At 42.2% G+C, this 144,179-nt stretch overlaps 2 protein-coding genes across 2 annotated transcripts; both read left to right on the plus strand.

The window, feature by feature from the left end:
- Positions 1-22,197: 22,197 nt before the first annotated feature.
- LOC145850268 (uncharacterized) lies at positions 22,198-77,952 on the plus strand. The gene is made up of 2 exons (XM_082960196.1): positions 22,198-22,706; positions 76,696-77,952. The coding sequence occupies exons 1-2, from the start codon at positions 22,520-22,522 to the stop codon at positions 76,845-76,847; spliced, it is 339 nt and encodes a 112-aa protein (XP_082816322.1). The 5' UTR covers positions 22,198-22,519; the 3' UTR covers positions 76,848-77,952.
- Positions 77,953-78,897: 945 nt separating this feature from the next.
- Positions 78,898-86,146, plus strand: LOC145860044 (uncharacterized). Its single transcript, XM_082960195.1, has 4 exons — positions 78,898-80,242; positions 80,347-80,445; positions 80,559-80,633; positions 84,506-86,146. The coding sequence occupies exons 3-4, from the start codon at positions 80,608-80,610 to the stop codon at positions 84,867-84,869; spliced, it is 390 nt and encodes a 129-aa protein (XP_082816321.1). The 5' UTR covers positions 78,898-80,242; positions 80,347-80,445; positions 80,559-80,607; the 3' UTR covers positions 84,870-86,146.
- Positions 86,147-144,179: the final 58,033 nt, after the last annotated feature.

Consider the following 144,179-nt stretch of genomic DNA (forward strand, 5'->3'; position numbering starts at 1 on the left):
CCCCGGTCTACTAACTGCTAGCTTGCTTGCCCCGGTCTGCTAACTGCTAGCTTGCTTGACCCGGTCTGCTAACTACTAGCTTGCTAGCACCGGTCTGCTAACTGCTAGCTTGTTTGCCCCGGTCTGCTAACTGCTAGCTTGCTTGCTAAACCGGTCTGCTAACTGCTAGCTTGTTTTGCCTCGGCCGACTAACTGTTAGCTTGTTAGCACCGGCCTGCTTACTGTCTGAATCGCCGTGTTCCCAGCCAGCCCAACCACTCACTGGACCCATATGTTCACTTGGCTACGCATGCCTCTCTCTAATATCAATATGCCTTGTCCATTACTGTCCTGGTTAGTGATTACTGTCTTATTTCACTGTAGAGCCTCTAGCCCTGCTCAATATGCCTTAAGCAACCATGTTGTTCCACCTCCTACATATGTGATGACATCACCTGGTTTAAACGTCTCTAGAGACTAAATCTCTCTCATCATAACTCAATGCCTAGGTTTACCCCCAATGTACTCACATCCTACCTTACCTTTGTCTGTACACTATGCCTTGAATCTATGCTATTGTGCCCAGAAACCTGCTCCTTTTACTCTCTGTTCCGAATGTGCTAGGCTAAAGCCTTTAGCCGTACCCTTATCCTACTTCTTCTCTGTTCCTCTAGTGATGTAGAGGTTAATACAGGTCCTGCAGGGCCTAGCTCCACTCCCACTCCCTAGCTGCTCTCATTTGTTGACTTCTGTAACTGTAAAAGCCTTGGTTTCATGCATGTTAACATTAGAAGCCTACTCCCTAAGTTTGTTTTACTCACTGCTTTAGCACACTCTGCCAACCCGGATGTCTTAGCCGTGTCTGAATCCTGGCTTAGGAAAACCACCAAAAACCCTGAAATCTCCATCCCTAACTATAACATTTTCCGCCAAGATAGAACTGCCAAAGGGGGTGGTGTTGCAACCTACTGCAAAGATGTCCCGTACTTGAACTCTGTGAAGCATTTATTTGGGCTGCAATCTGAGGTGCAGTTAACTTTAATGAACTTATCCTCTGCAGTAGAGGTAACTATGGGTCTTCATTTCCTGTGGCAGTCCTCATGAGAGCCAGTTTCATCATAGAGCTTTATGGTTTTTGCGACAGCACTTAAAGATACCTTCAAAGTTATTGAAATTTTCCAGATTGACTTGCATTCATGTCTTAAAGTAATAATGGACTGTTGTTTCTTTTTGCTTTATTTGAGCTTTTCTTGTCATAAAATGGACATGGTATTTTATCAAATAGGGACATCTTCTGTTGTCACAACACAACTGATTGGCTCAAACGTATTAAGAAGGAAAGAAATTCCACAAATTAACTTTTAACAAGACACACCTATTAATTTAAATGCATTCCAGGTGACGACCTCATGAAGCTGGTTTAGAGAATGCCAAGAGTGTGCAAAGCTGTCATCAAGGCAAACGGTGGCTACTTTTAAGAATCTCAAATATAGAATATATTTTGATTGTTTTGAACACACTTTTTCATGGTTTTTATGTATTCACTATTTTTCTGCAGCGTAGAAAATAGTAAAAATTAAGAAAAACCCTTGATTGAGTAGGTGTGTCCAAACATTTGACTCTGTATATCAAACTAACATGTAATGTGATGTAGAATGTACATAGCTCACGTTAGCTAGCTACCTTGCTAACAGCAGCTAACTGTAGTCCATTTGCATTCAGGGCAGGCACTTGTATACTAGCTTGCTAGCTAATCATAGGATGCAGCCAGCTTGCTTTCAATGTTTCAACTCGAACTGGCTAGCGAATATTAGCTAGCTAGCCAATTCATTTAAACTATGACAAAGGTGTGATAACTGACCCGGATTTGCAAGTTAGGTAGTTAGCATTCGGGGGCTTCATCTTCTAACCCCAAACAACATACTTGTTCTCATAAAAGTGTATTGTCAGTTTTTCTAGGGCAAAACATAAATGAAAGATGGTACTTGTCCACTACAATTATAGCAAAATGTATCAGCAAGTGTTCATCTACGAACACAGCTGTCACGTCCTGACCATAGTAAGTTGTTATTTTCTATGATAGAGTAGGTCAGGGCATGACAGGGGGTGTTTGTCCGTTTTAGTATTTCTATGTTTAGTTTCTAGTTTTGGATAGAAAACACCCTAAATTTTCTAAAACTGTTTGAATGGTGTCTGTGAGTATAACAGAACTCAAATGGCAGGTCAAAACCTGAGAGATTCCTTTACAGGAAGTGGCCTGTCTGACCATTTGTTGAACTTCTTTTCCATCTCTATCATTTACTAAGGATCTCTGCTCTAACGTGACACTTCCCACGTCGTCCATAGGCGCTCAGAGCCCGGGAAAAAACAGAATGTCGTCATTCCAGCCCCAGGCTGAAACACATTATCGCCTTTCTCAAGTGGCCGATCAAGAGACACTAGCTTATGCGCGTGACCCCGACCGCCCCCGCCTTTGGGATTTTTTCCTCTGTTTGCCGAAAAGGAGATTCCCTGTCGGAATATTATCGCTTTTCTACGAGAAAAATGTCGTAAAAATTGATTTTAAACAGCGGTTGACATGCTTCGAAGTACAGTAATGGAATACTTAGAATTTTATTGTCACGAATTGCGCCAAGCGCGTGACACTTCTTTACTATTTCGGATAGTGTCTGGAACGCACGAACAAAACGCCGCTATTCGGATATAACGATGGATTATTTTGGACCAAACCAACATTTGTTATTGAAGTAGCTGTCCTGGGTGTGTATTCTGACGAAGACAACAAAAGGTAATGACATTTTTATAATAGTAAATATGATTATGGTGAGTGCTAAACTTGCCGGGTGTCTAAATAGCGAGCCCGTGATGCCTGGGCTATGTACTTAGAATATTGCAAAATGTGCTTTCACCAAAAAGCTATTTTAAAATCGGACATATCGAGTGCATAGAGGAGGTCTGTATCTATAATTCTTAAAATAATTGTTATGCTTTTTGTGAACGTTTATCGTGAGTAATTTAGTAAAATGTTAGCGAATTCCCCGGAAGTTTGCGGGGGGTATGCTAGTTCTGAACGTCACATGCTAATGTAAAAAGCTGGTTTTTGATATAAATATGAACTTCATTGAACAAAACATGCATGTATTGTATAACATAATGTCCTAGGGTTGTCATCTGATGAAGATCATCAAAGGTGAGTGCTGCATTTAGCTGTCTTCTGGGTTTTGGTGACATTATATGCTGGCTTGAAAAATGGGTGTCTGATTATTTCTGGCTGGGTACTCTGCTGACATAATCTAATGTTTTGCTTTCGTTGTAAAGCCTTTTTGAAATCGGACAGTGTGGTTAGATTAACGAGAGTCTTATCTTTAAATGGCTGTAAAATAGTCATATGTTTGAGAAATTGAAGTAATAGGATTTTTAAGGTTTTGAAAATCGCGCCACAGGATAGCCGTGGCTGTTACGTAGGTGGGACGAATTCGTCCCGCCTAGCCTAGAGAGGTTAACCTGTTTGGGATAGGGGGCAGTATTTTCACGGCCGGATAAAAAACGTACCCGATTTAATCTGGTTACTACTCCTGCCCAGAAACTAGAATATGCATATAATCGTAGATTTGGATAGAAAACACTAAAGTTTCTAAAACTGTTTGAATGGTGTCTGTGAGTATAACAGAACGCTTATGGCAGGCCAAAACCTGAGAAGATTCCATACAGGAAGTGCCCTGTCTGACAATTTGTCGTCCTTCTGTAGCATCTCTATCGAAAATACAGCATCTGTGCTGTAACGTGACATTTTCTAAGGCTTCCATTGGCTCTCAGAAGGCGCCAGAAAGTGTAATGGGGTGTCTGCAGTCTCTGGGCGAAGTACAGTAGCTCTGTTTGTGAGTGGTCAAGCTGGGAACAGTGACACTGGAGAACGGTGTCCACAAGACTACAATTTTTTTTCTTTCAGCCTTTGAATGAATTCGTTGCCCGGTTGGAATATTATCGCTATTTTATGAGAAAAATAGCATAAAAATAGATTTTAAACAGCGTTTGACATGCTTCTAAGTACGGTAATGGAATATTTTGCATTTTTTTGTCACGAAATGCGCTCGCGCGTCACCCTTCGGATTGTGACCTGAACGCACGAAAAAAATGGAGCTATTTGAATATAACTAATGATTATTTGGAACCAAAACAACATTTGTTGTTGAAGTAGAAGTCCTGGGAGTGCATTCTGATGAAGAACAGCAAAGGTAATCCAATTTTTCTTATAGTAAATCTGAGTTTGGTGAGGGCCAAACTTGGTGGTGTCAAATTAGCTAGCCATGATGTACTTAGAATATTGCAAAATGTGCTTTCGCCGAAAAGCTATTTTAAAATCTGACACCGCGATTGCATAAAGGAGTTCTGTATCTATAATTCTTAAAATAATTGTGTTTTTTGTGAATGTTTATCATGAGTAATTTAGTAAATTCACTGGAAGTTTGCGGTGGGTATGCTAGTTCTGAACATCACATGCTAATGTAAAAAGCTGGTTGTTGATATAAATATGAACTTGATTGAACAAAACATGCATGTATTGTATAACATAATGTCCTAGGAGTGTCATCTGATGAAGATCAAAGGTTAGTGCTGCATTTAGCTGTGGTTTTGTTTTTTGTGACATTATATGCTAGCTTGAAAAATGGGTGTCTGATTATTTCTGTCTGGGTACTCTCCTGACATAATCCAATGTTTTGCTTTCGCTGTAAAGCCTTTTTGAAATCGGACAATGTGGTTAGATTAACGAGAGTCTTGTCTTTAAAATGGTGTAAAATAGTCATATTTTTGAGAAATTGAAGTTATAGCATTTGAGGTATTTGTATTTCGCGCCACGGCTCTACCACTGGATATTGGTGTCCCTAATTAATATACACTGCTCAAAAAAATAAAGGGAACACTTAAACAACACAATGTAACTCCAAGTCAATCACATTTCTGTGAAATCAAACTGTCCACTTAGGAAGCAAAACTTATTGACAATAAATTTTACATGCTGTTGTGCAAATGGAATAGACAACAGGTGGAAATTATAGGCAATTAGCAAGACACCCCCAATAAAGGAGTGGTTCTGCAGGTGGTGACCACAGACCACTTCTCAGTTCCTATGCTTCCTGGCTGATGTTTTGGTCACTTTTGAATGCTGGCGGTGCTTTCACTCTAGTGGTAGCATGAGACGGAGTCTACAACCCACACAAGTGGCTCAGGTAGTGCAGCTCATCCAGGATGGCACATCAATGCGAGCTGTGGCAAGAAGGTTTGCTGTGTCTGTCAGCGTAGTGTCCAGAGCATGGAGGCGCTACCAGGAGACAGGCCAGTACATCAGGAGACGTGGAGGAGGCCGTAGGAGGGCAACAACCCAGCAGCAGGACCGCTACCTCCGCCTTTGTGCAAGGAGGAGCAGGAGAAGCACTGCCAGAGCCCTGCAAAATGACCTCCAGCAGGCCACAAATGTGCATGTGTCTGCTCAAATGGTCAGAAACAGACTCCATGAGGGTGGTATGAGGGCCCGACGTCCACAGGTGGGGGTTGTGCTTACAGCCCAACACCGTGCAGGACGTTTGGCATTTGCCAGAGAACACCCAGATTGGCAAATTCGCCACTGGCGCCCTGTGCTCTTCACAGATGAAAGCAGGTTCACACTGAGCACGTGACAGACGTGACAGAGTCTGGAGACGCCGCGGAGAACGTTCTGCTGCCTGCAACATCCTCCAGCATGACCGGTTTGGCGGTGGGTCAGTCATGGTGTGGCATTTCTTTGGGGGGCCGCACAGCCCTCCATGTGCTCGCCAGAGGTAGCCTGACTGCCATTAGGTACCGAGATGAGATCCTCAGACCCCTTATGAGACCATATGCTGGTGCGGTTGGCCCTGGGTTCCTCCTAATGCAAGACAATGCTAGACCTCATGTTGCTGGAGTGTGTCAGCAGTTCCTGCAAGAGGAAGGCATATATGCTATGGACTGGCCCGCCCGTTCCCCAGACCTGAATCCAATTGAGCACATCTGGGACATCATGTCTCGCTCTATCCACCAACGCCACGTTGCACCACAGACTGTCCAGGAGTTGGCGAATGCTTTAGTCCAGGTCTGGGAGGAGATCCCTCAGGAGACCATCCGCCACCTCATCAGGAGCATTCCCAGGCATTGTAGGGAGGTCATACAGGCACGTGGAGGCCACACACACTACTGAGCCTCATTTTGACCTATTTTAAGGACATTACATCAAAGTTGGATCAACCTGTAGTGTGGTTTTCCACTTTAATTTTGAGTGTGACTCCAAATCCAGACCTCCATGGGTTGATAAATTGGATTTCCATGTATTATTTTTGTGTGATTTTGTTGTCAGCACATTCAACTATGTAAAGAAAAAAGTATTTAATAAGATTATTTCTTTCATTCAGATCTAGGATGTGTTGTTTAAGTGTTCCCTTTATTTTTTTGAGCAGTATTTAAAACTTACGGCATGTAAAACAACACACGGGTACAAAACCCGTAGCGCACCAGTAACAAATAGCACAAGAACTTACAAATAAACAATTCCCGACAAGGACATGGGGGAAACAGAGGGAAATATACAACATGTCATTAGAGAATTGAAACCAGGTGAGTGTGAAAACAAGACAAAAAAAATGGAACATGAAAAATGGATCGTCGATGGCTAGAAGACCATTGACGTTGGCCCCCGAACACCGCCCGAACAAGGAGAGGAACCGACTTCGGCGGAAGTCGTGATAGTTTAAAACTTTTTTGGTGACTACATGATTCCTAATGTGTCATTTCGTATTTTAGATGTCTTCACTATTTTTCTAAAATGTAGAAAATAGTAAAAATAAAGAAAAACTCTTGAATGAGTAAGTGTGTCCAAACTTTTTACTGGTACTGTATTTATGCTGAACAAAAATAAATGCAGCATGCAAGAATTTCAAAGATTTTACTGTTACAGTTCATATAAAGGAAATCAGTCAATTGAAATAAATACATTTGGTCCTAATCTATGGATTTCACATGACTGAGAATACAGATATGCATCTATTAGTCACAGATACCTTTAAAAAAGGCTCCTGCTGTCACACCCTGATTGGTTTCACCTGTCTTTGTGCTTGTCTCCAACCCCCTCCAGGTGTCGCCCGTCTTCCCCATTATCCCCTGAGCGTTTATACCTGTGTTCTCTGTTTGTTTGTTCGTCTTGTGTTGTCAGGCCTTACCAGCGTGCTTTCCCGTTTTCCTGTTTCTCAAGTGTTTGTTTGAAACAGAAGACAATGGACAATGAGACACAGATTTTGTCTTGGACACATGAAACGTAGGACAGATATGGAGGGTGCGGGGCAACAAAAAATGAACAGTAGAGGGGCTAAGGATTTTAGAGATGGGAAAAGGGCCAATGAAATGGGGGGGGGGGGGGGGGGGGGGTTACGGGACTCCACCTGGAGGGGCAGGTCCAAGTGGAAAACCCGAGCCGATAGCGGGGAGCAGGGGTCCGGTGGCAATCCACTTGTGCTGATACCTGGATGTGGTCTTCAAAAGAGCAACCCGGGCTCTCTTCCAGGTATGGCGACAGTGATGGATGAACATCTGGGCAGAAGGTGCATTAGACTTCTTCTTGCTCAGAGAAGAGCAGGGGCTGATATCCCAAGGAACACTGTGAGGGTGAGAGACCAGTGGCCGAGCATTGAAGGGAAATACGGGTGTATTCCACCTACACGAGTTGCTGGCTCCAGGTGGTGAGGTTGGCGGAGATGAGGCAATGAAGGGCCATCTCCAGGTCCTGATTGACTCGCTCCGACTGGCCGTTCGATTGGGGGTGGAAACCAGAGGACAGGCTGGCTGACGACCCAATGAGGGTACAGATCACCTCCCCTTGGGCTGTGCCATGGCGGAGATCTTTGTGGGCTATACTCGGCCTTGTCCCGGGATGGTATGTTGGTGGTTGGAGATATCCCTCCAGTGGTGTGGAGGCTGTGCTTTGGCAAAGTGGGTGGGGTTATATCCTACCTGTTTGGCCCTGTCCGGGGGTTTCATCGGATGGGGCCACAGTGTCTCCTGACCCCTCCTGTCTCAGCCTCCAGTATTTATGCTGCAGTAGTTTATGTGTCGGGGGGCTAGGGTCAGTCTGTCACATCTGGAGTATTTCTCTTGTCTTTTCCGGTGTCCTGTGTGAATTGAAATATGCTCTCTCTAATTCTCTTTCTCTCTCTTTCTTTCTTTCTTTCTTTCTCGGAGGACCTGAGCCCTAGGACCATGCCTCAGGACTACCTGGCTTGACTCCTTGCTGTCCCCAGTTCACCTGGCCGTGCTGCTGCTCCAGTTCCAACTGTTCTGCCTGCAGCTATGGAACCCTGACCTGTTCACCGGATGTGCTACCTGTCCCAGACCTGTTGTCCCAGACCTGCTGGAACCCTGACCTATTCACCGGACGTGCTACCTGTCCCAGACCTGCTGTTTTCAACTCTCTAGAGATAGCAGGAGCGGTAGAGATACTCTCAAAGATCGGCTATGAAAAAAACCAACTGACACTTACTCTTGTGTTACTGACTTGTTGCACCCTCGACAACTACTATGATTATTATTATTTGACAATGCTGGTCATTTATGAACATTTGAACATCTAGGCCATGTGCTGTTATAATCTCCACCCGGCACAGCCAGAAGAGGACTGGCCACCCCTCATAGCCTGGTTCCTCTAGGTTTCTTCCTAGGTTTTGGCCTTTCTAGGGAGTTTTTCCTAGCCACTGTGCTTCTACACCTGCATTGCTTGCTGTTTGGGGTTTTAGGCTGGGTTTCTGTACAGCACTTTGTGATATCAGCTGATGTAAGAAGGGCTATATAAATAAATTTGATTTAATTTGATTTGAACCGTGACAAGAACTGGGGATCACGAAAGTCCATGGATCCGGAAGACGGGTTGCACCAGGGATATATGGGACAAGAGGCAGTGAGGCACAAGGAGAGGTTGAAGAAGGCCAGTCGGAGCTTGCTGCGGAGTATTATTTTGTGCACGAATGCGGAGACATCCGGCACCATGGAAGGCCACCAAAAGCGTCGTTGAATGAAAGCCAGGGTCTGACAGGAGCCTGGATGGCAGGTCAGTCTTGAGGAATGTTCCCATTCCAGAACTGGGGAAAGGGCAGAGTCCGGGACAAACATCCGATTAGCCTTACGCCCTTCGGGTTCCGGCTGGGAACTCTGCGCCTTACGGACATGGCTCTCTATATCCCAAGTGACTGCAGCCACTAGACAGGAAGTAGGGAGGATGGTCTCGGAGTCAGACGGTGTGGCAGCGGGGAAATACAACCGTGAGAGTGCGTCAGGTTTCATGTTCTTGGACCCCGGGTGGTAGGGGAGAGTGAATTTGAAAAGGGTGATTAACAGGGCCCAACAAGCCTGCCTAGAGTTGAGGAGCTTGGCGGTGCGGAGATATTCCAGATTCTTATGGTCAGTTCACACTAAGAATGGGTGTTCCGCCTCCTCCAACCAGTGCCTCCACACCTCCAATGCCATCTTGAAGGCGAGGAGTTTTCGATTTCCAAAATCATAGTTCCTCACAGCAGGGGTAAGATGATGGGAGAGGAAAGCGCAGGGGTGCAGCTTTTGGTCCTGGGCAGAACGCTGGGACAGGACTGCCCCCACTCCGACATCCGAGGTGTCCACTTCCACCACAAACTGATGGAACGGGTCCTGATGGATTAAGATGGGGGCTGTAGTGAGTCGATGTTTGAGGTCCGAGAACGCCTGGTCAGCTGCTAGAGACCACGTGAAGGGAACCTTGGGAAAGGTGAGTGCTGAGAGGGGGGAAGCCAGGAAGCTGTAAACCCGGATGAAGCAGCGGTAGAAATGAGCAAACCCCAGGAAGTGTTGCAGCTGCATTCTGGATGTGGGTTGAGGCCAATCCACCACCACTCTCACATTGTCTGGATCCATCTGTATATGTCCTGCAGCAATGACATATCCTAGGAAGGAGATGGTGGAGCGATGGAATTTACACTTCTCCACTTTAACAAAAAGCTGGTTCTCCAGTAAACGCTGAAGGACTTGTCGGACGTGTTCTTGAGCTGAACGGGAAATTTCAAGGATGTTGTCGAGGTAGACAAACACGATCTGATTCAGCATGTCCCGGAGCACATCGTTGACCAGAGCCTGGAACACCGCGGCAGCGTTGGTTAGTCCGAATGGCATAACTAAGTACTCATAATGCCCGCTAGCCATGTTAACCTCTTACATCTAGACGTTCCGCTAGCGGAACACCTGCTCCAATATCCAATGATAGGCGTGGCGCGAATTACAAATTCCTCAAAAATACAAAAACTTCAATTTTTCAAACATATGACTATTTCACAGCATTTTAAAGACAAGACTCTCCTTTATCTAACCACACTGTCCGATTTCAAAAAGGCTTTACAGCGAAAGCAAAACATTAGATTATGTCAGCAGAGTGCCCAGCCATTAATCACACAGCCATTTTTCAAGCTAGCATATAATGTCACAAAAACCCAGAAGACAGCTAAATGCAGCACTAACCTTTGATGATCTTCATCAGATGACACACCTAGGACATTATGTTAAACAATACATGCATGTTTTGTTCAATCAAGTTCATATTTATATCAAAAACCAGCTTTTTACATTAGCATGTGACGTTCAGAACTAGCATACCCCCCGCAAACATCCGGTGAATTTACTAAATTACTCACGATAAACGTTCACAAAAAACATAAATTATTTTAAGAATTATAGATACAGAACTCCTCTATGCACTCGATATGTCCGATTTTAAAATAGCTTTTCGGTGAAAGCACATTTTGCAATATTCTCAGTAGATAGCCAAGCCATCACGGCTAGCCATTTAGACACCGACCAAGTTTAGCCCTGATCAAACTCTGATTTACTATTACAAAAGTTTCATTACCTTTGTTGTCTTCGTCAGAATGCACTCCCAGGACCGCTGTTTAAAATCAATTTTTATGCCATTTTTTTCGTAGAAAAGCGATAATATTCCGACCGGGAATCTCCTTTTCGGCAAACAGAGGAAAAAAAATTAATCACAAAGACAGGGGCGGCCAGGTCACGCGCCTAAGCCCACAGTGCCTTGATCGGCCACTTGAGAAAGGCGATAATGTGTTTCAGCCTGGGGCTGGGATGACGACATTCAGGTTTTTCCCGGGCTCTGAGCGCCTATGGACGACGTAGGAAGTGTCACGTTAGAGCAGAGATCCTTAGTAAAAGATAGAGATGGCAAAGAAGTTCCAGAAATGGTCAGACAGGCCACTTCCTGTAAAGGAATCTCTCAGGTTTTGACCTGCCATTTGAGTTCTGTTATACTCACAGACACCATTCAAACAGTTTTAGAAACTTTAGGGTGTTTTCTATCCATATATAATAACTATATGCATATTCTAGTTACTGGGTAGGATTAGTAACCAGATTAAATCGGGTACGTTTTTTATCCAGCCGTGAAAATACTGCCCCCTAGCCATAAGAGGTTAACGGCTGTTTTCCACTCATCTCCCTCCTGCCCCTGAGGGGGTGTAGCGTCTGGGAGAAGGTCAATAGCGCAGTCGTAGGGTTGATGCAGAGGGAGAGACATAGCACGGGCCTTGTTGAAGACTTATCTGAGGCTTCTCTCAAGCCTGCAGGAAGACGCCCTGGGGCAGGCTGGGCCGACTTAAGACAATGAACATGGCAGAGCAGGCTCCAATCCACAATAGAACCAGTAGCCCAGTCGATCAGGGGACTGTGCTTCTGGAGCCATGAATATCCCAAAACCACAGGTACATGGAGAGATTCTATGAGTAGGAACTGCATACACTCACTGTGATTTCCTGATACTTGTAGGTTGATCGGAATTGTAGCGCGGATGACTCTGACAATAGAGCATCCATCCAGCACTCTGACGTCCATGGGAATGGAGAGGGGTTGAGTGGAGATGCCAAGCTCCGACACCAAGGTAGCATCAATAAAGCTCTCATCGGCCCCAGAGTCAATGAGCACACAGAGAGATTTGGCCTGGTCACCCCACAAACAGGGTGGCATGGAGAGTGGCGCGAGTAGTGGGAGATTGGAAAATCCCAGTATGGCTCACCAGAGTACTCTTACCTACAGATGTGCCAGGTCCTTTTAATGGACAGGTGGAAACATAATGTCATGTACTCCCGCAATACAGACAGCTCCTGGTGTTCAGTCTGTGTAAATGTTCATCCGGAGACAATCGACTTCAGGGGTTTCCGGGATTCCTCGGAGGCGAGGTGGGAATAAGGGCAAGTGACAGGGGACAGATTCCCTCTCCCTCCTACATTCTCGTAGCTGCCCATTGATCCAGATGGTCAAGGCTATGAGGCAGTCGAGGTCCATGGGCAGTTCCCAGGCTACGAGTTCATCTTTGATCACCTCCGATAATCCGTGAAGGAACATGTCGAACAATTCTTCCGGGTTCCAGGCACTCTCTGCCACCAACGTGCAAAAATCCACTGCGTAGTCCGCCACACAAATGTAGTCTTGATGTAGCTGGAGCAGTTTATGAGCAGCCTCTCTCCAAGACAACGGAGAATCGAACACTTTCCATACTTCCACCACAAACCTCTCCAGACTGAGGCAGACGGCAGACTGTTGCTCCCACACCGCCGTAGCACAGGCAAGTGCCCTCCCGGACATCAGCGTTATGAGTTACGCTATCCTCGGGCAGTCCCAGGGGAACGATGAAGGCTGCAGCTTGAAGATGAGTGAGCACTGGGAGAGAAAGGCCCGGCAGGTTCCAGAATCTCCAGCGTAGTGCTCTGGAGGAGGTAAGCAGGGTTCTCGGGACACTGGGGTAGGCTGGGAAGAAGCGCTGCTGGTGGCGGGGTTGTTGAGAGTCTGGTGAATTACTGGTGTGGCTTGGTGCCTTGTAGGGAATCTGCAGAATTGCAGAATTCTGGGTCAGTCATGGCCAGTTCATACTATCACGACTCATGATATGACTCAGATACAGACACAGGAGGCAGATAGTACAGTTCTCAATAATGTATTATTATTACACTGGGCAAAGGGCAGGTCGAGGACAGGCAGAGGTTTGTAATCAGGTCAGAGTCAGGCAGGTACAGGACGGGTCAGGGCAGGCAGAATGGTTAGAACCGGGAAAACTAGGAAACAAACACTTGAGAAACAGTAAAACGGGAACGCACACTGGTAAGACAACCTCTGCCTGCCCTGAGCCTGCCTGCCGTCCTGTACATGCCTGACTCTGACCTGATTATGAACCACTGCCTGTCCTCGACCTGCCCTTTGCCCTGTGTTATAATAAATTATTGAGAACTGTACTCTCCGCCTCTTGTGTCTGCATCTGGATCATATTCTGAGTTGTGATACATGCAGCGCAACATCTCTTTCGAATAATCAGGCTGTTTATTGTGGCCTGTGGAATGTTGTCCATCTCCGCTTCAATGGCTGTGCAAAGTTGCTGGATATAGGCGGGAACTGGAACACGCTGTCATACACGCCAATCCAGAGCATCCAAAACATGCTCTACGGGTGACATGTCTGGTAAGTTTGCAGGCCATGGAAGAAGTAGGACATTTCTAGCTTCCAGGAATTGTGTACAGATCCTTGTGACATGGGGCCGTGCATTATCATGCTGAAACATGAGGTGATGGCGGCGGATGAATGGGATGAAAATGGGCCTCAGGATCTCGTCACGGTATCTCTGTGCATTCAAATTGCCATCGATAAAATGCAATTGTGTTCATTGTTCCTAGCTTATGCCTCCCATACCATAACACCAGCACCACCATGGGGCACTCTGTTCACAACGTTGATAACAGCAAACTGCTTGCCCACAAACTGCGCCATAGACACTGTCTGTATTCTGCCCGATACAGTTGAAACCGGGATTCATCCTTGAAGAGCTTACTTCTCTAGCGTGCCAGTGGCCATCGAAGGTGAGCATTTGCGCACTAAAGTTGGTTACGACGCTGAACTGCAGTCAGATCAAGAACCTGAAAGTTTGTGCAGAATTTCTTCGGTTATGCAAACCCACAGTTTCATCAGTCTTCCAGGTGAAGAGGATGGATGTGGAGGACCTGGGCTGTCGTGGTTACACATGGTCTGCGGTTGTGAGGCTGGTTAGACGTGCTGCGAAATTCTGTAAAATGATGTTAGAAGCGGCTTATGGTAGAGAAATTAACATTTAATTCTCTGGCAACAGCTCTGGTGGACATTCCTGCAGTCAGAATGCCAATTGCACACTCCCTCAAACATTTTGACATCTGTGGCATTGTGTTGTGTGGAAAAACTACACATTTTAGAGAGGCCTTGTGTAATGATCATGTTGTTTAGTCAACTTCTTGATATGTCACACCTGTCGGGTGGATGGATTATCTTGGCAAAGGAAAATGCTCACTAATGCAAAACATTTGAGAAAAATAAGCTTTTTGTGCTTATGTACTTTACATTTTGCGTTTATATTTATAGAGTTTACCAATCTCATAATTAGCTACCATAACATTTCAGGCTATCAATCAAGTTAGAGTAGCTTGTCTAACTACTGTATCTTAGCTGGCATGCCTGCTGGCAAGGTTACTAGAGTAAAACAATTCTTTATTATTGGGTTATGATCATACACTGAGTGTACAAAACATTAGGATCACCTTCCTAATATTGAGTTGCACTCCATCCCTCAGAACAGCATCAATTCGTTGGGTTGCAGTTCTTGACAGTTCTTGAAAAGGTGTAAATTCACCCACTTCCCCATCTCCATCCTCACGTAATTTGTGCCGCTTCTAAAATAATTGGTGCATGATGCATCTGGCTATTAGCATGCTTGATGATGTTCCTAATAATGAAATGAACACACAACATTAAGGGTAGGGCAAGGGATTCTACAAGATGGTGCCAACAGAGAGGGCTGCCTCGCTTCTAGACCTTAGGAAACTTTGCAGTATTTTATTTTTTATGTATGATTTCTTACATTCTTAGCTCAGAAAATGTTAAGTGTTATTACATACAGCCGGGAAGAACTATTGGATATCAGAGCGACGTGAACTTATTAGCACTACGACCAGGAATATGACTTTCCTGAAGCATATCCTTTGTCCGAACCACCCAGGGCATTTGAACTGATTCCAGATGCCGACCCAAAACAATGCCGCCTTGTGATTATTGTGACTTTGCCATTGTAATTGTTTGTAGGGTTATGTAGTCTAAACTGAATCTATCATCATATGCTATCCATTTGTATGTTGTTCTTTGAATGTCATTTTAATATTTGAGAATTAACCAATGATATTAGGCCATGATTACAGACATCTGTGTGTGTGTCTTTTGACACTATATAAACGAGTCACCCTGCAGTGTTTGTGATCATACCCTGATGTAGACAGCTTGCATGTCGAAGCGTTGGACATTACATTTTTGCATCTGAGCTCTTCGAGTGTGCGGCTCTCCTTTAATTTCCATTTTGCTCCTCCCTTCCTATAGGCAGAAACTCAAACAGCATGCCCCCATGCTAAGGACTGTTCAACGCTTCAAGATTGTTTTGATCACACGGACTGGGACATGATCCGGGTAGCCTCAGAGAATAATATTGACGTATATGCTGATTCGGTGACAGAATTTATAAGGAAGTCCATAGGAGATGTTGTACCTACTGTGACTATTAAAACCTACCCTAACCAGAAACCGTGGATAGATTGCGGCATTCACGCAAAACTGAAAGCGCGAATCACCGCATTTAACCATGGAAAGGTGACTGGGAATATGGCCAAATACAAACAGTGTAGTTATTCCCTCCGCAAGGCAATCAAACAAGTGAAATGTCAGTATAGAGACAAAGTGGACGGCTCAGACATGAGACGTATGTGGCAGGGTCTACAGACAATCATAGACTACAAAAGGAAAACCAGCCACGTCACGGACACCAACGTCTTGCTTCCAGACAAACTAAACACCCTCATTGCCCGCTTTGAGGATAATACAGTGCCACCGACGTAGCCCACTACCAATGACTGTGGGCTCTCCTTCTCCGTGGCCGAAGTGAGTAAGACATTTAAACGTGTTAACCCTTGCAAGGCCGCCGGCCCAGATGGCATCCCTAGAGTCCTCAGAGCATGCTGGCTGGTGTGTTTACGGACATATTCAATCTCTCCCTATCCCAGTCCCCACATGCTCCTATCCCCAAGAAGGCAAAGGTAACTGAACTTAATGACTATCGTCCTGTAACACTCACTTCTGTCATCATGAAGTGCTTGGAGAGGCTAGTAAAGGATCATATCAGCTCCACCTTACCTGCCACCCTAGACCCACTTCAATTTGCTTACCACCCCAATAGGTCCACAGACAATGCAATCGCCATCACACTGCCCTATCCCATCTAGACAAAAGGAATACCTATGTAAGAATGCTGTTCATTGACTATAGCTCAGCATTCAACACCATAGTACCCGCCAAGCCCTGTGCAGTTGGGTCCTGGACTTCCTGACGGGACGCCCCCAGGTGGTGAAGGTAGGAAACAACATCTCCACTTCGCTTGCTCAGCCCCCTCTGTACTCCTTGTTCACCCATGACTGCGTGGCCATGCACGCCTCCAACTCAATCATCAAGTTTGCAGAGGACAAAACAGTAGTAGGCTTGATTACCAACAATGACGAGACAGCATACAGGGAGGAGGTGAGGGCACTCGGAGTGTGGTGCGAGGCTCTCCAGAAGGTGGTGCGGTCTGCACAACGCATCACCAGGGGCAAACTGCCTGCCCTCCAGGACACCTACAGCACCCGATGTCACAGGAAGGCCAAAAAGATCATCAAGGACAACATCCACACGAGCCACTGCCTGTTCACCCCGCTACCATCCAGAAGTCGAGGTCAGTACAAGTGCATCAAAGCTAACACAGAGAGGCTGCTGCCTACATACTTGAAATCATTGGCCACTTTAATAAATGGATCACTAGTCACTTTAATAATGCCACTTTAATAATGTTTACATATCTTGCGTTACTCATCTCATATGTATATACTGTATTTTATAACATCTGTTGCATCTTGCCTATGCCTCTCTGTCAATGCTCATCCATATATTTACATGTACGCTACTGTTCGAAAGTTTGGGGTCACTTAGAAATGTCCTTGTTTTTGAAAGAAAAGCAATTCAAATAACATCAAATTGATCAGAAATACATTGTAGACATTGTTAATTTTGTAAATGACTATTGTAGCTGGAAAAGACAGATTTTTAATGGAATATCTACGTAGGCGTACAGAGGCCCATTATCAGCAACCATTACTCCTGTGTTCCAATGGCACGTTGTGTTAGCTAAAGTTTATCATTTTAAAAGGCTAATTGATAATTAGAAAACCATTTTGCAATTATTTTAGCACAGCTGAAAACTGTTCTGCTGAGTAAAGAAGAAATAAAACTGGCTTTCTTTAGACTAGTCAAGTATCTAGAGCATCAGCATTTGTGGGTCGATTACAGGCTCAAAATGGCCAGAAACAAAGACCTTTCTTCTGAAACTCGTCAGTCTATTCTTGTTCTGTGAAATGAAGGCCATTCCAAGGAGAAATTACCAAGAAACTGAAGATCTTGTACAAAAAAGTCATATCTCAGACTGGCGCTTGAATGAGTAGGTGTGTCCAAACTTTGGCTGGTACTGTATGTGATTAATACATGCATAAAATAGCTAAGATAATTTAAAAACTTTCTTTAGGTCTCTCTGCTATCTTGGAAAAAGGACCCATAAGTAAATATGTCACTGTTAGTCTACACCTGTCGTTTACAAAACATGTGACAAATAAAATTGTATTTATCCAGTCGCTCTGGATAAGAGCGTCTGCTAAATGACTAAACTGTATTTGTTTCTCTTTTGTACTCTCTCTCTCTCTCTCTTCATTCGTCCCTGTGAGTTTGCAGAAAAAAAGATGATCAAAAAGATAAGATGATCACGATAGCAGAGCAAGATAACATCCAGAGACAAAAAAACATTAAATTGTTCACCAGTTACTCTTGAAAATATAACTATTTCATGTCACAAGACGAGGCTGGTCGAGTCGTTTAAAAGCAGTAACTGGAATTTCCAGATAAGATCAAAGTGCAGGTGATTTTGGTGCAGTCCAGAGGCTGCATTGCAGAGGTGTGGAATATCCCTGAACTGTATGTGTGGGATTTCAATGGCTTGTGCATATCTTTACATTTAGATTGAATTCCTTGCACATCTTCAACCTTGACTGTAATGCCCAGACTACCCATTATTGAGTAGAAATGCTAGTTCACCGTTACAGCAGGATGGCTTACTATTCTCTCCTCAAATGTTGTGTGTAGATGATGGATTGCTGCAATCCACTGTGTTTTTTGGGGGGCAAATTAGCGTGTTTAGCTAATAGTCCACTACAAAAACAATAATTGTTGAGGCTGGTCCTAAAATGTTTTTTAATCAAAAGCACATTTCCACATGTGAATGCTCAACCTTAACTCAGGATAGCTTTGCCACAGTAGTTTTGGCTAGCTGATGTAGTACAATCGTGAGACTGGACCTTGGCACTCATGCGTAACTCTCATAACAGTTCTGTAGGACACAGAAACGGTTGTATATGTCTTCCAAATGGAGGCAGTGTCTAAGCTATAGGGTGTTGGTCTTCCTCTGAACAATGGGCATCTTTGGTGAGACAGATCTGTGGCATACTGCCCACATTGAGACCCTGTCTGTGTGGCTAACAGACTAGGAGGACAGGAGAGAGGCACCCTTTGCGCCAACCTCCGCTCCACTGCTCTGAGTCCTCCCTAGCTCTATTCACATGCTAATGTACCCCCCAGTACATGCCACCAAGCCACTGATCCTAGATCAGCCGCTGTGTCCAGCTCTGGTCCACTGTCCCAAATCAGAGCACTTCAGATCACCCGAGGGGGATGTCTGTACTGGGCAATTCCATGGAAACAGAATTACACTTTAAAATGTATGCCAAACAAAAACATTGACTTTGCAGTTGAACAAACCATACACCTTCATGCAAAATGTTTACCATAATTTCCGGACTATTAAGCGCACCCACTGAATTAAAAAATATATATATTATTTTGAACGTAAATAAGCCGCACATGTCTATAAGCCGCAGGTGCCTACCGGTACATTGAAACAAATTAACTTTACACAGGCTTTAACGAAACACGGCTTGTAACAAAAAAAATTAGCAGTAAGCTTTAGTTGTCTTTTTGCACTGAGTCAATTCCTCACGCTGCTGTTTCCAACGTCTTATCATCGACTCATTAAGACCAAGCTCCCGTGCAGCAGCTCTATTTCCTTTTCCAACAGCCAGATCTTGAAAGCTGCATCATATGCATTTCTCCGTGTCTTTGCCATGATGAGGGTGACAAAATGACTACCATAATCAGAATGATGGGAAGTTTGAGAGCGCTCGATTTAATCTAAACAGTAAACAAAAAAAGTTGTTTGACCTTAACCTGTTCGGCAATTTCATTGGTCTAATGAAAGCTTCATGCCGCCAAAAAACTGAGCACGTCACAGAATGTGTTTTTTTGGAGAAAAAAAAATGGAAAGTGGGAAAAATCCATATATTAGCCGCGTCATTGTTTAAGCCTCGGGGTTCAAAGCCTGGGAAAAAAGTTGCTGCTTATAGTCTGGAATTTACGGTACTTTGAACAATTTCCATAGAAGATTTACAAAGACTAATTTAGTGGAAGAACTGTGCAGATGCAAACTTTGGTAAGGGTACCTCAGGATTTATGCAACCACGTTTTCCAAAAACTGTCAAATAACTGCTCCGAAATAAGAATACAATCTGTCTGCAGAAATAATTGGGTGTCAGCTATGACATGGCACCTCTTTTGGTTATTGAACTACAGTGAAGTGAAGTGGATTTACATCCGGTAATGGAATTACGGTAACGGAATTACATCAAGGGTCCCTGATCTGTACTATACAGAAAAACATAATTATTGAATGTAATTTTCCTCATGTGTTACAAGTTTGGACATCACAGCGCAGCACAGCAGAGTAGTGCACAGTGGAGTACTGTGCAGTATAATACAGCACAGCAGAGCAGAGTAGAGTTCAGTACAGTACAGTAGAGTATAGTTCAGTACAGTACAGTAGAGTATAGTTCAGTACATTAGAGTACAGTACAATATACTGTACTCTACAGTGGCGCTCGGTGCTGTTTACGATTAGGGAGGATTATACATTTTTTTATGAACTTAGGCTTATTTCTATTACAGCATATTGGATGACTGTCATTCATATTCCATTCACCCAGTTCAATGTAACATCGATAGGTTTAGACTACATGATACCCTTAACCCATCATAAGGTTGCTACAACCTAGCCTATGACTAAAATGTTATAATGTAGGTGAAAACGTTGAGAGACAAATTGGAGTAGTCAGGATGACACACTATGACACATTCAATACCACCTTGCACACTTTTGCCTGCCTCTAGCTGATCTAGGGTGTAATCATTAGTATTTCTGGAAACGTGTTTTCTGGAATGTGTTACTAGACACAGCTTAAGTACACACAATCTCTCATTTGACATACAAAACCCCTATCAATGTTCCCAGAACATCTAGGGAATCTAATGTGCTAGCTTGGATGCTTTTAAATTCATGTGTGCCAGTGCAAATATTAGATAGCAGACCTAAAATTATATAGACAATCCGGACGCAACCACTGTGATCCGTGTTTTATCATTGATGAGTCATCTTGCTGTGGTACTGTGACACTCTGCAGTGGGGGATGGTGGGGGAACCCCTATGAGGGAGGGTGACATTTAAACTTGCACGGCGGAATGCTTCTAGTGCCTTTCTAGTGCCTCACTCACTCACTGTAGTGGGGTCAGGTGGCCCTGGTACTACTCAGACAGAGGAAATGGAGCATTGACGAAAAGAGAAGGAAACCACTTCAACTGACTATGACCTTGAATCATTTGAAAACACACAATCATGTGTTTGACTGGGTGTTAAGGTGTGTTTGTGCGCCCATGTGTGTGTAATGTGTATACTGCACGCACACAAGTGTATGTATGTATGTATGTATGTATGTATGTAGTGTGTGTCTACTGTATACAGGAAACCACTTTGCAACTGTATCTGCTGGATATTTTCATTGCAAAGCCAGCCTGACAGCTTTAACCTGCCAGTCAAGCTGAGTTATTAAACATCTTTCAAAATACTCCACTTTCTATGTGAAACATTGGAATTGATTTACTTTCAAATGTCAATCTCATAAATTGTGACTTCTAATGTAAGATTTGAAGCAATCTGTTAAACTCAGCAACCTATTGGAACATTTTCTGCAGATATGTCAAGCAAATGTATGATATGAACTCTGCTCCATAGGAAGGGAAAAAAATCTTCTTCTATGTTCTTTTCAATATCATGGATTACCCTCAGATCCCAAAGCAGGTGTTAGTCATTGCGTCTGTTTCCTGTATTTTTGGTATTGTATCCCTCATTTAGATGAACAGAAGAGGGGATTGGTAGAATGTAAAGATGGGGGATGGGAAGAGAGGGATAAAAGTGAGAGAGAAATGGAGAGAGCAGGGGCTTGTCCAGTACAACATTGTCATGGAACTTTCAGATAGAAATGTATCGTGTAGAACAGACATGCCTCTTTCATGCTTCTCTGCCATGTAGGTCAATATCTTATGTAACTTTATTGTAGAAATTATTATTTAATTAGAATAAGGAATGATGTCAGCTCTACACAATACATTCCTATTTAACACATTCACTATAGTGACTATATTGCTCATTTAAGCATCTAGTCTTGCTCACTCAGCCAAAAAGACATGAGATCCAGAAGACCGTGACACTGACACATTAACACTGCAGGACAATAACCAGCCACACAAGTCAGGAGAAAGCCAACATTTTCATTTGGGAAACGCTGACTATGCAACGTGCTTTGTTGTACCCCCACAAATGTAGTTTTCAAGAAATGTTTTCCTTCCCGCAGTGCAGGAGTCCATCTACTATGAGAGAGACACACCATTCAGATTCTCTCACCAACAGATTTGTTTGCATGTTTTCCCTTAATGTCAAAGACAACAAAACCTTGCTAAATCTCACAAGGGAAAAGTACTGAAAAGAGTTGAGTAACTTCGCTGCATTTTACTCCTATTGTACAGCAGCACTACTTCTCCCTCCCCGTGGTTTCCCTGGACTTGGTACAGTCCATTTAAAAAGATGTCCTTTCGGCAGTCAGCTGCAAGGAGGACATTTCACAGAGGTAGAAGCCTGCTCTCTCTTACACAGACACCCCCCCCTCCCTCTCTCTCACATTCTGTTATAGAACTCTCTCACACACACATACCACATTGGATAACAGCTACACACCACATTTCCCCTGAGCCAGATGCTACTTTGAGGAAAAGGACACACTGTTGCGGAAGGATTTTACTTGCTGTTTTTTTCTTAAGAAAGGAGTCTAAAAACAGAGAAATAAAAACTAAAACGAGAGTTTCAGTTTGTTCCTGGACATGGTTAACTTGACACCAGCATGACACCCTCCTGTTTGGATTCCCTCCTCAGGCCAAAATCCTGAAAATGATGGATGACAACAAGCAGCTGGCTCAGAGGATCGACGGGGCCAGCCAGTCGGCCAGCCACGAGGTGACCAACCTGCGATCGGAGCTGACGGCCACCAGCAGCAGACTGGCTGAGCTTGGGGCCACCGACCGGGAGCGTGACCCGTTCATGGAAAAACACGACCCGCAGCACAACCACCACCACGGTAAGAGAGACAGACCGAGAGAGAGTGCGTGAGAGAGAGACTCAATGGGTGTGTAACTATCTTATGTGTTGTGAGAGAGCACTTACCATAACGCATGGGTACACCACTTCACGTGTGTCTGTGTGTGCATGTGAGTGTGTGTGTGTGTGTGTGTGTGTGCATGCGTGTTAAATGTTAAAACCTGTGCAAAGCTTTACCTCACAGTTTGAGAAAGTATGTGTCTGTGCCTTTGAGGAATTATGTGCGTGTGTATGTGTGTTGTGTTTGGGGGAGAAAGAAGCTCCAAATGGGATGTATGGAGGGGGGGGGGGCTCCATCCCTTGTTTTATGTCCAATCGCACCCCCCTGTGTTTTAGTAAGTCCCCTCACTGTTTGCATTTGGAGCGCACTTTGGTGGTGCACTTTAAATGGGGAGAGGAGGGTGGGGGAGAGTGATTGAGTGAGTAACCCTCCCTTACTCTTCACTTTCTCTTCTGGCATTCTGGCTGGTTCAATACTTTCCCCTTCTTTTGTTAGGGTTGCCGTAGGTTACTCTTTCCAAGCATTGTTTAAATGGCTGCCCACGCTGCAGTATGTGTGTGTGTTTGTGTGTGCGTGCTTGTCTGTGGTGTGATTGCCCTACCTTGGCTTTGTTTTACAGTCCAGTTGACATGTGGCTGAAACAAAAGCATGTGGGTGCGTTGCTATGTCCCCTCCACCCCTGGTAAACAAACACACACATGAAGCCTCTGATCACACACTAGTGGCATGTGCATGCATGCACACACACACACGCACACACGCACACCTGCTGTTTCCTTGCCTGGAAGCTAGCAGTGAACTCTCCATGAAGGAATATGTTCCATCATGCTATTGGCAGTGTTTTGTAGTTCAGACTTCACTCTCTCAGTCAAAGCCAGTTCCAAAAACCTTAGTGAACTGAAAGACAAAGTCTTGACTGGCTGTAATGTTAATGTTACCCCCCCACAGTGACAGTCGCTAACCTTCCCTCCCTAACAGCACTTTCACCCAGTTACACGGAGAGAGTTATCAAGTTTGTCCTCAAATGTCCTCTTTGGGTTTCAGAAGGTCACTGCATTATTATTTTTAAGTATTTCTTTTCCATTTCCTGATGTTTTGATAAAAATGTATTGACTCTACTTGTTCCGTATCAATGTGTGTGTGTTTACACTCTGGCAGTGGCGAGGCATACAGCCTTTGACACAGACTCGGCTGCACCAGCCTGGAATGCTTTGGTCGTGTGTCAGCATTGTTTAGAAAGGGCTCTGCTATCACTTTGTTATTCAGTTACGTGTGTGTGTGTGTGTGTGTGTGTGTGTGTGTGTGTGGGAAAGGTACCTCTGCAAGGTACTAGAAGCATTAAATGTCACCCTCCCTCATAGGGGCTTCAACATTGAAGGGTCGTTCCATGAAATTAAAAGCCTGTTATATAAAATGAAGTGCCCTTTAATATAGACCACATGGTGAATTCAATAAATCCGGATAAATACATTTGGATTTTTTTATATGAATAACAATGCTAAAATTCAGCATTTTGACATGTCCCTCCCGTCAACCCTGTGTCACTTCTAAGATTTTAACCCACTTAATCCCAAACTTTCTCCAAGTTTCACCATCATTTATTTCATGTGATTTAGTAATTAATCTGTCCCTCATTTTATAGTAAATCCTGTTATGTGAACTGAACTCTCATTTCAATATAGTGAAACTATTCCTTTCAAAATATTTTTTAGAAATAACATTGAACATCTAATAGTCAAATCATAGAGTAAAAGCAGGTAAGCTAGATCTACTCTTTTGGGCCATTTTCTGGTGAAAAAGAGAGCGGGTCAGTTATAGATAGAAATGTTTTAACAATTTCATTATTTTTGGGGGGTGAAGCTTGCATTTAATTGACACTCCCTGTTGCACACAACAAGCTTCCATTCCCCCTGTCACAAGGGATTTATGGCTGATTTAAGAAATCATCAACCCTGTTACGGTGTGTCCCTGTTACTTTATTTGGCACTTAGGCAGAGTCATTTTTATCTTGATATGGGAAAACCTGTTTTTATGAAGTTGAACATGTGCTTTTTATAACAGAATGTTACGATTACGTGAAATCAAACGTTTTTGGGGGGACCAAGTTTCACTTGTTACACTCCAAAGGCACTGAATTGGTGGAACGACTGCTCACCTGAGAAACCACAAGCATGCCCACTTATAAAAGCATAATATGACAACTGGTATTTTACTCATAATTAAACAATACCTTATGTCATTTCTGTCATGGATGTTAAATATTGTATAGCTGTTACAAATGTCTCCACGTGCAGGACAATTGAATGGTTTTAGTTCATTTGATTGAGGATAACTGTTGGAGGAGGCCATAGTATTTATTGTGTACATGTACTGGTGTTTCGTGGTCTTACCTCTTCCCTTGCCCAGTCTCGTTCTCCTTCCCTCCTCCTCTCTTCCCATACTCCTCTCTTTCCAGCCTGAGTTAGGAGCCTTGGTTGGTGAGGTGTGAAAATGAACAGGGCCAGGGGTTGTAATTCATCACTAGTTGTTGCAGTGAGAGATCGTGGGAGAGGTCGTGGGTTCACTGTGCAGCCCGCCGTACCAGGTCCTGGCGGAACACTGCGGACCTGGAGCTTGGAGAGCAGTGCCAACCCTGTTAGCAGGCTAGCGCCTGGGGATCCACTACTGTACACTGCCCAAAAATGTTGACGAGACTACAGTTTGTAACTGCACATGGGGACAAAGATTGTACTTTTTGGAGAAATGTCCTCTGGTCTGATGAAACAAAAATAGAACTGGTTTGGGCATAATGACCATCGTTATGTTCGGAGGAAAAAGGGGTAGGCTTGCAAGCTGAAGAAACACCATCCCAACCATGAAGCACAGGGTTGGCAGCATCATGATGTGGGGGTGCTTGCTGCAGGAGGGACGGGTGCACTTCCCAAAATAGATGGCATCATGAGGCAGGAAAATTATGTGGATATATTGGAACTATACTGCTCAAAAAAATAAAGGGAACACTTAAACAGCACATCCTAGATCTGAATGAAAGAAATAATCTTATTAAATACTTTTTTCTTTACATAGTTGAATGTGCTGACAACAAAAATCACACAAAAATAATCAATGGAAATCCAATTTATCAACCCATGGAGGTCTGGATTTGGAGTCACACTCAAAATTAAAGTGGAAAACCACACTACAGGCTGATCCAACTTTGATGTAATGTCCTTAAAACAAGTCAAAATGAGGCTCAGTAGTGTGTGGCCTCCACGTGCCTGTATGACCTCCCTACAACGCCTGGGCATGCTCCTGATGAGGTGGCGGATGGTCTCCTGAGGGATCTCCTCCCAGACCTGAACTAAAGCATCCGCCAACTCCTGGACAGTCTGTGGTGCAACGTGGCGTTGGTGGATGGAGCGAGACATGATGTCCCAGATGTGCTCAATTGGATTCAGGTCTGGGGAACGGGCGGGCCAGTCCATAGCATCAATGCCTTCCTCTTGCAGGAACTGCTGACACACTCCAGCCACATGAGGTCTAGCATTGTCTTGCATTAGGAGGAACCCAGGGCCAACCGTACCAGCATGTGGTCTCACAAGGGGTCTGAGGATCTCGGTACCTAATGGCAGTCAGGCTACCTCTGGCGAGCACATGGAGGGCTGTGCGGCCCCCCAAAGAAATGCCACCCCACACCATGACTGACCCACCGCCAAACCGGTTATGCTGGAGGATGTTGCAGGCAGCAGAACGTTCTCCACGGCGTCTCCAGACTCTGTCACGTCTGTCACGTGCTCAGTGTGAACCTGCTTTCATCTGTGAAGAGCACAGGGCACCAGTGGCGAATATGCCAATCTTGGTGTTATCTGGCAAATGCCAAACGTCCTGCACGGTGTTGGGCTGTAAGCACAACCAAATCAAATCAAATGTATTTATATAGCCCTTCGTACATCAGCTGATATCTCAAAGTGCTGTACAGAAACCCAGCCTAAAACCCCAAACAGCAAGCAATGCATGTGAAAGAAACACGGTGGCTAGGAAAAACTCCCTAGGAAAAACTCCCTAGAAAGGCCAAAAACCTAGGAAGAAACCAGGCTATGAGGGGTGGCCAGTCCTCTTCTGGCTGTGCAGGGTGGATATTATAACAGAACATGGTCAAGATGTTAAAATGTTAAAATGTTCATAAAATGACCAGCATGGTCAAATAATAATAATCATAGTAGTTGTCGAGGGTGCAACAAGCACGTCCGGTGAACAGGTCAGGGTTCCATAGCCGCAGGCAGAACAGTTGAAACTGGAGCAGCAGCACGGCCAGGTGGACTGGGGACAGCAAGGAGTCATCATACCAGGTAGTCCTGAGGCATGGTCCTAGGGCTCAGGTCCTCCGAGAGAAAGACAGAAAGAGAGAATTAGAGAGAGCATATTTAAATTCACACAGGACACCGGATAAGACAAGAGAAATACTCCAGATGTAACAGACTGACCCTAGCCCCCCAACACATAAACTACTGCAGCATAAATACTGGAGGCTGAGACAGGAGGGATCAGAAGACACTGTGGCCCCATCCGATGATACCCCCGGACAGGGCCAAACAGGCAGGATATAACCCCACCCACTTTGCCAAAGCACAGCCCCCACACCACTAGAGGGATGTCTCCAACCACCAACTTACCATCCTAAGACAAGGCCGAGTATAGCCCACAACGATCTCCGCCATGGCACAACCCAAGGGGGGGCGCCAACCCAGACAGGAAGACCACGTCAGTGACTCAACCCACTCAAGTGACGCACCCCTCCCATGGACGGCATGGAAGAACACCAGTAAGCCAGTGACTCAGCCCCTGTAAAAGGGTTAGAGGCAGAGAATCCCAGTGGAAAGAGGGGAACCGGCAAGGCAGAGACAGCAAGGGCGGTTCGTTGCTCCAGCCTTTCCGTTCACCTTCACACTCCTGGGCCAGACTATACTTAATCATAGGACCTACTGAAGAGATAAGTCTTCAGTAAAGACTTAAAGGTTGAGACTGAGTCTGTGTCTCTCACATTGGTAGGCAGACCATTCCATAAAAATTGAGCTCTATAGGAGAAAGCCCTACCTCCAGCCGTTTGCTTAGAAATTCTAGGGACAATTAGGAGGCCTGCGTCTTGTGACCGTAGCGTACGTGTAGGTATGTACGGCAGGACCAAATCGGAAAGATAGGTAGGAGTAAGCCCATGTAATTCTTTGTAGGTTAGCAGTAAAACCTTGAAATCAGCCCTTGCCTTAACAGGAAGCCAGTGTAGGGAGGCTAACACTGGAGTAATATGATCAAATTTTTTGGTTCTAGTCAGGATTCTAGCAGCCGTATTTAGCACTAACTGAAGTTTATTTAGTGCTTTATCCGGGTAGCCGGAAAGTAGAGCATTGCAGTAGTCCAGCCTAGAAGTAACAAAAGCATGGATTAATTTTTCTGCGTCATTTTTGGACAGAAAGTTTCTGATTTTTGCAATGTTACGTAGATGGAAAAAAGCTGACCCCCACCTGTGGACGTCAGGCCCTCATACCACCCTCACGGAGTCTGTTTCTGACCGTTTGAGCAGACACATGCACATTTGTGGCCTGCTGGAGGTCCTTTTGCAGGGCTCTGGCAGTGCTCCTCCTTGCACAACGGCGGAGGTAGCGGTCCTGCTGCTGGGTTGTTGCCCTCCTACGGCCTCCTCCACGTCTCCTGATGTACTTGCCTGTCTCCTGGTAGCGCCTCCATGCTCTGGACACTACGCTGACAGACACAGCAAACCTTCTTGCCACAGCTTGCATTGATGTGCCATCCTGGATGAGCTGCACTACCTGAGCCACTTGTGTGGGTTGTAGATTTCGTCTCATGCTACCACTAGAGTGAAAGCACCGCCAGCATTCAAAAGTGACCAAAACATCAGCCAGGAAGCATAGGAACTGAGAAGTGGTCTGTGGTCACCACCTGCAGAACCACTCCTTTATTGGGGGTGTCTTGCTAATTGCCTATAATTTCCACCTGTTGTCTATTCCATTTGCACAACAGCATGTGAAATTTATTGTCAAACAGTGTTGCTTCCTAAGTGAACAGTTTGATTTCACAGAAGTGTGATTGACTTAGAGTTAGGTACATTGTGTTGTTTAAGTGTTCCCTTTATTTTTTTTTGCAGTATATATATATATATATATATATATATATATATATATATGCTAGAGAGATTTCTACAGATTTACATTTTCTATCTTTCCCCAGAATGCTTGACAAGGCTCTGAAAATGTGTGCCTGCACAGGTGCGTGTGTTTCCAGCGGACATTCAGTTTGGGAACATGCATAAAATGTCAACAACGCATTCCACTGACTGACATTTCCTTATTTATAGTGCTTCCAAGAGTCTTCCTTTTTTCTAAACAGTTTTTTTTTATCCATTTGCCACTCTGATATAGACTGCAGGAAATTAATTCAACTCCTTAACCTCTCTGGGGTATGTGGGTCCCGCGGGACACACTATTCAACAGCTAGTGAAATAGCAGGGCGGCAAATTCAAAACAACAAAAATCTCATAATTGAAATGTCTCAAACATACAACTATTATATCCCATTTTAAAGATACACTTCTCGTTAATCCAACCACATTGTCCGATTTCAAAAAGGCTTTACGGCGAAAGCATAACATTAGATTATGTTATGACAGCACCTAAACAAGAACAACCACACAGCCATTTTCCAAGCAAGGAGAGGCATCACAAAAACCAGAAATACAGCTAAAATTAATCACTAACCTTTGATGATCTTCATCAGATGGCACTCATAGGACTTCATGTTACACAATACATGCATGTTTTGCTCGATAAAGTTCATATTTATATCCAAAAACCCCATTTTACATTGGCGTGTAATGTTCAGAAATGTTTTGCCTCCCAAAACTTCCGGTGAATGAGCACATCAATTTACAGAAATATTCATCGTAAACGTTGATAAAATATACAACAGTTATTCAAAGAATTATAGATACACTTCTCCTTAATGCAACCGCTGTGTGGGATTTCAAAAAACAGATATCAAAACAAGCCATACAGAAACCCGCCATTGGAGTCAACAGAAATTACAAAAATTACATTATAAATATTCACTTACCTTTGATGATCTTCATCGGAATGCACTCCCAGGAATCCCAGTTCCAGAATAAATGTTTGTTTTGTTCGATAAAGTCCATCATTTATGTCCATATACCTCCTTTTTGTTCGCACATTTAGTCCACTACTCCAAATGCAGGAAGCGCGCGCAAAATGTCACGACGAAAAGTTAAAAAAAGTTATATTTACGTTCGTAGAAACATATCAAACGATGTATAGCGTCAATCTTTAGGATGTTTTTATCATAAATCTTCCATAATATTCCAATCGGATGATTCCTTTGTCTTCAAAAAAGAAAAGGAACACAGCTAACTCTCATGCGCCACTGAGCTCATGTCATTTTCTCACTCATCTACTTCCAGGAGCTCTTGTTCTCTCCCTATTCACAGTAGAAGCATGAAACAATGTTCTAAAGACTTGACACCTAGTGGAAGCCTTAGGAAGTGAAAAATTAACCCTAAGTCACTATACTGTATAGGCAATCACTTGAAAAACCACAAACCTCAGATTTCCACACTTCCTGGTTGGATTTTTCTCAGGTTTTTGCCTGCCGTATGAGTTCTGTTATACTCAGACATCATTCAAACAGTTTTAGAAACTTCAGAGTGTTTTCTATCCAAATCTACTAATAATATGCAAATCCTACCTTCTGAGCCTGAGTAGCAGGCAGTTTACTACATGCACGCCTTTCATCCGTACGTCAAAATACTGCCCCCTACCCTAGAGAAGTTTTAATGCGGAAAGTTATCTTGATGAACAGAGGGCAATAACGCATCTGTTCTCTTTATCAGTCTCAATTAAAAGTGCGGAGAGGCCACTGCCTCTTAATACATTGTCATTAAAGGCAGCTGGGGCCTCTAGAAAATATGGAGTGTTAAATTCCTGTCACAACGCTAACCTGGCTAACCAACGCTAACTTTTAATTGACGGGTTAAAACTTGACATTCTGACAGGCCAGATTTGTGGGAATGCAAATTTAAAGGGAAATATAAATGTACACCACAAATACAAAATATGTATAGTTTTTTACTTATCTAGACTCTTACCAATGGATATGCAGTGCAAACTTTCCCATATTTAGTTAGTTTTATCAGTCTCTGGCTAGCTTGAACTTCTGACTTTCTGATTTTTTTGCCTTGAAGCAAGTTGACGTTCAAGTGGCCTCCATGGCTGTTTCCTAGTAACAGCGTTTTGGTCTCCACTGTACTGCATTCTGGGCCACAGGGAAATGGCGGGATAGCCCGTCGAATCACACCTCTCCTTGGCAGCCATGATGGATAACTCCGAAGCATCTACCACCAAGAAAAACAAAGCAAGCACTTGTCTCAAAGATTACTGCCATCCCTTTTCTGCCATCCGCAAAATACATTTTAGTAGGACTTCCAAAGTGTTTTCTTTAAAGGGGGTGAGAGGAGTCATTTGTTTAACGTCGCTGGCTGTACGGGGATAGGGGTGCTGAAACCGGATGTCACTGACCCTGCCTTGGGGATCGGCTGCGGGGCTGGTGGGTGATGGGAGGACATTGGAGATATGGAACTGATAGAGCAGTGTCATGCTCCTGTGGGGTAATGTGATTTGGACTTTAGTTGTTTGTCTGAGATTCATTTTCTCTCTCCTCATACTGATAAGTAGAGAAATTGCCTGTAGATTTCCTTGTGATTAATGGCAGGTTGTAAGGGATAGACAAACATTTACAGAATGGTTACCTGGAAGAAAATGCTTTTACAATTTAAATTAAGGGGTAGGTTTAGTATTTTTTAAATCTAGTCCAGGGGAGGGTCATGTTTTGTAACTAATGCAACTTCAATATTTCTCAGTGTTTTAGAATTAGTTGCTGATTAGGCTATATTTCGACGTGTGCCATTATCTCTGATTCTCCACTGGGCGCGCAATATCAAGTGCGCCTAGAGGCTAATTAGTGTGGTCTCAATCAAATTATTCATAGCCTACGAAGTGCATGCTCGGAGAAGTACAGAGCAGAATTATATTTTTAAGATAGCTGCTGGGATGGTGTAAATACAACTACGCTGCACTACTCACTGTAATGGATATTCCAACCCTTAGCCCAGGCCTGTTCTGCTCTTGTTAAATGAAAACATTTGTGTGCTGCCTAACCAATGGCTGTGCTGTGTAGGCCTACTGTGGCAGTTCAGGAGAGTCAAAGGCCTCTTCCGAAAATCATGTTTGACTAAGCCTAGTCCAAAAATGCACTACCTTGCTACGCAGATTAGCATATACAGTGCATTCGTAAAGTTTTCAGACCCGTTGACTTTTTTAACATTTTGTTACATTACAGCCTTATTCTAAAATTGATAAAATGATTTTTTCACCTCATCAATCTACACGCAATACACAAAATGATTTTCATAAGTATTCAGACCCTTTGCTATGAGACACAGAATTGAGCTCAGGTGCATCCTGTTTCCATTGATCATCCTTGAGATGTTTATACAATTTGATTGGAGTCTACAATTGAATTTACCACATGATTGGACATGTTTTGAAAAAAGGCACACACCTGTCTATGTAATGTCCCACAGTTGACAGTGTCAGAACAAAAACCAAGCCATGAGGTCTAAGGAATTGTCCGTAGAGCTCCAAGACAGGACTGTGTCGAGGCACAGATCTGGGGAAAGGTATCAATACATTTCTGCAGCTTTAAAGGTCCCCAAGAATACAGTGGCCCACATTGTCCTTTTTATTTATTTTGATAAATTTTTTGGGGGTAGATCAGCTTTAATATTGCAGATAGAAAGTATTCAGAGCCCTTGACTTTTTCCACATTTTGTTACGTTACAGCCTGATTCTAAAATGTATAAAATAGTTTTTTCTCCTCATCAATCTACACACAATACCCCATAATGACAAAGCAAAAAAAGGTTTGTAGAAATGTTTGCTAATTTAAATATCACATTTACATAAGTATTCAGACCCTTTACTCAGTACTTTGTTGAAGCACCTTTGGCAGTGATTACAGAATCCAGTCTTCTTGGGTATGACGCTACACACCTGTATTTGGGGAGTTTCTCACATTCGCTGCAGATCCTCTCAATCTCGGTCAGGTTGGATGGGGAGCGTTACTGCACAGCTATTTTCAGGTCTCTCCAGAGATGTTCGATCGAGTTAAAGTCCGTGCTCTGGCTGGGCGTCACATCACGTCTGGGGAAAGCATGGTGGTGGCAGCATCATGCTGTGGGGATGTAATATAGTACACTTATAATTTGTATGTAATCCAGAGAGGTTAGAAAAAGTATCTAGATCCTCTGAGTCTGTATATAAAAAAAGGTTTGGTATACCTCCACTGGTATGCCATCCAGCCCTGGAGTTTTCCCGGACTTAAAGATGTTTAGTTGCGTCAAGTAGTTCTTCCTCTGTAATTTGGCCTTCACATGAGTCTCTGTACAGCTGTTTATTTTACATTATTAATAGAAAACAAATCCATACAAAAAGCTTCAGTTAGTGTTAGTTTAGGAAACTGACATGAAAACATATGCTTAACTTCTTAAAGTATAGGGGGCAGTATTTTCACGGCCGGATGAAAAACATCCCCAAATTAAACTGGTTACTACTCTGGCCCAGAAACTAGAATATGCATAGTATTAGTAGATTTTGATAGAAAGCACTCTGAAGTTTCTACAACTGTTTGAATGATGTCTGTGAGTATAAAAGAACACATATGGCAGGCAAAAACCGGAGAAAAATCCAACCAGGAAGTGGAAAGTCTGAATTGTAGTTCTTCTTTTGAATCTCTATCGAAACTACACTGTCTGTGGGGTCACGTTGCACTTCCTAAGGCTTACATTGGTTGTCAACAGCCTTCAGAAAGTTCTTTAAGCATTCTCCTGTCACTGGGAAGATAATAGTAGGTCAGTCAATCAGTGGACTGCCTGGGGACCAAGGGATTGGATATGAGCGATCCCGCAAGCACGCCGTTCCTTCTTTCTTCTTGAATGAATATGCTATTGTTCATTTGAAATATTATCGCATTTTTACATTAAAAATACTATAAAGATTGATTTTAAACAACATTTGACATGCTTCTAAGAACAGTAATGAAACATTTTGACTGTCTCTGGTACTGCGCTCGCGCGTTATGCCTTTGGATAGTGCTCTGTACGCACGAACAAACCGGAGGTATTTGTACATAAATATGGATTATTTCGAACAAACAACATTTCTTGTGGAACTAGCAGTCCTGGGAGTGCATTCTGACGAAGACCAGCAAAGGTTAGAGAATATTTCTAATACTAATTCTGAGTTTAGGTGACCCCAAACTTGGCGGGTGTCTGTATAGCTTGCTGTGATGGCAAGCTATGTACTCAGAATATTGAAAAATGTGCTTTCTCCGTAAAGCTATTTTAAAATCTGACACAGCGGTTGCATTAAGGAGAAGTATATCTATAATTATTTAAATAATTGTTATATATTTTGTCAACGTTTGAGTATTTTTGTAAATTGATGTGCACATTCACCGGTGGTTTTGGTGGGAATACTTTTTCTGAACGTCACACGCCAATGTAAAATGCTGTTTTTGGATATAAATATGAACTTTATCAAACAAAACATACATGTATTGTGTAACATGATGTCCTAGGAGTGTCATCCGATGAAGATCGTCAAAGGTTAGTGCTTCATTTAGCTGTGTTTTGGGCTTTTGTGACATATATCCTTGCTTGGAAAATGGCTGTGTGGTTATTTTTGTCTATGTACTCTCCTAACATAATCTAATGTTTTGCTTTCGCTGTAAAGCCTTTTTGAAATCAAACAATGTGGTTACATTAAGGAGAAGTGTATCTTTAAAATGGTGTAAAATAGTCGTATGTTTGAGAAATTGAAATTATGATATTTTTGTTTTGTATTTCCCGCCATACTATTTCACTGGCTGTTGAATAGTGTGGGACGGTCACGTCCCACCTAGGCCAGAGAAGTTAAAGTACTTTACATCATCTTTCAAAATATTATTTGGTGAATCATGGGTGTTACGAATCCCTTTGGCCCAGCAGTCTAGGGGGGATGGATACGAGACCCGTAACATAAATCATGCAAATTATAATAGTGATAAAAGAACAGTGAGGACCAAAAACCACAGAATTGAAATCTACCGTCAAACTCAAAAGGTTTATTTTAAACACACGGTAAAGGGGTGTGAGAAAAGGGGCTGCGCTGGACCCAAGCAAAGAAACAATAATCAAAAACACCCCTAAGCTAGACTAGCCTATTTCCACAATAGCTAGCTAACTAAAGAAAAATACAGTGGGTGGTCCGCCCAGTTCTAACTATGGTACTTAGACAAAGTATTCCTACGGGTAATGTATGCCCATGGGCGACTTGTCTTAGTACCCCCTTTTCCCACCAAACAAACAAACAGTCAATACTTTAACAAAATAATACTCACAGGTGGGATGGACAAAGTGACATGTAGTTGCAAAACAAAAGAGATCAATACAGAGATGTAGCGCTAGGGACACAGAGAGAGAGATTGAACACAGAGCAATTGAGAGAATGAACACAAAGATTGATCACAGAGTGAGAATGAGCTAGAGAGAGAGCAACTGACGGGTTTTTAAACCAAGGGAAAGGGGATGTGATTGGGTGAGGGAAGAGGAGCAGGTGTCTTCTGTTTGGGGACTGATTGATGACTGATTGGGGAGTGATGATTGTCACCTGTGAGGGGAGAAGGAGAGAGAAACAAAACACACAGGATACATACAGGATACTTGTATCCGTAACAATGGGTGACTCCGTCATTTGTAACAAGTTTAAGTAAATTATTTTTTGCAGCCATTCTATGTTGAAGATTAACCTTTCTGGGAAGGGGGTTCCGCTAGCGGAACACCTGGCCTATAGCCAGTGAAATTGCAGGGCGCCAAATTCAAACAGAAATCTCATAAAAATTCCTCAAACATACAAGTATTATACACCATTTTAAAGATAAGCTTCTTGTTAATCCAACCAGTGTCCAATTTCAAAAAGGCTTTACAACGAAAGCACACCATGCGATTATGTTAGGACAGCGCCTAGCCGCAAAAACCATAGACATTTTCCAGCCAAGGAGAGTTGTCACAAAAGTCAGAACTAGCGTTAAAATTAATCACTAACCTTTGATGATCTTCATCTGGTGGCACTCCCAGGACTCCATGTTAGACAATAAATGTTTGTTTTGTTCGATAAAGTTAATCTTTATGTCCAAAAACCTCCTTTTTGTTCGCGCATTTAGTTCAGTAATCCGTATGCACAAAGGGCGGGCACAACATCTAGACAAAAAGTTCCATTAAAGTTTGTAGAAACATGTCAAATGATGTTTCCAATCAAGCCTTAGGGTGTTTTTATCATAAATATTGAATAATGTTTCAACCGGACAATACCGTTTTCATTAGAAAGGAAAGGGACCGAACGTCGCACTCACGGCCATGGCTTTCAGCTGAGCCACTTACTCTGAGTGCTCTTATTCTCTCCCCTTTCACAATAGAAGCCTGAAACAACTTCTAAAGACTGTTGACATCTACTGGAAGCCTTAGGAAGTGCAATCTGACCCCACAGACACTGGATATTCGATAGGCATTCACTTGAAAACTACAAACCTCAGAATTCCCACTTCCTTGTTGGATTTTTCTCAGGTTTTCGCCTGCCATATGAGTTCTGTTATACTCACAGACATTATTTTAACAGTTTTGGAAACTTTAGCGTGTTTTATATGGATATTCTAGCTTCTGGGCCTGAGTAACAGGCAGTTTACTCTGGGCACGCTTTTCATCCAAACTTCCCGATGCTGCCCCCTATCCCAAAGAGGTTTTAAACAATAATTTGGTGAATTTTTCCCCATATTCCATACAACTCGCATTATTTGTATAATATATTACACTTGATCTTTCTTGAATAAGTTCCTCCATTTCTTTTTGTTTTTCCTTATTCTGAGCCTCTATGGTACCATTTTTATTGTTATCTATCTGTATTGTTAGTCCTTCCATTTCCTTTGTTAATATGGACTCTTTGACCTAAATTGCTTTTGTTTTAGAAATTAGTACTGAATTGCATGGCCTCTAAAGACACATTTAAGTGTCCCATATAATAAGTTATGTCGGAAAAAGTCATTTGTAAATTATTCTGTCCTAGTTAAAAACAAGTTATCATCCAATAGGTTTTGATGAAATTTCCAATATCCTCGCCCATGTGGAATTTCTGTAAAACAAATGTATATGCCAATGATTTGATGGTCCGACTGCATTCTGTCCCCTATCAACACTTTTTAAACTTTTGGTGCCAGAGAGAATGACATAAAAAAATTGTCAAGACGACTAGCTTGATTGAGCCTCCGCCATGTATATATATTTCACTAGGTCAGGATATTTAAGCCTCCATATATCCACTAGTTCCAATATATCCATGACATTCGTGATTTAATTAAGTGCATGAGGGTGACCGTTTGTAGTGTGATTTTATTTACTGCCCATAGAGATATTTAAAACCGTATTATAATCTCCAACCATAATAATAGAGTTTTCTATTGCTTGTACTATAGGGTTGATAAATTATTATTATACCGTTCAAAAGTTTGGGGTCACTTAGAAATGTCCTTGTTTTCCATGAAAACATACATAAAATTTGTTGCAAAATGAATAGGAAATATAGTCAAGACGTTGACAAGGTTATAAATAATGATTTTTAATTGAAATAATAATTGTGTCCTTCAAACGTTGCTTTTGTCAAAGAATCCTCCATTTGCAGTAATTACAGCCTTGCACACCTTTGGTATTCTAGTTGTCAATTTGTTGAGGTATGCTTCCAGGTATGTTCACCCCATGCTTCCAGAAGCACCTCCCACAAGTTGGATTGGCTTGATGGGCACTTCTTACATACCATTCGTTCAAGCTGCTCCCACAACAGATCAATAGGGTTGAGATCTGGTGACTGTGCTGGTCACTCCATTATAGACAGAATACCAGCTGACTGCTTCTTCCGTAAATAGTTCTTGCATAGTTTGGAGCTGTGCTTTGGGTCATTGTCCTGTTGTAGGAGGAAATTGGCTCCAATTAAGCGCAGTCCACAGGGTATGGTATTGCAAAATGGAGTGTTAGCCTTCCTTCTTCAATATTCCTTTTACCCTGTACAAATATCCCACTTTACATCCACCAAAGCACCCCCAGACCATCACATTGCCTGCACCATGCTTGACAGATGGCGTCAAGCACTCCTACAGCATCTTTTCATTTTTTCTGCGTCTCACGAATGTTCTTCTTTGTGATCTGAACACCTCAAACTTAGATTTGTCTGTCCATTACACTTTATTTCAATCTTCCTCTGTCCAGTGTCTGTGTTCTTTTGCCCATCTTAATATTTTCTTTTGATTGGCCAGTCTGAGATATGGCTTTTTCTTTGCAACTTTGCCTCGAAGGCCAGCATCCCGGAGTTGCCTCTTCACTGTTGACGTTCAGACTGGTGTTTTGCGGGTACTATTTAATGAAGCTGCCAAGTTGAGGACTTGTGAGGCATCTGTTTCTCAAACTAGACACTCTAATGTACTTGTCCTTTTGATCAGTTGTGCACCGGGGCCCCCCACTCCTCTTTTTATTCTGGTTAGAGCCAGTTTGCGATGTTCTGTGAAGGGAGTAGTACACAGCGTTGTACGAGATCTTCAGTTTCTTCGCAATTTCTCACATGGAATAGCCTTCATTTCTCAGAACAAGAATAGACTGATGAGTTTCAGAAGAAAGTATTTTTTTCTGGCCATTTTGAGCCTGTAATCAAACCCACAAATGCTGATGCTTAGATACTCAACTAGTCTAAAGAAGGACAGATTTATTTATTCTTTAATCAGGACAACAGTTTTCAGCTGTGCTCACATAATTACAAAAGCTTTTTCAAATGATCAATTAGCCTTTTAAAATGATAAACTTGGATTAGCTAACACAACGTGCCATTGGAACACGGGAGTGATGGATGCGGATTATGGGCCTGTTTAGATATTCCATTAAAAAAATCTGTCGTTTCCAGCTACAATTGTAATTTATAACATTAACAATGTCTACACTGTATTTCTGATCAATTTGCTGTTATTTTAATGGACAAAAATCTTTGCTTTTCTTTCAAAAACAAGGACATTTCTAAGTGACCCCAAACTTTTCAAAGGTAGTGTATTTCACCATTTACCATAATGAGATAGAAGTTTCAAATCTTTTTATCATAATATATGTTTTGTAATCACCTTTAAAAAGCACCATAGTGATTTAGTGTCCATATAGCTATACCATGTTATTTGCACTTCTACAAAGTAAACCTCTAATTGTTCCCCACTATTCCACCCGCTAAAACCCTTCCTCATCCCAATTTGGGTTGTCATCCCAGTGACAGGCAGACCATCCCCGTCCCCCCGAATCCCAGGGCCCCCGAAAGACCGGGACCCATCCTTCGAACAGAGCACACAGTGCCACCCACAGAACAGAAGCAGATCAACAGCCAAAAGCATTTCAATCGCCCTCACCTCGATTTGTATTATATATATATAGCTATTAAAAAATACATCTTTAAAATCCTGTGTATCTTAATTTCCATAATTAACAAAGAATATGGATACTTTTGTAGGCAGTTCATGCAAAGGATTGTTACCAATAACCAGGATTGCCATCACGAAAAATTACATTTTTGGCAAGCAATTCTTAATTTAGCAAACAATTATTGTGATTCATCATATAATGTCCCTAACATTATTACCCCCTAGTAACAGATGTGGGATACATACACACACACACACTCATACACACTCAACCCCTTTTTCCCACAAACAACCATAAACTCAGATGCTCAACAGTTGTTCCATCTCTGCACCCAACTCAAGAAAGGACTTGATTTACAAATTCATATAGAGTTGCAGCTGTTTGAGAAGGCATGCAAAATTGAGCAAAAAAATTGCAAAAATGGGGAGATTAACCATTGTCAAGTCCTAGGCGATAGAGATCAGATTCACCCCTTCCCTTGAAACACACACACGCTGGTCCCCCTGTTGTGATCATTTTCTCAAGCATCTCTGTGCAGTCAGACCTTTGATTATTTTGTGCCACCAAGGCCACAATTATATGCCCATTCTCTGATTGTCTGAGTGTGACCCCATCCCCATGGGTAACTGCAGCTAGTGTTGCCAGCACTGCCACTACCTGGATGGGGGCAACCCACCGGAATCCCCACCGGCTAGGTACAAGTTCGTCAAGGTTCTCATTAGCAACTTTAAGAAATTCTTTGTATATTATGCTCTCCCATCAGGGGGCTTTGGCTTCGTAGGACTAACCCTGCCAGGCAGGCTCAGAATCTTGAAGGGGCGGTGCTGCTTTAGTAGGTCTCTGACCACATTCATCTTTCTGATTTGGCTGCGTCTAGGCTACTTACAGTAGGCCCATGAAATAGATAAGGCCTTCTCCTTAGTGTATGGGTTGCTCAAGTGCGTGTCTAGGGTGTTAATAATTTATAATTTATTTAAAAATGTATATCCATATCTGCACAAAATTGAAAGCTCTCTCTCACAACCTGGTTGAGTGTGGGATTTGCAACCGTTTTCCTTTTTCACTCACTAAACACCAGATTTTTCCAAACACAAAAACACACACCCCACCTTCCATCACAATACATCTGCACATACCCAAATACTGTGCATTCTATGTCCTCTGTATGCTGTGTTTTATCTCTACCATGTTGTTTGAGTACTTGTGTGTTCCAGTTCCTTATATTTTAAGACATTATTTAGCTAATTATCTTTTCTTCTAATGCTGTCTTATCAATTTATAAAATACTATAAATGGAAAGTGTAATGCTAATTATTTTCCAATATTCCCTATCTAGAATGGTATAGTGTAGTTGTAGTTTATTTCTTTAACAATTGTTGTATTTTATTGCTTTTCTCTCTCTAGTTTTTATTACAGTCCCTACCATGGCTAGTATTAGGTGTTCCATTATTCGACTCCTCTATGGGAACTTTGTAATATTTCGAATATTCAGTTTATCGACTACGAGAGCTACACATTTCCCTTTTAATCTATTCTCCTTGAAGATTGGGTACAGAACTTTGCGCCATTCTGGAATTTCCTAAGGAATTGATTATTCATGCTTATTTCTGTGCCAGTGAATTTTTAACCAAGGCTTTTAACCATCATCTTATCTTTAAAGAAAGCAAATTTGGCAAAGATTGGGTGCTCATATCTCTGTCCTCTCTGTCTGAAACGGTGTATACGTTCGAGTCGGATTTTGCCAACAGATTCGTGTGGGATCTGAAGCACAGCAAGAAAGAATTCCATCAGAGCATTTTCAGGAACTTTGCCTTCTTTTTCTTGGATACCAGTAAGTACTAGATTTTCTCTCATGACTAGTCTGTAGGTCAAGTAAGGCTTCTCTCAGATTTTTGTAATGCTTTTTAAGTTCTTTAACCTCTCTAGGGTAGGGGGCAGTATTTTAACATCCGGATAAAAAACGTACCCGATTTAATCTGGTTATTACTACTGCCCAGAAACTAGAATATGCATTTGATTTGGATAGAAAACACCCTAAAGTTTCTAAAACTGTTTGAATGGTGTCTGTGAGTATAACAGAACTCATATGGCAGGCCAAAACCTGAGAAGATTCTGTACATGAAGTGCCCTGTCTGACCATTTCTTGGCCTTCTACACTCTCTTTATCGAAAACAGAGGATCTCTGCTGTAACGTGACACTTTCTAAGGCTCCCATAGGCTCTCAGAAGGCGCCAGAACGTTGAATGATGACTTTGCAGTCCATGGCTGAAAACAGTAGCGCATTTGGATAGTGGTAGATCTGAGAACAATGAGACGGGTGCGCACGTGCACGTGAAGAGGCCATTTTACATTTTCAGACTTTGAACGTCTCCCGGTCGGAATATTATCGCTATTTTACGAGAAAATCTCATAAAAATTGATTTTAAACAGCGTTTGACATGCTTCGAAGTACGGTAATGGAATATTTTGAATTCTTAAGTCACGATACGCATCCGCGCGTCACCGTTCGGATAGTGTCTTGAACGCAAGAACAAAACAGAGGATATTTGAACATAACTATGGATTATTTTGAACCAAAACAACATTTGTGGATAAAGTAGAAGTCCTGGGAGTGCATTCTGACGAAGAACAGCAAAGGTAATCCAATTTTTCTTATAGTAATTCTGAGTTTAGAAACCCCAAACTTGGTGGGTGTCAAATTAGTTAGCCCGTGATAGCGAGCTATCTACCCAGAATATTGCAAAATGTGCTTTTGCCGAAAAGCTATTTTAAAATCTGACACCGCGATTGCATAAAGGAGTTCTGTATCAATAATTCTTAAAATAATTGTTATGTTTTTTTGTGAACGTTTATCATGAGTAATTTAATAAATTCACCGGAAGTTTTCGGTATGTTTGCTAGTTCTGAACGTCACATGCTAATGTAAAAACCTGAGAAGATTCCAAACAGGAAGTGCCCTCTCTGACCATTTCTTGGCCTTCTTTAGCCTCTTTATTGAAAACAGAGGATCTCTGCTGTAACGTGACACTTTCTAAGGCTACCATAGGCTCTCAGAAGGCTCTAGAATGTTGAATGATGACTCTGCGGTCCCTGGCTGAAAAACAGTAGCGCATTTGGATAGTGGTCGATCTGAGAACAATGAGACGGGTGCGCGCGTGCACGTGAAGAGTACATTTTACATTTTCAGTCTTTGAACGAAAACGACGTCTCCCGGTCGGAATATTATCGCTATTTTACGAGAAAAATCGCATAAAAATGGATTTTAAACAGCGTTTGACATGCTTCGAAGTACGGTAATGGAATATTTTGATTTTTTTTGTCACAATATGCGCCGGCGCGTCACCCTTCATTACCCTTCGGATAGTGTCTTGAACGCACGAACAAAACGCCGCTATTTGGATATAACTATGGATTATTTGGAACCAAAACAACATTTGTTGTTGAAGTCCTGGGAATGCATTCTGACGAAGAACAGCAAAGGTAATCCAATTTTTCTTATAGTAAATCTGAGTTTGGTGAGTACCAAACTTGGTGGGTGTCAAAATAGCTAGCCTGTGATGGCCGGGCTATCTACTCAGAATATTGCAAAATGTGCTTTCACCAAAAAGCTATTTTAAAATCGGACACCGCGATTGCATAAAGGAGTTCTGTATCTATAATTCTTAAAATAATTGTTATGTTTTTTGTGAACGTTTATCGTGAGTAATTTAGTAAATTCACCGGAAGTGTTCGGTGGGAATGCTAGTTCTGAACGTCACATGCTAATGTAAAAAGCTGGTTTTTGATATAAATATGAACTTGATTGAACAAAACATGCATGTATTGTATAACATAATGTCCTAGGAGTGTCATCTGATGAAGATCATCAAAGGTTAGTGCTGCATTTAGCTGTGGTTTTGGTTTTTGTGACATATATATGCTAGCTTGACAAATCTGTGTGTGATTATTTCTGGCTGGGTACTCTGCTGACATAATCTAATGTTTTGCTTTCGCTGTAAAGCCTTTTTGAAATCGGACAGTGTGGTTAGATAAAGGAGAGTCTTGTCTTTAAAATGGTGTAAAATAGTAATATGTTTGAAAAATGGAAGTTTTGGGATTTTTGAGGAATTTGTAATTCGCGCCACGCCTATCATTGGATATTGGAGCAGGTGTTCCGCTAGAGGAACGTCTAGATGTAAGAGGTTTTTAAGAGACCTATTTCTGTAGTAGGTATTCTGTAGTAGGTACATGTACTCTGGTGAGCCAGACTAGGAATCCTCTACATCCAATGAACCGCACTCCTTTTTTTGTGATACTGATGTAGGGAGACCAGTCTAAATCTCTCCAGGTGCTCATTGACTCTGGGACGGAGGAGAGTTTTATGGACGCTACGCTAGTTTCTGAATTAGGTATCCCCACTCAACTCCTCTCTGTTCCCATGGACACTAGAGCATTGGACGGCCACTCCGTTGGTAGAGTTACCCACAGCACAGTTCCTGTTAATCTGCGTGTTTCAGAAAATCACAATGAGGCTATACAGCTTCTCCTCATTGAGTCTCCCCATGATCCTGTTTTGGGATTTTCTTGGCTCAAAAAACACAACCCCGTTATTGACTGGACCACAAGCCTCAAAGCAGCATAGCCTTCACCCAGAATTGGCCTCCTCAGGGCTTATGTCAAGTCTCGGATTTCTCTGCCGCCCCCACAGTGTACCACAACCTCCTAGAGGTCTTCAGCAAGGTACGGGCTACTTCTCTTCCCTGCACCGTCCTTATGATTGTGCCATTGATCTCCTCCCAGGCACCACACCACCTCGTGGTAGGCTATATTCTCTATCTGGGCCGGAGACCAAGGCCATGGAGGAGTACATAGAGGAGTGTCTGGCTACTGGGGCCGTCCGTCCGCCTGCATCTCCTGCCGGCGGAGGGTTTTTCTTTGTGAAGAAGAAGGCCAAAACCCTGCATCCGTGCATTGACTAAATGACATTGGGGTTAAGAATCGTTATACCCTACCACTCCTCTTCTCGGCTTTTGAACCTCTCCAGGGAGCCACCATTTTTTCCAAGCTGGACCTTCGGAATGCCTACCACCTGGTACAGATATGCGAAGGTGATGAGTGGAAGACAGCATTTAACATAGCCAGAGGACATTATGAGTACCAGGTCATGCCTTTTGGACTCACCAACACCCCAGCTGTCTTCCAGGCTCTGGTAAATGATGTGCTCCGGGGCATGCTAAACCGTTTTGTGTTCGTCTACCTTGACGACATCCATTTTTTTTTCACGGTCTTTCCAGAACATGTTCTTCATGTCAGACAGGTCCTTCAGTGCCTCCTGGAGAACCAATTGTTCATGAAAGCTGAGAAGTGTGAGTTCCACCACTCTACAATCTCCTTTCTGGGATATGTCATCGCTGAGGGAAATGTCCAGATGGATCCTGGAAATGTGAAAGCAGTGGTGGATTTGCCTCAACCTACGTCCAGGGTGCAGTTGCAACGTTTCCTGGGTTTTGCTAACTTCTACCGCCATTTCATTTGGGGTTACAGCACCCTGGCGGCCCCCCTCTCTGCACTCACCTCTCCCAAAGTACCGTTCACATGGTCTCCAGCTGTCGACAGAGCCTTTGTGGACCTGAAGCATCGGTTCACCACAGCACCCATCTTCATTCATCAGGATCTGTCCCGTCAATTTGTGGTAGAGGTTGATGCTTCTGATGTTGGAGTGGGGGCCTTCCTGTCCCAAGTGGTCTGTTGTATCTGTCATATTTTTCAATGTTGCTGAGTAAAACTCTCTTTTGGAGATTCTCCTAGCATCAGAGAAGCCTCTGTTTAATATTTGATAGTGTTGTGTTTGAGCTCTCCCTTTCTTCTTGCTGCCTGTGGAGTATTCTACGCTTTCTGGGAATTCCCGTTTAAACAGCTAGGTACTTCATCGGCTCCCATTAAAAGAGACAAAGGGAAAAGGGGTGTGGAGCATTCTCCTTCTCTCCTGAGACCCCCTGGAGTCTGATAGGGAAGTCAGTTGTTTCTCAAACACTCATTTCTATTTTTCTACCCATGCTCTCTTGTTTTCTCTCTTTGTTGGACTGGTTCTTTCAATCTACCACTCTTTTCAGAGTGTGTGTGCGTTGCAGTATGGTCGAGAGAGAGAGAGAGAGAGAGTGTGTGTGTGCGTTGCAGTATGGTCGAAAGAGCGAGTGTGTTGCAGTATTGTCGAGAGAGAAAGAGTGTGTGTGCGTTGCAGTATGGTCTAGAGAGAGAGTGAGAGAGAAAGAGTGGATTGCTGCCAACAGTCTTCCACAGGAAGTGCCAGCTCCACTGTTAGTTGTTCTTAGTCTCTGATATTGAGCAGCTTGAGCCGTAGGGGCTCTCCCATACACCTGTCTGTCAACAGCAAACTAATACCAGACTGTGACTTTATAGCTCCTTCAACCCCCTAAGGTCGATGTCCGTGCCACCGCCGAAAGAAAATGAGCATAATCAAAAAATCAGTCAGTTTAAGCTAGAGATATGTTTTTTTTGCATTGGATGTGCCTCAATCCACTGCATTCGCCTATGTTGCACTTCCACATCTGCGGTGAAAGGTGACAGAGCTAGAGCGGTGTTTGTCAGACCATGAGAGGTCCCGAATATCATCTTCTCTTAAAATCATCTGTATCTGTGTGTGCACGGGTGTGTTTGTGATGCTTAGTTGAGATGAAAGTCCAATATGTATTGTGGAGAGGCGTATCTAACTTCTTCTCTTTGCTATGCAACCTGCTAGCCTGGTGAGTCAGAAACTGACATACAGGATCCAGCCCTGACTATGTCCGTCTGTGCTTGTGGGGAGATGGAGATAAAATTGGAAATATAACATTTACATTTACGTCATTTAGCAGACGCTCTTATCCAGAGCGACTTACAAATTGGTGCATTCACCTTATGATATCCAGTGGAACAACCACTTTACAATAGTACATCTATATATATTTTTTTTTGGGGGGGGGGGGGTTAGAAGGATTACTTTATCCTATCCCAGGTATTCCTTAAAGAGGTGGGGTTTCAGGTGTCTCCGGAAGGTGGTGATTGACTCCGCTGTCCTGGCGTCGTGAGGGAGCTTGTTCCACCATTGGGGTGCCAGAGCAGCGAACAGTTTCCAGTGCGGCCCGCTGGACCTCATTGAAGCCCAAATGTGGACACCGGGGTAAAATGAGTTTGACAACCCTGCACTAGTTGGTAGGATAGGATAGATGAGCTGCTGTATATTCATACAGTATGTCTGGCCAAGCTTGCTTTGTGTCTGCTATCAAGGGCTATGAATGGATATATGTGATCGACCGCCTCAATTCGGTTTTATGTAGCAAACTTTTAAATTGTGTTTTTTACATTGGATTAAAGTAGAGACTCAGAGCTAGAAAATTGAATATCATACACTGCAGTTGAGGAACAATGAGAAAATAATTCTGCTTTCAAATTCTGCTTTCAAAGTAATTCCACTTTTGAGAAAATGTTTTGGTACACCTACTGGAGTGGTTCCCTTTGTCTACTCCCATTCAGCATCTTTCCCATCCTCTTAAGCCTTACCCCACCCACCTCTTTAAGGATTCACATGTGAGACCATATGCTAAAGTAAGGTAAGGTAGTACAGTAAATAACCAACCATTGGAAGACTAAAAGTGGTGAAAGTAGTAGCAAAAATACACTTTATCGGTCCTTGGCCTATATCCTAAGCTGAGGTTGGTGAGGCTATGTGTGCTGAACAGAGTGATTAAGTTAGTAAACAACCAAAGATTTTAAAACTAAAAGTGGGGAAAGTAATAGCCTACAATAAGGAAGAACTCCAGGTTGTTCTTTACATTACCGTCTCTTGTAAACACACACTATATCAAATAAAAGCAAAGTTTATTTGACACATGCACAGGATACAGAAGGTGCAAATGGTGCAGTGAAATGGTTACATGTACAGTAGCAATATCAAAAATAGAAAGTGTCTACATACAAATATTTGATCAATATTTTATAATTATTAGATGACACTTACCCAGACACACTAAAGTGATGGGTCATGTGAAAGAAATGCTATAACCACACCCCAGCCACATCTAGCAAAGTGGATAGGTCACTATTGTCTAGACATGCAATATATGACCGTAGTCACCCCCAGACACACCTGGCTGACTTGATGGGTCATGTAATCATCTGCCAAAGTGGAATCTTTTGTTTAAACATATAGCTAGCTAGCTAAACAATGAACCTAATGGTGCTTTCAAGACAATTGGGAACTTGGAAAAATGCAAGGTCAATCGTAACATCCATGGTCTTCAGATTAGAACGTCTGGGATTTAAAAAGAGGCCCAAGTTCCCACCATTTGAAAGATAAGACTCTCGTTAATCTAACCACATTGTCCGATTTCAAAAAGGCTTTACAGCAAAAGCAAAACATTAGATTATGTTAGGAGAGTACATAGCCCAAAATAATCACACAGCCATTTTCCAAGCAAGCATATATGTCACAGAAACCCAAAACACAGCTAAATGAAGCACTAACCTTTGATGATCTTCATCAGATGACACTCCTAGGACATTATGTTATACAATACATGCATGTTTTGTTCAATCAAGTTCATATTTATATCAAAAACAGCTTTTTACATTGGCGTGTGATGTTCAGAACTAGTATCCCCACCGAAAACTTCCCGTGAATTTACTAAATTACTCATAATCGTTGACAAAATACATAACAATTATTTTAAGAATTATAGATAGACCTCCTTTATGCAATCGCTATGTCAGATTTTAAAATAGCTTTTCGGCGAAAGCACATTTTGCAATATTCTGAGTACATAGCTCAGCCATCAAGGCTATTTTGACATCCGCCAAGTTCGGGGCTCACTAAACCCAGAATTACTATTAGAAAAATGGTATTACCTTTGCTGATCTTCATCAGAATGCACTCCCAGGACTGCTACTTCCACAACAAATGTTGTTTTTGTTCCAAATAATCCATAGTTATGTCCAAATACCTCCGTTTTGTTCATGCGTTCAGGTCACTATCCAAAGGGTAATGCGCGAGCGCATATCGAGACAAAAAAAATCAAAATGTTCAGTTACCGTACTTAGAAGCATGTCAAACGCTGTTTAAAATCAATTTTTATGATATTTTTCTCGTAAAATAGCGATAACATTCCAACTGGACAATCGTGTATTCATTCAAAGAGGAAAAGAAAAAACAGCGTGGTCTCGTGAACGCACATCTCCAATCTCTTAGTCACCAGGCAGACCACTGACAAAATGTGCTGCTATACTCTGCCCAGAGACAGGGGATGCCTCAATCCGCTTTCTGAACGCTTTAGAGAGCCAATGGAAGCCTTAGAAAGTGCAATGTAACCCCACGGATACTGTAGTTTCGTAAGAGAACCAAAAGAAGAACTACAAATTCGCAGACAGGCCACTTCCTGCTTGGAATCTTCTCAGGTTTTTGCCTGCCATATGAGTTCTGTTATACTCACAGACACCATTCAAACAGTTTTAGAACCTTCAGAGTGTTTTCTATCCAAATATACTAATAATATGCATATTCTCGTTTCTGGGCAATAGTAGTAACCAGTTTAAATCGGGTACGTTTTTTATCCGGCCGTGAAAATACTGCCCCCTAGCCCAGACAGGTTAAGGAGAAGTGTATCTTTAAAATGGGATATAATAGTTGTATGTTTGAGAAATTTGAATTATGAGATTTTTGTTGTTTTGAATTTGGCGCCCTGCTATTTCACTGGCTGTTGAACAGTGTGTCCCGCGGGTGGGACGCTAGCATCCTACATGTCCCAGAGAGGTTAATGAAGATGCCAGTCGAGGACTTGTGAGGCATCTGTTTCTCAAACTAGACACTCTAATGTACTTGTCATCTCGCTCAGTTGTGCACTCCTCTTTCTATTCTGGTTAAAGCCCGCTGTTCTGTGAAGGGAGTAGTACACAGCGTTGTCCGAGATCTTCCATTTCTTGGCAATTTCTCGCATAGAATAGCCTTCATTTCTCAGAACAAGAATAGACTGACAAGTTTCAGAAGAAAGGTATTTGTTTCTGGCCATTTTGAGCCTGTAATCGAACCCAGAAATGCTGATGCTTAGATACTCAACTAGTCTAAAGAAGGACAGATTTATTTATTCTTTAAATCAGGACAACAGTTTTCAGCTGTGCTAACATAATTACAAAAGCTTTTTCTAATGATTAATTAGCCGTTTAAAATGATAAACTTGTATTAGCTAACACAGCGTGCCATTGGAACACAGGAGTGATGGTTGCTGATAATGGGCCTCTGTATGCCTATGTAGATATTCCATATGTCGTTTCCAGCTACAATATTATTACATTAGCAATGTTGTAAATGATCAATTTGATGTTGTTTTAATGGACAACAAAATAGCTTTTCTTTCAAAAACAAGGACATTTTTAAGTGACCCCAAACTTTTGAACGGTAGTGTATATTTAAAAAAAATTGGTACAGTATATGATCACACTGGTAGTAGATCATTTGTTGTATTAAAGCTGAGTGAGCATAATATTGTGCTTTTTTTACTGGACTGTTGGCCTGCATCTGATGGTCTGTCTGAGAGGAGGGAGGAAGCAGCGGTGAGAAAAGGGGACATAATCTTCCAGCTGATGGATGAACTCAAGTCGCACTGCAGTATTTCTGCCTCATGCGCCAATTCATGTTGTTACTCCTATGACCGGAGAAAGTGAAATATTCCTTGATATAAGAAAATTGCACAAGCCACTAATAATAACAACGCTAGCTTATCTGAACACTTGGCTATACTCATTCATTGCAGCGCTGATTGTAACATGAGTGAAAGATAAATGAACATGCATTTTATGGCTTGTAAAAGTATTGACAGTGCTGAACAACAACTTAAACATGAACTTACTCATCTTCATATTCCTGTATTCATTGAGTTTCCCTCTAGTTATGGATTTAAAAGTTGAAATCTCACAGAATCAACATTGGTGTGCGTTAAAGGTTTCTTTTTACAGTCTATGGCTCGAGGAAACTGTGCAGACATGGTAATCTAAGCTATCTGATTGGCCAGTACTAGGTCTATAGGTGCACTTGATTTGCTCTCTGGGTCCACCATAGTACCCTCCAAGCTCATCATTAAGCTTGAGGCCCTGAACCCCACCCTGTGCAACTGGGTCCTGGATTTCCTGATGGGCCACCCCCAGGTGGTGAAGGTAGGAAACACCTCGAGACCATATTACAACACTGCTAGACACAACAGAATGACAGAAACAGAGGGTGCGAACAGGCCTTGGGGTCTGGAAGTGTGTGTGTGTGTGGGGGGGGGGGGTCAGGAGGTGTGTGTGTGTATCCCATGTTTACCCAACAGGGCAGGCCTTTCTGGTCCGACAGCAGCAGCCTGATAGACATGTCAGCCCTCGGCAACTGTAACCCATAGAAACTACCCCGTCCCCTTCCCTGGCAACACATTGAATTGAAAGCTAACTTTATTTGGCAAACTTTTGGGTGTGTGTGCTTGTGCATCCATGGGCTTGTGTGTGTATGCTACAAATCAAATCACTTTAATAAACATTCATTTCCGGAGTCATCGGAAATGACAGATCCTGTTATTGTCTTGGGTGGCTCAGTTGGTAGAGTATGGTGCTTGGAATGCCAGCGTTGTGGGTTTGATTCCCACAGGGAACCAGTACAACAACAAAAAAAACTATGAAAATGTATGCACTCACTACTGTAAGTCACTCTAGACAAGAGCATCTGCTGAAATGTAAATATTTCCTACATCAGTAACGCAACCTCTCCAAAGCATTTATTAGATATACACTGCAATTCAAAGGGACAGTCAGGGAACACATCTTTCATTAGCTATAATTCAGTGCCCCGCACCATAAATTCAACATTACCAATGACATTAAGAAAAAAATAACATTAATTTATAAAATTATAGACATCTTTAATAGATTTCTCCAAGTAATCTAATCTTAATCTGAAATGTGTTTTCTTTTCTCTTCCATGTTTTGCTATGGACCGCAATTGCTTCTACTTCACCCCACAACAGGTAAGACAATCTTACAGTTATACCATCACATTAATAATGTGCTGTATCCTCAAATTCATATGCACTGAAACATGCTGGCATAATACTCAAGTACGAGAGATGCTCATTGTGAAATGGAACAGCCATCGATGTCACTTTTTATAAATGATTGGAGACAGGCGCAGGAATTTGTAATAGGGGGGTTTAATACTCCACCAAAAATATACAACATGCCATGAAAAGGCACGGGGACGAAGACCAAACAAACAACTAAGCCCAAAACAAACACATATACTAAAACAAAGGGATGTAACCCAAACAAAAGAGCAAGTTAAAACCTCTAATAAATACACAGGATGAGACCTGCAATACACTAAACGGGGCGAGACCCGTAATAACAAATGCACAACATTACACAGGACGAGATCCGTAATAACAATTGCACAATACACGCAGCACAAAAGCCGAAACAACAAAGCACAGGTACTCACAAGACCAACGGACATGGGAACAATAACCAACAAGACAATGGTGAATAGAGGGCACATATATTAAATGACTAATCAGGGGAAATGGGAACCAGGTGTGCGTGATGAAACAGTTTAGTGACGTGCACGGAATGAGCAGCAGTACTGGGGAATCCGTGACAATCGAGTCATGGCTACAACACTGCAGCTTGATGCTTATGCAATATGAGGCTCATGTAATATGAAGCTCATTGTATGTGAGGCCCATACTATATAAAAATCTCAGTGAGACTGTTGTATATTAAGGTTGTACCTTTCATACTTCCATACTTATCTTGTAAGTGCAAAGCATCATCGGTGATGAATGTTGAGATGTCATGTTCCAGATAAATGTTTGAACTGATTGCTGTCTCCTGTCACATCGTTATTGAATTGTTATAAAGACATGGTAATAATACCCACGAGACAAAATAAAAGATTGCTGACGAGTAAGTCTGAACCGACTATTGTGTTTTTACAAGTTTAAAACTTGTATTTTCCATGGAACAATCTAGGCTAATGTTAGCACAGTGTATTGCTAACAAAGCCAAGTGTATAGTCGTGCTAGCTACTGAGATTCACGTCTCCATCTGAACCAAAAATCGAAATTAAATCATATCAAACATTATTTAAAGTGCATTTATAGTTAGATTTGGTTAGATTTAGTTATATTCTTTAACTTAGATTTTTGGTTGAATTTGAAATGTGAATCCAACATATACATTATTAATTTGTAGACAAACTGGAAATGAAAGCCAGTACAAGTCAGTGGCACAGATGGAACTATCCAATCAGAAGATGCATCTCCTTCAAATGTTGATACTTTGTTGTGTTGACAACCAAACACAATTCAATATCCAGTTTGTCTACAAATTAATAATTGATATGTTGGATTCATGTCTCCATCTCAACCAAAAATCTAAGTTAAAGAATAGGACTACATTTAATCAAACTTTAAATTCACTTTAAATAAAGTTTGATTTGATTTAGTCATATTCTTTAACTTTGATTTTTGGTTGAGATGGAGACGTGAATCCAACATATTAATGATTAACTTGAAAATGCAATTTTAAATCAACCAAAGCTTGAAACCCTAGGCCTATATGTATTGTCTATTTGTAGTTTAACCCTGGGATGAGTTGAAACAATAGCTGTTCATGACTTTGCAAATGCTATATACATGTAACTGCGAAAATAAAGGAAACACTTGAGTTAATGAGGGATACAAAATATATTGAAAGCAGGTGCTTCCACACAGGTGTGGCTCCTGAGTTAAAGGGTGTGTGTAGTGATGGGGAAATTAAGCTTCCTGAAGCATTGAGGTTTTCCAGACAATTGTGTCGAAAATAGGTTCATTAGTCTAGGCTTTGATCAACACAATGTTCACTAGTGACACCTGCTGGTCAAAATAATTTGGAGCAGCCAAATTGTTATAGACTACCTCCCACACTTTGTAGTGTGTGTGCAGCATAGCCTTTTAATGTTCTACCAAATCAATACCAAACCAATTAGGTGGTTGTTTGACAAAACATGGATCACGTGCTTCTGATAAAGTGACACAGGCATCTGCACACTGTTTCAAAGTACATTTACATTTACGTCATTTAGCAGACGCTCTTATCCAGAGCGACTTACAAATTGGTGCATTCACCTTATGATATCCAGTGGAACAACCACTTTACAATAGTACATCTATATAAAAAAAATGGGGGGGGGGGGTGGGTTAGCCTGTTAGGGCTAGGGGGCAGTATTGACACGGCTGGATAAAAAACATACCCGATTTAATCTGGTTACCACTCCTACTCAGTAACTAGAATATGCATATACTTATTACATATGGATAGAAAACACCCTAAATTTTCTAAAACTGTTTGAATGGTGTCTGTGAGTATAACAGAACTCAAATGGCAGGTCAAAACCTGAGAGATTCCTTTACAGGAAGTGGCCTGTCTGACCATTTCTGGAACTTCTTTGCCATCTCTATCATTTACTAAGGATCTCTGCTCTAACGTGACACTTCCCACGTCGTCCATAGGCTCTCAGAGCCCGGGAAAAAAGAGAATGTCGTCATTCCAGCCCCAGGCTGAAACACATTATCGCCTTTCTCAAGTGGCCCATCAAGAGACACTAGCTTATGCGCGTGACCCCGACCGCCCCCGCCTTTGGGATTTTTTCCTCTGTTTGCCGAAAAGGAGATTCCCTGTCGGAATTTTATCGCTTTTCTACGAGAAAAATGACGTAAAAATTGATTTTAAACAGCGGTTGACATGCTTCGACGTACGGCAATTGAATACTTTGAATTTTATTGTCAGGAATTGCGCCAAGCGCGCGACACTTCTTTACTATTTCGGATAGTGTCTGGAACGCACGAACAAAACGCCGCTATTCGGATATAACGATGGATTATTTTGGACCAAACCAACATTTGTTATTGAAGTAGACGTCCTGGGTGTGCATTCTGACGAAGACAACAAAAGGTAATGACATTTTTATAATAGTAAATATGATTATGGTGAGTGCTAAACTTGCCGGGTGTCTAAATAGCGAGCCCGTGATGCCTGGGTTATGTACTTAGAATATTGCAAAATGTGCTTTCACCAAAAAGCTATTTTAAAATCGGACATATCGAGTGCATAGAGGAGGTCTGTATCTATAATTTTTAAAATAATTGTTATGCTTTTTGTGAACGTTTATCGTGAGTAATTTAGTAAAATGTTAGCGAATTCCCCGTAAGTTTGCGGGGGGTATGCTAGTTCTGAACGTCACATGCTAATGTAAAAAGCTGGTTTTTGATATAAATATGAACTTGATTGAACAAAACATGCATGTATTGTATAACATAATGTCCTAGGGTTGTCATCTGATGAAGATCATCAAAGGTGAGTGCTGCATTTAGCTGTCTTCTGGGTTTTGGTGACATTATATGCTGGCTTGAAAAATGGGTGTCTGATTATTTCTGGCTTGGTACTCTGCTGACATAATCTAATGTTTTGCTTTCGTTGTAAAGCCTTTTTGAAATCGGACAGTGTGGTTAGATTAACGAGAGTCTTATCTTTAAATGGCTGTAAAATAGTCATATGTTTGAGAAATTGAAGTAATATGATTTTGAAGATTTTGAAAATCGCGCCACAGGATGGCAGTGGCTGTTACGTAGGTGGGACGAATTCGTCCCGCCGGTCCCATAGAGGTTAATTAATAGTCTGCAGCTAGAAATTATATCATTGAACGCGAAGACCGCTGAAACATCCATTCTATAACGACATTAATGAATGTCGCTTTGAAAGATCCATTCTAACCGAGAGAGAACAGGACAAAAACTCTCCAACAGGACAAAAACTCTCCAACAAGGATCCCGACGACACACTGAGCGTAAATATATATTGATTGCAATTGTTCCCGAATGAGTGAGCGTTCATGTACAAAGGGTTAGCATATCAATTGTTAATATTAATGAACTCTGTGTGCCTCCTCAGCTGCCCTTTATGACCCTTTGTTTAACCTCTTACATCTAGACGTTCCGCTAGCGGAACACCTGCTCCAACATCCAATGATGGGCGTGGCGCGAAATACAAACTCCTCAAAAATACAAAAACTTCAATTTTTCAAACATATGACTATTTCACAGCATTTTAAAGATAAGACTCTCCTTTATCTAACCACACTGTCCGATTTCAAAAAGGCTTTACAACGAAAGCAAAACATTAGATTATGTCAGCAGAGTACCAAGCCAGAAATAATCAGACACCCATTTTTCAAGCTAGCATATAATGTCACAAAAACCCAGAAGACAGCTAAATGCAGCACAAACCTTTTATGATCTTCATCAGATGACAACCCTAGGACATTATGTTATACAATACATGCATGTTTTGTTCAATCAAGTTCATATTTATATCAAAAACCAGCTTTTTACATTAGCATGTGACGTTCAGAACTAGCATACCCCCCGCAAACTTCCGGCGAATTCACTAAGAATTTACTAAATTACTCACGATAAACGTTCACAAAAAGCATAACAATTATTTAAAGAATTATAGATACAGAACTCCTCTATGCACTCGATATGTCCGATTTTAAAATAGCTTTTTGGTGAAAGCACATTTTGCAATATTCTAAGTACATAGCCCAGGCATCACGGCCTAGCTATTTAGACACCCGGCAAGTTTAGCACTCACCAATATCAGGTTTACTATTATAAAAGCTTGATTACCTTTTGTTGTCTTCGTCAGAATGCACTCCCAGGACTGCTACTTCAATAACAAATGTTGGTTTGGTCCAAAATAATCCATCGTTATATCCGAATAGCGGCGTTTTGTTCGTGCGTCCCAGACACTATCTGAAATGGTAAATCAGGGTCGCGTGCGTGGCGCAATTCGTGACAAAAAAAATCGAAATATTCCATTACCGTACTTCGAAGCATGTCAACCGCTGTTTAAAATCCATTTTTATGCCATTTTTCTCGTAAAAAAGCGATAATATTCCGACCGGGAATCTCCTTTTAGCTAAACAGAGGAAAGAAAACAAAGCATTCGGTCGACGCGGGCACGCGCCTGAGTCTCACAGTACTGTAACCAGCCACTACTCAAACACGCTACTTTGTTTCAGCCAGAGCCTGCAAAGCCACGATTCAGCTTTTTACCGCCTTCTGAGACCCTATGGCAGCCGTAGGAAGTGTCACGGGACAGCTAAGATCCTCACTCTTCAATAAACAGAGACAAGAAGAACGACACCTTGTCAGACAGGCCACTTCCTGCCTGAAACCTTGTCAGGTTTTTGCCTGGCAAATGAGTTCTGTTATACTCACAGACACCATTCAAACAGTTTTAGAAACTTTAGGGTGTTTTCTATCCATATGTAATAAGTATATGCATATTCTAGTTACTGGGTAGGAGTGGTAACCAGATTAAATCGGGCACGTTTTTTATCCAGCCGTGAAAATACTGCCCCCTAGCCATAACAGGTTAACAGGCCGCCATGCCTGTTTAGCCCACTAGGGCACATTCCTCTACCATTTCTTTGTAACGATAACCTCTTGAGGATACCCTAGGATAGGGGGCGCCACAGCGCATTTTGAAAAAAAATCGTTCCCATTTTCAACGGCCTACTAATCAAACTCAGAAGATAGGGCATGCATATACTTATTATATATGGATAGAAAACACTCTAAAGTTTCTAAAACTGTTTGAATGGTGTCTGTGAGTATAACAGAACTCATTTGGCAGGCAAAACCCTGAGACATTTTCTGACAGGAAGTGGATACCTGATGTGTTGTATTGACTTTAAACCTATCCCATTGAAAAACACAGGGGTTTAGGAATATTTTGGCACTTCCTATTGCTTCCACTAGATGTCGCCAGTCCTTTCACAGTGGTTTGAGCCTTATAGAGTCAAAACTCAGTGAATGACAGGAGTTTGAAATTGGTCACAGGGGATGGGCCATCACCATTATGACGCCGGCGGCCATGTCTGCCCCCACCTTTGGAAACGGTTTTAAAGGCCATGACATCATCCCCCTCGAATCTTATTGGCTCTCTTGGTGTTAGAGGCCCTGAACATTTATTTTATACAACGTTTGACATGTTTGAACGAACCTACATGCGCGAGGATTGCTTTCATTATGAACTGCAGAGCTGCGTTTGGAGAGAGCCATAGGACGCGCTACCAACATCAGGCTAATGGAACGTGAAGTATGGACTTTTTGACCGAAAATACATCTGTTGTGGACCTGGGATGCTTTCTGATGAAGACAACTAAAGGTAGGCGATTATTGACAATATTATAGAAGATGAGATGGTTCATACTGTTGCGTCCAAGATGGCGCCGAGCACTGTATATTAGCTGATTTTCTGAGTATCGCATCTCCTTTTATCGCAAAGTGTGATTACCCAGTAAAGTTAATTTAAAATCTGGTATGACGGGTGTTCTCAAGAGATATTCATCTATAAATGTTAGATTGACAATATACATTTAAAAAATCGTTATAGTATAGCAATTTATTGAAACGTAGCATTGTTTACCGGGACGCTTTTGAGGGGAAATTAGGTAGTCAACGTCAGACAGAGATGTAAAATGCTGTTTTTATATATAAATATGACCTTTATTGAACAAAAGAATGCATGCATTGTATAACATGATGTCCTAGGGGTGCCATCTGATGAAGTTTGTAAAAGGTTAGTGCTACATTTAGCTGTTTATTGATAATATGTGATGGAAGTGGTTGGTCGGAAAATGGCTATGAAGCTGCTTTTTACGATGGACTCATCTAATATAATCTAATGATTTGCTTTTCCTGTAAAACCTTTTTGAAATCGGACGACGTGGGTCGATTCAGGAGAGGTGTATCTATAAAAAAAAAAAATATATATTTTTTATTTTTGTAAAAAATTATGATAATTTTTTAATGCTAATTGGCGATATGATTTTTCGCTGGATTTTGATCCCGCTAACGGGATCAGATGCTCAAGAGGATAACTATGCTTTCTGTGAATTACTTAGTTTAGTAAATAAATGATCTTAAGACAATTGATGTATGGATGACTTTAGTAAAGGCTGGATTCGTGCAGATACAACAATTTACGGCGTTTGGAATGAGACTGGATGCGAGGTAAAATACACCATTTAAACCAGAAGATAATCGGCCTATACTATAATATAATATAATATATAATGTTATAATATAGGAAAGTTATATTAGGAAAATTATAACTTTGTAATCTGAATATTTTCCTTGGTGCCCCGATCTCCTAGTTAATTACAGTTAAACGATTAATCAGTTTAATCGCGTAATAATAATAACAGGGAGTTATTTTGATAAACATGCCTTCAGTTTAATGGTGCCCAAAGACACGACAGAAGGATTACTTTATCCTATCCCAGTACACCACTTAGTGATTTCGACGCATACCTCGGAGCTCCGGTATCAGACGTCACATCACTATGTGTGTGTATTGTGTCTGTCAACAGATCTCAACCCCATTGAACACTTATGGGAAATTCTGCGGCAGAGCCTTAGACAGCGTTTTCCACCACCATCAACAAAACACCAAATTATGGAATTTGTCGTAGAAATATGGTGTTGCATCCCCCCCAATAGAGTTCCAGACACTTGTAGAATCTATGCCAAGGCTCATTGAAACTGTACTGGTTGGTCCAACACCCTATTAACCTGTTAGGGCTAGGGGGCAGTATTGACACGGCCGGATAAAAAACGTACCCGATTTAATCTGGTTACTACTCCTGCCCAGTAACTAGAATATGCATATAATTATTGGCTTTGGATAGAAAACACCCTAAAGTTTCTAAAACTGTTTGAATGGTATCTGTGAGTATAACAGAACTCAAATGGCAGGCCAAAACCTGAGAAGATTCCATGCAGGAAGTGGCCTGTCTGATAAGTTGTGTTTCATCTTGGCTCTTTTTATTGAAGACTGAGGATCTTTGCTCTAACGTGACACTTCCTACGGCTCCCATAGGCTCTTAGAGCCCGGGAAAAAGCTGAACGATATCGAGGCAGCCTCTGGCTGAAACACATTATCGCTTTTGGCAAGTGGCCGATCAGAGTACTATGGGCTTAGGCGCGTGCCCGAGTCGACCGAATGCTTTATTTTCTTTCGTCTGTTTACCTAAACGCAGATTCCCGGTCGGAATATTATCGCTTTTTTATGAGAAAAATGGCATAAAAATTTATTTTAAACAGCGGTTGACATGCTTTGAAGTACGTTCACAAAAAACATAACAATTATTTTAAGAATTATAGATACAGAACTCCTTTGTGCAATCGAGGTGTCCGATTTTAAAATAGCTTTTTGGTGAAAGCACATTTGCAATATTCTAAGTACATAGCCCAGCCATCACGGGCTAGCTATTTAGACACCCGGCAAGTTTAGCACTCACCAATATCAGATTTACTATTATAAAAGTTTGATTACCTTTTGTTGTCTTCGTCAGAATGCACTCCCAGGACTGCTACTTCAATAACAAATGTTGGTTTGGTCCAAAATAATCCATCGTTATATCCGAATAGCGGCGTTTTGTTCGTGAGTCCCAGACACTATCCGAAATGGTAAATCAGGGTCGCGCGCATGGCGCAATTCGTGACAAAAAAATTCTAAATATTCCATTACCGTACTTCGAAGCATGTCAACCGCTGTTTAAAACCTGTTAGGGCTAGGGGGCAGTATTTGCACGGCTGGATAAAAAAATGTACCCGATTTAATCTGGTTACTAATCCTACCCAGTAACTAGAATATGCATATACTTATTATATATGGATAGAAAACACTCTAAAGTTTCTAAAACTGTTTGAATGGTGTCTGTGAGTATAACAGAACTCATTTGGCAGGCAAAACCCTGAGACATTTTCTGACAGGAAGTGGATACCTGATGTGTTGTATTACCTTTAAACCTATGCCATTGAAAAACACAGGGGCTGAGGAATATTTTGGCACTTCCTATTGCTTCCACTAGATGTCACCAGCCTTTACAAAGTGTTTTGAGTCTTCTGGAGGGAGATCTGACCGAACAAGAGCCATGGAACGATGATGGCCCATTAGACACCTGGCGCGCGAGTTCATGTTGGGTACCCTCGTTCCAATACGTTATAAAAGAGAATGCATTCGTCCACCTTGAATATTATTCATGTTCTGGTTAAAAAAGGCCCTAATGATTTATGCTATACAACGTTTGACATGTTTGAACGAACGGAAATATATTTTTTCCCCTCGTTCATGACGAGAAGTCCGGCTGGCTTAGATCATGTGCTAACAAGACGGAGATTTTTGGACATAAATGATGAGCTTTTTTGAACAAAACTACATTCGTTATGGACCTGTGATACCTGGAAGTGACATCTGATGAAGAGAATCAAAGGTAATGGATTATTTACATAGTATTTTCGATTTTAGATCTCCCCAACATGACGTCTAGTCTGTATCGCAACGCGTATTTTTCTGGGCGCAGTGCTCAGATTATTGCAAAGTGTGATTTCCCAGTAAGGTTATTTTTTAATCTGGCAAGTTGATTGCGTTCAAGAGATGTAAATCTATAATTCTTTAAATGACAATATAATATTTTACCAATGTTTTCTAATTTTAATTATTTAATTTCTGGTGCTGACTTGACTGCCGGTTATTGGAGGGAAATGATTTCCTCAACATCAATGCCATAGTAAAACGCTGTTTTTGGATATAAATATGAACTTGATAGAACTAAAAATGCATGCATTGTCTAACATAATGTCCTAGGAGTGTCATCTGATGGAGATTGTAAAAGGTTAGTGCATCATTTTAGCTGGTTTTATGGTTTTGGTGAACCTGTCTTTGAATTGACAAAATATTACACACAACTCTTGTAAATGTACTGTCCTAACATACTCTAAATTTATGCTTTCGCCGTAAAACCTTTTTGAAATCGTAAAACGTGGTTAGATTAACCTGTTAGGGCTAGGGGGCAGCATTTGCACGTCTGGATAAAAAAATGTACCCGATTTAATCTGGTTACTAATCCTACCCAGTAACTAGAATATGCATATACTTATTATATATGGATAGAAAACACTCTAAAGTTTCTAAAACTGTTTGAATGGTGTCTGTGAGTATAACAGAACTCATTTGGCAGGCAAAACCCTGAGACATTTTCTGACAGGAAGTGGAAACCTGATGTGTTGTATTACCTTTAAACCTATCCCATTGAAAAACACAGGGGCTGAGGAATATTTTGGCACTTCCTATTGCTTCCACTAGATGTCACCAGCCTTTACAAAGTGTTTTGAGTCTTCTGGAGGGAGATCTGACCGAACAAGAGCCATGGAACGATGATGTCCCATTAGACACCTGGCGCGCGAGTTCATGTTGGGTACCCTCGTTCCAATACATTATAAAAGAGTATGCATTCGTCCACCTTGAATATTATTCATGTTCTGGTTAAAAAAGGCCCTAATGATTTATGCTATACAACGTTTGACATGTTTGAACGAACGTAAATATATTTTTTTCCCCTCGTTCATGACGAGAAGTCCGGCTGGCTTAGATCATGTGCTAACAAGACGGAGATTTTTGGACATAAATGATGAGCTTTTTTGAACAAAACTACATTCGTTATGGACCTGTGATACCTGGAAGTGACATCTGATGAAGAGAATCAAAGGTAATGGATTATTTACATAGTATTTTCGATTTTAGATCTCCCCAACATGACGTCTAGTCTGTATCGCAACGCGTATTTTTCTGGGCGCAGTGCTCAGATTATTGCAAAGTGTGATTTCCCAGTAAGGTTATTTTTAAATCTGGCAAGTTGATTGCGTTCAAGAGATGTAAATCTATAATTCTTTAAATGACAATATAATATTTTACCAATGTTTTCTAATTTTAATTATTTAATTTGTGACGCTGACTTGACTGCCGGTTATTGGAGGGAAACGATTTCCTCAACATCAATGCCATAGTAAAACGCTGTTTTTGGATATAAATATGAACTTGATAGAACTAAAAATGCATGCATTGTCTAACATAATGTCCTAGGAGTGTCATCTGATGGAGATTGTAAAAGGTTAGTGCATCATTTTAGCTGGTTTTATGGTTTTGGTGACCCTGTCTTTGAATTGACAAAACATTACACACAACTCTTGTAAATGTACTGTCCTAACATACTCTAAATTTATGCTTTCGCCGTAAAACCTTTTTGAAATCGTAAAACGTGGTTAGATTAAGGAGATGTTTATCTTTCAAAGGGTGTAAAATAGTTGTATGTTTGAAAAATTGGAATTTTGACATTTATTTGGATTCAAATTTGCCGCTCTTGAAATGCACCTGCTGTTGATGGAGTGCACCACGGGTGGCACGCTAGCGTCCCACCTAGCCCATAGAGGTTAAGGAGATGTTTATCTTTCAAAGGGTGTAAAATAGTTGTATGTTTGAAAAATTTGAATTTTGACATTTATTTGGATTCAAATTTGCCGCTCTTGAAATGCACCTGCTGTTGATGGAGTGCACCACGGGTGGGACGCTTGCGTCCCACCTAGCCCATAGAGGTTAAAGAGGGATGTTTCTGAGTGTCACATCTGCTCCTGCTACGCCCTCTGGTGTTCATCCGGTGTCTTCTTGACCTGCAGTTACTCCCCCTGTACACTCTCTCTCTCTCTCTCTCCCTTACCCTCTCTGTGTGATTGTGTGGTTGAAGACAGGTGTGCTGGAGTCAGAGCAGATCCCTACCAGCTGCAACTCATTCCAAAATCAAGACCTCTATAAATACTCACTTGCCACTTCCACTCTGCCAGATCGTAATCTCTGCTCAGTCAGTTCATGATTCCAGCCATTTATTATTATTCAAGATCCTGTTACTCTGCTGTGCCTGTTTCCCTGCCTGACACCGTTTATCCTCTCATTGCAGTTTACCGCTCTGTCTCTATCTCCTGTCTCCCATTCCACACCTTACCACCCAACTACCTTGCTCTGGATTTTACTCACCACCACTACCTTGGATTCCCCTCTTGACCTGTTTACCCTGTTCTACTCAGCTAACTCCAACCTCAGTCTCCACATCTGTTTTATCTGCAACTCATCCGAGCTTCCCCGGATCTGCACTCCATATCTCTCTGTGTAACAATAAATATTTTTGTTCATTCATCCCTGTTTCCTCATCTGAGTCTGCTCTTGGGTTCCCCTGTGTTGCTTCGCTTAACACTGAGTTCATCAAAACCTGTCGTCAATTAACTGGTAAACCTAATCAAACTATTAAGCCGATACCACTGTTTCCTATTCCCGTGATCAGCCAACCTTTTGAGTATCTGATTTATTGACTGTGTTGGTTCTCTGCCTCGCTCTAAGAATGGTAGTAGTTACCTGTTCACTGTGATGTGTCAGACCAATAGGTTTCCTGCTGCATATCCTCTCCAGTCTATCACAACTAAGTATGTGCTAAAAGCTTTGATACAGTTTCTCACTGTTTGGAATCCTTAAGGTAATTCAGAGTGATCAAGGATCTAATTTCACCTCTAGTCTGTTTGGTCAGATTCTTCAACAGCTCCATATTAAACACAATTTGGCTAGCGCCTATCACGCACAGAGTCAAGGAGCGCTGGAATGTTTCCATCAAACACGTACGTCTTTGTTGAGAGCTTATTGTACTGAGATGGATAAGGATTGGGAGGAGGGATTGCCTTGGTTACTGTTAGCCGCTAGGAAGGTTTCACAGGAGAGCACATGTTTCAGTCCAAATTACATTGTGTTCGGACAGAGGGTGCGTGGACTTCTAGCAGTACTCCAGGATGACTGGAACTCTCCCGAGCCACGTCAGTCCCTGTTATCTTATGCGTGTGACTTCCGGCGAAACGTGTACACCGCTGGTGAAATGGCTAAAGAGAAACTGTCATCTTCACAGGGGAGGATGAAGGGCGTATTTGATTGGCGAGCTGAGCCTCGTCACTTTAGTCCAGGTGACCAGGTTCTGGCTCTGCTGCCAATTGTTGGGTCTCCTTTTCAAGCTAAGTTTCAAGGTCCTTATATGGTTGTGCGCCAGAGCACTGAGCCAAACTATCCAGTTGCCACTCCAGAATGGAGGAAAGCACAGCAACTGTGCCATGTAAATCTGTTAAAACGCTATTATGCACGTTCCTCTGAGGCCGAACAGTAGGAATCTGCAGAGGATGGTAAACCTGTTCTTTTGGCTGGTACCGTTATTTTGTTGGCTTCTTCTTGTCATGCTAGGACCGTTGCATGGGGAGGAAGATGTTCCTGGTCCTGACGATTGCATACTGCAGGGTAAATTGAAGAATTCAGAGACACTAGATGTTTTGGATCGCTTTCTCGCTCATCTACCTGCTGATAGGCGATTCGAGATGGTTGGTCTGATTTGGAGTTTTCCCGTTTTGTTTTCTGATACACCTACACGTACAAACTTAATAGAACACAATATTGACGTTGGGGATGCTGACCCCATCCGTCAGCGGTTCTATAGAGTTTCTTCAGCGAAACGGCGTTGTCCGGATGCTGAGTTCAGGTACATGCTGGAGTGTGATATATCAGAGCCTTCTTTCTCCAGTTGGGCTTCTCCCTGTATCTTGGACAATCAACCGGATGGGACAAACGGATTTTGTACGGACTACCGTAAGGTAAATAGTGTCACTAAGCCAGATGAATTTCCTCTTCCCCGGATGGAGGACTGCGTTAATCAGGACGGACAAGCAAAGTTTGAGCAAATTTGACCTGTCAAAGGGCTATTGGCAGGTGCCACTGATGAGTAGAGCACGTGAAATATCTGCCTTTATTACACCCTCCAGTCTGTACTCGTATTCGGTTATGAGTTTCGGCCTGCATAATGCACCTGCCACTTTTCAGCGACTTATGATTAGGGTTGTCTCCGGTCTGGTTGGGTGCGCTGTTTATCTGGATGATGTAGTGGTATATGCAGATACTTGGGAGGAGCATCTGTCCCGTATTCAAGCCTTGTTCGACCGTCTGGCTGCGGGTTGCCTTACTATCAATCTGGCTAAATGTGAGTTTGCTCAGGCGACTGTTGCATACCTTGGTAAGGTGGTTGGGCAGGGTGAAGTGCATCCTGTTTGTATATAGGTTACCTCAGTTAACCTCCTCCGATAATCTGTGAAGGAATGTGTTGAAAAGACATTCCGGGTTCCAGGCACTATCAGCGGCCAACGTGCAAAAATCTATAGCGTAGTCTGTCACACTACGGGAGTTTTGACGCAGTTGGAGTAGCTTCCGAGCAGCCTCTCTCCCGGACGACGGGGAATCGAATACCTTCCGCCATGAACTCCTCCAGACTGAGGCAAATGGTGAATTGTTGCTCCCGCACCATTTTTGCCCAGGCAAGAGCCCTCCCAGACATCAGCGTTACAAGATACACTATCTTCAAGCGATCCGAGGGAAACGAAGAGGGATGCATCTCGAAGATAAGGGAGCACTGGGAGAGAAACGCTCTGCAGAATCCTAGATCTCCAGCCTAGCGCTCTGGAAGAGGTAAGCGGGGTTCTCGGGAAGCCAGGATAGGCTGGGGAGAAGCGCCGCTGGTAGCAGTGTTACTGAGAGTCTGGGTGTTTACCGTAGAGGCTTGCTGCCAAGTGGAATATCTGTGGAATTGCTCCAGCAATGCATTGAAACCACAGTCGTGGCATTCTGCCAAGTTCGGGAGTCCTTCCATAAGGTTTTGAAGTAACTCCTTGTGTCTTCCAATGGTGGCTCCTTGGGAGGAGACAGCGTTGCGGAGCTGGTCCGAGGCTGCTTGGTCAGTCATGGCCAGTTCGTATACAATCAAGGATCAGACTAAGACCCAGATGCAGACAGGGGGCGGATAGTACGAGTCTCAAAAGGTATTATAGAACAACGGGCAGGAAAAAGGTAAGTCAAGGCAGGCAAAGAGTCCTAATCCAAATCAGGCAGGATCAGAGTCAAGACAGGCAGAAAGATCAGAACTGGGAAGACTAGGAAAAACAAACTAGAGCACAGGAAACACGGAAATACGCTGGTAGGACTTGACGGGACAAGATGAACTGGCAACAGACAAACAGAAAGCGCAGGTATACATACACAGGGGATAAGGGGGGAGATAGGAGACACCTTGTGGGGGGTGAAGACAAGCACAAAGACAGGTGAAACAGATCAGGGTGTGACACTTTCTAAAGGTACTGATTGCCATCGTCATCTATAGCAGTATATCTTACTGTTTTACCTGATAAACAGAACTGATGGTGTTCTCTCTTGATTAGACCCATCACTGCCTGGTTTGGCAACTACTCTGCCTTCGACCGCAAGGCACTAAAGAGGGTAGTGCGAATGGCCCAGTACATCACTGGGGCCAAACTTCCTGCCATTCAGGACCTCAATACCAGGCAGTGTCAGAGGAAGGCCCTAAAAATTGTCAAAGACTCCAGCCACCCTAGTCGTTCTCTCTGCTACCACACGGCAAGCAGTACCGAAGCGCCAAGTCTAGGTCCAAGAGGCTTCAAAACAGCTTCTACCCCCAAGCCATAAGACTCCTGAACATCTAATCAAATGGCTACCCAGACTATTTGCATTGCCCCCCCCCCTCTCCACACCACTGCCACACTGTTGTCATCTATGCATAGTCACTTTAATTAACTCTACCTACACGTACATACTACCTCAACTAACCGGTGCCCCCGCACATTAACTCTGTACCGGCACCCCCCCTTATGTATTGTTGTTTTGTACTGCTGCTCTTTAATTACTTGTTACTTTTATCTCTTATTCTTATCTGTATTTTTTTAAATTGCACTGTTGGTTAGGGGCTCGTAAGTAAGCACTTCATTGTAAGGTCTACACCTGTTGTATTCGGCGCATGTGACTAATACAATTTGATTTGATGAATGACACAATGTGAATCAAGGTGGTTCTTGTGTCTGGGATTTATGGTGAGTATATTAGGCAGATTATCATCATCCAAATGGCTTAAATGCTTATTTAATTTCTTAACAGTGTAATCAGAACATCACATTAATTATGCCTTAACAATAGCCATCATGTCAATAATAGCGAGAGAAATTTGAGCTATAAACAGAGATTAAGCTCTATATCCTAACACTCCTTTTGTAATCTGCTCCCATCATCTCTGCTTTCAACGTAAACACTCAACGTCAACAGCTTTAGTGTCATACAGTACTGCCATGTCAAGATAAGACCTTTAGCTACTTTCTGAAACTAACTGCTGCTCAGTAGCAATACTGTTTGCTGTAGTCTGCCTGGACTACAAGGTGGGCGAGGTTTGCACATTTCTTACTTTTCTATTGGTTCTATTGCAACGGTCATGGTTAATCAAGCACAAATACACTATATTATATTATCTCAAATAGTATATTGAATCCAGTTCTACTTTTCGTTTTATAAAACAAAAAGAATACCCCTTTTTTCTCCCCAATTTTGTGGTATCCAATTGGTAGTAGTTACAGTCGTCTCATCGCTGCAACTCCCGTACGGACTCGGGAGAGGCGAAGGTTGAGAGCCATGCGTTCTCTGAAACACAACCCAACCTAGCCGCACTGCTTCTTGACACAATGCACATCCAACCCGGAAGCCAGCCACACCAATGTGTCGGAGGAAACATTGTACACCTGGCGACCTGGTCAGCGTGCACTGCGCGCAGCCCGCCACAGGAGTCGCTAGTGCGCGATGAGACAAGGATATCCCTGCCGGCCAAACCCTCCCTAACCCGGACGACGCTGGGCCAATTGTTAGTCGCCCCAATTGTGCATCGCAGCCGGCTGCGACAGAGCCTGGGCTCAAACCCAGTCTCTGGTGGCAGAGCTAGCACTGCGATGCAGTGCCTTAGACCACTGCGCCACCCGGGAGGCCGAATCCAGCTCTACTTAGTACTAATGTAAGACTTTGGAGCTGGAACCAAGTGAAGCCTGTTTGTCAAATGGGTGATGATTCCCCAGAGCAGTTCATTGTCCTCATCTTATTGTTACTAACTCGCCACTATATTTCCAACAGTCCCATGTTCGTAAGTGCTGCCAATCACTCGGCAAACAGCGCAATATTGCCGGTGTGTTTATTTACACCATACCAATTGATGTCTTCAATTTTCCCAAAACTCATGCAAGGTTATATTACTCACTGGCAGGCAAGTTCTTTGTTTTTCACTGTATGAGGTAAAAATATATATATATGTATATATATAACATTTGTGCGTCAACAAAAGAGTGCCGGAGATTGACTCAGACTCACAGGCTTATTTTCTCATGATTCCTCCTCACAGAATGGTCGCTAATAACATCCCTATACCAATGTACACCATTCCTTTGAATAGCTTCTCTAATACACACTCTGTAATATGTTTTTGACAACCTTTCATTAGTATTTACGTTAACAACCAGTTGTAAGGATGGACAAACATGGTTAGCATGGGTGGCTAGCTGTAGCTGCTCATAAGCAGGTCCATTAGTCTATTTACCCGCAGGATATTTATAGGGCACCTTGAATGGGGTCCTACGGCAGATGATTCTCGCTGCTGTCCCGCTAGCGGTAATTGATGCCCTGAATTCAGTGAGGTTTATCAGGAGTCCGACAGCTTCAAGACCAGCTAATGTTAATGCAATTATAGTCATGGCAGAGGGAAGAAAAGGAGGCAAAGTCTATCTGCAAATTGCAGACAGGGTTGGGAATATTTGTTTTGGAGAAGGCTCCGCTCCGGCCATTCAATCAGTTAAACATTTCAACTTCTCATTAGGAGCTGCTTTCATTCTAATTCTCACGGCTTAATGTTTTTTTCTCTCGCCCGAATGGGCAGATAAAATAGGGCAGCTTGATAAAGCAAAAGACGGAAGCCAAGCTTCTTTGGCTTCGGCGGTTGGCAGTTTTGAGAAACCTCATTAAATTGTGGGAGAGGAACAACAGAAGAAGAGGAGAAGGAAAGAGGGCAAGTGAGGAAGTCAGTCATCTGAGGAAGAATAGACATCTCATTGAAGAAGAGAGGAGAGAAGTGACGGGCACAGATGAGAGAGAGAAGGGAAGATCTGACCACCAGGGTTATTAGGGGGCTTTATACATTTACATTTACGTCATTTAGCAGACGCTCTTATCCAGAGCGACTTACAAATTGGATATAGAAGTGGTTAAATGGTTCTACTATCTGTGGGCCTTACAATCTATGCTATAATCAGCATGCATTATCTGTCACCAGTACTTGAAAACGTGAATAAAACTGTTAATACATTATGCTCCATACATACTGTACGCTACAGTAGAAACGACAACATGATATTCAGAAAATAAGGCACTTACTTTGATAGAAACACACACGTCCAAAGTTATTATTTGTAAGGAAAACAACAATGAATGCAATGTAGGTACCAGACAGAAAATGTACCACAGGGAAAAAGTTTGTGCAAGATCTGCGGAAACAGTAGGGAGAGAAGTTTGTCCAGCTGAATAAAGCCTCCAACTTAAATGGGTTACACAGTGAAATGGGTTACTTCCATGTGAATTAACGAGGAGGCGGAACACACCTCAATTCAAACTGTTAGAAAATAAATCTTGTTAGAAAATAATTTGAAATTGACAAGTTGAAACATAACCCACACTGCATGCTAATCATCTAACTGTCCTGTTGCGTAGCGATCACATTTTGGAACAGTGAGTGCATTCTGACATCACGTGCATAAAACAACTCATGCTGGGGCGACCGTTAGAGATATTTGGAACTCACGGGTGGAAAGGTAAGGGTGCAAAAAAACATTCCTTTGATTTTGCAAGAATGTTGACAGAACAGCCTTTCTTTTAAACGTTCCCAGAACATGTAATTAGGTTGTGGTAATTGTGTGGGTACATTACAAGAGAGAGGTTCTCAAAGTACAAAATATACTCAGTTCAGATGAGGCTGTAAGAGCTATAGGGGGAACGGAGTCAAAAGTGGTTTCCATGTGTTTTATATGGTTTCATAAATTCCATTCCAGCTATTACAATGATCCCGTCCTCCTATAGCTCTTCCCACTAGCTTCCTCTGGCTCAGTTTTGATGACATTCATACAATGTTTAAGTTAGGTTGCACAGGACATTCCTTTAATCTACACGTGTCGACAATCTACATGTGGGGTATAAACCTGCAATGTTTAGTTCCCAAGCCAGGTCGTTTATCCTCTGCACCACCAGGGAAGCTCTCTTACTGATTGTTCTGAGGACCTCCAAGACAAGGTAAAATGTATATTGCTTGAACGTCAATGGAATATTATGTAAACCTAAAACCAATATGCTATGAACATCATAAAAACGGGCATTTCATTCTTACAGCATTAATTAAGGGGATGTCCTGTGGAATCTTACTTTAGCATTGTATGAATGTCATCACTACTGAGCATACTTTGTGTTTTGGGAACCTCTTGTAATGTACAGAAAGTCTGTTCTGTCAACATTCTTGCAACATCAAAGGAATGTTTGTGCACCCTAATATAAACATTGTAATAATCAGCACAACTGGACAGTTTTTGTGTTTTGGGAACACATCTCTTGTCATGTCCACACAATGTTCCCACAACCTAATGAAACCTTCTGAGAACATTTAAAGAACAGACGAAATGTGTTCTGGGAATGTTCTTGCAACATCAGGCGAATATTTTATACAAACATTCTATAATTATCACTGCGGCTGGATAGTTTTTGTGTTATGAGAACATTTGCCGCAACCTAACGAATGTTCTGGAAACTTTCACAGAACCAATGTTGGTTTGCTGGCTCCACTCTTACTGCCTGACTTACACGTTTGGAGTGAGTTTCCTCAAAGCTTTGTAGCTAATGTGGTACTTCTGTTTGTTCACGCACAGACAACCATTGATTTTACAATTTTCATTTTGTATTTCTCTCGACAACCCAGACCCACGCCACTCATAGAACAGCAAAGTACTTCATTTGTTCACAAACAGACAAACATTGATTTTATAATCAGCACTCTCTCACAAACTATGTGGCTTGGTTGTCAAGACAAATAAAGTGACACATTTGCTAGGGATAATTTTGGCAAACTCTCGCCTGACTTGTCTAGAAACCAGACAACTTTACGTCTTTACCCACAGGTGTTCAGTTAGATGTTAGCATTAGAATGGTACTCTTCTGGTGCAGCTCTGTATTGACTGTATATATGCCTTGAAGTACATGTGTGGTGACAGTCAGGCCTTCTGGCAAACCTGGACTGAGATGGGGAGAGAGCAGCGGGTGGTGGGAGGGGGTTATGGACACAGAACTACAGGTAGGGAGAGAGAGGAGGAGAAGATATGGGGATAAGAGAGAAAAATATAGGGTTAAGCGAGAGAGAAAGAAAAAGAGTATGGACAGTGAAGTAAAGGCACTTAAGGCTATCCCTCAGTTTGCCAACGGTCAACATGCATCATTTTATTGTTTTCAAAGGGATTAGAGTGAAGTGTGTTTTGACACTGCCACACATACGGTGTTGCCAGTGCACACTCAAACAAAGCAATTTGCTGCTACAGTATGTAAATGGCATAAAGAAGAGGATAGCCCTCCAAGCAATGAACACCCAACTTGGATGCAGCATGAATACCCATTTTGGAAGTCGATGAGTGTAATTTGGCCTTATTCCGTAAATTGCATTGAAGCCAGTTCTTGGTGTCTGTTAAAGTGAGTATTTGGTGTCCGAGCCACAACAACGACAAATCCCAACCTGGTAGCCTGTAGTGTGTGCAACTGACAGAACTGGTCTCTTTCTATCTCTCTCTACCATACAGTTTATTGTGAGAGGAAAAGGAAGCACAGCCAGTCACCTCTGTTTCAGGAGAATAGTTTATTTGGATAATTATTTATCTTTAACTGTGCGTTTGTTTTAATCTTCCTCCAGCGGTGAAGTGGCTCAGTGAAACGGAGGTAACGGGGGTCCTTGTGGTTGAGAGAGCTGAATCTCCATACTTAAGTTGCCATGAAATATGAACTTGAAACAGTTGATAGAGGCTTTCAAGAGAGGACAAACAAGGTAGGGATTTGGGAAGCTCTTCTGATGTGAGGAGAACTTATAAGGCGAGCTCTATTCTTGATCTACTGTTCCTCAAACTTAATAGAAGATAATGCTTTTATTTGTTCCTATATTTCTGTCTCAGAGAGAGAGAGCCTAAATATTTTGTTTTAAGGTTACAAATTATAAACTGAGTGAATGTTCAAGTTAAGCCTTACTGTATGTCTATACTTTCCCTTTGCAGCATAATCTGAATGTGCATGACACAAAAACACAAATTATTGTTTCTGTAGCTAACATGGTGTTGACAGAACGGGGAGAATAGGAGAGTTCTCTGTTGACACCCTGTTCTGCATCAATATAGTAATTTGTATAATTGCATTACGAAGCCACATGGGGTGTGAATCTTGTTTCTCTCGCTGTAAGGAAATCATTATTTATTTCATCAGAGAGAAATTACTTTTTTCTCTCAGTAGTGTGCTTTACTTGTTAAATGGCCCATTATTGATAATGAAATATATGGCTTGCCGCTGAAGTGATGTGGCATGTTTTGTAGAGCAGTGCTAATTTTCACTTTTAAATCACAATTACGCAATCATAGTCAGCTACATTGATTGTATGTCTCTGCAGAGAAATATTTTAATCTAGAATACGTAGTATACTGGTCTAGTAGGAACATATCTTTATTGCATTTCTCAGGCGTATATTTCCAGTTTCTGGTGAAAGCACATCATCATAAAAATATAGTATATTTAGGACAAAAATGTCTAGAGAAAATTATGTAGATGTTCATATTTGTTCTATGCATTTTAAGTAAGATGATCCCATTGATCAGGTTTTCGTTGTGACACACTTAGAAGTCAAAGTCATACTGTATACTGTAGATGGCTCCTTTCATATTCAGTTGATCGAATTACTGGTAAACCAATATTATTTTTGATTTAGAAGTCTCTCAATCAGCTTTCATTTGCGTTGCACCTACCACACACAAAAACAAACAAGTAAACTAGGAGAGTGGAGTTTTTCCCTTTCTTTTGTCTTGAATTCCATATGTCTAATGGATGCATCGTTAGTGGTCTGAAGGCACGTGTTTCTCACTTTCTGCCTTCTGCTGAAAATTACTTATCTGCCTTTACTCCCTGTGGCAGATATCCACACTTGTTGGCGATAATATGTGAGTGGTGTCTTTGAAGGCTTATATTGCAGCTGTGTAGAGAGAGAGAGAAAGATAAACAGAGAAAGAAGAGAGGGAGGAGGAAGAGAGGGAGCGGTGAAAGTGATTCTGCCGTCTCACAGGCTGAATAAATTAGCCAAAACAGCATGATTTAAATGATAGTCTGCAGCTCAGGTTTGAATAAGAATTCATCCTTCATCGCAGCCTTGTGTAGGTGCACTGAGAGGACAAGGCAACAAGGAAATGCTAACTGTCAAATTGCCCTCCTTACGTGCTCCCACTTCTACCCAGCTATCCTCTCCCACTCATTTTAAGTTATGATTTGAAACGCTGTTATTGTGCCACTTAGGAATGCGCAACTATTAGCAGTGAGAAGTATGTATGGGGTTTCTAATCTATATGTCACATCCTGATCTGTTTTACCTGTCCTCATTGTCTCCACCCCCTCCAGGTGTCGCTTGTTTTCCCCAGTGTATTTATCCCTGTTTCCTGTCTCTCTGTGCCAGTTTGTCTTGTATGTCCAAGCCTACCAGTGGTTTTTCCTGGTTTCCTGCTTTGCATTTTCTCCTTTTTCTAGTCCTCCCGGTTTTGACGCTTGCCTGTTCTGGACTCTGTACCCGCCTGCCTGACCATTCTGCCTGCCCTGACCTCGAGCCTGCCTGCCCCTCTGTACCTCCTGGACTCTGATCTGGTTATGACCTTTTCCTGTCCACGACCATTCTCTTTGGATTTATTAAACATCTTAAACTCCAACCATCTGCCTCCTGTGTCTGCATTTGGGTCTCACCTAGTGTCATGATACTATAGTTTGCTGTACAGCCTACATTATCTTACTGTGAATAAAGGGCTAGTGTTTCGGTGATGGTTAGAATTATAAATTGTATGAGTATGCACATTTTTACACACACAAGGCATATTATGCTGTCTTGTTCATACATTTACATGCACATATACACACATGTCCAGACACAGAAACAGTCCTATTCATGCATACCTTCTCTTACTGTTTTACAATTAGCTGAAAATACATTGATCCAGGAGGGTACCCAATGACTCCATTTTCCACAAAATGGGATTCTTTCAAAGACGCATAAGTTCTGTGTATATGTAACCGATGTGAAATGGCTAGTTAGCGGTGGTGCACGCTAATAGCGTTTCAATCGGGTGACGTCACTCGCTCTGAGACCTGAAGTAGTTGTTCCCCTTGCTCTGCAAGGGCCGTGGCTTTGTGGCGCGATGGGTAACGATGCTTCGTGGGGTGTCAGTTGTTGATGTGTGCAGAGTGTCCCTGGTTCAAGCCCAGGTTGGGGCGAGGAGAGGGATGGAAGCTAAACTGTTACATATGTATTCGACAATAAACAAAAGCTTTAGCCCAGCTATCTCTACTTTCACAGGCTAGTGCTCCTAGGTCTCTTGAACGCTACACCTTTGTATTTCTATCTTTACATCTGTGGATAAACCGCACTAAAGATCCTTGGCACATAAGATTCTCACCCCATATATAGCACTTGTCTACTGCCTCTAGAATAATTTCTCACCTGATCTAGGGCACTAGCCAGTGCTTTCTCATAGGGTCTGCTCCTCAACCCAAATAGTGCCATTTTCCTTAGACCACTCACTTCAAGGGCCATACTTAACTTTTCCCTCATCCACCTTATGCTCACTGATAAAGAGCAGTCGCCAAGGGCACAGACAGGCTGATATAGAGAGGCAAGAGGAGTGATCTCTCCATAAGGACAACATGCTGCATCCCCCCAGATCTATTTATTAATCTCCTACATCTGTGTTCAATCACTGCAATTAATTCAGCCCGATAACAAGGCATTAATAGGCGGTGGTGGGTAGATGGGGATGGGGATGGAGGTGGAGGAGAGGAAGAGAAGAACGGCAGAAGGAGGACACAGATGTTACTGTGGATCTAACCATTATCCTGGGTGATGTAAAATCACAGCAGTGGTGTGTGTGTGTTCGAGTGTGCACGTGTGAGCATGCATGTGCGTATATGCATTCGTATTACATACATATTGTTCTGTATGTATGACTAACAAGGCCCACTTGCTTTTCTGGTTATGAAATGCTAATGTTGCTTATACCTCAACAGTCGGTATAAATGCTAAGAAGTACTCAGTAATCCTGATGACAAATGGTGCAGTACTATGGTTAACACTACTTATTAGCCTATACATACATGCGTGTTGGTTTGAGAGGAGGGACAGTTATTGGTCATTGGTTTGCATTGACAGGAATCGTTCAAGATGATGAATGTTTAGTGTGGTTGCATTCATCACTTCCTTCCTATAACACAGGCACTGTATTTCTTCTACCAATTCTCATTTCCACCTACACGCTTTGTGTACCAATGCGCACACACACACACACACACACACACACACACACACACACACACACACACACACACACACACACACACACACACACACACACACACACACACACACACGTGGAAGCATACACATGCAAACACACAATGTTCACACACACACACTCTTCATCATTCTTCCTTAAAAATCCTTATCTGTTGTTGTCACGACTTCCACCGAAGGTGGCTCCTCTCCCTGTTCGGGCGGTGCTCGGCGGTCGTCGTCGCCGGCCTACTAGCTGCCACCGATCCCATTTTCCTTTTCGTCTAGTTCTGTCTAGTTTTTCACACCTGTGTTTAGTTTAGCTGATTTTGGTGGGTTTATATTTCCCCGCTGCAGGTTAGGTTGTGTGCGTGATTATTGCTGTGTATTGTGCTTGTAAGGGGTACGTGCCTGCACCACGGGATTTGTTTTGTTGATTACGGTATGTGTTTACCGTGGGCATTTTGCTCAGTAGTTTGCGGAGTCAAGGTTTCTCCTCCGTGTGTGTAATTCCTTCCCTGTGGGTGGCAACGACGTTAGTGCGGTTTTCCCATCGTGTTTGTGTTGTGCTTTCGGTTTAGTTTGTATAACCTGACGGAACTGTTGGCTGTCATTTTGTTTATTTTGTCTAGTGTTTGTTTTCATTAAAATATAAACGATGAGCACTGAACACGCTGCGCCTTGGTCTCCTCTATATGACGCCCGTTACAGTTGTAGTCATTAAAGGCAAACCAACACATACTAACTCTTGTACGTAAACAATGTTATGCCATCGATCTATCTACTGCCATTGTTATCAACAATCCCCTCGCACCCATGCACGCACATGCATTAACGTACACACAGTCACCGCCTACCAAAATTCAAGTGTGTTCTAAACCAAGGAAAACTGTCCTCTCCTACAGATCCCTCTGTACACCAGAAGCAGAACCCGCCAGCCACCGACCTCTGCTACAAGAGTGACATCAGCAGCCTCATGGAGTTCAGCACCCCAGACTCCTCTCTGGACAAAGGTAAGCCACTATCTACACTCTCTACATACTGTAACGACATATAAACTGGCAACCCTAGTGTAGATACTGCCTGCAGCAACATTGTTTCAAGCTATCAAGAAATACATGGGAGTATGATAGTGTGCAACTTTGTCTGGTTGCACCCCTTTTAATATTTTGGAATGTATCTTTTTGAATGTGCTCCTATACCCTACAATACCAAACAGAGCATTTGCTTTCAGATTCAGTACAGCTATAGTGTCCATGTCCTGGCCTCTGTATAGCGCTGTGGGATGGTGAGAGCACTGGTAACTGATGATCGCACCAGTGCACACAAGTCCCTCCTGGGTAATCCAACCTGGCAATGCAGACAGATCCAGTATGGATCCTCCAGCCCCAGTCAGGCTCTGCCTGTGCCTGGAGCTGGCTGGAAAATCATGACATTGTCTTTAGGACTTCAGCTCAGTGCTAGTGTATTATTGTCAGCACATGGGTGCAATACCGTGGGACTAACGGGATCTAGGATCAGTGTACCATACCAAACTCCAAATTGCATGTTTTATGAGGTAATGAGTAAAACTGACCTTGGATCAGTGCTTTTGGGGCACCTACAGTGGTTCCTCCTTTAAAGTTGTGTCATACTGCGGCACACCTTGAGGGCTGCTGCAGCATTCTGTGGCACGTTATCTATTTGTCAGCCATTTTTTCTGTTAATGCAAGTTAAGTCTAGTTTGACCACCAGAAGGCTTCTTTGAAAAGCATTTGATAGTCTTCTGTATTGGCATTACCAGAGAATGTAAAACCTTGTTTTGTAATAACATAGTATATGGGATTGATTTTAAGAAATGTGGCTTAATTAATTTGATTAATATTATGGTGTTTCTATTCAGAGAAAAATGAAACCATCAGGGTTTCCGTTAGGATGGGAGGAAGGAGTAGGCTATCCTTGTAAATAAGAATTTGTTCTTAACTGACTTGCCTAGTTAAATAAAGGTTACACTAAGAGCATAACATTTCTGCACCCTAATTTTCTAATTCTTGTCTAACCAATACCCAAACGGAGATTAAGTGAAAATAAAAATCGAATTGACTAATCAAGACCAGTCACCATGCTTGCCTCAGAGCAGCGGGAAACGGTGCTAAAATAGTTGTAGGCTTTTGCTTCTAACTTCAATATGTCATTTAAATAAGACCTACACCATTTTTAACAGCACATTACTAAACACTAGTGAGACACATTTTACCTATGGTAGGCCTACAGTATATTGAAGAAAAATAATAATAAATCGATTATGTGACTCTCCACCAATAATTACATTTAGAGGATTGGAGGACTCTAAATTAATATCTAAGGGGCATTTTCCATTAGATATTCTCACAGATCCTAAGGGGCTTTTATATAATTCTAAATGAATTAATAATAATAATCGCTTTGTTTAACCTCTTGGGGCTAGGTGGGACGCTAGCGTGCCACCCGTGGTGCACTCCATCAACAGCAGGTGCATTTCAAGAGCGGCAAATTTGAATCCAAATAAATGTCAAAATTCAAATTTTTCAAAAATACAACTATTTTACACCATTTGAAAGATAAACATCTCCTTAATCTAACCACGTTTTACGATTTCAAAAAGGTTTTACGGCGAAAGCATAAATTTAGAGTATGTTAGGACAGTACATTTACAAGAGTTGTGTGTAATGTTTTGTCAAGTCAAAGACAGGGTCACCAAAACCATAAAACCAGCTAAAATGATGCACTAACCTTTTACAATCTCCATCAGATGACACTCCTAGGACATTATGTTAGACAATGCATGCATTTTTAGTTCTATCAAGTTCATATTTATATCCAAAAACAGCGTTTTACTATGGCATTGATGTTGAGGAAATCGTTTCCCTCCAATAACCGGCAGTCAAGTCAGCGTCACAAATTAAATAATTAAAATTAGAAAACATTGGTAAAATATTATATTGTCATTTAAAGAATTATAGATTTACATCTCTTGAACTCAATCAACTTGCCAGATTTAAAAATAACCTTACTGGGAAATCACACTTTGCAATAATCTGAGCACTGCGCCCAGAAAAATACGCGTTGCGATACAGACTAGACGTCATGTTGGGGAGATCTAAAATCGAAAATACTATGTAAATAATCCATTACCTTTGATTCTCTTCATCAGATGTCACTTCCAGGTATCACAGGTCCATAACGAATGTAGTTTTGTTCAAAAAAGCTCATCATTTATGTCCAAAAATCTCCGTCTCGTTAGCACATGATGTAAGCCAGCCGGACTTCTCGTCATGAACGAGGGGAAAAAATATATTTCCGTTCGTTCAAACATGTCAAACGTTGTATAGCATAAATCATTAGGGCCTTTTTTAACCAGAACATGAATAATATTCAAGGTGGACGAATGCATACTCTTTTATAACGTATTGGAACGAGGGTACCCAACATGAACTCGCGCGCCAGGTGTCTAATGGGACATCATCGTTCCATGGCTCTTGTTCGGTCAGATCTCCCTCCAGAAGACTCAAAACACTTTGTAAAGGCTGGTGACATCTAGTGGAAGCAATAGGAAGTGCCAAAATATTCCTAAGCCCCTGTGTTTTTCAATGGGATAGGTTTAAAGTCAATACAACACATCAGGTATCCACTTCCTGTCAGAAAATGTCTCAGGGTTTTGCCTGCCAAATGAGTTCTGTTATACTCACAGACACCATTCAAACAGTTTTAGAAACTTTAGAGTGTTTTCTATCCATATATAATAAGTATATGCATATTCTAGTTACTGGGTAGGATTAGTAACCAGATTAAATCGGGTACATTTTTTTTATCCAGACGTGCAAATGCTGCCCCCTAGACCCAACAGGTTAAAAAGTAACAACATTTTGGAGATTTCGTTTACATTTGACTTAGAGTGAGTGAGAAAAAGGCAGTTCTTGAACATGGGGTGAGACATTCTCACTCATTTGTAAATAAAGGCAGTTTGTTATTTAGAATTATTTATTTCTGGAGAAACCTAACTTGATTATTTAGCAGACATCACTTGCTTATATTCATGAAGATGATGAGTGATTGCAAAGGCAATCTGTAATCTGCTGGCATCATGGCACAACATCGCTCTAATTACAGTCAGAAGACAGTTGAAGACTTATGGAAAGGCTCGGCAAGAAATTATATATATATATATACTGTTCTGTAGTTTCGACCCAATGATTCGTCTGACAAACAAAGAACTTCGTGTCCTGCAGGCCCAGGCATGGATCAAAACTGGTGAGACATTCAATAATGTCATCTTCACAGACAAATCAACCGTGGCCCTTGAGCAATTTGCTCAAAATTGCTACAGAAAAAAAGGAAGAAGATCAAGCAAGCTGAGTCCCAAGCATCCGCTCAAACTACATGTGTGGGGGGCAATTTCTCGCCGGGGACCAGGCCCATATTTGATTTTTGATGGTAAGTTTGGATATTTACAAAGCAAAAGGTACATCAAATATTGTAGCCTACACCTCACAGACTGTTATGTGTTCCACAATAATTCACTCTTGCCTCCTTTTCAGGTATCATGGCTCGAGATTTCTTTGAGGAAGAAATCGTCAAGAGATATGCTGGACCCTATGTCAGAAAGGTGTTTCTGGGTACACATCGTTTCTTTCAAGGTAGGATTATAGCAATATTTTGTTAGGTTTAGGCCTATTTACATGTATATTTATATTATTGTACCTAATTTGGGATGTTAGGCTAAATGTCTTTTTTTCTTCTCCAAATGCAGACAATGTCCCAAACACACTGCTGCCTGGGTTTGCATTGCAAATGACGGCATGAACTGGGTCAAGACGCCAGCAGAGTAAGTAGACGTTTATGTAGTAAAATAAAGGTTAAATAAAAATAAAAAGATAAATGAAAACACCTTCGGTAGGCCTACAGTACATCTAGAAATATTTTTTTCATCTCTACATGTAGGTCTCCTGATTTAAACCCGATCTAACTTGTTTGGCATCAACTGAAAACATTAATTTGAGCTGTGCCAAGCCGACAAGCAAAGATGAACTGGTCAAGGCCATCAAGATGTTTTGGCTAGAGAAATTTACAATAAAACAATGCAAAAAATACAATCATCTCAACAAGGTTTTACCTGTGATCTTGGAGCTGGGTGGAAGTGCGACTAAAATGTAGTTTTGTCACGACTTCCGCCGAAGTCAGTCCCTCTCCTTGTTCGGGCGGCGTTCGGCGGTCGACGTCACTGGCCTTCTAGCCACCGCCGATCCACTTTTCATTTTCCATTTGTTTTGTCTTTGTCTTACACACCTGATTTCAATCCCACAATTACTTGTTCTGTATTTACCCTCTGTTCCCCCATGGTTTTTTGTAAGTGATTGTTTATTGTATTTTTGGTCTGTCATGGTGTGTGTGTATTTGTTACTTTATATATTTGACATTTTGAGTAAAAGTACGTTGATTACTCATGTCTGCCGTCCTGCGCCTGACTCTCTACACCAGCTACACCTAGGACCATTACAGAATCACTCACCCGAAAAATGGAGTCAGCAGGAGCAGACGCCCTCCATGTTCCAGTGGAGGAGCGCGTTCAGCAGCACGCGACCTTGTTGCAACATCTGGGCACTGCCATGGATCGCGTGCTGCAGACTATGGATCGTTTGGAGAAAGGAGGTTTTTCAGCGCCTCCACCAGCCTCACTACAACAGGTCCCACTGTCCACCCCTCTTTCCCCTGGTCCCAGCGGGATTCGACTCGCGCTCCCGAGGCAGTATGATGGGACGGCTGCCGGATGCCAGGGTTTTCTACTACAACTGGAGCTCTACCTGGCGACCGTCCACCCGGCTCCTTCGGGGTGTGAGAGTGTGTCCGCCCTCATCTCCTGCCTCTCAGGCAAAGCCCTGGAGTGGGCCAACGCTGTATGGTGTGAGGGAGATGCGGCGTTGGATCATTACGCAGAGTTCACCCGCCGCTTTCGGGCAGTGTTCGACGAGGGTCATCAGGAGGGTCATGAGGAGAGAATCAGTCTCTTCCTTATTGATTCTCCTGCGTTTCCCGTGGTGCTGGGCTTACCCTGGTTGGCCTTTCATGACCCCACTATTTCGTGGCAACAGAGGGCTCTCAAGGGATGGTCACAAGAGTGCTCAGAGAGGTGTGTGGGGGTTTCCATCGGTGCGACTACGGTGGAAATTCCAGACCAGGTCTCCACCGTGCACATCCCATCAGAATATGCCGATTTGGCTCTCGCCTTCAGTAAGAAGAGAGCGACTAAATTACCACCTCATCGACGGGGGGATTGTGTGATAAATCTCCTGGTAGATGCAGCACTTCCCAGGAGTCACGTGTATCCTCTGTCACAGGAGGAGATGGTGGCTATGGAAACATATGTCTCTGAATCCCTGGGGCAGGGATACATTTGGCCGTCCACTTCACCTGCCTCCTCAAGTTTCTTTTTTGTGAAGAAGAAAGATGGGGGTCTGCGCCCGTGTATTGACTATCGAGGGATCAATCAGATCATGGTGAGGTACAGCTACCCGCTGCCTCTCATCGCCAGTGTGATAGAGTCAATGCACGGGGCGCGCTTCTTCACAAAATTGGATCTCAGGAGCGCTTACAACCTGGTCCGTATCCGGGAGGGGGACGAGTGGAAGATGGCATTTAGTACCACCTCAGGGCACTATGAGTACCTCGTCATGCTGTACAGGTTTATGAATCCTCCATCAGTCTTCCAGGCCTTTGTTGACGAGATTTTCTGGGACCTGCACGGGCAGGGTGTAGTGGTGTATATTGATGACATTCTGATATACTAAACTAGACGTGCCAAGCATGTGTCCATGGTGCGCAGAGAGCTTGGACGACTGTTGGAGCATGACCTGTACGTCAAGGCTGAGAAATGTCTGTTCTTCCAACAGTCTGTCTCCTTCTTAGGGTACCACATTTCCACGTCAGGGGTGGAGATGGAGAGTGACCTCATTTCAGCCATACGTAATTGGCCAACTCCCAACGGAGGTTTATCCAGGGGTTTTGTCAGGTAGCAGCTCCCATTACCTCACTGCTGAAGGGAGGACCGGTGCGGCTGCAGTGGTCGGTTGAGGCGGACAGGGCGTTTGGTCACCTGAAGGCTCTGTTTACCTCGGCTCCCGTGCTGGCTCATCCGGATCCCTCTTTGGCGTTCATAGTGGAAGTGGACACATCCGAGGCTGGGATAGGAGCTGTGCTCTCTCAGCGCTCGGGCACGCCACCAAAGCTTCGCCCCTGTGCCTTCTTTTCGAAGAAGCTCAGCCTGGCGGAGCGAAACTATGATGTGGGGGACCGGGAGTTGTTGGCTGTTGTCAAGGCTCTGAAGGCGTGGAGACATTGGCTTGAGGGGGCTAAACACCCTTTTCTCATCTTTTCTGACCACTGCAATCTGGAGTACATCTGGGCGGTGAGGAGATTGAACCCTCGCCAGGCAAGGTGGGCTATGTTCTTTACCCATTTTGTTTTCACCCTAGCCTACAAACCAGGTTCCTAGAACGCTAAGTCAGACACACTATCCCGGATGTATGACACAGAGGAGCGGTCCATGGATCACACTCCCATACTTCCGGCTTCTTGCCTGGGGGCACCAGCGGTGTGGGAGTTGGATGCGGACATCGAGTGGGCGTTACGCACAGATCCCACTCCTCCCAGTGTCCAGCTGGGCGCCTGTACGTTCTGTCTGCGACCGTTTGATCTATTGGGCCCATACATCACCCTCCTCTGGTCATCCTGGCATCGGGCGGATGGTGCGTTGCCTTAGTGGGAAGTACTGGTGGCCCACCTTGGCCAAGGACGTGAGGGTTTATGTTTCCTCCTGCTCGGTGTACGCCCAGTGCAAGGCTCCCAGGCACCTGCCCAGAGGGAAATTACAACTCCTACCCGTTCCACAACGGCCGTGGTCACACCTGTCGGTGGACTTCGTGACGGATCTTCCTCTCTCACAGGGCAACACCACGATCCTGGTCATTGTGTATTTCTAAGTCCTGCCGTCTCCTCCCTTTGCCCAGTCTCCCTACGACCCTACAGGCTTCGGAGGCCCTGTTCACTCATGTCTTCAAGCACTACGGGGTGCCTGAGGACATAGTTTCTGATCGAGGTCCCCAGTTCACGTCCAGGGTCTGGAGAGCGTTCATGGAACGTCTGGGGGTCTCGGTCAACCTCACCTCGGGTTTTCACCCTGAGAGTAATGGGCAGGTGGAGAGAGTAAACCAGGATGTGGGTAGGTTTCTGCAATCATATTGCCAGGACCGGCCGGGGGAGTGGGCGGCATTCATCCCCTGGGCAGAGATGGCCCAAAACTCACTCCGCCACTCCTCCACTAACCTCTCTCCTTTCCAGTGCGTACTGGGGTAGCAGCCGGTTCTGGCACCATGGCATCAGAGCCAGATCGAAGTTCCTGCGGTAGAGGAATGGTTCAAGCGCTCGGAGACCTGGGATGCCGCCCATGTGGACCTACAACGGGCCTTGAGGCGGCAAAAATACGTCACTGACCGCCACCACAGCGAGGCCCCGGTGTTCACACCGGGGGACCGGGTCTGGCTCTCGACCCGAAACCTGCCCCTCTCTCCTGCCCTGCCGGAAGCTGGGTCCACGGTTTGTGGGGCCATTTAAAGTCCTGAGGAGACTGAACGAGGTATGCTACAGGTTACAGCTTCCCCCAGATTATCATATTAATCCCTCGTTCCATGTGTCTCTCCTCAGGCCGGTGGTGGCTGGTCCACTCCAGGAAGCTGAGGTGCGGGAGGTTCCTCCGCACCCTCTGGACATCGAGGGGGCCCCGGTGTATGCTGTTCGAGCTATCCTGGACTCGAGGCGTCGGGCGAGGGGCCTTCAGTACCTCGTGGATTGGGAGGGGTACGGTCTGGAGGAGAGATGCTGGGTGCCAGTGGAGGACGTCCTGGACCCTTCGTTGCTGCGGGATTTCCACCGTCTCCATCCGGATCGCCCTGTCCGGATCCATCCGGATCGCCTCGTCCTCCGGGTCGTCCCCGAGGTTGGTGTCGGTGCGCTGCTGGAGCCGCGCATCAAGGTGGCTTTGTTTGAGGTGTGTGTGTTACACACCTGATTTCAATCCCACAATTACTTGTTCAGTATTTACCCTCTGTTCCCCCATGATTTTTTGTGAGTGATTGTTTATTGTATTTTCAGTCTGTCATGGTGTGCGTGTATTTGTTACTTTTTATATTTGACATTTTGAGTAAAAGTATGTTGATTATCTGCCGTCCTGCGCCTGACACTCTACACCAGCTACACCTTGGACCCATTAGAAGTTTATATAAACATCCTCATTTGAATGTTTTTTTCTTATTTTATTAATGAAAGCATAAATATGTTGATGAAAAAATACTGTACTGCTATTTTGAGTTAGAAAACCAACACTTTAGAGTACTTAAGCATCGTATACATTTCAAGTTGAGGGATTTTCACAGTAGCCGGATTATACAAAGTCTATTATCTTGCTAATAGGAAACATTTGCATGATGGGCTAGACCTGCTACAGTTGATGTCTTCACTATTATTCTACAATGTAGAACATAGTAAAATAAAAGAAAAATCTTGGAATGAGTAGGTGTCCAAACTTTTGACTGGTACTTAATTAATATTATGTTTTTTCTATTCCAAGAAAAAAACTAAAAAACCCTCTGGGTTTCCATTAGGACGGAACGGAAAACATGGCGCTGTACAACGTGATGGTCTGCAGTACAGTACAGTACTGGGCTAAAGAATCCCCGCAGGGCACACGGGAGACCGGCTATTAGACAATTCCTTAGTAAAGGTTGAATAGTCTATTGTTCAGCTAATAGCCATCCTGCTACGCTTGTGAACAAAGAATAATAATACTTTTTCCTCATTCCACATTTTTGAAGATTCCAATTGATAGTGTTTTTAGCCACAATCAGCCCCAACCCTAATTAATACATTTGGGCACAGTCGATAGCGTGCTGGACTTCGGGCTAGAATGTTGAGGGTTTAAAACCTGCTCCCTGCTTGTTTCATTACATTATTATTCCGGTCTCAGAGCAAATAGCCTGGATTGTTACTCCCATCTCATTCCTCGCCCTCGTCCACGCGTCATTCTTCGACTGAGTGGCTCACTTCTGGGCGTGCTGGCAAGATGTACTGTTTTTTATTCTGTATATATAAATTACAAATCTACTTTTACTTAAATCATGTTTAGTCTTTTGCATAGTTACAATGTGTAATCATTGATGTCCCAGGAGCAGGAGTGGTAAACACTGTTGAAGTGTATAATTGTAATAAATACATGCATCATTCAAACAATGGAGTTTGATACACCAGGTATTGGATATGACTGACTGATTTTCGTAAATTAACTTTATGACAAAAAAATATCCACAGTTGTTTGTCTCTACATTAACTAACATATTCCTTTCAATTCTACATGTTTTGCTTGACTCGTTATGCCATTATAATTACTTAAATTTGCTTCCAGCATAATGCTTTGTCAGCCATCTTTGCTGAAGAAAGTCACCAGGGACGGGTGGCTCGCGTCAAATCCGTCATTGGAACCACTCGATATGATTGGTCATATAAAAACCTTGGGACCCAAATGCATAATGAGTGCTCTAACTTCCCCTTGCGGTGGTCTGCAGCAATGAAGTCCCGCGGTGTAAGCTCGCAACTTTTAAAGGAGGAACCACTTTGGGTGAATCTACAGAAGTGGTGCAAATTGCAGTCCCGCCCCAAAAAAATCAGATTAGTCTCCAAACATTTATTTACATCATGATATATTCTGATTCAATCCAAAGCAATAACAAACATATTGTTAAATGAATATCGTACAAAGTCATTGTTTATACACCTATTTATATTGAGAGGTGGTTGTGCCAAACCCTGAGTCCTAAACTCACTATTATTTCAATAGAACATGTTGGTATATTATTACATTAAAAGATAATGATCTAATTAGTAGTTTTGTTTATTTTTAAACATCTTTCTCAAAAAAGCGCTGTCCCACCTTTTGATGTCACTACCAAAACACACACATTTTTATTTTTATAATTTAACCTTTATTTAACTAAAAGACAGAAAAAAGAATGTGCCTTAAGCCACACCCCTACACATATCCCCAAGTGATGGGATTGCACTACTCTCCAGCATAGCCACATGGTGAGTAGTCTGTCTCCAAAAATTTGAGAAAACTAGTGAGTCATTTGGTAAATATCATGTATTTTTAAGAAGTGTAACTACTGAACATCTACTATATCAAGAAACGTGTAAATCATGGTTTTGGGACAAAAATAAATGTTTGATGGGATGTACATTTGTCCAAATGAAAGATAGCCAGCCATATGTTAGCTATGGGGATTCTTTAAAGTCCAAAATAAGTAAAAATTGTCCCAACCAACACAATAAAGATAGAGGTCTCGTCTTTGTATCTGTCATTATGGTGTCTGTGACAGCGCCATTGAGACTATCTCCATTTTAAAGTTGCATGTGCCATGCTACAGAGGACCACCATGTGGGTAGTGGACAAGCGCACACTTCAGGAATAATGGGAGAAAATTGCGATGCATAGCCAGCCAGGGGGCTCCAACCCTTAGAGCCCAAATATTGACTTCTATTTGGCCAAAACATAGATATCTATAATGTGCTATACCGTAGTGTACTGTATTGTGCTCTACTGTACTCTTGAGGGGGCTTAACTGGGGCTCACAGATTTGTGACTGGGCTATAGCCCCCCTAGCCCCGGTGCAGCGCTGTGCATGATATACAGCGATGAGAGCGCCCACAATGTGTTTTGTACGGGGAAGTGCTTAGTAATGACTCTCTCAAAATGAACAAATTAATAAAACGACACGTCCTGACCAAACATCCACAGCATGATGGTAAACCCAGGGATTTCTTTCAGAACAGGGCAGAATGCTTCAGGAAACAGTGCTTCAACAGTAAGTTAGCTAGCAAGGCATTGTTGTAATTTTATAACAGGTGATGATCAGCAGAAATATGGGAGTACTAACTCTCATTGTAGTAAATGTAAGTTTCTCTTTCAAACAATCCCCTGGCCTTGTACACAGCTAACGTTAATAGCTAACATTAGCCAAAGCAAGTTAACTTTAACAGTACAGATGAAGATGAAAAATGATCAGGCCTACTGTTGTAGATCTTATTGTAGAAATGATTGTTGAAAACTAGTCTAGGTTGGAACTGTTGCTGTTAAAATACAATAATTTGTATTCTTAACTGGAATAAACTGATTTGAAGCAAGATGCTTTTTGAGGCAAACACACACAGTTCTGGATTGCTCATCTACAGCAGGAAACGGTCTCCTGCCTGACTGAGAAAGCAGTAGACGGTCTGGTCCAGTTTGGCACCACATATCTATGCGAGTCAGGGTTCTCAACTCTGACATACTTAAAAAACAAGTACAGGAACAGTTTCAAGGCTGAGCATGACCTCAGTGTTGCACTGTCAAAAGCGGAGCCCAGAATAGACATGGTTGTTGAAAACTTCAACCAGCCACACACACACCTCATTAGGACTGTGTGTGTGTGTGTTTTCTGAACTACATCTGTGTGATGTGATCAATCCGTTTATTCCAGTTCAGAATAAAAAATGTATTGTATTTTAACAGCAACAGTTCCTACCTAGACAGATATGTAAGAGTGTTTTTAATGGGGGGAAATACACATTAATAGATATGGATATTTAATTTCATTGTTATTTGTTTTTGTCTATATTTCATTTGTTTTAGGCATAAGGGCAATGAAATGTACCAATATTTATGTATTGTTGCATATTTTCCTAAGCTTGGATCACAGGAAAACACACTATCTAATTTCGGTCCCAGGCTGGAGAGTGAGTGAGTGAGTGAGTGAGTGAGTGAGTGAGTGAGTGAGTGAGTGAGTGAGTGAGTGAGTGAGTGAGTGAGTGAGTGAGTGAGTGAGTGAGTGAGTGAGTGAGTGTGAGAGTGAGACACCTGGCCAAGAAAGCAACAGCAGTCAATACATTTACACTGAACAAAAATATGAACACAACATGTAATGTGTTGGTTTCATGAGCTGAAATAAAATATATCCGAAATGTTTAATACACACAAAAAGCTTATTTCTATCAAATTCAGTGCACAAATTTGTTTACATCCCTCTTAGTGTGAATTTCTCCTTTGCCAAGGTAATCCATCCACCTGACACGTGTGGCATATCAAGAAGCTGAACCTCTCTAGGGAAGGTGGGACGAAATCGTCCCACCTACGTAACAGCCAGTGGAATCCTGTGGCGCGTTTTTCAAATACCTTAGAAATGCTATTACTTCAATTTCTCAAACATATGACTATTTTACACCATTTTAAAGACAAGACTCTCGTTAATCTAACCACACTGTCCGATTTCAAAAAGGCTTTACAACGAAAGCAAAACATTAGATTGTCAGCAGAGTACCCAGCCAGAAATAATCAGACACCCATTTTTCAAGCTAGCATATAATGTCACATAAACCCAAACCACAGCTAAATGCAGCACTAACCTTTGATGATCTTCATCAGATGACACGCCTAGGACATTATGTTATACAATACATGCATGTTTTGTTCAATCAAGTTCATATTTATATCAAAAACCAGCTTTTTACATTAGCATGTGACGTTCAGAACTAGCATACCCCCCGCAAACTTCCGGTGAATTTACTAAATTACTCACGATAAACGTTCACAAAAAACCTAAGAATTATTTTAAGAATTATAGATACAGAACTCCTCTATGCACTCGCTATGTCCGATTTTAAAATAGCTTTTCGGTGAAAGCACATTTTGCAATATTCTAAGTAGATAGCCCGGCATCACAGGGCTAGCTATTTAGACACCCACCAAGTTTAGCCCTCACCAAAGTCAGATTTACTATAAGAAAAATGTTATTACCTTTGCTGTTCTTCGTCAGAATGCACTACCAGGACTTCTACTTCAATAACAAATGTTGGTTTGGTTCAAAATAATCCATAGTTATGTTCAAATATCCTCTGTTTTGTTCGTGCGTTCAAGACACGTTCAAGACACTATCCGACGCGTTTCGTGACAAAAAAAATCAAAATATTCCATTACCATTACCGTACCGTAGCATGTCAACCGCTGTTTAAAATACATTTTTATGCCATTCAATTATCTGGCAACAGTGATAATATTCCGACTGGGAAACCGTGTTTTAGTACAAAGAGAGAGAAAATAAAAACATGGGGACGCCTCGTGCACGCGCCTCAGTCTCATTGTCCTCTGATAGACCACTTACCAAAGGCGCTAATGTTTTTCAGCCAGGGGCTGCAAAGACGTCTTTCAGCTTTTTCCCGGGTTCTGAGAGCCTATGGGATTCGTAGGAAGTGTCACGTTACAGCAAAGATCGTAAGTTTTCAATAAAAAGAGTCAAGAAGCCCAAGGAATGGTCAGAGAGGGCACTTCCTGTACAGAATCTTCTCAGGTTTTTGCCTGCCATATGAGTTCTGTTATTCTCACAGACACCATTCAAACAGTTTTAGAAACTTTAGGGTGTTTTCTATCCAAAGCCAATAATTATATGCATATTCTAGTTTCTGGGCAGTAGTAATAACCAGATTAAATCGAGTAAGTTTTTTATCCAGCCGTGTAAATACTGCCCCCTAGCCCTAACAGGTTAAATAACATTATAATTACACAAGTGCACCTTGTGCCGGGGACAATAAAAGCCCACACTAAAATGTGCAGTTTTGTCACACAACACAATGCCACAGATGTCTCAAGTTTTGAGGGAGCGTACAATTGGCATGCTGACTGCAGGAATGTCCACCAGAGCTGTTGCCAGATAATTGAATTATAATTTCTCTACCATAAGCAATGTTGTTTTAGAGAATTTGGAAGTACCGCCAATCAGCCTCAAAAACGCAGACCACATGTATTTATTTTATTTCACCTTAATTTAACCAGGTAAGCTACAACTGCGACCTGGCCAAGAAGCAAAGCAGTGCGACACAGACAACACAGTTACACATGGAACAAACAAGCGTACAGTCAAAAACACAATAGAAAAAAAGAAAGTCTATATACAGTGTATGCAAATGGCGTGAGGAGGTAGGCAATAAATAGGCCATAGTAGCGAAGTAATTACAATTTAGCAGATTAACACTGGAGTGATAAATGAGCAGATGATGATGTGCAAGTAGAGATACTGGTGTGCAAAAGAGTAAAAAAGTAAATAAAAACAATATGGGGATGAGGTAGGTAGATTGGGTGGGCTATTTACAGGTGGACTATGTACAGCTGCAGCGATCGGTTAGCTGCTCAGATAGCTGATGTTTAAAATTAGTGAGGGAAATATAAGTCTCCAGCTTCAGCGATTTTTGCAATTCGTTCCAGTCACTGGCAGCAGAGAACTGGAAGGAAAGGCGGTCAAAGGTGGTGTTGGCTTTGGGGACGATCAATGAGATATACCTGCTGGAGCGCGTTCTACGGGTGGGTGTTGTTATTGTGACCAGTGAGCTGAGATAAGGCGGAGCTTTACCTAACATAGACTTATAGATGACCTGGAGCCAGTGGGTCTGTCGACGAATATGTAGCGAGGGCCAGCCGACTAGAGCATACAGGTCGCAGTGGTGAGTGGTATATGGGGCTTTGGTAACAAAACGGATGGCACTGTGACAGACTGCATCCAGTTTGCTGAGTAAAGTATTGGAAGCTATTTTGTAGATGACATCGCCGAAGTCGAGGATTGGTAGGATAGTCAGTTTTACTAGGGTTAGTTTGGCGGTGTGAGTGAAGGAAGCTTTGTTGCGAAATAGAAAGCCGATTCCAGATTTGATTGGAGATGTTTAATATGAGTCTGGAAGGAGAGTTTACAGTCTAGCCAGACACCTAGGTATTTGTAGTTGTCCACATATTCTAGCTCAGAACCATCCAGGGTAGTGGGCGGGTACGGGCAGCGAACGGTTGAAAAGCATGCATTTGGTTTTACTAGCATTTAAGATAAGTTGTAGGCCAAGGAAGGAGTGTTGTATGGCATTGAAGCTTGTTTGGAGGTTAGTTAACACAGTGTCCAAGGAAGGGCCAGCTGTATACAGAATGGTGTCGTCTGCATAGAGATGGATCGGGGAATCACCCGCAGCAAGAGCAACATCATTGATATATACAGAGAAAAGAGTCGGCCCGAGAATTGAACCTTGTGGTACCCCCATAGAGACTGCCAGAGGTCCGGACAACAGGCCCTCCAATTTGACACACTGAATTCTATCTGAGAAGTAGTTGGTGAACCAGGCAAGGCAGTCATTAGAGAAACCAAGGCTGTTGAGTCTGCCGAAAAGAGTACGGTGATTGACAGAGTCGAAAGCCTTGGCCAGGTTGATGAAGACGGCTGCACAGTACTGTCTTTTATCGATGGCTCGTATGATATCGTTTAGTACCTTGAGCGTGGTTGAGGTGCACCCGTGACCAGCTCGGAAACCGGATTGCACAGCGGAGAAGGTACGGTGGGATTCTAAATGGTCAGTGATCTGTTTGTTAACTTTGCTTTCAAAGACTTTAGAGAGGCAGGGCAGGATGGATATAGGTGTAGAACAGTTTGGGTCTAAAGTGTCACCCCCTTTGAAGAGGGGGATGCCCGCAGCAGCTTTCCAATCTTTAGGGATATTGGACGATACAACAGAGAGGTTGAATGGACTGGTAATAGGGGTTGCAACAATGGCGGCGGATAGTTTTAGAAAGAGAGTGTGCAGATTGTCTAGCCCAGCTGATTTGTACGGGTCCAGGTTTTGCAGCTCTTTCAGAACATCTGCTATCTGGATTTGGGTGAAGGAGAAGCTGGGGAGGCTCGGACAAGTAGCTGCGGGGGGAGGGGGGGCGGAGCTGTTGGCCGGGGTTGGGGTAGCCAGGAGGAAAGCATGGCCAGCCGTAGAGAAATGCTTATTGAAATTTTCGATTATCATGGATTTGTCTGTGGTGACCGTGTTACCTAGCCTCAGAGATGTGGGCAACTGGGAGGAGGTGCTCTTGTTCTCCCAAAACTTTTTAGAGTTGGAGCTACAGGATGCAAATTTCTGTTTGAAAAAACTAGCTTTGCTTTCCTGACTGACTGCGTGTATTGGTTCCTGACTTCCCTGAACAGCTGCGTATCGCGGGGACTATTCGATGCTATTGCAGTCCGCCACAGGATGTTTTTGTGCTGGTCAAGGGCAGTTAGGTTTGGAGTGAACCAAGGGCTATATCTGTTCTTAGTTGTACATTTTTTGAAAGGGGCATGCTTATTTAAAATGTTGAGTAAATTACTTTTAAAGAACGACCAGGCATTCTCGACTGACGGGATTTGGTCAATATCCTTGCAGGATACCCGGGCCAGGTCGATTAGAAAGGCCTGCTCGCAGAAGTGTTTTAGGGAGCGTTTGACAGTGATGAAGTGTGGTTGTTTGACCGGGGACCAATAGTGGAAGCAGGCAATGAGGCAGTGATCGCTGAGATCCTGATTGAAAACAGCAGAGGTTTATTTGGAGGGCAAGTTGGTCAGTATAATATCTATGATGGTGCCCATGTTTACAGATTTAGGGTTGTACCTGGTGGGTTCCTTTATGATTTGTGTTAGATTGAGGTCATCTAGCTTAGATTGTAGGACTGCTGGGGTGTTAAGCATTTCCCAGTTTAAGTCACCTAACAGAATGAACTCTGAAGATAGATGAGGGCAATCAATTCACATATGGTGTCCAGGGCACAGCTGGGAGCTGAGGGGGGTCTATAACAGGCGACAAAGTTAATCTTTATGACCAAAAACCTCATTTGAAATTGGCGTGTTATGTTCAGAAATGCATTGTCTCACACAAACATCCGGTGAAAATGCAGAGAGCCACATCAAATTACAGAAATACTCATCATAAACATTGATATAAGATAGAAGTGTTATACATAGGATACACTTCTTGTTAATCCAGCCGCTGTGTCCAATTTCAAAAAGGCTTTTTCCAACCAAGGAGAGGTGTCACAAAAGTCAGAAATAGTGTTAAAATGAATCACTTACCATTGATGATCTTCATCTGATGGCACTCCCTGGACTCCATGTTAGACAATAAATGTTCGTTTTGTTCGAAAAAGTTCACCTTTATGTCCAAATACCTCCTTTTTGTTTGCGCGTTTAGTCCAGTAATCCACAGGCACAAAGTCTAGATGAAAAGTCCAAAAAGTTCCATTAGAGTTCGTAGAAACATGTCAAATGATGGTTCTAATCAATCCTTAGGGTGTTTTTATCTTAAATTTTCAATAATGTTTCAACCGGACAATACTGTTTTCATTAGAAAGGAAAGGGAACGGAGCTCGCGCACACGGCCATGTACGTGACTAAACTAAAGGCTTTCAGCTGAGCCATCTGCTTAGAGTGGTCTTATTTCGCTCCCCTTTCACAATAGAAGCCTGAAACAACTTCTAAAGACTGTTGACATCTAGTGGAAGCCTTAGGAAGTGAAATCTGACCCCACAGACACTGGATGTTCGATAGGCATTCACTTAAAAACTACAAACCTCAGAATTCCCACTTCCTGGTTGGAATTTTCTCAGGTTTTCGCCTGCCATATGAGTTCTGTTAAACTCACAGACATTATTTTAACAGTTTTGGAAACTTGAGTGTTTTCTATCCAAATCTACTAATTATATGCATAGTAACACGCTTTTCATCCAAACTTCCCAATGCTGCCCCCTATCCCTAGAGAGATAACCATCCTAAACAACAGTATACAAGGCATATTGACATTTGAGAGAGACATAAAGCAATCACAGGTGTTGATTGGGAGAGCTAGCTATGACAACAACAGCTAATCAACTAAGACAACAACAACAGGTAAAATGGCGATGAATGGGCAGAGAGGGTCGGTTAACTACACACAAAAGGTCAGAGCCGGATGGCGAAAGAGTTATTGTAGTTGTAGTAATTTAGTTTGCTAGCCAGGAGATGCGGGGAAGGGGTGTTAGCCACTATAGCCACTCGGTAGCAGCTAGCTAGCAGTGATTATCCGCTGCAAAGGTCCAGAGCTTACGGCAAGTATCCGGTAGGAGTGTCTGGGAGGCATCGGCTGGGTAGCCAGGGGATCACAGAGTGGGCCGGGAGGTGGGCCTGGCTCAGGGCTAGATTCGGGGCTGGATCACTTGGTGGCAGCTAGCTAGCTGTGATGACCAGTAGTTATGGTCCAGGGTTTATGGCAGGAATCCGGCGTTGTAGTTGAGAAAAACAGTCCTAGGCTGGTAGGTATTATCCAGGCAAAAGAAAATACATTTGCTGCCTGTGCAGAAGGTAAAGGACGCTAGCAGTGGCTAATAATGACTGAAAGGCTAAATGGCATCGTGTTGGCGAGTATTTGCTGATGTCAACATTCTAAACAAAGTGCCCCATGCTGGCGGTGGGGTTATGGTATGGGCAGGCATAAGCTACGGACAACGAACACAATTACATTTTATCGATGGCAATTTGAATGCACAGAGTTACCGTAGCGAGATCCTGAGGCCCATTGTTGTGCCTTTCATCTGCCGCCATCATCTCATGTTTCAGCATGATAATGTATGACCCAGGTCACAAGGATCTGTACACAATTCCTGGAAGCTGAAAATGTCCCAGTTCTTCCATGGACTGCATACTCACCAGACATGTCACCCATTGAGCATGTTAGGAATCCTCTGGATCAACGTGTATGACAGCATGTTCCAGTTCCCGCCAATATCCAGAAACTTCGCATAGCCATTGAAGAGGCGTGGGACAATATTCCACAATCAACAGCTTGATCAACTCTATGCGAAAGAGATGTATTGAGCTGCAAATACTGACTGGTTTTCTGACCAACAGATGCAAGACTCTTCCTAGAGCTGGCCGCCTGTCCAAACTGAGCAATCGGGGGAGAAGGGCCTTAGTCAGGGAGGTGACCAAGAACCCAATGGTCACTCTGACAGAGCTCAAGAGATCCTCTGTGGAGATGGGAGAGTCTTCCAGAAGGACAACGATCTCTACAGCACTCCACCAATAAGGCCTTTATGGTAGAGTGCCGAGACGGAAGCCACTCTTCAGTAAAAGGCACATGACAGCCTACTTGGCACCTAAAGGACTCTCAGGCCATGAGAAACAAGATTCTCTGGTCTGATGAAACCAAGATTGAACTCTTTGGCCTGAATGCCAAGAATCACTTCTGGAGGAAACCTGGCAGCATCATGCTGTGGGGATGTTTTTCAGCGGCCGGGACTGGAAGACTAGTCAGGATCAAGGTAAAGATGAATGGAGCAAAGTACAGAGAATTCCTTGATGAAAACCTGCTCCAGAGTGCTCAGGACCTCAGAGAGGGGCAAAGGTTCACCTTCCAACAGGACAACGACCCTAAGCACACAGCTAAGACAATGCAGGAGTGGCTTCGGGACAAGTCTCTGTATGTCCTTGAGTGGTCCAGCCAAAGCCTGGACTTGAACCCGATTGAACATCTCTAGAGAGATCTGAAAGTAGCTGTGTAATGACGCTCCCCATCCAACCTGACAGAGCCTAGAGAGGATCTACAGAAAAGAATTGGAGAAACTCCCCAAATACAGATGTGGCAAGCTTGTAGCGTCATACCCAAGAAGACTTGATGCTGTAATCACTGCCAAAGGTTCTTCAACAAAGTACTGAGTAAGGGTCTGAATACTTACGTAAATGTCATATTTCAATTTAAAAAAAGTTGTATATATTTACAACCATTTCTAAAAACCTGTTTTTGGTTCGTCATTATGGGGTATTATGTGTAGATGGATGAGAGAAAAAAATGATTTAATCTATTGTAGAATAAGGCTGTAACGTAACAAAATGTGGAAAAGGTCAAGGGGTCTAAATATTTTCCGAATGTACAGTATATTGACTGATTTCCTTATGTGAACTGTAACTCAGTAAAATCTTTGAAATTGTTGCATGTAGTGTTTATATGTTTGTTCATTGTAAACACACAACACGATCTAAAGGAAATATTTACACTACTCCTATACAGAGTTCTGCACTGGAGTTTAAAACTCAGAGAGGGGCACTAGTACATCTAGGTGAAGCATAATTTGCAGACTTTGCTTGCATTTTTGACATGGTGATGTGTGTCATATCGTATTATCCTCTCCAGTTCTCTCATATAGCCAGCCAGTGGCTTTTTAATAACCTTGCGGAAGTCATATCTGTCTCAAGTATGATTGAGGCACATCCATGTTTCTCAAACGTCAAATTTAAAAGTTTAGACATTATCTCCGAAATATTAAGGTTAGGCATTAACTCTGAATTGTTAAGGTAACGGTTAAGGTTTGGGGATAGGCTTAAAACAAAAATCTCAAACAACTTTCTATCGCTACATCCAAACATGCAACCTTTGGCACCGGAGGCAGACGCTTATGCCCAGGCAAAACCAAAACCAGCATGAAGGTAACAGCACTTACTTTAGCCCCTAGTAGCCAATTTCCAACATCCTCAGACATGGATGGACGTTGAATACTGACTTGTATAACAGGTGACCGGCAAGTTAAACATTTTGTGAAAACTGTCCAGTCACAGTGTCTCAGACTGTGTGTCCTCTGGCCCAAAATATATAGACACATGGCATTGGTCAGAGGTGAACCCTGGTGAAAAAGGTTGTCCTCCCTGTCTCAAGACAAGATTGATGTATTAATCTCCATTGGAGGCCATGCACTTGACCTTGAGTACTATGTGGTGTACGTGTGTGCGCCTGCGTCCCACTGTCCGTATGTCTCTATTCGCCTGTCCATTCATCCCGTCTGTCAGTTCTAAGTTCCCCATCAGTTTGTCTGTGAGCGACATGGCCGCCAAGATCCAGTCAGTGGCTCTGACCTTACTCTACCTCTCACTCTCCCTCTCCCCTTTCGTGCCACTCTCTGCCCCCACAAGCTACAGACAGACAAGACAATTCTACTCTTAATACTTCTCTTCACTTTTTCCCTGAAGTTCAAGTGGCTTTTAAAAAGCCTATTTGGCAGCTACTATTGGGTGACATGTGGTGGAGACAGCAGGGGTGGAAAGGGCTGGATTTGCGGCTGGCAGCTTGACTGAGTGGCAGCTGCAATGAGGCGCACGGCTGGATTATGGTTCCCCTGTGCTGATTAGGGAGTGAGAGAGAGAAGACAGAATGAAGGATATAGAACGTGAGAGAGCGAGAGAAAGAAGGATAGAGCGTTTGAGAGAGAGAGAATGGCATTGGGCTAAGGAGAAAAGAAAGGGCGGAAGTAAGGAATATAGGAGAGAAACAGAGGGACAAGAGGAAAGAAAGGGAGAACAATGAAGAGAGAGGGAGGTATCGGGGAAGAGGGAGGGCTTAGTCAGATATAGGGATGAGAATATTGCGAAAGGTAGATGATATGGAGACAGAGAAAAGAAGAGTGAGAGAGACTGGAGAGTAAGAAAGACAGGGATAACTGATATGGCCACAATGAAATTGTTGTTTCACTGGCGTCTGCACACAAGAGACTTAAAACATAAAGATAGCTATCATATTTATGCTAGTGTTCTTATTCTAATTATGTGCACAGACATCCCCTCACATTCAGATGTTACCCCTATACCCCAACTTTACCAGGTATTTGTCCGAGTGCCTGGGGGTAGGGAGGAAATTAAACTAAAGGCGTTTTCACACATAGTTTTGAGCTATAGTTCAAATCAGAGTTAGACTATTTGTTACATTGCATTTTTTTTCATTTGGTTCAGTTGGTTTCACATTGCCAAATGCCAAACAAACAAAACTTCCTAAACAAAACCAAGCATCTATGCAAGTAATTTGTGTATTGGACAAAAAAAAACTGACATTAAATCTATTTATGATTATCATAAAGTATCACTTGTGTCCCAATCTTCATATTACTTTCACTTTGGTGTTCTAACAATGTGTGTAGTATATTTTTCATATAAGCCCTTGGGCTTTCAACCACACCTGCACACCATTTTGTATATGTATGTATGTATGTATGTATGTATGTATGTATGTATGTATGTATGTATGTATGTATGTATGTATGTATGTATGTATGTATGTATGTATGTATGTATGTATGTATGTATGTATGTATGTATGTATGGTTGTCCCACTTGTTTTCTTTGGTGCAAATAAAATAAATAACAACATGAGGGAGGAAACAGAGCAATCGCTGCTCTGACTGTGACCATATTCAGTAGTCTATATCCCAGAAAAGCCCACATCTCCGCTAATCTGCATCGGATGTGGTCATATGCGCTGCTACTCAAAGAATGTTTCAGAGATCTCAAGTTACTGTACGACGCTGTGTGCGTTTCATCAAATGCTTGCAGTCAAACAATCAATAATACAACTCTGGTTCTTTTCCTGTGTTTGGTCCATACTGCGTTCTCACCAGCAGCAAACCACAGTACGAATTGAATTGAATAGGAGCAAACCAATGTGAGTTGTTTAGTGTGCTCCCGATTGTGGATAGAATGGTCACAACCGAACTAAGGGGGTAAACGCACCAGAGTTCGGAAAACCGCATGTGTGAAAGCCCCCTAACTGTGAGGTTACAACAGATCTATGCATTCCTCTTCACCATCCCATTTAGCACTGGCTGACGCTAATAGTGATGAAGCGATATAATTAGGAATAAGAATACTAGAATAGACATCATTTGACATTTACATTTTAGACATTTAGCAGACGCTCTTATCCAGAGCGACTTACAGTAGTGAATGCATACATTTCATTTCATGCATTTTTTTTTTCTTACCTATTCTAGTACGCTGTTCCAAAGGTCAGCCATGTTGGTCATGGAGTTGGTAAACCATGGTTTGTCAGTGCTGTGATAGTGTAAAATAATGAATGTGAAGAATTTATCTGCACTGTTTGTGTGTTAGCTAGCCAGTCAGTTTTAGATGAATGATTCCATACATTTTTCAAATTAACTGGCAACGTTCCATTCAAACAAAGCAGTCAAACCACAGCCATACACCGGCTCAAACCAGTTGATGATAGTACTTAGACAAGTCGTAAATCCAGCAAGTACTGATATTGAATCATATAATAGCACTCACAGCTTTCCAAGTAAACAAAATCCGAGACATTTTTGGTATGTTTACATATATTTTATAGGATATTAAAATCGAAAATTGGTATAAAACCTGAATCAACTGTATTTAAAAATATATTAAATATTTTAGGCTGACTATTTTGTATTTGTATTTATTATGGATCCCCATTGGCAGCAGCTACTCTTCATCGGGTCGAGCAAAATTAAGGCAGTTTATAACATTTTCAAAACATTACAATACATTCACAGATTTCTCAACACACTGTGTGCCCTCAGGCCCCTACTCCACCACTACCACATATCTGCAGTACTAAATCCATGTGTATGCATAGTGCGTATGTTATCGTGTGTGTGTGTGTGTGTGTGCGTGTGTGTGCTGTTTCACAGTCCCCGCTGTTCCATAAGGTGTTTTTTTTTATCTGTTTTTTAAATCTAATTTCCTGCTTGAGTCAGTTACTTTATGTGGAATAGAGTTCCATGTAGTCATGGCTCTATGTAGTTCTGTGTGCCTCCCATAGTCTGTTCTGGACTTGGGGACTGTGAAGAGACCTCTTGTGGCATGTCTTGTGGGGTATGAATGGGTGTCCGAGCTGTGTGCCAGTAGTTTAGACAGACAGCTCGGTGCATTCAACATGTCAATACCTCTCATAAATAAAAGTAGCGATGAAGTCAATCTCTCCTCCACTTTCAGCCAGGAGAGATTGACATGCATATTATTAATATTAGCTCTCTGTGTACATCCAAGGGCCAGCCGTGCTGCCCTATTCTGAGCCAATTTCAATTTTCCTAAGTCCCTTTTTGTGGCACCTGACTGAACATTAGTCAAGGTGCGACAAAACTAGGGCCTGTAGGACCTGCCTTGTTGATAGTGTTGTTAAGAAGGCAGAGCATCGCAGACATCTCCCCATCTTAGATATTACTGCATCAATATGTTTTGACCATGACAGTTAACAATCTATGGTTATTCCAAGGAGTTTAGTCATCTCAACTTGCTCAATTTGCACATCATTTATTATAAGATTTGGTTTAGGGTTTAGTGAGTGTTTTGTTCCAAATACAATGTTTTTACTTTTAGAAATATTTAGGGCTAACTTATTCCTTACCACCCACTCTGAAACTAACTGCAGCTCTTTGTTGAGTGTTGCAGTCATTTCAGTCGCTGTAGTAGCTGACGTGTATAGTGTTGAGTCATCTGCATACATATACACTCTGGTTTACTAAAAGTCAGTGGTATGTCGTTAGTAAAAATTGAAAAAAGCAAGGGGCCTAAACAGCTACCCTGGGGAATTCCTGATTCTAACTGGATTATTTTTTAGGCTTCCATTAACCTGTTAGGGCTAGGGGGCAGCATTGACACGGCTGGATAAAAAACATACCCGATTTAATCTGGTTACCACTCCTACTCAGTAACTAGAATATGCATATACTTATTACATATGGATAGAAAACACCCTAAATTTTCTAAAACTGTTTGAATGGTGTCTGTGAGTATAACAGAACTCAAATGGCAGGTCAAAACCTGAGAGATTCCTTTACAGGAAGTGGCCTGTCTGACCATTTGTTGAACTTCTTTTCCATCTCTATCATTTACTAAGGATCTCTGCTCTAACGTGACACTTCCCACGTCTTCCATAGGCTCTCAGAGCCCGGGAAAAAACAGATGTCGTCATTCCAGCCCCAGGCTGAAACACATTATCGCCTTTCTCAAGTGGCCCATCAAGAGACACTAGCTTATGCGCATGACCCCGACCGCCCCCGCCTTTGGGATTTTTTCCTCTGTTTGCCGAAAAGGAGATTCCCTGTCGGAATATTATCGCTTTTCTACGAGAAAAATGTCGTAAAAATTGATTTTAAACAGCGGTTGACATGCTTCGACGTACGGTAATGGAATACTTAGAATTTTATTGTCACGAATTGCGCCAAGCGCGTGACACTTCTTTACTATTTCGGATAGTGTCTGGAACGCACGAACAAAACGCCGCTATTCGGATATAACGATGGATTATTTTGGACCAAACCAACATTTGTTATTGAAGTAGCTGTCCTGGGTGTGTATTCTGACGAAGACAACAAAAGGTAATGACATTTTTATAATAGTAAATATGATTATGGTGAGTGCTAAACTTGCCGGGTGTCTAAATAGCGAGCCCGTGATGCCTGGGCTATGTACTTAGAATATTGCAAAATGTGCTTTCACCAAAAAGCTATTTTAAAATCGGACATATCGAGTGCATAGAGGAGGTCTGTATCTATAATTCTTAAAATAATTGTTATGCTTTTTGTGAACGTTTATCGTGAGTAATTTAGTAAAATGTTAGCGAATTCCCCGGAAGTTTGCGGGGGGTATGCTAGTTCTGAACGTCACATGCTAATGTAAAAAGCTGGTTTTTGATATAAATATGAACTTGATTGAACAAAACATGCATGTATTGTATAACATAATGTCCTAGGGTTGTCATCTGATGAAGATCATCAAAGGTGAGTGCTGCATTTAGCTGTCTTCTGGGTTTTGGTGACATTATATGCTGGCTTGAAAAATGGGTGTCTGATTATTTCTGGCTTGGTACTCTGCTGACATAATCTAATGTTTTGCTTTCGCTGTAAAGCCTTTTTGAAATCGGACAGTGTGGTTAGATTAACGAGAGTCTTATCTTTAAATGGCTGTAAAATAGTCATATGTTTGAGAAATTGAAGTAATAGGATTTTTAAGGTTTTGAAAATCGCGCCACAGGATAGCCGTGGCTGTTACGTAGGTGGGACGAATTCGTCCCGCCTAGCCTAGAGAGGTTAACTTGGGGACACAGCCAGTGAAATATCAGGGCGGCAAATTCAAAAACAACAAAATGTCATAATTCAACTTTTTCAAACATACAACTATTTTACACAATTTTGAAGATAAACTTATCTAACCACATTGTCTGATTTCAAAAAGGCTTTACAGCGAAAGCAAAACATTAGATTATGTTAGGAGAGTACATAGACAAAAATAAATCGAACAGCCATTTTTCAAGCAAGGACATGTGTCAATAAAACCCAAAACACAGCTAAATGAAGCACTAACCTTTGATGATCTTCATCAGATGACACTCCTAGGACATTGTGTTACACAATACATGTATGTTTTGTTCGATAAAGTTAATATTTACATCCAAAAACAGCATTTTACATTGACCCGTGATGTTCAGAAAATGTATTCCCACCAAAACTCCCGGTGAATGTGCACATCAATTTACAAAAATACTCATCATAAACATTGACAAAATATATAACAATTATTTAACCTGTTATGGCTAGGGGGCAGTATTTTCACGGCCGGATAAAAAATGTACCTGATTTAATCTGATTATAACTCCTGCCCAGAAACTAGAATATGCATATAATTATTAGCTTTGGATAGAAAACACTCCAAAGTTTCTAAAACTGTTTGAATGGTGTCTGTGAGTATAACAGAACTCATTTGACAGGCCAAAACCTGAGAAGATTCTGTACAGGAAGTACCCTGTCTGACCATTTCTTGGCCTTCTTGATTATCTCTATCCAATACAGGGGATCTCTGCTGTTACGTGACACTTCCTACGGCTCCCATGGGCTCTCAGAAGGCGGCAAAAAGCTGAATCGTGGCTTTGCAGGCTCTGGCTGAAAAAAAGTAGCGCGTTTGGATAGTGGCCGGTCACAGTACTATGAAACTCAGGCTCGTGCACGAGGGGATCCCATGCTTTTATTTTCTCTCTCTTTGTATGTATACACGCTTTCCCGGTCGGAATATTATCGTTTTTTTACGAGAAACATGGCATAAAAATTGATTTTAAACAGCGGTTGACATGCTTCGAAGTACGGTAATGGAATATTTAGATTTTTTTTGTCACGAAATGCGTCGTGCGCATGACCCTTATTTACACTTCGGATAGTGTCTTGAACGCACGAACAAAACACCGTTATTTGGATATAACTATGGATTATTTTGAACCAAACCAACATTTGTTATTGAAGTAGCAGTCCTGGGAGTGCATTCTGACGAAGAACACCAAAGGTAATCAAACTTTTCTTATAGTAAATCGGAGTTTGGTCAGGGCTAAACTTGGTGGGTGTCAAAAAAGCTAGCCGTGATGGCTGGGCTATCTACTCAGAATATTGCAAAATGTGCTTTCACCGAAAAGCTATTTTAAAATCGGACACCTCGATTGCACAAAGGAGTTCTGTATCTATAATTCTTAAAATAATTGTTATGTTTTTTGTGAACGTTTATCGTGAGTAAAAATTCACCGGAAGTGTTCGGTGGGAATGCTAGTTCTGAACGTCACATGCTAATGTAAAAAGCTGGTTTTAGATATAAATATGAACTTGATTGAACAAAACATGCATGTATTGTCTAACATAATGTCCTAGGAGTGTCATTTGATGAAGATCATCAAAGGTTAGTGCTGCATTTAGCTGTGGTTTTGGTTTTTGTGACATTCTATGCTAGCTTGAAAAATGGGTGTGTGATTATTTCTGGCTGGGTACTCTCCTGACATAATCTAATGTTTTGCTTTTGTGGTAAAGCCTTTTTGAAATCGGGTAATGTTGTTAGATTAACGAGAGTCTTGTCTTTAAAATGGTGTAAAATAGTCATATGTTTGAGAAATTGAAGTTATAGCATTTTTAAGGTTTTTGAATATCGCGCCACTCGATTCCACTGGCTGTTGACTAGGTGGGACGATTTCGTCCCACATACCCGAGAGAGATTAAAATTAATCTTTATGGTATTTTTTACGTAAAATTACGATAATATTCCAACCAGACAATAGCATATTAATTCAAGAAGAAAAAGTAACGGCGTGCTTGCGTGAGTGCGCATATCCAATCCCTTTGTTGCCAGGCAGACCACTCAGTGAATGAGCTCCTATACTCTGCCCAGTGACAGAAGAATGCTCAAACCACTTTCTGAAGGCTTTAGACAGCCAATGGAAGCCTTAGGAAGTGCAACGTCACCCCACAGACACTGTAGCTTCGATAGAGAATCAAAAGAAGAACTACAATTCTCAGACTTTCCACTTCCTGCTAGAATTTCTCAGGTTTTTGCCTGCCATATGAGTTCTGTTACCCTCACAGACACCATTCAAACAATTTTAGAAACTTCAGAGTGTTTTCTATCAAAATCTACTAATAATATGCATATTCTAGTTTCTGGGCCAGAGTAGTAACCTGTTTAAAATTGGGTACGTTTTTCATCCGGCCGTGAAAATACTGCCCCCTAGCCCAGATAGGTTAAAGATCACCCTCTGTGTTCTGTTAGACAAGTAACTCTTTATCCACATTATAAGAGGGGGTGTAAAGCCATAGCACATATGTTTTTCCAGCAGCAGACTATGATCGATAATGTCAAAAGCTGCACTGAAGTCTAAAAATACAGCCCTCAATCATTTTATCATCAATTTCTCTCAGCCAATCATCAGTCATTTTGTGTAAGTGCTGTGCTTGTTGAGTGTCCTTCCCTATAAGCATGCTGATATTCTGTTGTCAATTTGTTTACTGTAAAGTAGCATTGTATCTGGTCAAACATATTTGAGCCAGTAAAAGGAGGCTTTACTATTCTTGGGTAGCGGAATGACTTAGCTTCCATCCAGGCCTGAGGGCACACGCTCTCTAATAGGCTTAAATTGAAGATGTGGCAAATAGGAGTGGCAATATCATCTGCTATTATCCTCAGTAGTTTTCCATCCAGATTGCCAGACCCCGGTGGCTTGTCATTGTTGATAGACAACAATAATATTTTCACCTCTTCCTCACTGACTTTCCGGAATTCAAACCTACAATTCTTGTCTTTCATAATTTGGTCCGATATACTTGGATGTGTAGTGTAAGCGTTTGTTGCTTACCTTGCCAATGAAAAAGTCATTAAAGTAGTTTACAATATCAGTGGGCTTTGTGATGAATGATTCAATGAAGGAGCCGATTTGGCTTTTTTCCCAAAATGTCATTTAAGATGCCCCAAAGCTTTTTACTATCATTCTTTATATACTTTGTTTCATTGTGTAGGTCATTTTTATTTTTATTTAGTTTAGTCAAATGATTTTGTAATTTGCAGTATGTTTGCCAATCAGTTGGGCTGCCAGACTTAATTGCCATACCTTTTGCCTCATCCCTCTCAACCATGCCATTTTTCAATTCCTCATTAATCCAAGGGGATATATGTCACGGTTATCGCTGGTAAAGGAGGACCAAAATGCAGCAGGACTGTGTTTGTTCATTTTGAACATTTATTAAACTCAAAATGAACACCAAACAACAAAACAAACTCACGATCACCGAACAGTCTCCTCAGTCTCATACACGCTAGACAAGAAACAATCTCCCACAAAACCTACACCAAACAATTACCCATATATAGGACTCTCAATCAGAGGCAACGAGGAAGCACCTGCCTCCAATTGAGAGTCCCAAACCCCAATCAACCTATCATAGAAATGCATTAACCAGACTACACATAGAACTACATAAACATAGACCATAAACCAAAAACCCAGAAATAATAAATCAAACGCCCTTTTACCAAAACACCACCCCGACCCACATAAAACAAATACCCTCTGCCACGTCCTGACCAAACTACAATAACAATTAACCCTTATACTGGCCAGGACGTGACAGTACCCCCCCCCCCCCCCCCCCCAAAGGTGCTAACTCCGGAAGCACCTCAAGAATAACAAACCCCCCCCCCCCCCAAAAAAAAAATCCCCCTAAACTAAAGGGAGGGAAGGGAGGGTGGCTGCCGTCACCGACGGCACTTGTGCTACACCCCCCCTCCCCAACCCACCTATGCAGGTGGTGGTTCATGCTCCGGCCTATTGTCTTCCAGAGTGCCGACCGACCCGATCAGCCTCGGACCGTAGGCATACTCCCCCTGCTCTGGATCATGGGCAGACCTCCTCCTCTCCACCCTGTATGCAGACTCATCAATTCAACCGTTAATTACTTTAAGTTCTGAAATGTCAGGCTTACTCAGTTTAGGGTTGCTGCTAGACTCCCTTGATTTTTGGTCATCAGCAGACTCTGGGCCGACGGGCCACTCTGGCTGATCCTGGCCGTCGGGCCACTCTGGCATCTCCGGGCCGTCGGGCCACTCTGGCATCTCCGGGCAGTCGGGCCACTCTGGCATCTCCGGGCAGTCGGGCCACTCTGGCATCTCCGGGCAGTCGGGCCACTCTGGCATCTCCGGGCAGTCGGGCCACTCTGGCATCTCCGGGCAGTCGGGCAACTCTGGCGACTCCTGACTGACGGGCGGCTCTGGCGACTTCTGACTGAGCCGACGCACTGGAAGCCTGGTGCGTGGTGCTGGTACTGGGGTTATCAGCCTGTGAACACGCACCTCCAGGCTAGTGCGGGGAGCGGCAACAGGACGAGTCGGACTGGGCTGACGCACTTGAAACCTGGTGCGTGGTGCTGGTACTGGGGTTATCAGCCTGGGGACACGCACCTCCAGGCTAGTGCGGGGAGCGGGAACAGGACGAGTCGGACTGGGCTGACGCAGTTGAAACCTGGTGCGTGGTGCTGGTACTCGCCGTGCCAGACTGGGAACACGCACCTCCAGGCTAATGCGGGGAGCGGGAACAGGACGAGTCGGACTGGGCTGATGCACTTGAAACCTGGTGCGTGGTGCTGGTACTGGACGTGCCAGACTGGGAACACGCACCTCTAGGCTAGTGCGTGGAGCGGGAACAAGATATATAGGACCTTGGAAGCTTACTGGCGGTCTCGAGCTTAAACCTGGCATCGCCCTTTCTGGCTGAATGCCTACTACCCCCTGGTAAATGCGGGGCGCTGGTATAGCGCGTACTGGCATAAAAACACTTGGCCTCGCCATAATACTCATTACCCCGAAGCACGAGACCTGTCCATTAACTGGCTTCTGTGAAACAGTCCGGGGATTTGGCCTGGGGCTCCAAACTTGCCCCGCCAAACTACCCATATGCCCCACCCCAAAAAAAATCTTGGAGCTGCCTCTCGGGTTTAACCTCTATGGGCTAGGCGGGAGGAATTCGTCCCACCTACGTAACAGCCACTTGAAGCCTGTGGCGCGATTTTCAAAACCTTAAAAATCCTATTACTTCAATTTCTCAAACATATGACTATTTTACAGCTATTTAAAGACAAGACTCTCGTTAATCTAACCACACTGTCTGATTTCAAAAAGGCTTTACAACGAAAGCAAAACATTATATTATGTCAGCAGAGTACCCAGCCAGAAATAATCAGACACCCATTTTCAAGCTAGCATATAATGTCACAAAAACCCAAACCACAGCTAAATGCAGCACTAACCTTTGATGATCTTCATCAGATGACAACCCTAGGACATTATGTTATACAATACATGCATGTTTTGTTCAATCAAGTTCATATTTATATCAAAAAACAGCTTTTTACATTAGCATGTGACGTTCAGAACTAGCATACCCCCCGCAAACTTCCGGGGAATTTACTAACAATTTACTAAATTACTCACGATAAATGTTCACAAAAAGCATAACAATTATTTTAAGAATTATAGATACAGAACTCCTCTATGCACTCGATATGTTCGATTTTTAAATAGCTTTTTGGTGAAAGCACATTTTGCAATATTCTAAGTACATAGCCCAGCCATCACGGGCTAGCTATTTAGACACCCAGCAAGTTTAGCCTTCACCAAAATCAGATTTACTATTACAAAAATTTGATTACATTTGTTGTCTTCGTCAGAATGCACTCCCAGGACTTCTACTTCAATAACAAATGTTGGTTTGGTCCAAAATAATCCATCGTTATATCCAAATAGCGGCGTTTTGTTCGTGCGTTCCAAGACACTATCCGAAATGGTAAATCAGGGTCGCGAGCATGGCGCAATTCGTGACAAAAAAAATCTAAATATTCCATTACCGTACTTCGAAGCATGTCAACCGCTGTTTAAAATCCATTTTTTATGCAATTTTTCTCGTAAAAAAGCGATAATATTCCGACCGGGAATCTCCGTTTAGGTAAACAGACAAAGGAAAAGAAAGCATTCGGTCGACGCGGGCACGAGCCTGAGTCTCACAGTACTGTAACAAGCCACTACCCAAACGCGCTACTTTGTTTCAGCCAGAGCCTGCAAAGCCACGATTCAGCTTTTTGCCGCCTTCTGAGAGCCCATGTGAGCCGTAGGAAGTGTCACGTAACAGCAGAGATCCTTTGTAATGGATAGAGATAATCAAGAAGGGGAAGAAATGGTCAGACAGGGTACTTCCTGTACAGAATCTTCTCAGGTTTTGACCTGCCATTTGAGTTCTGTTATACTCACAGACACCATTCAAACAGTTTTAGAAACTTTGGAGTGTTTTCTATCCAAAGCCAATAATTATATGCATATTCTAGTTACTGGGCAGGAGTAGTAACCAGATTAAATCGGGTACGTTTTTTTATCCAGCCGTGTCAATACTGCCCCCTAGCCCAAACAGGTTAATGGGTGTGTGCTTATTAGTAACTGGAATAAGTAGTTTCATAAATGCGTCAAGTGCAGCGTATGGTTGCTCCTCATGACACACCACAGACCAGCAAATACTCTTTACATCATCAACATTCGAATCACTACAAAACTTCTTGTATGACCTCTTACACAGTAGTGGTCACACAGGAAGCGGCGCAGGTCCTAATCCAGGCACTTGTCATCTCCCGTCTGGATTACTGCAACTCGCTGTTGGCTGGGCTCCCTGCCAGTGCCATTAAACCCCTACAACTCATCCAGAACGCCGCAGCCCGTCTGGTGTTCAACCTTCCCAAGTTCTCTCACGTCACCCCGCTCCTCCGCTCTCTCCACTGGCTTCCAGTTGAAGCTCGCATCCGCTACAAGACCATGGTGCTTGCCTACGGAGCTGTGAGGGGAACGGCACCTCCGTACCTTCAGGCTCTGATCAGGCCCTACACCCAAACAAGGGCACTGCGTTCATCCACCTCTGGCCTGCTCGCCTACCTACCTCTGAGGAAGCACAGTTCCCGCTCAGCCCAGTCAAAACTGTTCGCTGCTCTGGCACCCCAATGGTGGAACAAGCTTCCTCACGACACCAGGACAGCGGAGTCAATCACCACCTTCCGGAGACACCTGAAACCCCACCTCTTTAAGGAATACCTGGGATAGGATAAAGTAATCCTTCTACCCACCCCCCCCCCAAAAAAAAGATATAGATGTACTATTGTAAAGTGGTTGTTCCACTGGATATCATAAGGTGAATGCACCAGCTTGTAAGTCGCTCTGGATAAGAGCGTCTACTAAATGACGTAAAAATGTAAATGTAATGTAAATGTGAAGCCTGTGCTGGTTGAAAAATATGTTGTGGGGCGCCGTCCTCAGACAATCGGATGGTATGCTTTCGCTGTAAAGCCTATTGTAAATCGAACAACACAGTTAGATTAACAAGAATTTAACATTTAAAAAATATAAGATACTTGCATGTTCATGAATGTTTAATATTACAATTATTTATTTGAATTGCTCGCCCTCCAATTTCACCGGATGTTGTCGACAAGAAGTCCCTATCACTAAGAAGTTTTTGAAATCATCATCAACATGTATTGATCACATTTTTACTAACGCTGCAGATATGTGCTTTAAAGCAGTATCCAAATCCATAGGATGTAGTGATCAGAATATAATAGCCATATCTAGGAAAACCAAAGTTACAAAGACTGGGCCTAATATAGTGTACAGTCGAGGCCAAAAGTTTAGAGAATGCCACACATATACATTTTCACAAAGTCTGCTGCCTCAGTTTGTGTTATGGCAATTTGCATATACTCCAGCATGTTATGAAGAGTGATCAGATGAATTGCAATTAATTGCAAAGTCCCTCTTTGCCATGCAAATGAACTGAATCCCCCAAAAACATTTCCACTGCATTTCAGCCCTGCCACAAAAGGACAAAAGGACATTTCAGCCCTGCCACAAAAGATTCCTTACAGGAAGTGCCCTGTCTGACCATTTCTTGCCCTTCTTGATTATCTCTATCCATTACAGGGGATCTCTGCTGTTACGTGACACTTCCTACGGCTCCCATGGGCTCTCAGAAGGCGGCAAAAAGCTGAATCGTGGCTTTGCAGGCTCTGGCTGAAACAAAGTAGCGCGTTTGGATAGTGGCTGGTCACAGTACTGTGAGACTCACGCTCGTGCACGAGGGGATCCCATGCTTTTATTTTCTCTCTCTTTGTACGTATACACGCTTTCCCGGTCGGAATATTATCGCTTTTTTACGAGAAAATGGCATAAAAATTGATTTTAAACAGCGGTTGACATGCTTCGAAGCACGGTAGTGGAATATTTAGAAATTTTTTGTCACGAAATGCGTCGTGCACATGACCCTTATTTACACTTCGGATAGTGTCTTGAACGCACGAACAAAACGCCACTATTTGGATATAACAATTGATTCTTTTGAACCAAACCAACATTTGTTATTGAAGTAGAAGTCCTGGGAGTGCATTCTGACGAAGAACACCAAAGGTAATCAAACTTTTCTAATAGTAAATCGGAGTTTGGTCAGGGCTAAACTTGGTGGGTGTCTAAATAGCTAGCCGTGATGGCTGGGCTATCTACTCAGAATATTGCAAAATGTGCTTTCACCGAAAAGCTATTTTAAAATCGGACACCTCGATTGCACAAAGGAGTTCTGTATCTATAATTCTTAAAATAATTGTTATGTTTTTTGTGAACGTTTATCGTGAGTAATTTAGTAAATTCACCGGAGGTTTGCTAGTTCTGAATGTCACATGCTAATGTAAAAAGCTGGTTTTTGATATAAATATGAACTTGATTGAACAAAACATGCATGTATTGTATAGCATAATGTCCTAGGGTTGTCATCTGATGAAGATCATCAAAGGTTAGTGCTGCATTTAGCTGTGGTTTTGTTTTTTATGCTAGCTTGAAAAATGGGTGTCTGATTATTTCTGGCTGGGTACTCTGCTGACATAATCTAATGTTTTGCTTTCGCTGTAAAGCCTTTTTGAAATCGGACAGTGTGGTTAGATAAAGGAGAGTCTTGTCTTTAAAATGCTGTAAAATAGTCATATGTTTGAAAAATTGAAGTTTTTGTATTTTTGAGGAATTTGTAATTCGCGCCACGCCTATCATTGGATATTGGAGCAGGTGTTCCGCTAGCGGAACGTCTAGATGTAAGAGGTTTTAACACATTTTTGGTTACTACATGATTCCATATGTGTTATTTCATAGCCGTTATGTTTTCATTATTATTCTACAACATAGAAAATACTATAAATAAAGAAAAACCCTTGAATGAGTAGGTGTGTCCAAACTTTTGAATGGTACTGTACTTAACAAAAATAAACGCAACATGTGAAGTGTTGGTACCATGTTTCATGAGCTGAAATAATTAAAAAAAATCACGGATGTTCCATATGCACAAAAAGCTTATTTCTCTCAAACGTTGTGCACAAATTTGTTTACATCCCTGTTAGTGAGCATTTCTCCTTTCCTAATATAATCCATCCACGTGACAGGTGTGGCATATCAAGAAGCTGATTAAACAGCATGATCATTACACGGGAGCACCTTGTGCTGGGGACAATTCAAGCCCACTCTAAAATGTGCAGTTTTATCACACAACAGAATGTCACAGATGTCTCAAGTTTTGAGGGAGTGTGCAATTGGCATGCTGACTGCAGACATGTCCACCTGAGCTGTTGCCAGAGAATTTAATGTTCATTTCTTTACCATAAGCCGCCTCCAACATTTTTTTTTTTTTTGAATTTGTCAGTACATCAAACCGGCCTCACAACCACAGACCACATGTAACCACACCAGCCCAGGACCACTGCATCTGGCTTCCTCACCTGAGGGATCATGTGAGACCAGCCACCCGGACAGCTGATGAAACTGGAGTATTTTTGTCTGTAATAAAGCTTTTGTTGGAAAAACGAATTCTGATTGGCTGGGCCTGGCCCCTGCCCAGTCATGTAAAATACATAAATTAGGGACAAATCAATTTATTGAAAATTTACTGATTTCCTGTAACTCAGTAAAATCATTGAAATTGTTGCAATGTCAGCATAACTTTCTGCATTCAGTTTGTCTCTCTTTACCCAGTCCCTGAAAAAAGATATAGGTGTATGCACCACTGTGAGATGTATCCTGGTCATGGCCAGGTTGGTTGATACAATCGACAGACAAGATATGGCTTTTAGGGTGTTGGGGATAGATTTGGTAGGTATGCGCTTGGGAAAGTATCTCATCTTTCCTCTGAAATGTTTTCCAGTCAGTGTCACTCTTTTCGAAACCCACACTCCCAGAAGTGCAACCCTCATTGCTCTGAGGACCTGGAGCATGAAATAGGCTTGCCAGTGTGAAGCATGTCACATTCCTGTAGGTTTCATGATAGTCTCAGGCTAGACGGGGCATCAGCCACTACTAGTCTGTCCAGCTGTGTGTCAGAACTGTGTGTATTAGCCTACTGTGAGTGTATTGCAGCTCTAACCCTGACATGTATGATCATCATGCCTGGTCAATTTCAGAGGTATTTTTCACCACAAGTTGGCCTTACAGGATTAACTCCATAACCAGGTTGTGAATCTTAGTAGCATCTTCATAATCATCACGTCTCTATATGTTTAGACTGAAATCATACAGTTAAGGTGGTTTGTAAGAGAACAGTGGAAGTTGTGGTTTAGCCAGTAACACTTTTATTTGGATAGTCCATCTTTGGATGCTCAGTAACATTTCCACTAACTATCTACTAACCCTAACTCCAACCTTAACCCTTATCCTAACTCTAAACTTAACCCTTACCCTACCCCTAACCCTTACCCTAACCCTTATTCTTAACCTAATCCTAACCGTAACCTTAACAAGCACTTGCTTATCAACAGATAGTTTGTTGATTATATGACCATCTGTAGAGCATCTACAGACGGACTATTTGGACCATCAAAATAAACAGTGAACGTTTTAGCTTCTGCACAGAGCACACTCCAGCTCATCAATGAGTATTGATTTGAGCAACCCTTTCTCTCTCTCTTATAGATGAGTCCCTACTCCCCCTCATCACTGTCTCCAAAAAAGAATGTTAGCAGGCGATTTCTATAATGGAGTGTCCAAGGGTTGCGTCATCGGCCCCATGCACTTTTCATCAGTTGCCCGACCCTGTCATCTCCTCAGGCGTCTCCAGATTGTTCTGCTTATGTGAATTGACTGGCTAATGCACAGAGAGGACTCTCCAGATACAGCAACACTGCCTTCATCAGCAGTCAGAGCTCAGCCAGCCAGCACTATGATCCGCAACTACAGATGGATTCACCATCAATGGCCAGTAAAGAGCTGTTTGTGAGTGTTTGTTTCGGTGTGTGTTAAGTGTGTGTGTGTGTGTGTGTGTGTGTGTGTGTGTGTGTGTGTGTGTGTATTTGTATTTATTTATTATGGATCCCCATTGGCTGCTGCCAAAGCAGCAGCTACTCTTCCTGAGGTCCAGCAAAATTAAGGCAGTTTATACAATTTTAAAAACATTACAGTACATTCACAGATTTCACAACACACTGTGTGCCCTCAGGCCCATATCCCACCCCCCACCCCACCACGTATCTACAGTAATAAATCCATGTGTAGATATAGTGTTTATTTTATGTGTGTGTGTGTGTGCATGTGTCTGTGCCAATGTTTGTGTTGCTTCACTGTCCCTGCTGTTCCATAAGATGTTTTTAATCTATTATTTAAATCTAATTTTACTGCTGGCATGAGTTACTTGATGTGGAATAGAGTTCCATGTAGCTCTATGTAGTACTGTGTGCCTCCCATAGTCTGTTCTGGACTTGGGGACTGTGAAGAGACCTCTTGTGGCATGTCTTGTGGGGTATGAATGGAGCTGTGTGCCAGTAGTTTACACAGACAGCTCGGTGCATTCAACATCATAAATAAAAGTAGCGATGAAGTCAATCTCTCCTCCACTTTCAGCCAGAAGAGATTGACAGGCATATTATTAATATTAGCTCTCTGTGTACATCCAAGGACCAGTCGTACTGCCCTGTTCTGAGCCAATTTCAATTATCCTAAGTCCCTTTTTGTGGCACCTGACCACACGACTGAACAGTAGTCAAGGTGCGACAAAACTAGGGCCTGTAGGACCTGCCTTGTTGATAGTGTTGTTAAGAAGGCAGAGCATCGCTTTATTATAGACAGACTTCTCCCCATCTTAGCTACTACTGCTTCAATATGTTTTGACCATGACAGTTTACAATCTAGGGTTACTTCAAGCAGTTTAGTCATCTCAACTTGCTCAATTTCCATATTATTTATTACAAGATTTAGTTGAGGTTTAGGGTTTAGTGAGTGTTTTGTTGCAAATACAATGCTTTAAGTTTTAGAAATATTTAGGGCTGTTATGTCTTGCCACCCACTCTGAAACTAACTGCAGCTCTTTGTTGAGTGTTGCAGTCATTTCAGTTACTGTAGTAGCTGATGTGTATAATGTTGAGTCATCCACATCCATAGACACTCTGGCTTACTAAAAGTCAGTGGCATTTCGTTAGTAAAAATGCAAGGGGCCTAAACAGCTACCCTGGGGAATTCCTGATTCTAACTGGATTATTTTTAAGAGGCTTCCATTTTTTTAACCTTTATTTAACTAGGCAAGTCAGTTAAGAACAAATTCTTATTTACAATGACGGCCTAGGAACAGTGGGTTACCTGCCGTGTTCAGGGGCAGAATGACAGGTTTTTACCAGCTCAGGGAGTCGATCTAGCAACTTTTCGGTTACTGGTCCAACACTCTAACCACTAGGCTACCTGCTGCCCCATTAACCTCTATGGGCTAGGTGGGACGCTAGCGTCCCCCCCGTGGTGCACTCCATCAACAGCAGGTGCATTTCAAGAGCGGCAAATTTGAATCCAAATAAATGTCAAAATTCAAATTTTTCAAACATACAACTATTTTACACCCTTTGAAAGATAAACATCTCCTTAATCTAACCACGTTTTACGATTTCAAAAAGGTTTTACGGCGAAAGCATAAATTTAGAGTATGTTAGGACAGTACATTTACAAGAGTTGTGTGTAATGTTTTGTCAATTCAAAGACAGGGTCACCAAAACCATAAAACCAGCTAAAATGATGCACTAACCTTTTACAATCTCCATCAGATGACACTCCTAGGACATTATGTTAGACAATGCATGCATTTTTAGTTCTATCAAGTTCATATTTATATCCAAAAACAGCGTTTTACTATGGCATTGATGTTGAGGAAATCGTTTCCCTCCAATAACCGGCAGTCAAGTCAACACCACAAATTAAATAATTAAAATTAGAAAACATTGGTAAAATATTATATTGTCATTTAAAGAATTATAGATTTACATCTCTTGAACGCAATCAACTTGCCAGATTTAAAAATAACCTTACTGGGAAATCACACTTTGCAATAATCTGAGCACTGCGCCCAGAAAAATACGCGTTGCGATACAGACTAGACGTCATGTTGGGGAGATCTAAAATCGAAAATACTATGCAAATAATCCATTACCTTTGATTCTCTTCATCAGATGTCACTTCCAGGTATCACAGGTCCATAACGAATGTAGTTTTGTTCAAAAAAGCTCATCATTTATGTCCAAAAATCTCCGTCTTGTTAGCACATGATCTAAGCCAGCCGCACTTCTCGTCATGAACGAGGGGAAAAAATATATTTACGTTCGTTCAAACATGTCAAACGTTGTATAGCATAAATCATTAGGGCCTTTTTTAACCAGAACATGAATAATATTCAAGGTGGACGAATGCATACTCTTTTATAACGTATTGGAACGAGGGTACCCAACATGAACTCGCGCGCCAGGTGTCTAATGGGCCATCATCGTTCCATGGCTCTTGTTCGGTCAGATCTCCCTCCAGAAGACTCAAAACACTTTGTAAAGGCTGGTGACATCTAGTGGAAGCAATAGGAAGTGCCAAAATATTCCTCAGCCCCTGTGTTTTTCAATGGGATAGGTTTAAAGGTAATACAACACATCAGGTATCCACTTCCTGTCAGAAAATGTCTCAGGGTTATGCCTGCCAAATGAGTTCTGTTATACTCACAGACACCATTCAAACAGTTTTAGAAACTTTAGAGTGTTTTCTATCCATATATAATAAGTATATGCATATTCTAGTTACTGGGTAGGATTAGTAACCAGATTAAATTGGGTACATTTTTTTTATCCAGCCGTGCAAATACTGCCCCCTAGCCCTAACAGGTTAACATTAAAGATGGCACCATGTGGCCATGAGAGGTAAAAGTTTCCCAAGTGCAAGTTTAAATGAATACAACCTTTAAACCTCTCTGGGACATGTGGGACACACTATTCAACAGCCAGCAGGGCAGCAAATTCAAAACAACAAAAATCTCATAATTCAAATTTCTCAAACATACAACTATTATATCCCGTTTTAAAGATTCACTTTTCGTTAATTCAACCACATTGTCCGATTTTCAAAAAGGCTTTACGGCGAAAGCATAACATTAGATTATGTTAGGTCAGCGCCGAGACAAGAAAAACTACACAGCCCTTTTCCAAGCAAGGAGAGGTGTCACAAAAAACAGAAATACAGCTAAAATGAATCACTAACTTTTGACGATCTTCATCAGATGACACTCCCAGGACTCAATGTTACACAATACATGTATGTTTTGTTCGATCGCGTGCCATTTTACATTGGCGCGTGATGTTCAGAAAATGTTTTGCCTCCCAAAACTTCCGGTGAATGAGCACATCAATTTACAAAAATACTCATCATAAACGTTGATAAAAAATGCACTTCTCCTTAAAATCTGTTGGGGCTAGGGGGCAGTATTGACAATTTCGGAAAAAATATGTGCCCATATTAAACTGCCTCCGACTCAAACTCAGAAGCTAGGATATGCATATTATTAGTAGATTTGGATAGAAAACACTCTGAAGTTTCTAAAACCGTTTGAATGGTGTCTGTGAGTATAACAGAACTCATATGGCAAGCAAAAACCTGAGAGAAATCCTACCAGGAAGTGGAAATCTGGATGCATGGGCTCTCTTCAAGTCGTTTCCTATTGAATACACAGTGACATTGTAATAAGTGTGCACTTCCTACGGCTTGCACTAGATGTCGACAGTCTTTACAAAGTTGTTTGAAGCTTCTACGATGAACAGAGCCCGAATGACAAGGAGGGGAAGTTGTTGAGGCAGGGGGTGACATCACTTCTTGGAGTGCGTTCATGAGGATGGATCGCTCCCGTTCCAAAACCTTTTTCAAGACACAGGAACCGTCCGGTTGAAATATTATTGAATCTTCACATTCTGAAGGCCCTAAAGATTGATGTTTTACAACGTTTGACATGTTTGAATGAACGTAAATACAACTTTTCTTTAACTTTTCGTCGCGACATCGTCCACGCGCTTTCTACACTTGGAGTAGCTTACTGGACGCACGAACAACAAGGAGTTATTTGGACATAAATTATGGACTTTATCGAACAAAACAACATTTGTTGTGGACCTGGGATTCCTGGAAGTGCCTTCTGATGAAGATGATCGAAGGTAAGGGAATATTTCTAATGCAATGTATGATTTTAGATGACTCCAAGATGGCGGCTATCTGTATAGCCTAGTGTATTTTTCTGAGCTCAGTACTCAGATTATTGCAAAGAGTGCTTTCCTCGTGAAGCTTTTTTGAAATCTTTCATAGCGTTTGCATAAAGGAGATGTTCATCTATAATTATTTGAATGACAGTTTAATATTGTATCAATGTTTATGACAAATATTTTTTTAAATTGTGGCGCTGTATCACCGGCAGTATTTGAGGGAAAATGTTTTCTGAACGTCACGCGCCGATGTAAAAAGCTGTTTTTATATATAAATATAAACTTTATCGAACATAAATGCATGTATTGTGTAACATGATGTCCTAGGAGTGTCATCTGATGAAGATCGTCAAAGGTTAGTGCTGCATTTAGCTGTGTTGGGTATTTGTGATGCATGCTAGTTGCTAGGAAAATGGCTGTGTGGTTGTTTTTGTCGATGTACTCTCCTAACATAATCTAATGTTTTGCTTTTGCTGTAAAGCCTTTTTGAAATCGGACAACGTGGTTCGATTCAGGAGAAGTGTATCTATAAAATGGTGTAAAATAGTCATATGTTTGAGAAATTAAAGTTATAGCATTCATGAGGTATTTGTATTTCGCGCCACGCGATTCCACTGGCTGTTGACTAGCGTCCCAACTTGCCCAGGGAGGTTAACCTGTTGGGGCTAGGGGTAGTATTTGCATGTCTGGATAAAAAAACGTACCCGATTTAATCTGGTTACAACTCCTGCCCACTAACTTGAATATGCATATAATTAGTAGATTCGGATAGAAAACACTCTAAAGTTTCTAAAACTGTTTGAATGGAGTCTGTGAGTATAACAGAACTCATATGGCAGGCAAAAACCTGAGAAGATTCCATGCAGGAAGTGGAAATCTGATTTGTGGAATCACCTTCAACACTTTGCCTATGAAACACAACGTGAGTTAGGATTCATTTAGCACTTCCTAAGGCTTCCACTAGATGTCAACAGTCTTTACAAAGTGGTTTGAGTCTTCTCCGGTAAAAACTGACCGAACGAGGGGCCTGGAAAGTTGGTCATAGGGGGAGGGCCATTACTACTATGACGCGGGCACCCATGGGTACCCCTTCGTTCCGAAACGTTTAAGACAATGCAATCGTCCGCCTTAAATATTATTGAAGCTCTGGTTGAAAAAGGCCCTAAAGATTTATGTTATACAACATTTGACATGTTTGAATGAGCGTAAATATATTTTTTGCACATTCGTGACGACAAGTCCCGCGCGCTTCAGTACATTTTGAGTAGCCTTCGAAACGCGCTAAGAAGAAGGAGCTATTGGGACATAAATGTTTTACTTTTTCGAACAAAACTACATTTGTTGTGGACCTGGGATTTCTGGAAGTGCCTTCTGATGAAGATAATCAAAGGTAAGGGAATATTTACAATAGTATATTTGTTTTTAGATGGTTCCAAGATGGCGCTAACCTGTATCGCCTAGCCTATTTTTCTGAGCATAGCACCTCGTTTATTGCAAAGTGTGATTTCCCAGTAAAGTTATTTTTAAATCTGGCAATGCGGTTGCATTCACGAGATGTTAAACTATAATTCTTTGAATGACAATATTACATTTTAACAATGTTTTCGAATAGTAATTTTGTAAATTGTAGCGCTGATTCACCGGAAGCATTTGAGGGAAAATATTTTCTGAACGTCACACGCCGATGTAAAATGCTGTTTTTATATATAAATATGAACTTTATCGAACAAAAAATGCATGTATTGTGTAACATGATGTCCTAGGAGTGTCATCTGATGAAGATTGTCAAAGGTTAGTGCTGCATTTAACTGTGTTTTGGGTATTTGTGATGCATGCTAGTTGCTTTGAAAATGGCAGTGTGATTATTTTTGGCTGGGTACTCTCCTAACATAATCTAATGTTTTGCTTTTGCTGTAAAGCCTTTTTGAAATCGGACAACGTGGTTCGATTCAGGAGAGGTATCTATAAAATAGTCCTATGTTTGAGAAATTGAAGTTATAGCATTTATGAGGTATTTGTATTTCACGCGACGCGATTCCACTGGCTGTTGACTAGGGTGGGACGCAAACGTCCCAGGTTCCCAGACAGGTTAACGCTGTGTCAGATTTCAAAATAGCTTTACGGCGAAAGCACATTGTTCAATATTCTGAGTACAGAGCTCAGCCATCAAAGCAAGCTATACAGTTACCCACCAAGTTCTGGAGTCAACAAAACTCAGAAATAGTATTATAATTCTTCACTTACCTTTGCTGATCTTCGTCGGAATGCACTCCCAGGACTACCACTTCCCCAAGAAATGTTCGTTTTGTTCGATAAATTCCATATTTATGTCCAAATATCTCCGTTTTGTTCGCGCGTTCAGATCACTATTCCAAAGGCATAATGCGCGAGCGCAAAACCCGAGACGAAAAGTCAAAACGTTCCATTACCGTTCGTAGAAACATGTCAAACGATGTTTACAATCAATCCTTAGGGCCTTTTTATAAAAAATATTCGATAATATTCCAACCGGACAATAGCATATTCATTACAGAGGAAAAAGACGGAACGGCGTGCCTGCGTGACCGCGCAGTAAACAACTCATTGGCCTCAGGCAGTCCACTTGTTGAGTCAGCTCTTATTCTCTCCCCAGTAACAGTAGAAGCATGAAACAAGGTTCTAAAGACTGTTGACATCTCTAGTGGAAGCCTTAGGAAGTGCAAAATGACCCCACAGACACTGTAGTTTAGATAGGCAATCACTTGAAAAACTTCAAACCACTTCCGGGCTGGATTTGTTCTCAGATTTTTGCCTGCCGTATGAGTTCTGTTATACACAGACATCATTCAAACAGTTTTATAAACTTCAGAGAGTTTTCTATCCAAATCTTCTAATAATATGCATATCCTACCTTCTGGGCCCGAGTAGCAGGCAGTTTAATTTGGGCATGTTATTCATCTGATTTTCCGAATACTGCCCCCTGTCGCCAAGAAGTTAATTAAGTAACTTAAGTAACCCCCTCGCAATGGACAAAAATGAATGGGAACATATTGGCACAGTACAAATCATACACACGATGTACAATACCACTCATTTGGACACCGTTTCATCCAAATCATATTGCAAATGGCATATGGCAAATGCCAAGTGTCACACCGCAAAAATCCAATAGATGGCGAGCTCGCTCTACCGTAACTTTTTCATATTGCAAATGTAACACAAGTCAAGTCCCAAGTGTCAAATTTTGAAAAAGTGATTTTTTTTTTCGAAAACTTATCACCCCCTAAAAAAGTGCTTTCTGGACCGTTTTTCGAAATTCTTTCGAATTATGTTTATTTATTTTTTTTGTCAATTACACATGTATAAGAACTGTATGAAGATACTTTTGACATTTTATTGACATAATACTTTTTTTTTGCTTGTACATAAGGCATGTTTTGTCCATTTGCAATATGATTTCATAGGAAGTCAAAAGTTGAAGTGAAGTCACTTTTTTGCAACATGAAAGTATTGAATGTGCCAAATCAGGATGTTTGTCCATTTGCCATGTGCAATCATAAGAAGTCGGTTTCCAAACCCAAAAGTCAGTGAACCATGTCCAAATGGCATTTATACTGCCCAAATGATATATAGCCCTATATTAAGCCATGAATCAACCTAGATGGTCTATTTGTCATGTATGATGAGGGAGAAGTGGGACTCTGTTGTTTTTTAACGATTTTTTTGAAAAACGTCCAAAATGGCCATTACATTACGAATTTGACATGCTCAAAAATACTGCAGAAATGCAAAATTGACTGGCCCGATGAACTCGGGATGGCTGGGCAGTGACTGTGGTTCCTCTCATCACTCGTTGTGGTGTTTTCATCATGTCCATTTGATGTTTTTTCACTATTGAATCATATTGCAAGTTTTTGCAATATGTATCAATGGGCATTTACCATCACAAATTTGACATGCTCAAAAAAACTGCAGAAATGCAAAATTGACTGGCCTGATGAACTCGAGATGGCCGGGCAGTGCTAGTGGCTCCTCTCCATCGCTCGATGGTGACATGAGAGAAGTGGGACTCCATCAGTCAATTGGATATCATTCTGACACCAAACTGATACCATCTGACACCAAACCCACTTTCTCCAACTCATTTAGAAGCCAACTATCACATATATCAGAGCAGGCCCATAATTCACAGCGACTTCAGACTAAACCATAATAAAAATGTAAAACATCTAGTTACGTTCTAGCTGCGGGTCCAGCTCTGACTTTGTGTAGGCCTAGCTGAGGTGACCCCGAATCCCAAGTTTCGGCTCGATAGGTCATTTGGAGCCCGAGCAGCGACCATAATTGGGGCTGAAAATCCACTTTTTCAGGGCGTTGCTACGGGGTCCTTGAATGAGCTATCGGAGAGAAACGTAGGGGTCCGTCTCTACGGGCTGAGGCAGTTTCAATGCATCTAGCCTTGCGACTCTGGGACATTTCTAAATGTTGTCATTTTCATGATGGTCAAAATGAATTGAAGATATTGCAAATGTACGAGGCTGTTTCTCAGTTTGAGAACCTTCTAGAGCCACATAACTCACCGTGCACTATCAACTTGAGCTCTAGAAGAGATTTCTAAAGTTCCAGAGCTCTAGGTCTGACGGTTCTTTGATAGTTCGAACAAAGGTAACTATGTGGTCCCGTGTGGCTCAGTTGGTAGAGGATGGTGTTTGCAACGCCAGGGTTGTGTGTTTGATTCCCACGGGGGACCAGTACGGGGGAAAAAAATGTATGCATTCTCTACTGTAAGTCGCTCTGGATAAGAGCATCTGCTAAATGACTAAAATGTAAAAATGTATTGCAGGCTCTGTCAGTCTCTAAGCTCCACACTGTGTCACTCTGTCCTAGCTGTGTGTGTGTGTGTGTGTGTGAGAGAGTTTTTCTTGGAAATCTGATGGGATAAATGACTGATTTACAGTTCATGAGTGTTACCTAGTCACACATATGAAGTTTTGGAAAGATGTGACTTTTTTAACCCTTCAAAACAGCTACTGTGACCCCAATTTAAGGCACTTCCGGTTGGCACAGGAAGCTTAGAATCAAATTTCAAATCAAATCAAATTTATTTTTATATAGCCCTTCGTACATCAGCTGATATTCTCAAAGTGCTGTACAGAAACCCAGCCTAAAACCCCAAACAGCAAGCAAAGCATGTGAAAGAAGCACGGTGGCTAGGAAAAACTCCCTAGGAAAAACTCCCTAAAAAGGCCAAAAACCTAGGAAGAAACCTAGAGAGGAACCAGGCTATGAGGGGTGGCCAGTCCTCTTCTGGCTGTGCAGGGTGGATATTATAACACAACATGGTCAAGATGTTAAAATGTTAAAATGTTCATAAATGACCAGCATGGTCAAATAATAATAATCATAGTAGTTGTCGAGGGTGCAACAAGCACGTCCGGTGAACAGGTCAGGGTTCCATAGCCGCAGGCAGAACAGTTGAAACTGGAGCAGCAGCACGGCCAGGTGGACTGGGGACAGCAAGGAGTCATCATACCAGGTAGTCCTGAGGCATGGTCCTAGGGCTCAGGTCCTCCGAGAGAAAGACAGAAAGAGAGAAAGAGAGAATTAGAGAGAGCATATTTAAATACACACAGGACACCGGATAAGACAAGAGAAATACTCCAGATGTAACAGATTGACCCTAGCCCCCCGACACATAAACTACTGCAGCATAAATACTGGAGGCTGAGACAGGAGGGATCAGAAGACACTGTGGCCCCATCCGATGATACCCCCTGACAGGGCCAAACAGGCAGGATATAACCCCACCCACTTTGCCAAAGCACAGCCCCCACACCACTAGAGGGATGTCTCCAACCACCAACTTACCGTCCTAAGACAAGGCCGAGTATAGCCCACAACGATCTCCGCCATGGCACAACCCAAGGGGGGGCGCCAACCCAGACAGGAAGACCACGTCAGTGACTCAACCCACTCAAGTGACGCACCCCTCCCATGGACGGCATGGAAGAACACCAGTAGGCCAGTGACTCAGCCCCTGTAAAAGGGTTAGAGGCAGAGAATCCCAGTGGAAAGAGGGGAACCGGCAAGGCAGAGACAGCAAGGGCGGTTCGTTGCTCCAGCCTTTCCGTTCACCTTCACACTCCTGGGCCAGACTATACTTAATCATAGGACCTACTGAAGAGATAAGTCTTCAGTAAAGACTTAAAGGTTGAGACTGAGTCTGCGTCTCTCACATTGGTAGGCAGACCATTCCATAAAAATGGAGCTCTATAGGAGAAAGCCCTACCTCCAGCCGTTTGCTTAGAAATTCTAGGGACAATTAGGAGGCCTGCGTCTTGTGAACGTAGCGTACGTGTAGGTATGTACGGCAGGACGAAATCGGAAAGATAGGTAGGAGCAAGCCTATGTAATGCTTTGTAGGTTAGCAGTAAAACCTTGAAATCAGCCCTTGCCTTAACAGGAAGCCAGTGTAGGGAGGCTAGCACTGGAGTAATATGATCACATTTTTTGGTTCTAGTCAGGATTCTAGCAGCCGTATTTAGCACTAACTGAAGTTTATTTAGTGCTTTATCCGGGTAGCTGGAAAGTAGAGCATTGCAGTAGTCCAGCCTAGAAGTAACAAAAGCATGGATTAATTTTTCTGCGTCATTTGTGGACAGAACATTTCTGATTTTTGCAATGTTACGTAGATGGAAAAAAGCTGTCCTTGAAACAGTCTTGATATGTTCTTCAAAAGAGAGATCAGGGTCCAGAGTAACGCCGAGGTCCTTCACAGTTTTATTTGAGACGACTGTACAACCATCCAGATTAACCTCTCTAGGCTAGGCGGGACGAATTCGTCCCACCTACGTAACAGCCACTGCTATCCTGTGGCGCGATTTTCAAAACCTTAAAAATCCTATTACTTCAATTTCTCAAACATATGACTATTTTACAGCCATTTAACCTGTTAGGGCTAGGGGGCAGCATTTGCACGTCTGGATAAAAAAAATGTACCCGATTTAATCTGGTTACTAATCCTACCCAGTAACTAGAATATGCATATACTTATTATATATGGATAGAAAACACTCTAAAGTTTCTAAAACTGTTTGAATGGTGTCTGTGAGTATAACAGAACTCATTTGGCAGGCAAAACCCTGAGACATTTTCTGACAGGAAGTGGATACCTGATGTGTTGTATTGACTTTAAACCTATCCCATTGAAAAACACAGGGGTTTAGGAATATTTTGGCACTTCCTATTGCTTCCACTAGATGTCACCAGCCTTTACAAAGTGTTTTGAGTCTTCTGGAGGGAGATCTGACCGAACAAGAGCCATGGAACGATGATGTCCCATTAGACACCTGGCGCGCGAGTTCATGTTGGGTACCCTCGTTCCAATACGTTATAAAAGAGTATGCATTCGTCCACCTTGAATATTATTCATGTTCTGGTTAAAAAAGGCCCTAATGATTTATGCTATACAACGTTTGACATGTTTGAACGAACGGAAATATATTTTTTCCCCTCGTTCATGACGAGAAGTCCGGCTGGCTTAGATCATGTGCGAACAAGACGGAGATTTTTGGACATAAATGATGAGCTTTTTTGAACAAAACTACATTCGTTATGGACCTGTGATACCTGGAAGTGACATCTGATGAAGAGAATCAAAGGTAATGGATTATTTACATAGTATTTTCGATTTTAGATCTCCCCAACATGACGTCTAGTCTGTATCGCAACGCGTATTTTTCTGGGCGCAGTGCTCAGATTATTGCAAAGTGTGATTTCCCAGTAAGGTTATTTTTAAATCTGGCAAGTTGATTGCGTTCAAGAGATGTAAATCTATAATTCTTTAAATGACAATATAATATTTTACCAATGTTTTCTAATTTTAATTATTTAATTTGTGACGCTGACTTGACTGCCGGTTATTGGAGGGAAACGATTTCCTCAACATCAATGCCATAGTAAAACGCTGTTTTTGGATATAAATATGAACTTGATAGAACTAAAAATGCATGCATTGTCTAACATAATGTCCTAGGAGTGTCATCTGATGGAGATTGTAAAAGGTTAGTGCATCATTTTAGCTGGTTTTATGGTTTTGGTGACCCTGTCTTTGACTTGACAAAACATTACACACAACTCTTGTAAATGTACTGTCCTAACATCCTCTAAATTTATGCTTTCGCCGTAAAACCTTTTTGAAATCGTAAAATGTGGTTAGATTAAGGAGATGTTTATCTTTCAAATGGTGTAAAATAGTTGTATTTTTGAAAAATTTGAATTTTGACATTTATTTGGATTCAAATTTGCCGCTCTTGAAATGCACCTGCTGTTGATGGAGTGCACCACGGGTGGCACGCTAGCGTCCCACCTAGCCCCAAGAGGTTAACAACTTCCGGTTGCCCCAGGAAGCTTAGAATCGACACAGGTAGACCTCACAGTAGCCTGATGGATCGTCATCGAAGACAGGTTCATAAGGCATTCATAACCCACACAGCCTTCAGGTTGAATTAACCTCTCTAGGGTATGTGGGAATCGTCCCACATAGTCAACAGCCAGTGGAATCGAGTGGCGCGATATTCAAATACCTTAGCCTCTTGACGGTCGCCTAGGATAGGGGGCGCTACAGCGAATTTTGAAAACAATTCGTGCCCATTTTAAATGGCCTCCTACTCAAACTCAGAAGCTAGGATATGCATATAATTAATACTTGTGGATAGAAAACACCCTAAAGTTTCTAAAACTGTTTGAATGGTGTCTGTGAGTATAACAGAACTCATACGGCAGTCAAAACCCTGAGACCGATCGTAACAGGATGTGGAATTCTGAATTGCGGACTCAACTTCATCACGTTGCCTATAAATCACACCGTGAGCAATGGTTCATTGAGCACTTCCTATTGCTTCCACTAGATGTCCCCAGTCTTTACAAAGTGGTTTGAGTCTCCTACTGTGAAAACTGACTGAATGAGACGCTGTGGGAAGTGGTCACCTGAGGAGGGCGATCACCATTATGACGCCGGCGCCCCTGGCTACCCTCCCCTTTCGAAACGTTTTGAAAGACAATGCAATCGTCCCCCTTGAATCTTATTGGAGCTCTGGTTGAAAAAGGCCCTAAAGATTTATGTTATACAACGTTTGACATGTTTGAACGAACCTAAATTAAAAAAAAATGCATTTTATTGAAAGAGGAGTCCTGCAGCCGACGGAAGTTTTGGAGCAGCCTTCAGAACGCGCTAACAAGAACAAGCTATTGGGACGTAAAGGATTAACTTTTTCGAACAAAAATACATTTGTTGTGGACCTGGGATTCCTGGAAGTGCTTTCTGATGAAGATAATCAAAGGTAAGGGATTATTGACAATAGTATACAAGAGTAGATTTGATATGCGATTGTTCCAAGATGGCGCTGACCTGTAACGGTAGCCTATTTTTCTGAGTATCGCATCCCCTTTTATTGCAAACTGTGATTACCCAGTAAAGTTATTTTTAAATCTGGCATTACAGGTGTTTTCAAGAGATATTCATCTATAAATCTTAGAATGACAATATTACATTTTAAAAATGTTTTCGAATAGTAATTTAGTAAATTGTAGCGCTGTTTCACCGGATGCATTTGAGGGAAAATAGTTAGTCAACGTCACGCGCCGATGTAAAATGCTGTTTTTATATATAAATATGAACTTTATCGAACAAAAGAATGCATGTATTGTGTAACATGATGTCCTAGGAGTGTCATCTGATGAAGATTGTCAAAGGTTAGTGCTGCATTTAGCTGTTTTTTGGTTATTTGTGATGCATGTGGTTGGTCGGAAAATGGCTATGTGGCTACTTTTACGATATACTCCTCTAACATAATCTAATGTTTTGCTGTAAAGCCTTTTTGAAATCGGACAACGTGGTTCGATTCAGGAGAGGTGTATCTATAAAACGATATAACATAGTCCTATATTTGAAAAAAATATATATTACATTTTGTTATGCTAATGGTGATAGGATTTTTCACTGGATGTGAGCCCGACCAGGGGTTAAAAATGCTATTACTTCAATTTCTCAAACATATGACTATTTTACATCATTTTAAAGACAAGACTCTCGTTAATCTAACCACATTGTCCGATTTCAATAAGGCTTTACAATGAAAGCAAAACATTAGATTATGTCAGGAGAGTACCCAGCCAGAAATAATCACACACCCATTTTTCAAGCTAGCATATAATGTCACAAAAACCAAAACCACAGCTAAATGCAGCACTAACCTTTGATGATCTTCATCAGATGACACTCCTAGGACATTATGTTATACAATACATGCATGTATTCCGTTCAAAGACTCAAAATCTAAAATGGACTCTTCACGTGCACACGCCCGTCTCATTGTTCTCAGATCGACCACTTACCAAATGCGCTACTGTTTTTCAGCCATTTACAGCAGAGTCATCATTCAACATTCTGCTGCCTTTCTGAGAGCCTATGGGAGCCTTAGAAAGTGTCACGTTACAGCAGAGATCCTTTGTTTTGGATAGAGATGACAAAGAAGGCCAATAAATGGTCGGACAGGGTACTTCCTGTACAGAATCTTCTCAGGTTTTGGCCTGCCATTTGAGTTCTGTTATACTCACAGACACCATTCAAACAGTTTTAGAAACTTTGTAGTCTTTTCTATCCAAAGCTACTAATTATATGCATATTCTAGTTTCTGGGCAGGAGTAATAACCAGATTAAATCGGGTACGTTTTTTTTATCCGGCCGTGAAAATACTGCCCCCTATCCATAACAAGTTAACTCAAAAAGCGTTGAGGCCTCGACTCTGTCTTGTTCGGGGACAACTGCCCATTATGCCAAACCTATGCTCGCCAAGTTTCGTCTTCGAAGTCTTTTCCATTTAGGAGAAAAGGCCATGTCGTGATTGGTGATGTTTTGTACATTTGCAATATGATCCATTCGCCCTCTGCTGGTGTTTTCCGGGACAGGTGAAAAATGACAAATTCGAACATTTTGTTAAACGGAAACCGAACGTCCGAGAGACTTCGTTCGATGACTTCCCGGACGATCCGGCCCCGGTACACGGCCCGCCGCCGTCCGCGAATTTTACAAACGTTCGCCGACGTCTAGTAAGGGACCGTACATTTGCAATATGGACTTTCTCAAGCAAGGCCTTTATAGATGAAGTGGAATCGCTAGCTAGTTAACTGGGTGTGCACTCGTAACCATTGTGCAGTGACGTCACCCTGAGACCGAGAAGTACCATTGTGCCAGAACCACAAATGCCTAGGCTTATCTGGTCTCATTCGTATTGAGAGTGCTTCTTGAGTGTCATTGTGCTGATGTGCAGAGGTGTTGTGAGTTTGCGCCCAGGTTTGGAGGGAATTTCCACTCAGCCGAAAGAGAACTCTACGGGCACACGAAGCACGTTAATTGATTTTGTCTCCTGTAACAAGCCTCAATTGAACCCCCCACTCCATCTCCCTTTCTCACTCAGTCTGAAGTGGGAAAACCAATCTAAAAATTCAACCCCTCTAGACAGTTGCTCTCATTCCCCATCAATTTTCAAACTCAGTTCCCATTCCAGCCAAGTCCAATTTCAGTTGCCTCGTGGCCGCCGGACATTGACAGATTGCCGGACCTTTCAGACACACACGTGGAAGTATTCAGAATCTCCACTGTTTATAATGAGAGTGACAGGAGGAGGAGAGAGAGGGGTAGAGGGAGAGAGACAATGAGAAAAAGAGAGAAAGGGAGAAGGAGGGAGCGAGAGAGGGGCCCTCCTATTGACAGGTAATCACAGAGAGCCCCCGAGAAAGGAGAGCAAAACTCTCTGATGTGATACGGAATGAGATACTCATTGCAATGATTGACGAGACTTTTGAGGTAATAAACAGACAAACGATTCACTCTCTCTCTCAATCGTTTGTTGTTAACCAATGATGGCGAGTTAAAAGGGGTGCAGGAAGATGGGAAGGTTGATGCTTAAATGTACACAGTATGCATGTGTTTACACCAGTGGTGGAAAAAGTACCCAATTTTCATACTTGAGTAAAAGTAAAGATACCTTAATAGAAAATGACTCGAGTAAAAGTGAAAGTCACCCAGTAAAATCCAACTTGACTAAAAGTCTAAAATTATTTGTTTTTAAATATACTTAACTATCAAAAGTAAATGTTATTGCTAAAATATACTTAAGTATCAAAAGTTAACCTGTTGGGGCTACAGGTTAGCGATGAACCCCGAGCCGGGATTGCTAACAAGGCTGGAAATTCAAAACATCAAAAATCTAATAATTTCAATTTCTCAAACAATCAACTATTTTACACAATTTAAATGATAAACATCTCCTTAATCTAACCACATTGTTCGATTTTCAAAGAGGCTTTACGGCAAAAGCATAAAGTTAGATTATGTTAGGACAGTACATAGCCACAAAAGTACAAACATCCATTTTCAATTCAAGGTCAGGCGTCACCAAAAGCAGAAACCAGCTTGAATTATGCACTAACTTTAGTCAATCTCCATCAGATGACACTCCTAGGACATTATGTTATACAATACATGCATTTTTTGTTCCATCAAGTTCATATTTATATCCAAAAACAGCATTTTACAGTAGCGTGAAATTCAGATTTTTTTCTTCTCTGAAATGCTTCCGGTGAACATAACAAAATTACTATTCGAAAACATTGGTAAATTATAATATTGTCATTCAAAGAATAATATATTATCATCTCGTAATTGCTACCGAATGGCCAGATCTCAAAATAACTTTACTGGGAAATCACATTTTGCAATAAACGGGGTGCTATGCTAAGAACAACAGGCTATGCTATACAGTTAGCATCATCTAAAATCGATAATAACATTGTAAATACCCCCTTACCTTTGATTATCTCCATCAGAAGGCAGGATCCCAGGTCCGGAAGGCATTCCAGGTCCGGAACAAATGTGGTTTCTTTTGACAAAGTTCATAATTTATGTCCAAATAACACCAAGTACTTAGCGTTCATTATGCTCCCACAAAACGTGGTTGGGGGCTGGTAAAATCACGCCGAAAAGCTAAAAAAACCTAGTAAATAATCTATTTATGTTCGTTCAAACATGTCAAATGTTGTTTAGCATTAATCTTTTGGTCCATTTTTAACGTTAAACATCAGTAATATTTTCACACAACCTATCCTATGTCTAGATAAAAAATGATGACAAACTCACGTTTCTCAGATTTATGCGCAGGCGCAAAAAAATGAAGTGATGACATGTCAACTTCCTTGGATTCTAATTTGCTCTCTGTTTATCATAGACGCTTCAAACAACTTTATAAAGATCGTTGACATCTAGTGGAAGCCGTAGGTGTTGCGAAATGAATCATTTCTCACTATGGTATCTATAAAACAATGACACTAAATAGTACAGTCACAAAATTCACATTTTTTTGGATCTATTTTTCACAGGTTTTTGCCTGCAATATGAGTTTTGTTATACTTACAGACACCATTCAAACTGTTTTAGAAAATTCAGTGTTTTCTATCCGAATGTGTTAATAATATGCATATCCTAGCTTCTGAGTTGGTGTAGGAGGCAGTTAAAAATGGGCACATATTTTTTTCAAAATGTCTCAATACTGCCCCCGAGCCCCAACAAGTATAAAACATTTCAAATTCCAGAAGGCACCATTTTTTTGTTTTTTAAATTTATTGATTGCCAGGGGTACGCTCCAACACTCAGACATCATTTACAAACAAAGCATGTGTTTAGTGAGTCAGCTAGAACAGTAGGGATGACCAGGGATGTTCTCTTGGTAAGTATATGAATTAGACAATTTTCCTGTCCTGCTAAGCATTCAAAATGTAATGAGTACTTTTGGGTGTCAGGAAAATGTATGGTGTAAAAAGTACATTATTTTCTTTAGGAATGTAGTGAAGCAAAAGTTGTCAAAAATGTAAACAGTAAAGTAGAGATACTACTTAAATAGTACTTTAAAGTATTTTTTACTTATGTACTTTAAACCACTGCTTTACACACACAATACTCTAGAGCCTTGTGAGACAAGCCTACCGGTTGGTGTAGATGTGTAGTTTTGTAACGAAATTCCCAGAGAGGTGCGGATGTTTTGGTTTTCATAGCTGGTCTGGTCAGTCCTGACAATCCTCCATTTTATAACTGACATATACTGGCTACTACTGTATGACAGTGTGACAGTCGTGTCTATCCCTCCTCCATCAGTGCTTGGAGACACAGGGACAGCACCATCATCTCAATAATTGACTGATCCCATTACATATCAACATGGCTGCCATTATGCAAATAGCCACATTTAGTCATTTACACGAAGAGATCGTATTTACTGTTTCTATTAATAAGTAGAGGCAGATTTGGTTGGTGGAGTGGAGGGAGGGATAGAAGGGCGTTAACCTGTTAGGGCTAGGGGGCAGCATTGACACGGCTGGATAAAAAACATACCCGATTTAATCTGGTTACCACTCCTACTCAGTAACTAGAATATGCATATACTTATTACATATGGATAGAAAACACCCAAAATTTTCTAAAACTGTTTGAATGGTGTCTGTGAGTATAACAGAACTCAAATGGCAGGTCAAAACCTGAGAGATTCCTTTACAGGAAGTGGCCTGTCTGACCATTTCTGGAACTTCTTTGCCATCTCTATCATTTACTAAGGATCTCTGCTCTAACGTGACACTTCCCACGTCGTCCATAGGCTCTCATAGCCCGGGAAAAAAGAGAATGTCGTCATTCCAGCCCCAGGCTGAAACACATTATCGCCTTTCTCAAGTGGCCCATCAAGAGACACTAGCTTATGCGCGTGACCCCGACCGCCCCCGCCTTTGGGATTTTTTCCTCTGTTTGCCGAAAAGGAGATTCCCTGTCGGAATTTTACCGCTTTTCTACGAGAAAAATGACGTAAAAATTGATTTTAAACAGCGGTTGACATGCTTCGACGTACGGCAATTGAATACTTTGAATTTTATTGTCAGGAATTGCGCCAAGCGCGCGACACTTCTTTACTATTTCGGATAGTGTCTGGAACGCACGAACAAAACGCCGCTATTCGGATATAACGATGGATTATTTTGGACCAAACCAACATTTGTTATTGAAGTAGACGTCCTGGGTGTGCATTCTGACGAAGACAACAAAAGGTAATGACATTTTTATAATAGTAAATATGATTATGGTGAGTGCTAAACTTGCCGGATGTCTAAATAGCGAGCCCGTGATGCCTGGGCTATATACTTAGAATATTGCAAAATGTGCTTTCACCAAAAAGCTATTTTAAAATCGGACATATCGAGTGCATAGAGGAGGTCTGTATCTATAATTCTTAAAATAATTGTTATGCTTTTTGTGAACGTTTATCGTGAGTAATTTAGTAAAATGTTAGCGAATTCCCCGTAAGTTTGCGGGGGGTATGCTAGTTCTGAACGTCACATGCTAATGTAAAAAGCTGGTTTTTGATATAAATATGAACTTGATTGAACAAAACATGCATGTATTGTATAACATAATGTCCTAGGGTTGTCATCTGATGAAGATCATCAAAGGTGAGTGCTGCATTTAGCTGTCTTCTGGGTTTTGGTGACATTATATGCTGGCTTGAAAAATGGGTGTCTGATTATTTCTGGCTTGGTACTCTGCTGACATAATCTAATGTTTTGCTTTCGTTGTAAAGCCTTTTTGAAATCGGACAGTGTGGTTAGATTAACGAGAGTCTTATCTTTAAATGGCTGTAAAATAGTCATATGTTTGAGAAATTGAAGTAATAGGATTTTGAAGATTTTGAAAATCGCGCCACAGGCTGGCAGTGGATGTTACGTAGGTGGGACGAATTCGTCCCGCCGGTCCCATAGAGGTTAACCTCTTGGGGCTAGGTGGGACGCTAGCGTGCCACCCGTGGTGCACTCCATCAACAGCAGGTGCATTTCAAGAGCGGCAAATTTGAATCCAAATAAATGTCAAAATTCAAATTTTTCAAAAATACAACTATGTTACACCATTTGAAAGATAAACATCTCCTTAATCTAACCACGTTTTACGATTTCAAAAAGGTTTTACGGCGAAAGCATAAATTTAGAGTATGTTAGGACAGTACATTTACAAGAGTTGTGTGTAATGTTTTGTCAAGTCAAAGACAGGGTCACCAAAACCATAAAACCAGCTAAAATGATACACTAACCTTTTACAATCTCCATCAGATGACACTCCTAGGACATTATGTTAGACAATGCATGCATTTTTAGTTCTATCAAGTTGATATTTATATCCAAAAACAGCGTTTTACTATGGCATTGATGTTGAGGAAATCGTTTCCCTCCAATAACCGGCAGTCAAGTCAGCGTCACAAATTAAATAATTAAAATTAGAAAACATTGGTAAAATATTATATTGTCATTTAAAGAATTATAGATTTACATCTTTTGAACGCAATCAACTTGCCAGATTTAAAAATAACCTTACTGGGAAATCACACTTTGCAATAATCTGAGCACTGTGCCCAGAAAAATACGCGTTGCGATACAGACTAGACGTCATGTTGGGGAGATCTAAAATCGAAAATACTATGTAAATAATCCATTACCTTTGATTCTCTTCATCAGATGTCACTTCCAGGTATCACAGGTCCATAACGAATGTAGTTTTGTTCAAAAAAGCTCATCATTTATGTCCAAAAATCTCCGTCTCGTTAGCACATGATGTAAGCCAGCCGGACTTCTCGTCATGAACGAGGGGAAAAAATATATTTCCGTTCGTTCAAACATGTCAAACGTTGTATAGCATAAATCATTAGGGCCTTTTTTAACCAGAACATGAATAATATTCAAGGTGGACGAATGCATAGTCTTTTATAACGTATTGGAACGAGGGTACCCAACATGAAGTAGCGCGCCAGGTGTCTAATGGGACATCACCGTTCCATGGCTCTTGTTCGGTCAGATCTCCCTCCAGAAGACTCAAAACACTTTGTAAAGGCTGGTGACATCTAGTGGAAGCAATAGGAAGTGCCAAAATATTCCTAAACCCCTGTGTTTTTCAATGGGATAGGTTTAAAGTCAATACAACACATCAGGTATCCACTTCCTGTCAGAAAATGTCTCAGGGTTTTGCCTGCCAAATGAGTTCTGTTATACTCACAGACACCATTCAAACAGTTTTGGAAACTTTAGAGTGTTTTCTATCCATATATAATAAGTATATGCATATTCTAGTTACTGGGTAGGATTAGTAACCAGATTAAATCGGGTACATTTTTTTTATCCAGACGTGCAAATGCTGCCCCCTAGACCCAACAGGTTAATGCATGCATATTTTCAGCAGATTGAGTCAATTTGCAGCAAGCAGCCAAATATCATTGGTCATTAGTCTCAATTGTATCCCTTTGCAACCTGATAATTATATAAGATGTTGGTCAAAGAAACACTTTCACACTGAACAACTTGAATCAGTGTAATGCACTTTAAAATCACTGTGCATCTGGTGTGGACTGTGAATGACACAAAATATCATATTGCACTGTTTTGGTTGGTGTAGGCCTAGTAGCTCACATTTCAGAGCAAGTTTCAATAGACGGATTGGTTGTTTAGCAACAAAATTGACGTGTGCGCATCTATAGAGCAAAACAGATATGGTTGGTTTAGACCAGGGTTTCCCAAACCCTGCCCTCGGGACCCTGAGGGCTGCCATTTTGGTTTTTGCCCTAGCACTACACAGCTGATTGAAATAATCAACTAATCATCAAGCTTTGATCATTTTAATAAATACATTTGCACAATGAGCACTTGTTGTGTCTCATATTTACAGTTGTTGGTTAGCTAGCTAGCGAAGCCATATTAGCAGAGACATGACACCAGTCAAAACACCTCAAAACAAGACATGGTATCAATAAGATATAACTGTCACGCCTGCTCCCACTCTCAGGCTGCCCTTCATTACGCACACCTGTCACCATCGTTACGCACAGCTGCACAATATTGGGCTCACCTGGACTCCATTACTTTGTTGATTGCCCTTCTATATGTGTCTGTTCCTCAGTTGGTTCCCCCCTATCCAGACGCTGTTCTTGTATGTGGTTTGATGTCCGTTTTCCAGTAAATGTTCACTCCCTGTACTTGCTTCTCGTCTCCAGCATCGATCCTTACAATAACAAGCTGAAACGAGCCACTTACAATTGCCCACATGGCTGTTTTTTGTCATTGTTGCTCGCTATCTGACGCTCGGAATCATAACAATGCGCTCCCTTCCGGCCACATCAATGCGCACGCACATTTTCATGATCTTTACAGACAACCTGTCTATTAAGCTTGAAGTCTGTTTGGGTGCTGGCCACAAGTTGATGGATGTGCTAGCTCAAGTTGGATATGGAAGATTGCCATTTTTTAAATCAGTTAGCCTGGTGAGCTTCCTGCAGTCAGGTGTACTAGTTGAAGTTAGGCAGGGGATTTTGTTCCATTTGGCAGGTATACTAGGTCCACTTTAGCAGTTTATTCCAGACCGGCTGTTAGCTCCAGTTTGGAGTCAAATGCTTCCTCAAGTTTTGCGGCTATGCTAAGCTACCCCCTGTTTGGCAAATTAGTTGGATGCATTAATCGGTGAGGCACAGGTGGCAGTGAAGGCTCGTCTAGTATAAAATTCATTACTCCGCAAACGCTGAAAAGAGTGTACAGCCCTGACAGATTCCTCTCATTCCCTTGCAGATAGCCCACCGTCTCTAACTGCTGCTCCTCACCAAACTAACACTGCCACTGATTTATCTTCATTATCGTCCCTGTTTCATCCACCGTGTATCACACACCTCTCCCTTTCTGTGGGGCGGCAGGGTAACCTAGTGGTTAGAGCGTTGGACTAGTAACCGAAAGGTTGCAAGTTCAAATCCCTGAGTACGCGATAAGGTACAAATCTGTCATTCTGCCCCTGAACAGGCAGTTAACCCACTGTTCCTAGGCCGTCATTGAAAATAAGAATTTGTTCTTAACTGACTTCCCTAGTTAAATAAAGGTAAAATAAATAAAAAACACAGGCAATGGCGTACTGGCCTTCGGGAGCACCGGGACATTTCCCGGTGGCCTGAGGGTCGTTTTGGCCTGCGGTGAATAGTCAACTTGACTAGAAATAATATAGCAAGCAGGAATGAGTTGATGGAGAATCCACGCATCAGGCGCGACTCTCACTCACTCGCTGCAGTGTCCCCGCGCGAGGGGGCGCTTTCCAAAAATGACAGCAGGTCTCTCCTCGACGCACATAGCAACCGTCTACCTGCCTCTCTACAGATAACATTTTAGACAAGTCACATGGCGAAATGGACAGTCAGAAGAGGAAAGGTGGAGCAGAGAAGGAGAGAATAAAAAAGAGAAAGGCTCTTGCCACAGACGCTGCAAAATAAGCGACATGTTCGCCAGTAAGGGACCAGGTCAGTCAAAAACACTAGCTAAACCAGACACACTGACACACACACGACACCCAGCATAGCTAGCTAAGTAGCCTAGCTAATAATAGTGACACAACGGCCGGTAGGCTAAACAGTTTGCACATCTTACGTCTTCGTGGAGGAATTATATCATAGCAATGAGTGCAACATAGCAATCATAATATGACATTGAAGGCAAAATGTTTCAACTAGTAAAAAAGAATAAACCTAGACTATGGACTTGCCAGCATTCGGTCATGACTCATGCCACATAAGCTAGGGAAACTGCACAGCGAAACAGGCTACAGTAACGTAACCATAATACATCCAGTGTTGCCAACTCATTTTCAGGGAAGTTGCTAGAGGCAGGTCGATTTGTTCCTAAAAGTTGCTAAATGACATTGATGTCATTGCGTGATGACGTCATAACGTAATAACGTAAAACTGCGTCATTAAGTAGAATACACAATAACGTTACTCAAATTGACTGGCCATCTCGGCAAAAAATATAATTTGACATTTGTTAGTTTAGATTTGTTTGTTTATTATCATATTTTTATTTGTAAAAGTAATAGAAACACAACACATTTTTATATGATCACATTTTTATTTCTAAACACATTGAATTAGGAAGCTCTTTAACACCTTCTCCTCCCTCCTGAATCCTCCTCCCCCCCTCCTCCCTCTCTGCAGACGACTTTGTCAACCATTTTGAAAAGAAGGTTGACGACATCCGATCCTCGTTTGTTAAGTCAAACGACACCGCTGGTCCTGCTCACATTGCCCTACCCTATGCTTTGACCTCTTTCTCCCCTCTCTCTCTAGATGAAATCTTGCGACGGCCGGCCGCCCAACAACCTGCCCGCTTGACCCTATCCTCTCCTCTCTTCTCCAGACCATTTCCGGAGACCTTCTCCCTTACCGCACCTCGCTCATCATGACCGCTGGCTACGTCCCTTCCGTCTTCAAGAGAGTGAGAGTTGCACCCCTTCTCAAAAAACCTAAACTCGATCCCTCCGATGTCAACAACTACAGACCAGTATCCCTTCTTTCTTTCCTCTCCAAAACTCTTGAGCATGCCGTCCTTGGCCAGCTCTTTTGCTATCTCTCTCAGAATGACCTTCTTGATCCAAATCAGTCAGGTTTCAAGACTGGTCATTCAACTGAGACTGCTCTTCTCTATGTCACGGAGACTCTCCGCACTGCTAAAGCTAACTCTCTCTCCTCTGCTCTCATCCTTCTTGACCTATCTGCTGCCTTTGATACTGTGAACCATCAGATCCTCCTCTCCACCCTCTCCGAGTTGGGCATCTCTGGCGCGGCTCACTCTTGGATTGCGTTCTACCTGACAGGTCGCTCCTACCAGGTGGCATGGCGAGAATCCGTCTCCGCACCACGTGCTCTCACCACTGGTGTCCCCCAGGGCTCAGTTCTAGGCCCACTCCTATTCTCGCTATACACCAAGTCACTTGGCTCTGTCATATCCTCACATGGTCTCTCCTATCATTGCTACGCAGACGACACACAATTCATCTTCTCCTTTCCCCCTTCTGATAACCAGGTGGCGAATCGCATCTCTGCATGTCTGGCAGACATATCAGTGTGGATGACGGATCACCACCTCAAGCTGAACCTCGGCAAGACATTTACATTTACATTTTAGTCATTTAGCAGACGCTCCTATCCTCCGGTTCATGCTCTACAACATTCGCAGAGTACGACCCTGCCTCACACAGGAAGCGGCGCAGGTCCTAATCCAGGCACTTGTCATCTCCCGTCTGGATTACTGCAACTCGCTGTTGGCGGGGCTCCCTGCCTGTGCCATTAAACCCCTACAACTCGTCCAGAACGCCGCAGCCCGTCTGGTGTTCAACCTTCCAAAGTTCTCTCACGTCACCCGGCTCCTCCGCACACTCCACTGGCTTCCAGTTGAAGCTCGCATCTGCTACAAGACCATGGTGCTTGCCTACGGACCTGTGAGGGGAACGGCACCTCCGTACCTTCAGGCTCTGATCAGGCCCTACACTCAAACAAGGGCACTGCGTTCATCCACCTCTGGCCTGCTCGCCTCCCTACCTCTGCGAAAGCACAGTTCCCGCTCAGCCCAGTCAAAACTGTTCGCTGCTCTGGCACCCCAATGGGGGAACAAGCTCCCTCATGACGCCAGGACAGCGGAGTCAATCACCACCTTCCGGAGACACCTGAAACCCCACCTCTTTAAGGAATACCTGGGATAGGATTAAGTAATCCTTCTAACACCCCCCACCCATCCCCCCCCCCCAAAAAATATATAGATGTACTATTGTAAAGTGGTTGTTCCACTGGATATCATAAGGTGAATGCACCAATTTGTAAGTCGCTCTGGATAAGAGCGTCTGCTAAATGACGTAAATGTAATTATTGAACAATTACACATTATTGAACAATTACATTTTATTTATTTTCTTTTTAACTAGTAAACCTACACATTTCGAACATTATAGTTTTAAGCACTGTGTTGGTAGTTAGTTAACATGCTACCTAACTGATCAACAATTACAGGTACAGGCTAATAACAAGGTATATATGCTATCTTATTGAACAAGCAACTTAACTCAAATAATGATGTATGTGCTAGGCATCACTCTCCAGCTCTCTCCAGGTTGTTGTGCTGCTTGGCTGGCTAGCTGCTCAATGGTTTCCTCCAGATATTGCCACTGATTTCGCACACACTGCAGTACACACTGCCACCATCAGCTGTGTGTCTCCGCCAGTTACAGAAAGTCCACTCCTTGCATACGTACTGTAAATATCATGAATCATAGATTGGCAAGGAAATCCTCTTCATCTTCACTGTCCAACTGCATTGTCACGGAGCTGGAACCAGCAGTAGAGGATGGAGTTGCCTTAAAGCTGTATGCTGCTGTGGTGCCAAACTGCTGCAGAACTTCACTTGGTAGTTCATGCTGGTAACAGGTATCACCAGCCAGCTTCAGTCCATACCGTACCAGGAGTATGAAGTTGAGTGTGCAGTGACATTCTATTTCTTAACTTTGACTTGACCACACTCATTTGGCTGAACAGCCGTTCAAACTTCGCATTTGAGTGTGGCAAGGAGAGGGCAGCGAGTGCAGCTTTGCACAGTTCTTCAAATGGATTTGACCCGTAAGAGTCCGTGTAGTTATTGACTACACTCCAAAACTTGACTGTATTTTCAGTTGAGTCCCACCTAAACAGATGGATGTTTCTCCATTGGTAAACAATTTTATAAATTGTTTGAGGCTGTTATCCCAGTAGCTCAGCTACTTTAATAATTTCAGTGGTGCCTTTATTGTGCTTTAGCGTTTCCACACTGAACAAGGCCATGTTTCACAAGGCTTCAAGGTTGTCTGGGAGCCTTGCTTGCAGCTCCTTGCTTAGAGCAACAATGTAGTTGATGCACTGTCTCCGAATGACCTTTTTGTCCTCTGGCGCAAGACTGAGTTGGTACACCGTGCTCTCAAAAAGGTACCGAAGGTATGGTGATGGCATCCTTCAGGTCATCAATTTTTGCCTTAAGGTTGACAACTCTGCTGCAAATTGATGTTAAGAGGTGTACCAGATTGTCCAAAAGCTTGACAGGATCTGTTTGCTCTCCCTCAAATGACTTCACTGCAACTTGTACATCAGACAGGATTGATTTCAAGAATGTCAGGTAGACATAGTTGGTCTTGTCCATGTCCATGGAGTGGAGCACATCCGCCATGTAGCAATGCTCACTGGCCTTGGTCAACTCAAAGTGGAGTTTCAGTTCTTCCCACTGGCTCAATATACGAGTTACCGCAGGCTCAATCAATAGCCAACGTGTGGCACACACTTTGGTGATCTGCAGGGGTTTCTGGCCACAATTAATGGTGGCATGCACTGCTTTGTACGCCTCGCGCCGTTTTGGGGAAATCGATTGTAGTTTCCCTGATTAAGTACTCAACACTCCTAGGGATGGTTTCTTTGGATGCTGCACAGACAGCCACTTGTAAAGACTGGCACACACAACGGATGAGTACCAAATTGGCCAATGCACATTCTTCCTTTAAAATCATGTGCACCCCGTTGTGCACCCCAGGCATCACAGACGCATTATCAGTGCCAATACCCTGAAGATTCTCTTTTTTAAGGTTACACTTTTCAAGAAACTCAACTACCGCCTTTGCTATTGATCTGGCATTGCCCCCCTCCAATTCAACCAGCCCGAGAAATGTGGACACAATGGTTCTTTTTATACCACTGAAATACCGAATCACCACACACAGGTATTTCGAGACACTGACATCAGTGGACTCATCCAAAAGGAGACTGAACTTCTCATCCCCCACATCTGATGTTACCCTTTTGAGAAAATAAGGAACCAGTACTCCCCTAATCATTTCTGTGCACTTGGTGCGGTGCATTTGGAAGTTTGTTGCTGCCACAGAATCTGAAAAGGCAGCTTTGCAAGCCATACCCAATGGTCGCATGCTAGCAGCGAAAAATGCTCTGCAGTGGCCATTGCCATAGTAGCTTCTGCGCTTTTGCAGTTATCCACTTTTTTAACCAACTGTGGTGATGTAGACTGCGTTGTGGGGTTGTACAGTTTTGATTTATTTATATGCACAATGTTTTTTGATGTCATACATTTTTGCAAGCATATCTGATTTGCAGTACGCACAGTATGCCCGTCAATCATCCCCAATTACTGGCTTCAGCCACATTTTAAATTCAGGTACAGACTCCCACTATTTTCTGTACTTCTGGCTGTACAATTTTGATTGAGACATGTTGATTGATGTTGTAAGTTCTGTTCAAGATCAAACATTTGTGACCAACTATATTCATTGGGTTTGTCTCGTCGAACGCATACTACTGCTGCTGCAGTCAGCCAACAATGATTTTTAATTTGCTGAAATTGCTGCTGGCCTGCTGCTGCCTGTGCAAGAGCTGAGTGCCTGCTGCTGACGTCACTCACAATGCACATTTGCAGCCAGGCACATGTGTTGTGACAGAAAATTGCTATGTTGGCATCACTGAATACATCCATGAACGTTACACAGTAGCCTGTGTGACAGAACACAGGCAATGACAAAGATCATTAGCGCCATTAGTACCAGCATTACAAGTTACTACAATAATATACAGCTCTGGGAAAAATGAAGAGGCCACTCCAAATTAAGAGACCACTCATAATTTTTTTCCAAATTAAGAGACCACTCATAATTTTTTTCCAGAGCTGTATTAATGTAGCCTACTGTTACACTAATGATAGTGAGTATAATAATAGAGTATTTTCTTTGCAAAGGTGGAGAAGTAAGCAGCAGCAGCAGCACTAGAGCTTCAGGTGCTCCTGCAGAACTGGAGATGGTGGTCAGTTCAGAGTCAGACTCAGAGCAGGAACCTTCAGGTACAACTTAAGAGCACAAACGTAAACATGTAGGCTATGATTTTAGATGAATATGTACTTAATCTCATAAATAATCAGTAGGACTGTAATCGGGGGGCATACAATCGATGACTGCACAAGTAATAGAAGTTTAGGTTATTTACAATGTTAATCTCATTCTGCAGAGCAACCAGATGTGCAGAGAGAGAGAGAGAGGTTCAGAGCCTAGTACAGGGAAAATAGAAAGGGACAGCGAAAGCACTGAAAATCCATTTGATTATTTTGCCCATCCTCAGTCCAAGGATTTTGACTTATTTTTTCAGTACCACCCAAAACAAACCCCTCGGAGTTATTTCCAATGTATTCCACTCCAAAGATGGCACAAACAGAAAATGGCTGATATTCAATGAAGTAACTCACTCCTTGTTCTGCTCAGTATATCTTGCATTCGCAAAACCTTCAGCCAGTGATAGTGCATTTGTCAAAGGAGGCATGCAGGCCTGGAAACATGCCCATCAGAAAGTACAGGAACATGAGAGAAGCAAGACCCATAGAGAAAATGCAGAAGGCTTTTTCCTCAGAGCCAGCAAAGCAGACAGCTGTACCCTTCTGAGTGATAAGCAAATGTCAGTTCAACGAGACCAGGTCAGAATGAGGAGGCAGGTCATGGAACGTGTGATTGATGTAGTTAAAGTTATTGATAAATGTGGGCTTCATGGCTAGTTTTTTTTAGCATATATTGTTACTAGTGTTAATTACTTACTGGTTACTCTGAAGTAGCTATGCTATGACTCTTCCTTAACAGGCTGAAAAGGGTGAAGGAACATTTGCTGTGAGTTAAAGCTTTTGAACAGAGGCATGTTTTCTGGACTTTCATATTGTACTTGCAGTTATGTAGCCAATGTTCAATTTCATTGACATTTACGTCATTTAGCAGACGCTCTTTTCCAGAGCGACTTACAAATTGGTGCATTCACCTTATGATATCCAGTGGAACAACCACTTTACAATAGTACATCTATATCTTTTTTGGGGGGGGGGGGTTAG

Source organism: Salmo salar, chromosome 13 (genome assembly GCF_965601325.2).
Source record: "Salmo salar chromosome 13, fSalSal1, whole genome shotgun sequence".
NCBI classification, from domain to species: domain Eukaryota; kingdom Metazoa; phylum Chordata; class Actinopteri; order Salmoniformes; family Salmonidae; genus Salmo; species Salmo salar.

Excerpts from the sequence above, each read along its gene's own strand:
- LOC145850268 (XM_082960196.1), top strand. The coding sequence starts at position 22,520 with ATGATGGATGACAACAAGCAGCTGGCTCAGAGGATCGACGGGGCCAGC. Across the intron at positions 22,707-76,695 it reads GCAGCACAACCACCACCACG|ATCCCTCTGTACACCAGAAG; the intron begins GTAAGAGAGACA and ends CCTCTCCTACAG.
- LOC145860044 (XM_082960195.1), top strand. The coding sequence starts at position 80,608 with ATGAACTGGGTCAAGACGCCAGCAGA. Across the intron at positions 80,634-84,505 it reads TGGGTCAAGACGCCAGCAGA|GCCGGTGGTGGCTGGTCCAC; the intron begins GTAAGTAGACGT and ends GTCTCTCCTCAG.